This window comes from Motacilla alba, chromosome 2 (genome assembly GCF_015832195.1).
Source record: "Motacilla alba alba isolate MOTALB_02 chromosome 2, Motacilla_alba_V1.0_pri, whole genome shotgun sequence".
Lineage (NCBI taxonomy): Eukaryota > Metazoa > Chordata > Aves > Passeriformes > Motacillidae > Motacilla > Motacilla alba.
The window spans coordinates 108,604,144-108,718,609 of record NC_052017.1 but is presented as its reverse complement, the minus strand read 5'-3'; the positions used below and the strand labels follow the sequence as shown (position 1 = coordinate 108,718,609).

The following is a 114,466-nucleotide window of genomic DNA, read 5'->3' as shown; positions in this document are numbered from 1 at the left end:
TGATGTCTGAGAGAAAGGGATAAACCATATAAAGATTGGTGTCATAGAATGGTTTGGGTTGGAAGAGAGCTTGAAAATCATCTAGTTCCAACCTCCCTAAATTGGGCAGGGACACATTCCACTAGAGTATGTTGCTGGACCGTCCTAAGAATTCTGAAAACATGGAACAACAGAATACATCCAGTAATAATAATAATAATAATGTTTCTGTTATTTAAATTTCATAATTCCTTAAAATAATTTACGCAGGTGTTAGCAGCATATCTGCATTTTCAAATGTTCTTTTTGTCACAAATGGTCACAATAAAAGGCCTTCTTTGATATTGTGATATATTTATGTTGTTTTCTCAAAAGTGTAAATAGAGGAGGTATCTGATTCTGCTCATGTAGATTTGTTTTATACAGACTTGTAATATCTTTAAAGTCCGTGGAGAATATCTTATTTAATTTTAAACAAGGGCAGAATCAGGCTGCTGGTTACTTTTTCTTTAATCAAAAACAAAGCAAGCACAATTCAAACCTGCAAGATAAGCAAAAAGCAAACACAGGTTGAGAAATTTGAAGAATTGTGGCGACTATACTGTCTCCTTTTTTTTTTTTTTTTTCTGTCCTTGCATAGGAGATGTGGTTGTTTTATCACCACTTTTTATTTACTAATGCTGTTGTGTGGAATTGTGTTTTGATCCATCTCAGGACATCCAAAATAACTAGCCCCACTGGCTTACTGTTCTGAAATGCCACTAACCTTCTGAAATACGCTTGCTTCTTTTTTGAGGGCTCTTTGCAGATTGTCATAATATCAAAATATTACTAAATTTGGTATTGAGAAAGGGAGCTCAAATGGAGCACATGAGACCAAATGTGCCTGAGCATAGTGCCAGGTTTATATGCCCCATAGTGCCAGGTTTATATGCCCCTAGCCCAGTTAGTGTGCCTGCAGAAATGTTACAAAAGGATGGGCTGGGCTCTGTATTTACAGCTGCTCCTGAGTACTCATCAGTCACTGAAGCTAGTGCTGTTCACAAAATCTGAAAACAAGGAACAAAGGATAATCCCTGCCTTCATTAAAACCATAGCAGAGGAAGGAAATAGTGCTGGAAGGGATTTTGAGAGTCTGTCTGGGTTCTCATCGTATCTCAACCTCTGATCAGCTGCCCCTGATGAAATGCAAGAAGCTGGTCAGAGACCTGCAGTGGTAGAGATTTCAGAGTGTCTCTGAGTGGCAACAGTCCTTACTTAACTGGTCTGGTAAGCAGGAAATTTCCTAATACCTAACCTAACTGGTACACATGGAAAGTAGGTTCTCCATTTCCTCTTGATGCAGGCAAACACCTCTACCTGCTCCCTTCCCTTCCCTTCCCTTCCCTTCCCTTCCCTTCCCTTCCCTTCCCTTCCCTTCCCTTCCCTTCCCTTCCCTTCCCTTCCCTTCCCTTCCCTTCCCTTCCCTTCCCTTCCCTTCCCTTCCCTTCCCTTCCCTTCCCTTCCCTTCCCTTGTAGTTTGGATTTTCAGTGTCTCTTGCCCTTTTTGTCTCCTTCCTCTTAAGGTTCTTGAGTTGGTTCTCAACATTCCTGGACTGTAGACCTGAAAACTGAGCAGACTATTCCAGTTTAAATAAAAACAGCTGGATAGATTTAAATTATGTTTTCATGGTCTTACTTGTGATAGTCCTATTTATGCCTTCCAGCATCAGCATAATGCAAGGTAGCCTAGCACCACTTGTGATCCATAGAACTGCTTTTTTTATCCTGCTGCATACTTGTGCAGTTGATTTCTCCTTTGGATGTGTAAATCCTTCTGTTTCTTCTTGTTCAGTGGCATTTCAGTTGCTCCAGTCTGCCAAGATCCCTCTGAATTGTAATGTTGTGCTCCAACATAGTTGGAGCCTTCTCCTATAAATACTGTCTCCAAATATAAGTGCACTCTGTTCAGTCATCAATGGTGTTGATGAAGGTCCTGGATAGTTCTGGATCCAAGATGGATCTAAGTGAAATTCTGTTCAATGTAACCTTTCAGCTTTGGAGTACTAATTATTTCCAAATAATTTTTGTATTTATATTGCCTAGACTGTTCCTTTGGAGGTTTTTTTTTTTTTTTGTTAAGAGCACATTATAAGAAACTCTTACGATCCTCAGTCTTTCTCCCCCATTGACAGAGCCTGTTAAAACCTCTTTATTTAGTAGAAATTCACTTGATCAGTTTGTATATTATATCAGTTTGGTATTTCCTTCCCTCCTTGAGAGAGATGCAATCCCTTTTGTGTTTTCTGGAACCTTATTCTGCTGATTCCTGGAAATAATCAGTAGCAATTTTAACATAGTTTGAACCATAAGGGAGTTTCACCAGGTCCAGTCTGTCCAAAAATCTTTAACTTGTCTATGTATTTTCCAGTTTATTTGTTCCTTTTTCTAGCCTTAGACTTCTGTTGGTGGTGGTCGAGTGAAATAACATTTGCCCTCTAAAATTCAAGGCTGAAGTTGAAAGCACCAGCATCACCAGTGATGATTAAATTGAGTTTCCCCTCTGTGGAATAACAGACCATTTTTCCTTAGTATTCTTACTATGCATCTTATCAACAGGCTTGCTATCTTTAAAATCCAGTTTTCAACTTTCTGGGAGCTTATCTTTCAGGTTTTGTCCATACATAGTCTATATATTTATTAATAATTTAGTAATTTGACCTACTTTCTATTTTATTTCAGGTCATTGAAGATCTCATGATTCATCCAACTTAATCTTTATCTCACTTCCTTTCCCTCCTCTGTATAGATCAAATTCTGCAGTTTTGCCTTTCAACAGTAGTTCCATGATGAACTTTCAGCTGTCCTGAACTCACAGTTCATCTACTGGTTTTCTAGGTTTAAACATCCATGTAATTTTTCCTTCTTTTTCTAACAATGAAGATAGATTTTAAATGGGTCAGATTAATTTGTAATTTTGATTTCTTCTTTTTATAGCTAATGAGAATTTCAAGTAAGGAATTACTTCAGTGCATTTTTCCTTCATGCAGAGTTTCCTACTACTTGTGCTTAGGTATGATCCAGTCCCACCTGAGGGAGATGCAGATACTCGGGTTCCCACGGCAGTTTTTGTAGGATGTTGACTCCTGCTAGCTGATGCTTCACCTAACACTCCATGAGCACCATGAGTGCTCTCCTTTTCACATCTCCTAGAGCAAAACAACTGCCTTTTTCCAAAGGTACTCGTAGATTACAGGAATGTGCCAGTGGGGAATAAACACCACTCTCACTAAAAAGGGCCAACAAAGGTTCAGGTTGGACATCAGGAAAAATTTCTTCATTGAAAGGGTTGTTAAGCATTGGAACAGGCTGCCCAGGGAGGGGGTAGAGACACCATCCCTGGAAGTGTTCCAAGAAATAACTTGTGGTACTTAGTGCTGTGGTTTAGTTGACAAGGTGGTGCTTGGTCAAAGGTTGTGCTCAGTGATCTTGCTGGTCTGTTCCAACTGAAATAATTTAATAATTCTGAGATTCAGAGAAAGAAATTTAGGATCCCATTCTGAAATGATCACTGCATCTTCTGTTATATCCCACTGGATTTGTAAATACTAGGAAAATTTGGCCTTTGGTATAAAAATAATCATATAGGAACAAGGAATGCAAACTACTGGGGCTTTTTTTTAAAGAAATACCAAATATTATGGTTTCCCATGAAACTTATTGTATAAAGCTCAGCTTTATTTGATGTATGCACACAACACTGTAAAGCACGTTACCAGACTCCTACTGAAATGAATTTGTTATGAACGGTTCCTTTGCAGATGTTAACACATATATGAACTGAGGATGATCTGAAATGCTTTAAAAATAATGTTATTGGCAATGGAATACATACATACATACTACAGATTTTACAGACTTGCATAAATGTGTTGTGAAATCAATGTGCAAGTCAATTCAAAATGCATTGTAGTAATTTCAGGGATTATTCTGGGCCCTTTTGCCACTGCTTATGGTTTTATGGCAAGAATTTTGGGTTGATTCATAAAGACTGTCCCTGAACACCACCTGAAAGGCACATAGATAAAAACTAAGATGTTGTGAAACTGAGGCACTGGCCCTAGGGTAGATTTGCTCTTCAGGTCTGGTGGCTTCATTAGCATTTTACACCAGTGGGAGACTGCTAAGAGATCACACTAAGGCATTGCTAGACATCGGGAAAATTATCTCTAAAGTGTTAATTATACATAAGGCGCAGTTGGAACAAGAAATTTCTGTTATGTGCTGGTGATTTGAATGCCATTTATGTACTATTAGAATATATTCCAAGGAGGGGGAGCTGGAGTACGGTTAGGACACATAACAAAGTGTGTTTGCTCTCCAAGAGCAAGAGCAAGACATTTAAATACTAGTGAGCATTATGAACTCTCTGCCTGGAGACAACTGAATAAAATTTAGATAGTATCTAGAAGTTACATGTTTTTAAAATGCACATTGTTCCAGTAAAATGGTTAAGAGTGGGCTGGTTTTTCACTGGTTGGAGAGAACACCAACACAGTTATAGCAAGGCAGATTTAAAGGCCATAAGACATTTAGTAGGGAAGAATGAAAGAATGTTTCAAGGAAAATCAACAGTAAGTATTTCTGCTTCTGCGTGAAAGATGCTTTTCTTCCCAGACAGCAGAAGTGCATGGTGTCTGAGAGAGACACATGCTGTGAGATGGTATCTCTCCTGGAATTAATGGTACCCAAGATAGTGTTTAAGAACAATTCCTGACAGACTAGTGCTTCAAGTCCTGGTGAATCTCAGTCTGATCTGATCTGCTTCGTTTTACATACTGCACCTGGAGACCTCATCAAGCCTGAATGAGCTAAACCCATGTGTTCCATATTTCAGCAATAATGCTCTTAGCAACAGTGCTCAAGTTCAGTGATGACACAAAGCTGTGAGGAGTGGCTGATACCTGCTGGGAAGCAGCTCTGAGAAGGACCTGAGGGTCCTGGTGGACAACGAGCTGTCCATGAGGCAGCAGGGTGCCTTGATGGCCAGTGGTGTCCTGGGGTGCATTAGGAACAGATTGCCAGCTGATCCAAGGAGGTGATCTTGCCCCTCTACTCGGCCCTGGGTAAGGCCACATCTGGAGTGCCGTGTCCAGTTCTCAATACAAGAGAGCCATGGAGATCCTGCAGTAGGTCCAATGGAGGGCAACAAAGATGATTGAGGGGCTGGAGCATCTCTCTTATGAGGACAGGCTGAGGGAGCCAGGCCTGTTCTGCCTTGAGAAGAGAGAAAAGACAAGTGAGGGGACTTTAAAATGTTTATAAGTACCTGAAGAGAGGGTGTCAAGAGGATGGAGCCAGGCTCTTCTCAGTGATGCCAAACAATAGGACAAGACGCAACAGGCAGAAACTGAAGCGCAGGAAGTTCCCCCTTGTCACAAGTCCCAGCTAGATGGTGACGGGGGCACGACAGAGAATCCCAGCTACCAGTGGAGATTCAGCGCAGAAACAAAAGGGCAGCAGCACAGGTCCTGGGATGGAACTGGGGTAACTTTATTCAGTGGCAAAACTCCCCCTCCCCAGGATCTCGGACCCCGAACTGAGGGCAGACAATACTTTATAAACGGGGGGAGGTCTCAGGGGAGGATACAATCTTTAACTAATCAGGAGAACTGCGGGTGGAATACAAGGTGGGGAATACAATGTGTAAACCTAGGAAGAATTTTGAGGGAGGAGAACAGCTTCAGTGAACTAATGGGGTTTGGAAAAATACAAAACTGACAGTCAAGTTTCTGGGGGGAAGGCAGGTTCAGGGAGAGATTGACATTTAATGGAAGGAGGAGTAAAGAAAGTTCTGGAGAAAGGGTATGGACTGGAGGGGTTAACAACTAGAAAGGGGAGGGGGTTTAAAACTTGGCAGGGAGTAGCTAGGTAACAAACAGAAAAACCAACACTTAACTGAACTAAATAACAATGAGGGAGCAAGTCTAATTTTAGAAACATATGATACAAAATGGGAAACCTGTGCCACTCTAAAGACAGAGGAAAGACAGGGAATAAGGGAATTACAGAATTAAAAATCAAACAGTAAGCATACTAATAAAACTAAAGAAAACACACTGCAACACCCCCTGAATGTCAGGAAGACCTTCTTTACTGTGCAAGTGACCATGGACTGGAACAGATTTCCCAGAGGAGATGTGGAACCTCCCTCAATGGAGATATTCTGGAACTGTCGGGATGCAATCCTTGCCACGTTCTCTGGGATGACCCTGCTTGAGCACAGAGGTTGGGCCAGATGACCCAATGAGGTCCCTCTCAACCTGAGCCAGTCTGTGATACTACTTTGCACTTCAGCAGCTTAATTCACTGATGTTGTTGAAAAGCATTTGGTGAACTTGTTAAAAGAAAACTACTTTGAAAAGAAGTATCTTTTCAAGGTAAATTTTAAAAAAAAATTTAAAGCTAACTATTCGGGTAGGTAGGATCTAACAGCAGAAAAACCTTCTTCGTAAAGAACAAAGGTTTTTCACAGTGTTGGGAAAATCCAGGGCCACACTGTATGGCTGAACCATGGACCCACAGTAGGATGAGCTTCAAGCAAACCTTGATCCACATAAAGCATGATAACTTGGGTTTTCTATAATCTTCTATGTGGATTAGTTTCCACGGTCTTTGTTTCATCTTGGAGGCCATAGATAAAGTCCCAGTCTCTGTGACAGAGCAGAACAAGAGCACGTCTGTCTGAGCCCTCCAGGTGCTGGCAGTGCTGTGCCACCAGCAGTGACAAAGGCACGCAGCAGAGTCTGGCCCTTTACCCAGGCCATGAGAAAGGATGAGCAGCAGGAGGGCTTTTGGAACCACAGCTCTTCCCAGAGCTCTGCCATCCCTAGTAGTCTCAAGGATAGATAGAGGAGCTGGAGCCTGGAGAGAGATGTTGGCTGTGGATGTTGTCAGTCGTTTTGCTAATCACTGCAAGGCACTTTTATGTCTCTAGTCAACAGTAAAGGCTTAAACATAGCCAAGTTTGCTGCAATAAAATAAACAGTTTTGACACAGAAGGGAACAAAATAAACTTGAGCACAGTACAGTGCAACCACCCAGGAATTTTTCTGGTTTAATTTCCCAGAGTTTCTGCAGTCTGGCAGCCTGGAGATCAAAATGCGTAAAATAAAGGATAACATTAAATAAAATATCTTACGAAGATCATGTAAGATTTCATCACAGAAACCACTTTGATGAACGAATGTCTACAAACGTTCCCATGGTGTGAAGACCTTTGAATACGCAATATGTGTAATACCTGCGTGTGCAGTAACAGTGCACAGCTTGTATACATGAACTCACACGTATATACATGACTCACAGGTGAGTACTAAAATAAGAGATACATAGCCCAAGTGCGGGCTGCACGTCGGGCGAGCGGTCGGAGGGTGGAGTGAGAGGGACGGGCTGGGCGGCTCTGGCAAGCGCTGGCTCTGGCTCTCCGCGCCGGGCGGGCGGGCAGCCCGGCACTTTCCTTTTCGGCGCGGGGAGGAGCGGCAGCTGCGCAGGCGTTGCTCGCACCCTGTTGATTAGTCAGTGCTGGGATGGCGCTTCCTGGGCCAGGCGCGGCGGCGGCGGGCGGCCCCAGCCGGTCCCGGGGGGCGGCGGGAGCAGCAGCAGCCGCAGAGGCAGCAGCAGCCGCCGCAGCAGCAGCAGCGGGCGCCCGGCGGGCCTCCCTCTCTGCCTAGCCCCGCGCGTCCCGGGCGCTGGCGCGGAGCGAGCCGCGCTCCCTCTCTCGCTCCCTCTCTCCGTCCCGGCGCCCCCTCCGCCGCCCGCCCCGCTGGCAGCCGCCCCGCCGGGTGGGAGCACCCCGCCGGCGCTGCCTGTCTGGCTGCTCCCTCCCTTCCCGGGCCGGGAAGATGGACCCCGGCCCGCCTCTGGGCTGCAACCTCAAGGACGTGAAGTGGAGCGCGGTGGCCGTGCCCCTGGACCTGCTCGTCAGCACCTACCGGCTGCCCCAGATCGCCCGGCTGGACAGCGGTGCGTGGGGCGGGGAGCGGGGCCGGGCGGGCGCCGGGCTGCGGGCGGGCTGCCGGCCACGGTCCCGGGAGCGCCCCGTGCCTCCCGCGGCTCCCGGGAGCGCTCTCCCGGCGGTCCCCGAACTGGCGTCTGCCGCTGCCGCGGCTCGGTGCAAGGCTCCCGCTCGCCGCGGAGTCCGCGCGTTGCTTTGCACCAACATGTCTGGGTAATGTGCCCCCTCCGCGGGTGCGGGGGGCACCTCGGTGGAGCCTGTTTGCTGTCAGCAGCCTGCCCCGCTGAGGGAGGTCCTCGCCCTCCTAAAATAAGCGTGGAAGGGCACTTTCAGCACTGCAGACCCGGTGTTATGATGAAGTGATGCTACTACAAGGCCAAATAAGAAGGGATACAAAATAGTCCAGTGGGCTAAATCCCTTGTGTTACAATTCCCTAAGAAGGCCACGGACTTGTAAAAAAAAAAAAAAAAAAAAAAAAAAGCAGTAACATAAGAAGCCTTTGCAGTCTCCAGATAACTTTTTATTACAGTTCACTTGGGTGCTCACCTGCCGTTTCTAAGTGTGCAGCTTTTTGTTTACTCCAGGAAATACGAATCAGGTCTGACAGAACAGCTGTGACAGCCCCGTTTTACCGTTCCTAGATCCATGTCTTGAAAAGTAATGTGTCGGCACAGAGAACCAGAGAAATGTGGGATTTTTTTTATAAAGGCTCAGACAGATGCTTTGTAATAATGTATATGTGCATTGCATGGTAGCTCCATGAAAACTGTCCCAACTGTCTAAGGGAACGCAGAAGATAACTCACAAATTGGAAAAAAAATTCTAGGCTTTTAAATTCATTAGGTTATGATGTCACTGTGTACTTTTACAATATAATAGAACAGTTATTGATTTATCAAGTTTTGTATTGGTTTGAAAAGTTAAAAATGAGCACAGGTATCGTCCTCTGTTACTTCCCAGTGTACAGGTCAAGACCAAGACTGTTTTATTACTTAACTGCAATTTCCATACTGCAGTGATGATTTTTGACTTTGCCCCGGGATTATGCAGTATTTTTCCTTTCACTCATAGTACTTCCTCAGAGCTGGCACTCAGGAGCAGGTTAAAGAAAAGGGTTTTTTTTTTCCTTTTTAACTGTGTCTGCCTGTTCATCATACTGTCAAATGTATGTTGTCCTGTGAGAACGGCAAAGCTGGTACGTTAAGGAGTTCCTCGTGGTAATACCTTCTGTCACTAGGAACAGCTAAGATGGCCTCCAGTCACTGCACTTAAGGCTGTTAATTTACTTGAGGTTCCTGGCACTGATTCAGGCTGTAACAGGATGTATATATTGATGACTTATTAATTTCCCTCTCTGTGTGTTGCACCTCTAAATCTCCCCACTCTTCTTGTCTTTCTTCAGTGGAAGGTACCTGAAAAGCTTTGTGGGTAGAGGAACTTCATGGGTTTTGAAGCAAGCGGCTGTTGGGGTTTTTCTGGGTGGGGTCCTCGTGTTGGAGATGTTGATGGGAATATCCCGTAATTGTTGGGGAGACAAAAATATTGTGGCTTTTGTGCGAAGGCTTCTTTGTCCCATGTGCCACATTTAAGAGCATATGCACAGGCAAGTGGATGTAAACAGACCTGAGCTCTTCTGCCCATGCCCTGAGATGGCCAGACGGGAGGCAGCTGTTGGTGTAGGTGTCCTGCAGTATGGTTCAGCCCCGCACTAAGCCCTGCTAGGAGGCAGGCTCAGGTGGAGCTCTGTGTGAAGGGCTTTGGGTTGGAGCTGATTTAGGTCTGCCCAGTTCAACTCAAATGCGTGTACTTTTAACTTCAGGCACTACAGACAGCAGACAAATCAATATTTTATACAGAACACAGACGCCATGGTCTTGGGGAGAGGAAGAGAATGCTTTTCCTTTTTCCAGAGAAGCTTGTCTTGCAATAAGAGAAAGCAACCATGAATCAGTGCATAGACTTCTAAAGGAGGAAAGTTGAGAATGTGCAATGCTTGTGGAATTGACTGGAGCACGGGCTGTTGCGGGGTGGTTGCTCTTCATCCCAGTTCTTGTCTTGCAAGGTTAACAAGTGGAGCTCTGTTGGAAAATTTTTTGATGCAACGCTGAAGAAAATAAATGCAGAGTCAAATCCAAATGTGTGTCATCCAGTGCTTCAGAAGTTTAAGGCTACCTCTGTTAGCAAGGTAGTGTCTTGTGCCAGTTTTATTAGGGTGTGGCTCTTATCTTTGGGTCAGGATTTGTTTGCACGGAATTGCCCTCATGTCTTCTTCAGGTGCTGAATTCCTCTCCAGGTCAGTGGAAGCTGCATGTGTTTCATGCTGTTGGAAATCAAACCACCTGTAGATGTCTGTCTTCAGTCACCTTTTGATTCTGTGGTTGGCCTCTGTCTGTAGCAGCAAGTTGTTTCTTGGCTGTTGTTTCATTTTTCATGAGGTTTTGTGGAAGCCAGAATTTGCTTCTTCTGGCAAACCAGGATGTAGGAGAGGATTGTAAAGCTGAAGTTGTATTCTCTTCGGAAGATGTCAGTCTTGTCGTGCTGTTTCTGCATTTCTTGATGGAGTTTAGCACTTGGTGGATAATGTTCTTAGATGACACCCACACGGGATGTCCAGTTTTGCACTGTTGCTTCACCTCCTGGCCTTTCAGTATGAAGCAGAAGAATGGGTATGATCAGTTCAGTTTTATTCTTCGAGCTTGGATGTGCAGCTCCTGGAAAATTGCCCGAAGTAATTCAGTTTGATTTCTTGACAGGATGAAGTTATGAAATATTTATGTGCACTAAATTTGGTCCTCTGCTGAGAAGGGAGGGTTTTTCAGGATGGTATGGGAGGAAGTAGTCTTTTGTTACATCAAGATATATAGTTGGAAGTAGTTAGGCATTCATGCCTACCTTATCCATCTAGAAATTATAAATATGCCAACTTCTGGGGTTTTTTTTTTTCAGAGTTTGAAAACCTGAGAAACTTTTCAGTTTCTGTTTTTTTTTAATTTTAAGACTGGTTGTGTTTTGGGTTATACTTTTGGATGCTGTTAAGTCATAAATTTGTTTTGTTTCAATGTGTTCATGTGTTTTATTGTTTTCTTGGTGAACATTGTTATATTAATTGAACAAATAGACTGAAAGAAACCCAAACCTGTCACTCTTGAAGGGAGCAAATGGGTTTTGTATGGGTTTTTTTCTCCAACCTCCTTAACAAGTATTTCTAGATGATAACTCAAATACAAAACTGCTAAAAAGTACTGAACACCCTACCAGAGAAAATGCATGGACTTGCTCTCACGCTGTGGAATTCACTGAGTGGGCTCTTTCACATGAAAAGAAGCAATACTTGAAGAGCAAGAGAGGAGCGAGCTTTGTGCTGTGTTTTTCCTGTCCTCCCCCCTTTGTGCCCCCTAGTCCCGATTTGCATTGTCACAGCTGAATACCACCCCAGTGAGAGACTTGTGGGTGGGTGCAGTGGGGGAAAGATTTCGTTCTGGGAACCCGAAGCAGAAAGAGATCTTATCGCAGTGTGGTTTTTGCAACGGGGCAAAAGGTGAGCATGGCTGGCCTGTGAGAACCAGGGCTGCACGTGAGGCCGGGCTTGGCTCTCCTCAGACCATCAGGAGAAAAAGCTGATGGTGAAGCTGTGACCGTGTCTTGTTGCTAGTACAGAAACGATGTTGTGCATGGTGATCTCAGGGCTTTAGATTTCTGGTAGTTATTTTTCTAAGGATAATTTTGGAGGGTAAAAGAGAAATGCTATCAAGGTTAAGATCGAGAAAATATTGCTTTGCATAGAGTTGAGCTTTAGGCCAAGCTTTCTTTTTGTAAGCTTACTGCTCGCTTCAGACTCCTAAGAGCCTGTCATTCTTTTTCTTAGTGGAACTCCCTTTTTTCCAGACAGTCTTGATGTGTTTTCACAAGTAAAGATCAGCCTGTGCTTGTAGGTATTTTTTACCCATATATTGGATGTGAACTGGAAGAGTTCACAGGAATTCTCAGTTTGTGTACAAAGATTAAGGTTTATGGGTTTAAAAGGCCATGTGGTCCTGTGATTATTTTTATTTTTTTCCTAAGTGATATCTAGGAAAAAAAAAAAAAGTCGTGGTGCTGTTAGGATCAAATACAGTGGCACTTGACCTCAAGTGACAGAGAAGTGATTCCCTACTGTGCATGGCAGGGAAAACATGCTGAACTTTGCTGTGGAGAAGATGGATCTTAATGAGCCACCAAGGCAGTGAAGGAAATTCTTCCTTATGCATTGTAAAAGTGCTGTAAGATGAAATGGCAGAATTGGTGGCTATAAAGAAAGGAAAAATCTGTAAAATGGGTAACAGATTTAAAAGATGATTTTCTTCTTTCTTACCCTTAGGTGAACTCCTGTGCATATCAGTAGTGGGTGAATAGTGAGTTCGTACTGCTGTTGCTCCTGAGGACAAGGGGATTTTATTTAGTTTTATTTCAGGTTCTCTTTTTCTCTTCCACTTCAAAACTTTCTCGTGGTGACAACTGTCTGCCCCAGTCGTATTCAGGGGACTATTGTTCTGTTCAGCACATTACTGTAGAGCTGATTCCAGTTCCGGAAACTAAGCACCCTCACATCTTATCAAGGAAGATCATACTCAATAGAACAGCATGGCCATGTACATAATGAAAATTTTGCATTGCGTCACTCCACAAATGCGGGTTATCTGTGCAGCTGAACAATACTTTGAAACTACAAAGAAACTTATTCTTTAAAGGTCTGAATGCTGCTATCCGTGCTTTAATTGTCTTGAATGACCTCCTTCTTTAGAAAAGCTAGTGCAGCATGTCTCAGTAGTGTGCCATTGAATAAATCTTTAAAAGGTATCATGTGGGAGTAGAGCAAAGCTTTTGAACAGACCAAGAAAGAGCTTTCAGATATGCTCAGACCCTGGGTAGTGGCTATGATCTGATTGCCAACTGTAGGTCTGGCTGCCTTGTCCACTGAGGTGTGGCAGATGATAGTTCTTATGTGACAGACAAGTGAAGTGTTTGATTTGACAGCAAATATCCTCAAGATCCATTGTATCCACATAGCTTGATTTCTTCCTTAGGTGCTGAACAGCTTTGAAACTCTGACTGTTTTTTCTGTGTGTTCTGCCATTAAAGAATAATTCCAGTAGCATCTCTTGCTTGCTTTCTCTTCTTTCTACCTTCACGGTGCGGTCCGCTGTTTCCATCAAGACAACTGAATGAAAAAACCAATTGACAGGTTGCCACTAACCACTGCTCCTGGGTTTTTGTTTTGGTTGGATTGGTTTTTTTTCCTTTTCCCCTGCTGGCAGAGATGTGTTCCAGAAACGTTTTAGTGAAAAAGCTTTTAATTCATTTAAAACCTGCAGCTACCGAATGGTGTCTGTGAAGATTATCGTGCCTTTCTGGAGATGGAGGCCAGTAGCTTGGCAAAACCTGCTCCCAGGAGCACCCTGGACTTCCAGTGAGATAGGTAAAGAGTTCAGCATCCATACCCATTTTAGCAGTGTATATTGTGTGTTCTTAATCAGACATTTGAACCCTTGGTAATGTGTTAGGGCTGCTAGGATGAAAAATAGTTACAATGCTCTTACTTCTTGTGTGCTTAATAAATGTTCATATTCTCTGTTATTCAAGGCGTGAAACTACTAGCTCTTTGTTTCAGTTTCTAAAGTTTTGACTCTGTGAGGTGAAGCCTTCATATAAATAACTGGATAAACACTTCCTGGATAATTATGTAGTTCAGATATTGGAAGGTGAAATACCATTAGTCTTTTCTTAACTGGAATTCTTAACTGCTATAACTTTTACTCCTCCTGCCCCTCCCCCCCCCCCCATTAAAATTACATCTAGCTTTCAAATAAAGCATGAGGTACACATAAAAATGTAAGGTATTAAGGTGCCTCAAACAGTTAGTCAAACCCCTAAGCTTAAAACAAATGTTGTGTGATGAATCATATGCTCCTGTTGCAAGGAATGGTATAAGTCTAGCATAGGAAAGAAGGGCTTCGTTGTTTTCTGCTTTGTCTGTAAGTGCTGTTCTGGAACTAGGTGTTCCTGGCTTCGGTGATTACGTGAACTGGCACTCCCTGTAATGCCCCAGCAAAGGCAGCTATGCCAAGACGAAATGCTGGAGGATATTGGACAGCATGGTCTGGTGCAACAGGATTTGATGGAAGTTGTGGGAAGAGTTGCAGTGTGTTCCAGTCATTCCAGTGGTGGTTTGTCAGAAGCAAAGGGCATGGGTGTTGCTGTGTTTCCTTTTGGCATTAGGAGTAACAAGTTGGTTGGATTAGGGCAACTTAAGTCTCTCCCCTATAGGAAAATATTCATCATCTTAATGTGGATTGCATATGACTCAAAACCAACCTTCATAAAACTCAGCGAGCCAATATTTCAAGTCTGAAATTTTTTGCTTTTAATGGTGCTTCTCTTTGGAAAGAGTTTTACGTAGCATTTGTGGTCTGTGATTTTCATACCATTTGCAGTATGAAAAACTTGTGGAGCGAACTTCACTGTGCCTCCACCTGTAAGCCACGTCTGCTCATCTAAAGGGCTTAGCACAGAAATGTAAAATTGAGGTGTATAAGCAGATTGAAGAGTGTCTTTGCTAAGGATTAGAGCCACATCTGCACTGCAGTCTCTGAGGCGGTGTGCAAGTTGGCATAAAACTAATAAATCACAGCTTTGTCAGGGCACCTGCATGCTTGCTTGAGGCTTTGCACCAGCAAGAATAGCTGCTGTGTCTCAATATCTCCTGTACTGCTGCTGTGTGATGTATTGCCCTGCCAGGCTTGGTGCTGCATGCTGGTGGGGGGAGAAGGGTCTTCCTGGGGCTGGGGAGTCCAGCCTCCTCATCCTTCAGGCTGTCTGTTTTGTGGAGGGAGATGCTCCTGAGACTGCAAGTGCACACTGAGTGGATCAAGCCACTATGAAGATGTGAAATGCTGAGCAATAGCTGCCGGAGCTGTGTGTGGGGGGGTGTGGGGAGCCCTGTGCCAGGGATTGCAGCATCTACATACCCAGGCAAGAGCTGATGGGCTCTCAGCAGAGGAGTGGATGGTGATTTTCCTAGGAAAAGCAGCAAAACTTGTTGCTGTGGGGAAGGTCACTTGGAGCTTCCTGGAAGTGCAAACGTTCAAGAAATGCAAAATTACTTGAAAAGCGTTCTTTTTGGTTTTGGGGTTTTTCTTTCAGGATGTTATAATCTTGTAATCACGGAGAACTTGGATGTCTGTGGATTTCCTTGTTCTGTGAGAATGTCCCTGGGCTTCTAAGAGAACCAAGACTAAAGATTTAAACATGGTCTCAGAGGCTGGAAGATGCCCAAGAGCTCAACCTGATGAAGTTGATACTGGAGTTGCTTCATACCAGGGCTGAACCCTAGTGACTCAAATGTTACATTAAACACAACATGCTACAATTCTGTTTGTGAAATGAGCAGGGAAAACATTGTGGTGGCGGCAAGGAAGTAGGGGCATTTCTCCTTACAGTTAGAGCTGGGGAAGTGGGAAGAAAAGCTGAGTAAAGAAATAGAAGCCCCTTTTGATGGGTCATTTTGTGCCTTGTGCACTTCTTGTCTTGGTGCCCTCATGGCAAAACATCTATCTGACATGGGTAAGGATGTGGCTCCATGGGGGACTGCAGCCACTGTTTAGGGGAGCAGCAGCCGCTGGCTGGGATGCAGTGTGAGGGTGGGCACCCTCCAAAGGTGATGTGCCGGACGAGAGGCTGTGTGGGGACACTGTTCTGATGTGCAAAGAGGATGTGGGCTAGTTGCACAGAGTACAGAGATTAACCACCCTGAATAGAGTGCATAAGCCTTCACTCTGTCCTGAAGGGACAGGCTGTGTGCCCAAGGCTGACCCAAGGGCACAAGTGGAGGAAGGTCCCTGTGTGCAACATCAGCCATCATTTCAGAACTACCCCCAGCTCGGTGTTGCACTGCCAGGGCTGCTGCTCAGCACTGCCTGAGCTGGGCAGCCAGACTGAAACAGAGCATGTTTGCCTTGCAGCTGGGTTTGTAAAAGCTATGCAGTCTAAATGCTCAGGTTACTAACTTCCAGGAGCTATTTCCAAGTAGTCCACAAATGCTTAGATACCCCCTCTCCTGTGTTTGTTTTTCAGTTTGTAGCTTTTCTGTTGTTGTGGTTCCACCTGGCAGTTTTGCTTACTTGCCCCACTGAAAGCTATTCTTGTTGCTTTCTGGCACCTCACCATTTTGAAGATGAAGGAAGGAAGATTGGGGTGGGAAAATGAAGGAAACTTTTTCTTTAAGGAGGGGGAGGAAAACAGCATTTGTGCACAGATCTCTTCTTGTCCAGCTTTCCTATTGCATCTTTCTGTGTGTCCCTTTAGAGCATGCGGGGTTCAAGGAACCCTTGGCTCCAATCTGTGTCATTTGTTCCATGCCCTGTCTTGCGCTTTTGGGCTTCCAGGGGAGGTATTGCAAAGTTATCTGCAAGGTTGCTTGTCAGGTAAAACTCCCAGCAGTGGCAGAATGGAGCAGCAAAAGGAGCTGCTTCTCATATCCTTTCTTGTCTTCACATAGCATAGTCCTTCCTTTCACCCCTTCCATGTTGTGCTGTCTTCTTCCAGCACCTGTGCAAACTCTTCTTCTCCATCCCTCCATACCCTCATCTTTTTGCTGTGCCCTCTTCTTTTTCCCTCAGCGTGGAGGAAGTCAGGGGCCAACAAAGACCCTGACTTCCTCCACGCTGAGGGAAAAAGAAGTGTGGCCCTTTGTTGGCCCAGAGAGCAGTGTTTTGCTTTGTGTGCTCCAGGAGGGATAGCTACCCATATGTGCTACTAGACCTGGGAAAGCAAAAAGGCAGATTAATTTTAGGCATTTCTAGAGACGTCAGTGTTTCTGGTCACTGGGAGCAGAAGCTGGAATTGCAGCTTGTTGCTGTTAGAAGGAGCTGCAGTTCCTTCCCTGCTGTAGAGGGGTGGCTGCTGTCAGTGAAGAAAACCTGGCATCTCCCCCTGTGGAGTTGTGCACTGTGTCACTGACATGATGTTTTGTTTCACTTTGGTGAAGGCAGTTTTTGCTGGCAGGACTCAAATGTGAATTGATAGGCTTTGCATGTAATGCTTCCGTTTCTTAGCCCACACTGATTGCTGGCTTGACCTGGACAATGAGTGTGGGCATGCTGTGTATTTTTAAGAATAATAGTAATCCTTGTGAATTTGTGATATGATGTGATGAGCCAAAAGGAGAATCTTAGGTGTGTATCCTTGCTGAAAGACTGGCTTCCAAAACAATTATATTCCTGCTTCTTTCTTAACAGTTTTTGTTTAGGTTTCTATGTATTCAAAGGACAAACTGCCCTGTTTCCTCTTTGAAGGGGCCACAGGCACAAACATAGAGTTAAATCTGAGATCTTACCCAAGTTGCACTCACATCATTTCGTTATGGTCAGACATTTTTTCTTCCTGTCTTATTCTCTGAATGTAAAGCAGAAAACTTGTAGCAGGAAAATATAAAAAGCATCTGCACATGTGTGACTCAGAGAGGTGAGAGGGCTCAAAATACAAAATGTAGTAACACACATGTGTTGCTACTGCCCCTAGACCCAGGATGTGGCTGCAGACCAGCAGCAAAGCTGTGACAGCGCTGCAGCCAAATGTAGGACAGGCTGGAGGAGAAGTTTTCTGTTGCATGTCTTATGGGTTGCAATGTCAAATATCATTTGGATTCCTGTCAATGTATAACAAAATATCTTAAGACCAAATTGCCTGTGGGCAAAGATAAATGTGCCCTCAAGGGGAGAGTGAGGCATGATGGGCTTTTTTTATTCACTCTGTGTTCTGCATGCTGCTTACCAAAAGCCAGAGCTTTCCTTTCCACAGGAGGGTGGGTTGTTTTTTGGTTTTTTGGGTTTTTTTTTTTTGTGTGTGTGCCTTCTTAAGGTGATAGAAATATTATCAAAGACCTGTTAAGAGCTGTTATTCACTTGTCCCTTACGTTTTATTAAAAGCAAATCCATTCTTCTTATACTTTACAGCTGAAGTATAGATTTTTCTGAAACAATGGAAATAAACTGCATTCAGGATTAAGACTGTTCTTAATCAGAAAAGGTGTAGGCCTGCTTTAAGTATGTTCCTCCTGTTAGTATTCCTGTATTACTCAGATACAGTTCCAGGATGTCAGCAGACCAAAGAGGTGCCTAATTAGCATTGAACATCCATACTTCTGTCCCTGTATGCAGTCAGCCCATGTTTGAAGAGACATTACCTGCCTATTAGTGATACTTGAATTTTTCCAGGTTGAGCAGAAGGGGTGGGGTGGATGGAGCTAAAATGCAGAGACAATGGCAGCTCCAACAATCAGGTGCTGTGTGTGCACAAGCCATTAGTGCCTGCTGGGACTGTGAGGGCACAGGGAGGTGGGCCAGGCCACTGGGCAGGCAGCCAGGTGGCAACCCCACTTCAGAGCAGAGCTGAACTTTTGTTCACTTCCAGCTGTTTTTATTTCATCCTTAAACCCAGGCTGCAGGAAAGATGAGAGACAAATTAAATTGTAATGATGAGTTCTCTGAAAGCCAAAAAAACAACTATGCTTGAGCAGCTCCTGCACTTGGGGTACTTATTTTTAATTGGGAGCTTGTCCAAGATGCTCTAAGTTCAAGCAGGGATCACTGCTGTGCAACACAAAGTGCCATAGTGTCCCTTTAGGACTTGGGATGGATAATGAGAGGATAGAGCATGTTTACTTGGATGCTATTTTAAAATATCATCTAATTATAAATAACTGTCAATGAGAGCTCCCCAGCTCTCATGCTGTGCCCAGGAAAAGTCTGAATGAATAGACTGTTTCTCTGTCTGCCAGGATAATCTGGAATAAAATTCTAGCTCTTAAATCCATGAGGTTGGTAGGGTTAACATTTTCTTCATCGGCATCCCAACTCTGGGGACCTTTACCCAGCTTTCCCTGACCTCACTGCCCAAGACCTGTGCAGCAGCCAAAGGTGTGCAGCTGCCTCTGGCTTGATCAGCTGAAGCAACCACTCTGTATCTGTGCTTGGACATAAATAGGAAGTCAGTGACAGTGTGTTAAGTGCAATGCTAAATGCTGACCTCCCACCTCTTAAGTATTAAGCTTGTCCAGCTGGGCACCTGATGCTAAACAGGCACTTGGACCTGTGTCCTCTGGTGGACCTCCCAGTATTTATAGACATATCTGAGCAGGAGCTCTCTAGAATGAGGAATTCCTGCCTCTAGTGAAAGAGAACCTCAGTTCTCTGAATGAGGTATTTAAAGGAGCTTATTTGTATGACAGCAAACTGCTCAGAGGTCTCGTTACTGCTGTGTTTTTCCTTTGGTCAGGTAGTGCTGTTGTTCTCTTTACCTATCAGACTGCTTTTGAAAGCTACTCTTTGCATTCTTCATTTCCAGGCCTGGTGCCTTCATTGCAAAGGGCAGATAAATATTTTAACTATTTTACCTCTTCAACTTTGGCCATGAGAACTCAAAATGGAAAATTAACGACATATGGGATCAACACAATTCCTTTCACTCCCTATGGTAACAATAAGCTAGACTGGAACCTCTCTTGCCTGCAATGAATAGTTACTTAGCTTTCTCCTCAATATTTCTAACCTGTGACCATTTTAAATGCAGTTAAACTTATCATTCCTTGCTGTTTTTCTTAGCACTTCAGATTTGTGGTCTTAGGTGGCTTCAAAACCAGAGAGCTCTTTTCTGTAAGAATCTCATTTTTTTAAGGAATTGAGTAGTTGCATGATTTTTTTCCTTCCTTTTTTTTTTGCAATGACAAATAGTTGCCACTAATAGTTGGCAGATATTCAATATGTTGCAGGGTATCAGAATAGTTTAAAGAATTGCTGATATTTTCTAGGCTGTTGTTAGTAACCATGGTGCTTGACTGTTTTGTTTGATCAATCATAGAATTAAATCTGTCATGAGGATACAGCAAATCTGCAGTTACATCTGATGATGCTCAATATTAATAAGAAGAGTAATCATGGTAGCAATAGCAAGTTACTCTGTTTTGGAATGTGAATATTAAGATGTTGTTGTACTGAGTGGTTTTTTCCCCCTGTGTGGGAGTGAAGAGCAGTCTGTGTTGAAAGATGTGTTTTGGCTTGTTTGGCTTGAATTCATAAAAAGTAAGGTTTCTCATTCTGGGATGTTAGTTCTGAAGGCTTGAAATAAACATAAACAAAGCTCAATGAAATCTGTGTTGTTACTACTCTTTCTTTTTTTTTTTTTTTTTTCTCACTAGTTTTATTATGAACACAAAGAAAGCAAGATGCCAAGGTTCAAACTGTGAGATTGCTGAAGTCAGCAGAGAGTTTACCATCAGGGGCAGTGGCACCAAAATTCCAGTTACTGCTTATTTAAAATATTTGTCCTTCTCTTCCCTGCAGTAGGTCAAACAGGTTTTTTTGAAGACTCACTGAGATGCTGTCTCTGTATATTTGCAGCTAGGGAAAAGCTTGCCTTGGAACAAACTGGATTTTTCAGTGGATTAATCTGTCCCATAGCTTTGTAATGAGATTATGGTTTATGCTGATTTGTTGCAACAGCACTGGTATATCCAGTCATTCCAATAGCAAAATTCTAATCGTAGAGAAATAAATCTGTCTTCTTGCTGGCAGGCATAAAAAGAATAGGTGGTTGGGAGTCTCTGCTCTCTTGTTAGGTTTTAGTGGGTGATAGCTTAAGTTCAGCATCAGTTGGATTGAAGCAGTTTGATTTTATCAGGCTTTTGCAGAGGGATTGGAAATTGCAGAAATAAAGCCTTATCTCCTTTCTCTTGATTGTGAAATATTTAATGGTTGCCCAGAGCAAAGTCTGATCACAGTACTGTGAGGCTGAAGGATTACATCAATGCACAAAGTACCCCAGGTAGTAATACAAGGCACTCTGAGGGTGATGCTGTCCTTGCTCCTTCCTTGCTGAGCAGGTGGGGTCAGTGAAGCAAGCTGGATTCCCTGTTCAGACAACTGAAAATTGTTGCAGTGCAGCCAACAGCAGTTGTGTTTCAGCCAAGGTGTACAGTGGCAAGAGGCTTCATGTGGGACAAGTTATTTTTTGGGTAGATGCATCTTGCCCAGCTCTCCCTGAGGCTGCAGGAAGATTCAGTATCCCTCCCTCCACCATCCAAGATGGAGACAAGTCTAATTGCTGGTGGCAGACCTTGCTGCAGATGAGCAGCTTTTGGGCAGCACTGGATGAGGTTGGACAAGTCTCATGGACATTTCCTACATTGTCTCAGAAGTGAATTAATGAAAAGATGATGTGAAATTGTTGTTGAGTTTGTGAGGCACAACTTGAGCTGGCTTTGATGCCTAGCTCTCAAATAAAAATATTTTTAAAACTTCTTTTTTTTAAAAAATCTTTTATAATTAAAAAGCAACTCTGAACACTAGTAGGTTGAGTCTTAATCTGACAGCACAGAAGAATTTTGACTAATTTTGCCTGTACTTCCATGCTTACAACTTTTTCCCACTTCTTGTTTTTGGCAAAAGAAGGAAGAATATAAGTCATCTAAAAATCAAATTAAGTATGAATCCTTGTGCTGTCAAAGGAAACTTTTTACCCACTGGAAGACATGAAGTCTGTGCTGCTGACGGAAGGTCAAGTCAGTATTACTTGGGGTTTATGTTTTGTTTTTTTTTTTGGAGAGAGGATTGTTAAGTTGTAGTTTGAATCATGACAGAAATGCTTGTTTATCCAGATAATGGGAAGCAGCACAACTGAATGTGCTGCAGGAATGGAAGTGTTAAATGGAAGCACATATTGAAAACTACTTGGGAATTTGTTTGAGAAGGAAGAAGGGAAACTGAAAAATGAGGCTGATTATCAATAGCCCTAGATATAACTGGAATATTTTTCTAGATCTTTATGTTGAAAGTTTAAAAGATTGTGTAGCTGGGTACAGAGCCTTCTGTTTTCATCTTTTCCACTATGCTCAGACACAGAAAGTCAGTTGAGACCACTGCCAGGCTTGCCTAATGAATCTGCCCACTTTAAATTAAAAATTTAGTACACTACATTATATAGCCCTGAGATGTTTAAATTTTAATGTGGTTTGTTTTGGTTGGGTTGTTGTGTTTGTATTTTTTTTTTTTATCTCACTCCTAGAAACTACAATATTTGCTCCTAGAAATTATAATATTTACCCTTTTAACTTACTGGCAGTCTGTATTTAGACTTTGCATGATATACTCCCACGCAAGTTGCTGTGCTTTTTTTTAAACAAGGAAGTTTTTCTGATCAGCTTGATTTTAATTTTTTAATCAAACTTTTTTTGTGTCTGTATGAAATCAGAAAGTCAGACTGATAACATGAAGTGGCTTTCAGAGAAGGTTTTACTTCAGTAGTAGTAGTGTTTTCTCCAATTGCATGCTCTTTCTACTTCTCTGCCATTAGGCGTTTAATGCAAGAGTAACTCTTTTGAGCATCTGTTCAGTTACAGTGACATTAAAAAGTTCAATTTTTGTAAGTCTAATGTTGCTCCAAGTGGGCTTCATCATGTAACAAAATATTTCTGGGGTGTTCTTCCCCTTCCTTTAAGGAACATTACTATGATGTAAATTTTTTCCCTACAAATTTCCTTTGCTACTTCAGACTGAAAAATTCAGATGCTCTTCTCTACCTAATGAACTTTTTCTGCTGACCTACATCACAGACCAGTGCTTTTGCCGAAGAAATAGCACTGACAGGCTGAACAGCTCAATGGAGATTTGACTCAGTAACAGAGGACAGTGCCAAAGCTTAAGCAAGCACACCACCCTAATTTAATATTTATTAGTCATTGACATTCATTGAGGTGCGTCTCCATAGATAAAACACCCAGCAGATAGTCTGCAGTATGATGCAGTGTGCAGAAAACAAAAGGTTTGACTTTCTCCCTCCACCCTCCCTCAGAGTTCAGATGAAGTTCTCATAAGGAGAGGTGGCACAGCCTGCTAAATAATAATACGATAATTTGTCCTAATTTAAATATTCAGACTTAGCAAAAACTTTTTTGGTTTTTTTCACCCAAAACGTAAATCCCAAACTCATCATTATAAAAGAAGAAAGCTCTAAGTATCAATGAAATGATCTGTAGGAGAAGAGGCAGCTGTTGTGCCAGGGAAATGCTGTGGCAGTGATACAGCTGAGTGCTGGAGGTGCTGAAGGATCATGTGTTGACAGCTCTGTGCAAGTCGGATGGAAGCTGTCCCGAGCACTGTTGCAAGGAACTTGGAGTTCTCTTTCAATAGCTTGTTGCCCATGCTAACACTCTGAGGCTTTTTTTTGTGTATGTGTTTTCAGAGAACTTGTATTCTTAATACTATGAAAGCAACAAACTCAGTGCAGTGCTGCTTGAGTGCTCGTGGTGCTTCTGTGTGTCCCTGAATCAAATGAGTACAATTTCGAATCAACAATGAATGCTCTTTGTGATGCAGCCTGGTGTACATATTTTTGTTTTGGCTTACTTGGTTTGTGTGGGACAAGAAGTTGCCATCTGCTGTTTTTTTTGTGGATGTTATGCCTTGTTTTTTGTTGTGTTGTATTTTAAGAGATCAGAAGCACAAACAAACAACTGACTAAACAAGAACTAAAGTGCTGAGACCTCTTTGAAGATTATGTAAAGGATTAGCCCACCAGTAAGAAGAAACAAAGATTCAGATAAGAATGACTCTTCAGTTATGATTGATCTTTTCTTTCTTATTTTTTTTAAAGACAAAAGAATGCTGTGGTACCCAGCCTTGTTTCAACACCTGGTGGTACTGCAAAGTATGCCTTGGAAAGGCTTGCAGGTACCTGTGGTGCTCCCAGGTACCAAGGAGACTGAAGTGTGTGTGATGCCTGCAGTTCACAGCTGCTCACAGGTGCTGGGTGTTTCTGACCTGTGTGTGGTCTCTTCAGGTGTGCTGTCTCATCAGTGCTCAGCCCTGAGATTCTGGTTTTCAGATGGGGTCTTCCCCAAGCTTTTGTGCTGAGGGGAGGCCTTGGTTTCATCTTTTACCTTCTGTGGATCTCCCAATAAGATGAAAAGAAATTGAACTCATGTTAAGGTGTTACCTTGTGTAGGAGCTATGTGACTAGCTGTTTCTGTTGTAATACAAATTTGCCTTTCCAGAAATAAGACAGCTTTCATTGGTTTGCTAGCACCAGGTTTTATGGGTTCCTTCTTTTGACATGAAAAAGCAGCACTGGCATTTATATTTGTGCTAGCAGTGTGACCTCCCTCTGACCTAAAACATCTATTTGCACAGAGACATGCAAGTCTGTAATACTGTCTTCTTTTTTCTTTTCTTTTCTTTTTTTTTTTTTTTAACAAGAGATATAGATTATAACTTCATTTCATACTGTGTGGGGCTGTCCTTTTGTTTTCATGACGGGGTAGGGTAATGTTAAGGTTTATCTCAATGCATGGCTTGTTTGGTCCTCAGCTAGAGAAAGTCCAGGGAAGCTGCATGCCCAGTGAAGCAGATAGTGTGTGAGTAGGGCTCTTCAGTGCAATGGGAGCACGATGAATAAGAACCTCACTTCTTTCTTTTTTCTGGCTTCTGATAGTTTTGCTTTCTCTTAGTTTTCAGTTGTTGCCAGATAGACCTCCTTCCCTTGTAACACTAGCCACATACAGATAGTTCTGCCCAATTATTTCACAGCACAGGTGCTCACCTGACCAGCCAGCCACCTCTTTCTCCAATTGACACGCCATTCCTAGCAAATGTTAGTACAAACTCGAGGGGGAATAAGGTGGATGTTATTCTTTTGTGTCGTTTGGTAGGTACCTGGCTGAGCACCCAGTCATGATTTTTAATATTGCTGAGATTTTTCAATGTAATGATATGTAATGTGATTATGGAACATTAGATGGAATAATTAAACTCACCACCTACTTAACTGACCAAGACAGTCTGGGTGATGCACTTAATTGTACGGCATCTGTTACCTTGCATGCAGATGGTGTTCAGGCTTAATGAAAACACATGGCCCTAAGTCTTGCTGCGTTTTCCCTGGGGTTTTCCCAGGCATCTTTTTCATCAGTTATTTCACAAAAGCCATCTTCAGTTTCTTCTGAGCTCCTGGTTCTTTTCTGTAAGCCTTTTCATTCCAGAAAGAGCAAGTTCAGCGTGCTTGAGCTGATGTGCAAAGGGACAGCACCAAGCTCACTTTGCAGTCTTCTGTGATGAATGAGATGAATGGAATGTGTCCATAACCATCTTCCTGGCAGGAGGAAATGGTATCTAGCTCATCTGGTGTGTGTAAATGGAATCTCTTGTGTTTCTAGAACCTTGCATGTGACGACTTCTCTTTCTCTGAATTACCTTGTTACCTACTATTTTAACATCTCCAGACGCAAAGCTTGTGCTTTAAGGCAGTGATGCAAACTCTTAGCCACAATGACAAAGTATGTGGCATTATAAAGCATTTATATTCCTGTACATCACTGCCTATTTTTAGCTGTGTAGTTTCTGTGAGTGAGTGAGTCAGTCATATTGGCCTGAACATTTTGCAGTGACTTCAGTGTTAGTTTTTCCAATATTAGGAGGAGAACCTTAAAAGTTTTGTTGTTGGTTTGTTGGTTGGTTCTTTTCATTTGTTTATGAATTTTCTTTACTGGTTGGTGTTGAAAAGTCATTGTTGTCTTTGGCAAGCAGAGTACGTGGGACCTGTGAGTTTTCTGTTGCAGACTGTAATGGGACATTAGGAAGAGGCTCTTCTCTGAGAGGGTGGTCAGTCACTGCAATAGGCTTTCCGTGGAAGTGGTCAGGGCACCAAACCTGTCAGAGTTCAAGGAGCATCTTGATGATACTTACTCATATGGTTTAGTTTTAGGCAGTCCTATGAGAAATGAGCAGTTGGGCTTGATGATCCTTACAAGTCCCTTCCAACTTGAGATATTCTGTGACCCAGGAGGAAGCAAAGAAGAGACAAGAGTGCTCAGACCCTTCAAAACTGAAGTGGTCTTCAGTTCTTCTCCCGAGGCTTTGGGGAAATTCATAGACATTTTGGAATTGTGAGATGCTAAACTAAATAAAAACAAGTGTGTCTTTAGAAAGTAGGTAGTGGCAACAACTTGCCAAAACATCTCTTTTCAAAAGAAATTACTTTCTTTCTGTGCTGCAGCATAGACATATATAAACTCAGTCCCTGCATGTAATTGACTTCTGTTTTCTCACCTGGTTCTCAAAAAGTACAGGTGAAGACATAATCCCATCTCTGAATTTGTAGATGAAGGTATCCTGTTCCTCCTTCCTCAGTCTTGCTACAGTTGTTAGCTGTTAAATTGAAATTGGAATGTTTACAATGACAGAGTCAAGATCTGCCAAATATGGATGATCCAGTTTTGGAACTAGGAAGAATTATTAAAGTAATATTGGTATTTAATGTAGAGAGTATTTAATAAGCATGGGACTCTTGATTAAGCAATTACCTTTTTTTGTAATGATTGTATCAACATGTGAATGATTTTCCTTTCCTGATCGGTGTTTCCCCTGCAACTACCCTTCAACAAGCGTTGTGTTGGCAATATTAGAGGGTTTTAGGAATTGTACAGAAATGGGTCATGCAATTAAAAAATGATAGTGAATCTTATTTGCAGTGAACACCTGAAGACCTATTGCGGTGCTGCTTTGGTGCTGCTAAGTGAAGTATCTAAATACTGATTGTGGTCAGAGTGCTTGTGGGAGATCAGCTTGTGTAGGAACATACTGGCTAAGTTTTCATTTTAGAAGTGTGAGGCTTTTAATCTCAAGCAAGGATGAGTGTTGACACTTGATTTGGGGTTTAGGAGCTGCTAGTGAATAATGAGTCTCTTAGTCTCAGACATTATTATGAAAAAACTTGACTCATGTTTTGGAAGGAGGTAGGCAACTTGGGGAAAGGTGGGGAATTGCATGTGGTAGTTCATTGCTTCTCTTGATTTTTGTTTGGGGGAGTAAAAGACCAGCACAAGTATTTGCCTGTCGATTCTTTGTAGTGGTTTAATTATATTGCAGGCATGTGGGACAGAGAGGAGAGGGTGAAAAGATAGAGCAGCTAATCCACACTGGATCATAAGAGACAAAACTGTTACTAAAGATGAGTGGCCTGTGTTCTCTGTTTTCTCATGGTGTCTTATTTTTATGTAAGCAGCAGCCTAGGAGTGTGTTGAATAGGTGAGAACTGAGTTGCGTAGCTGGTGAATGTGAGGGCTGCCGAGTTCTCTCCCACACAGCCAAAATGTGATTAATGAAAGGCTTGCGTAACTTATGTCGCTGTGGCGGGGGGAAATCACATGGAGTGTGTGTGGCTGTTTGGCAAGGTATGGTTGGCTGAGAAAAGTGTAAAGGGATTACTGAGCCTGGGCCAGGTTGAGCTGCGACAGGAGTCTTGTAGCAAGGGTCAGAAGGGTCTCCAGCCTGGAAGGTCCTCCCTTCCAGGAAGAAAGCACTTTAAAATTAGTGAGCAAGAGACAGAGTAGAAGAAAAGGGAAGAAAGAAGTGAGTTGCTTTGTTGTCCTCAGTCACATTTTTCTTGCATACTTTGGAGACCATGATTAGCCAGGTGTTTTTGAGAGTCCTTTAATCCCTTGGTGGCAAGGAGCCTCTTCCTATAAAGCAAACCCCATGAATCTGTCTCACCTATGGTTAGGAAAGATCAGGGCTTGGTAAGGGCAGACCTGCCCTTTGTTAAGGAGCCAAGGGGAGTGTCAACTCCTTGTCACATCTGCTTCACCTTGTCTCCTCCAGTCTCCTGTGGCAAAGCATGAAATTCATTTCCGATGTAATCAGTTGCAGCAAATAATTGGTGTAATGAGAATTGTGGTTTCGAAGGTTCTGTTTAAAAAAAATACAACTACTTCCAGCTGCAGACTCAATGATGTAGTCACTCTTGGGCCTGCCTTACTAATCTCTTTTTACACTCACCTGTCCCACCCAGTTTTAGTGGAGCAACCACTTAAACAGATCGTAGCATGTGAGCCATGGCTGGAAGCACCTTTTCATAATGGGTGTCTTTATTTTCCTGAGAATATCTTTCTCAGATTCTTCGAGGGTGACCCATACAGTAATTATTTCCCTGCAATTCTAGATGTAGAGTCCAGCCTCCCTTTAGGTAATATTCTGAAATTATACCTACAGATTATAAGGCAGAGAAAATGTATACCAGAGATGCTTTGTGTTTCGTTCCAAATTTGTTCACCACTGTCAGTGAAGCTAGTAAAATGCTAGGTCTTCCCTTAAGTGTCATTGGTTGGATTTTATTGTGGGACAGAATAATTACTTGTTGCCACGGATTATAGGAAGCAGGAGTTGTCTTTCAAAACTGAAACATGAGTTTCAAATAACACCATTTATTATTATTATTACTGTTACTGTTGTTATGATTATTGTGCTTTCCCTCAAAATCATAAAACTTTGCAGCAAGCTGAAGGTAATTTTTATACATATTGGAGGTTGTCCTGTGAGCAGAAAACAGGAGATGCTCGAGGTCTGATAATTTGCTAAAACTTATCAGATGCATAATTCCTTCAGCAAATATATGTGAATTTCTTTCAAGATATGATTGGGAAAAGAGTTCCCAGGTGCTGCATAGTAATTTTGCCACTCTTCCCTGGGCTTTGCAAGATCCTTTATACCAGTGTGCTGTGGGTGGAGGGGTGGTGCTTCCCAGGGATCAGGAGCTGGTGTTAAGCAGCTTGCCTGTCTGGGCTGCCAAGGGATGTGGTCCAAGGAACACCTGGAAGCCAGTTCATGAAATGGCCTGTTTACCTGGAAGCTACTTTCTGTGCTGTGGAAAAGAAGGAAACCTAGAATGTGCTTTCATAGGAGCAAGAATAACTGGTACTAAGGAGCTTTGTATACCTTCTGACTTCTTAATTTTTTTTGTTTGTTTCTCCTCTACACCCCACAATAGCAGTTTACCCATGGTTTTAAATTAAAGACAGAAATGGTCAAAGCTGGAATGTTTTTAAGATTTAACAGGCCGTGGAACAGCAGACCCATGGACGTCCATCTATTGGACTGCAAGTTTGGCCATGTCTCTCCCTTGTTTAGCCAGATCTGAGTTTCTGGAGGAAACAAGCAGAATCCTGTGGCCAAAGGCTGTCAGAGCAGATGGCCGTAATGGTCTCTTCTGATTTAAAATCTTAACATTTCTCATACACACCAGTTGCTCTGTTTAAAATCGTGTAGGAGGGTGCTTTTTGATAGAATGGGAGCATGAAATCAGGCAGGAATGGGCTATGTAGAAGCTGTTGCCTACGGTGGAAGAGTGCCTGTTGCAGGCAGAAAAAAAGCTCAGCAGGAAGTATCTCTCCTCTGCAGAGATTGAACAGAGGAAATGTCTGCTGCCCCAGGCTGAGGAAATTCTCATTCTTCCACTGAATTTTAGGAATATCAGGACAATGTGGAGAAAGTTCAGTTTGTTGTAGTAACTGAAGGGCATGGGTTTTGTCCGAACTTGATTCCAGGGCTAAACTATTTGTGTTATTGTTGGCTGTAAGTGCAGAGAGCTAGTGGGAGAGAAAGAAAATGAACTTTAAAGTTTCATTATTCTTGGACCATGCTTAGTGTCTACTGAGTGTTCCTGAAAGTCCAAGTGACTGTTTCAAAGCCTCCTGGAGAAAGGCTGTTTTTTTGTGTGCTTAATGCAAAAGCGTACTGAGCAGGACTGCAGGTGTGTAAAGAGCAGTTCTGTGATGATACACAGAACAGTTTCCTGCTCTGTGAAATTTTGTTCACGTATCACAAATCATGAAATTTTGTTCGCATATCATATCTACCAGGTGTGTAGCTGGCACTTTAAGTGGTCTGAACCTAGCAAAGCACTCCAGACCTGATCATGCACTGCAAACTGTAGAACAGGGGAGATGCTCTGCAGAAATGCAAAGTTGTGAGGGCAAGGGAAGAAAGGAGAGTTGTATCCTTGACTTTGTTTGGGATGGGTTTGACAGACACCAGAGTACAAGAGTACAAGAGAGTGCCTTAGAAAGGTGAGCAACATGTTGTCTGGGTAGGCTTCTGGTTGAATTTCAGTCTGAGAGGGGACTTAGATGTTTGTGAAAATTTTTCTAATATTTATTTATTTATTAATTTCCTTAAGTGATAGGATTAAGTTTATAGACATCTGAATGGCTAATTAAGCACTGCCTTGCAAAGGGATAGAATGACAAAGATGAAATCTCTGTATCTGAAAGTGTGATATCCAGTTACTGTTGTATGGTAGTGTGATGCTTCTCTTTTAAAATGTGTAAATGTATTGGGGTTTTTTTTCCTTCATTTAAAAACTAAAGGACTTCTCAAGTATTTGTATCAAGTGAGATAGGCAGACCGAAATAGAAATATGAAAAGTGTATTTATGTAGAAAGTTGAAAAAGGAGCCCCAGAGCCACTACTTACTAATCTGGATTGCATCTCTGTGATATGGTATGCGTGCACTGAGGTATTTTGCTTCGTGTTTGTTTTCTGGAAGGTAAGGTGCTTAAGTTGCAAAAGTGAATACTGGATAAGGTTGAAATTTACTTAATTGCATTTTTAATTATCAGAAAGTCTGGAAAAAATAAACGCCAATAAGAATAAAATGCTTGTTGTGATGTTTTCCTAATTCATCATGCAGTAAGTGTGGTTTGTTTTACTTTTTAAAAAAAAACCTACATCTGTTTTACAGGAGAAGCTATAGAAGGTCTTCGGGAGAGCGATTATCTTCTGATTCATTCGTGTCGGCAGTGGACAACAATCACAGCTCACAGTCTGGAGGAGGGTCACTACGTCATAGGGCCAAAGATAGAAATCCCTGTACATTATGCAGGTAAAGCTAATGTTGACCTGAAATACAAATTCAAAAATAAGGAATTGCCTACCACTCATACTGATCATTATATTTGAGAGGATGAAGCTAAGCCTCTCATGCCATCATGTGTGAGTTAACTTTTTAGTAATGTTACAGGGCAAGAGATGCTTGCAGGGCTGCTAAATAGATGTATTTCATTGAGCAACACGTTGACAGAACACGTAGCTGTGTAGAGGAATTGATTTCAATTTGAGCATAATGAGTTGCCAGCACTTCTCATGTGTGAATGTGGAGACACAAGTGTGAAACTTTGAAATTGCCTTGAAGTGTTTGGTCAAAGATGGAATAGATTTTACATTCAAGCTGGGGGGGATTTTCTGATGTTTCCATGTTGAACACCAGGGGCTCTTCATAATAATATTGCAGTTTTAAACTAATGCTCCTCAGTAGTGCCTTGTCTTTGTCTGCCTTTTTGGGTGATAGAGTAATACTGTGCTATGTAAATAACAGAGTAATACTTTAGCTATGATCAATTAATCCATATTTATTTTATGATTCCAAATTATTTTTACTTTGCTAGGAAATTATTTTTCCTGCTGTTTAGTGTTCTTATTCACAAGCTGAACAGAACAATGCCATGAGAGTGGGAAGTGCTTATTTTACAGCAGTAGATGGAAAACACTTCAAAGCTAGAAAGTGTGAACTGAAAGAGCCATGGCTACAAAGTAGAGATATGGGCTTAGAGTTTTAATTAGTATTGTGTATGAACAGTTATCAGTTAAATAATGTGCTTGGCTTTTTTTTTTAAACACTGTGCACTGGGGGTGTGTTGAGTTGGACAAGACCTGGCTGAGTTGCTTTGTGTCAGTCACACCAGTGCTGCAGTGATGCACCCTATTCCAGTGATGAAAATTACACCACTTGCCTTCTTAGTTACTGTTTGTCCTTGGAATTCACTGCTGGAATGTTAATTTTTCTAAGATGTGTTTAAAAGCTTTGGTCTGATGACATAGTGTCATAATGTATGTGGCTTTAAAACTCTCTGAAGTTAACTTTCTTAGAATAAACATTTTCTAGTGCTTATGTTTAGTAATATTGATTTTTTTTTTTACACCTCTTGGCTGCATAAGCTCTAGTGGTGTGGACAGATAAACACTTCACTTCCTTTGAACAGAATGCCACGTTTTAAAATCCTTACACTGATTCCTGGAAGAAGGAGAACGGAAAATAAAATGGTTGTTGGCATGACAGATCTTAAGGGGTTTACTGAAGGCTTGGTTTGGTTCTTTATTTTTAAAGTTAAGAAAGATATGCTAAGCAGGGTTTCCTGACTCTTCATGTTCCCATTCATTCACATCTTAAATTTACACAGACACCAGCAAAATAAAAATCCATCCCCTGAGATACTGCAAAAGTGTCAATGTGCTTTTCTTCCTGGCTTGTATTAATGCAGGAAAATAGCGTGTTTAGTTAGCAAAATACATTTTGCTGTTTAAGACAGTTCCCTGCCACAAAACCCTCATTAATGACATGAAAATACCTGAAAGTTCAGAAGCTAACACCTAGTGAGGACACTTACTGAACACGAGATGAGCTCCAGTGTTGCCAAAGGAACTTCACAAAAATGGTCTGTGCTAACTTGCAGAACCAGAGCATGTCTGATGGGCTTGCCTCCATGAAAGGAGAGAGAAATCCACGCATGTGAAGGGTTAGTTAGCAAAGCACTGCAGTTTGGCACTTGGATGCTGACATCTAAATGCAATTAGAGGTGTCTTCCATACCCTAAAGATTAACTTGTGCAGCTGTGGAGTACCATGCAGAGGTCTGTGAGCTAGCAGTGAGTGTGCTGTCAGTGCTGCTGTGTGCAGTGCCTCATGTTCACTGCTCTTGGGATCCAGAGCTCCCCGCTAGAGAGGCCAGGTTCAGTGGAGCTGCCCAAGCCAGTTTGCTGGGCTGGGTGCTGACCTGGATTATGGGACTGATTTTTGCATGGTTAAACTTTAAACTTCTGTCAGCTAAAATGTACTACCTACCAGAATGACCCTTGGAGATGGAATATAAGAGTTCATTGAAATGACTTTCAAGGTTTGTTTTGGCTTTAATAGAGTACATTTTTTGTTCTTTAACCCTAGAAGATTTCAATGTCACAAATTGCAACATGATTTTCATTGTAACAGTTGAGCAGGAAGAGACCCTGAAACTGATTTTATTTTCATGAGATTACAGCTTAAGTACCACAAAGTCATCACTCACATAGATATATATATATATATATATATACATATATATATATATATGCATATATATATATGTATAAATAACTATGAGCATAAAGTAAATTTTGTTTTGCTACTTGCTAAATCAGGTTTTGATACACTTATTAAACAATGCAATAAAACAAATACAATAAAGCCTTACTAAAGAAGGGGAATGCTGTATTTTACATTTAAGTGAAATTTTATTACCAGCACTGAGTTGTGCAGTTTTGCTGGTGGTGCTTTCCCTACTATGAAAGTGCTACCCTGGTTGTTTCTTTTGGTGGTAGACACGGTTAACTTTTTGCTATTAAAGATCATATATGACAGCTGTTAGTGTAACCATTCTCTCTTGAATATTCTCTCCAGTCTGCCTCTCTTTAGATTAAAAATTAAAGTTAATGTTGCATCAAGTTAAATTTTTATGTAATTAAAACCAAATAACCAATGTGTTTCTGGCACTTAAAACAACAAAAGTCTTCACGTGCATATGGAATGGAGAGCATATTAAAATTAATGTCCTGATAGTGCCCCGTCTTGGCCTGAAAGAATGGGTTTCATAAGAATCCAAGGTAAACCATCACAGCAGATGGACATTCCTTTGGTGTTGTTTGCTTTCTTCGGGTACACAATTCACACTTGATACTTATAGGAAGGTCTTATCAGCTCTCTGTCTGAACTAGTTATGTTTTGTTCCTGGCACTCTGATATCCTTAATTTCTACTCTAAAAGCAAGTGTGTGTTACCAATACCCTCCAGCTGATGTTACATATTACTGTTAGGTTTTGCTTAGGCAGCACAGTAACCTTTACCTTGATAAATGTCTCTCCTGACCGCCACTGGAAAATACTGGTTTGTGATCTCAGTTTGGAAGATATGGGCATGTTGGTACCTTGCAGAATTACACTTTGCTGTGTTGCTGCTTGCCAAGAAGGGTTCTACATAGGAAGATGTGTCCCAGGACATGCTGGTGATCACATCTCAGACATATTCTGTGATAACTGAAAGGCATTGAAGACATTTTCTCGGGGTTTTAATACTGTGACCCTCGGGTGTTGTCTTATTCTTCTTGAATTAACCCCTAGAAGTCTACAGCTCAAAACTGTCTTTCTGAGGATTCTGAGGTTTGTGTGTTTGTGTTTCTGAGGATTCATCAGCTCAAGCCACAGAGGTGTTCTGCTCTGACTGTAAATGGATTGGGTTCAGTCTGTTGTAAATGCCTCTGCTGCGGGGCCGTAGTTGTTTATGTGTGCAGATTATTGATGTGAAAGTGGATGATCAAGTTGGATGTGGTTGCTGAAAACCTGCTGCACAGGAAAAGTGGCACAGAAGGCTGTGGAGTGTGTGCATACCCCCGCCTACACAGTGCAGTCTTTTCTTTCAAAGGCCATGCTAGTGTTGGTGAGTGCATGCAATGAAAGAAAGAAGTACTTTGGGATGAATTGGCAGCATCCAGGTCATTTTGCCCCAGATACTCACTTCCATGTTTAATCAAATCATAACAGGACTTTTAATGTTGGGGTTTTTCAGGGCCTTATCTCTCTTGTTGCAACTGATGGTTCATTTTCTCAACTGTTTGGTTTTTTCCATTCTGAGAGGAGAGCTGTTCCTTTGAGATGATGTTCTTAAAAAGAGACAGACACACAAATGTAAAAATCCTTTTCTTTTTCTGTAGTCTTCTACTCAGTTTTGCCCAGAGTTTGGAATGCCTCTTACGTCTCTGCTGCCATCTGTGTGCGCACAGGAGGCAACTAATAACAAAAATATTTCTATAAAGATATTAGAAAGTAACACCCTACTCCAGGGTGTGCCACACTGTAACACATCCGGGATGTTGAAAATTCTCCTGTGAACTCACACCTCCCTACCACAGACTGGAGGTGTGCATCTGCTAATACAGAGTAATCACTGGTGCCCTGCTCTAGTTGCTTACCTAAGTGTGCTGATAGCTTTCCTAATGTCTTTTAAATGAGCAAATATAAAACCTTGTCATGTGAACCTTCCGCAGGTGGGGTGTTGGATGGGAATGAGTCAGAAGGCCCTTCTCTGGTGTTGGAACTGGTGTACAACAAACACCCCACTGAAACCTGTTTCTACTGGTTTGATTTGTTAATCACGGAGCTGTGCCTGATGGGCCTGCTCCTCCCCGTGTCCTGCTAACATGGAGGAAGACGCTCTCTGCAGGTCTTCTCAGGAGTGAACGTGCCTTGGCAACAGGAGAGCAGGACAGCTCCCTGAGATTTGGCAACATGCAGCTGCAGAAATTCTCTCAGGTCCAAAGGCATGGCTGCCTCCAAGGCACAGTTTGGCCATTCTGTAGGCTTATTGCTATCCACCCTGGAAGAGCTGTCCCTTGGACACTGAGGGAGGAGAGCGTGGTGTGAGTTAGGTATCTCCCAGCTGTCTAGAGATGATGACAGTGACAGCAGCTGCTGTTCCTCATTAGCCACCCTGAACCTGCTGCATCGTGGTTTGGAAGGTCTGGAAGAGCTCAGATTTTTCCTTCAGTAATGCTGTGCACTTTGAGAAGTTTATAATATGTTGGGTCTTCTGTAGGTTTGCTGTAGAGCTCTCTGCCTGGCCCTGGGGAGAAGAGCGAACATTAGACTGGCACACATCCTTTGCTTGTTAGCATTATGGTATCTGCTGCCAGCTTGTGTTACTTTGGGGACAGAGCCTGCTTAAGTTCAGTTCAGACTCTCCACTCACTAAAATGCAATTTAATGCTGTCTGCTGCTCAAGGAAGGTGGTGCTGGACAAAGAGTGCTTTGTCTGGTGCTTTGCCTCCCTTGGAAGAGCGGGTGGTGCCAGGGAAAGCTATGCCTGTTCTCCTGAGTGAGTTGAGCAGCACAGCTCCAATGGGGTAATTTTAAGTTCAAAGAGGTGGGTGAGATCTAAGGCAGGGAGGGACACTGCCTTAGAGAGAGAACTGAGTAAAGAACTTAGGTGAGTCCTTTCCAGCCAACAGGCACACCACTCCCTGATACGAAATGTTTTGCACTTTAATTTGTGTTATGCTTTGAACTTGACCTGGCACTGAGCTATCACATAGTTCTCCTGAGGCTTTTGTGCTCTGCAGCTGAATATCACTTTCTAGAGAGCAGGGCCCAAATGCAGTGCTCCTGAGGGAGGCAGGCTGCCATGTGTATGTGGGCTGGTAAATGATTAATGAATGGATATCTTCTTCCTCAGAAGAAAACCGAGAAAACAACCTACCCACACATTTAATCCCCCCAGTACTCAAGTTTTGTTTAGTTTTTTCTTTTTTTTTCTGAAGAGTTGTGCATCTGCAAAGCAATCTGAGGTTTGAAAACTTTACACAAATATTTCTAATAAAAGAAAGCATTGCCACCAGCATATGGCCTTCATGCTTTTAAAAGAGAAATATGACTTCTGTAGTTCTGAATACTTGACTCTGTGAAGTTTCATGAGACCAGCAACTTTTCTCTCCCCATAAACATGTAGAAGAAAGTATTTTTGGTATTCATTTAAAAGTCTGATTGTTAAGTAGTGCCTGAATATTGCAGAGAGAGAGGGCATTCATTTTATTGAATAGTTTGTGCCTCCTCAACTCTGAAAACTCTGTAATGTCCATAACCCTTGTAATTGCCCATATAGCATCATTACATGCTTTTCTGGAAATGTTTATTCTTTAAATATATTTATTGACTTGGTTTTAGTTTGTTGCTACCCCATTTTCCCCACAAAGACTTTTTTTTTTTTTTTTTTTTTTTTTTTTTTTTTTTTTTTTTTTTTAATTCTAGGAAATCACAGCTTTGTAGTCTGGAAATTCTTCATATTCCTGATTTCTCAAACCTGTCACCTTGAAAAACTGGATGAACTCTTCTAATATACAAGCAAATATCCATATTTGTCTTCGGTTTTTTTTTCTCAGAGAGTTGCCTTCAAGTTGTCAGACTTTCCCATTTCCCCTTCTGTTATTTTACTTTCTTCGCCCATTTAAATTTTGGCAAACACTTCTCCATTGATCTACAGTGCAATATCAAATTGCAGAATCAAAATGCAGTCAATGAGATTGCTGGCAAAAATTGCTTATTTCTTTTGCATCTCTGGGTGCACTTGTTCTTCCTGTTCTTTCATCTTCCCCTATTAGCCAGTCTGGTGAAGCAGGAGCTTTTACCTAATTTTAATGAAATATTCCCCTTTTGTCAGGATCACCTGTGTTGGAGAATCTCGTCTACTTTGTGTTTTGTTTTATAGCTGCTATGGAAAGTATACATATGTCTTCTCTCTTTTTTTTTTCCTGTTTCTTGCTTTGTGTATATACAACCTTATGTCTATGAGAGATTCCTGTTATCCCCTACAGAACTTGTAGAATTTGCTTGATGTTCACTTTGGTGGGTGGATATATCAGAGTTTGTATCCAGCTTTTTAATGATACCACATTCAACATTTTTTTAGTTCCAATTTACCTTGCAGATATTTCAGATGGGCCAGACAGCAAAACTGGAACTGCTATAAGAGTCTGCAGCCCTCAAAGACTGTTGCTCTTTGATGTAATGAAAAAAAGTGGCATTACTTCACAGGATAGTAATATTCCAAGCAATGGAGGAAAATTCTGTGTCCCAGAAGTTCATGGAAAGAAAATACTTACATTTTCTCTCTTTCTTTCTAATCTGGAGTAAGAGTCTGTGTTTTGTAGGAACCAGTTCTACTCTAAAATATGCTTGGTTCCATGGGGTTTGCTTGGTGCATTAAAGGGACCAAAAGCTTGTGATGACAGGGATATATTTCAGTGAGGTACTAGGTGGGAAGAGGTGTATGCTTTTAGATACAGCTGTCTTGCCCTCTTGCTCTCCTCTGCCTTGACTTCAGCACAAGTATAATCTTATTCTTGTTTTAAAAAGAAAAACCCTAAGTTTTGCCTCAGCGTTGGACTGTGTTTTATTTGTGAGAAGGGAGGTAGGAAGAGGGAATACTTGCAGCTTTTACAACTGATGATTCCTAATATCACATGTTCTTCTCAGACTTCCACAGTTCTTGGCTCAAACCCAAAGTCTGCAAACTTGAAACTTGCTGAAATTCAGCTGTGACCTTACAAGCATTCACTGTAAGGTGGTTGGTGGGGTTTTTTGTTTCATTCTGTTTGCTTGTTTCAGCTCTCCATGAGCAGCAAAACAAGCCAATTGGAGTTGCATCAATTAGGAAGACGTTCTAGGGGCTCATACAAAAGAAATTAACTGGGGAGAGGATGACTTTTTGAAAGATTGCAGTTGAGGGAAGGGTAGAATGGCAGCCAGGAAACTGGTTCCCAGAAGACTGGGAGATGGCCTGAATCACACAGGATTTGCTTGGCATTGCTTGAATTACTTTGCTTGAGCTCTTGGCTGGTACTGTGGAGTGCTGGGCTCATTTGCATGATGCTGGAAAGACTTAAGTGCTTGGGAGAGGGTCTTAAAAGCTGCCTAACTTAACCACTGGGAAGCTGAGAGAAAAAGGCTGATTCCCCACTGGGAATCCGAGGTGTATTCAGTGCTGCACTCCAGGTTCTAGTCTGATCCCATATTTCTATCGATTTGAAGCTACCCTAAGCACTAGCTACAAGAAAATTGGAAATGTGGCTCCTGAGTTCCCAAGAGACAGCTGTTCTCCTCTTTCATGAGGTCTGACTTCAGAATTCAAAAGGGAGGAGTTGCATGAACACTACAGTCTACCTGGCTGGTGAGCTCCTGCCAGGAAGGTTGGGGCAGGGAAACAGTTCCTGTTTCTAGGCACTGAGCAAGGCATGAACAAAGTGAGAAGCTGCTTCACCCCTTGCCTACCTGACAGGCCTGTAGAAAACCATACAGTTAAAAGTCTTTAAGGATAGTTAAGGAGCTCAAAAAGAGGGTTTCTTAGTCTATACTCTCTAATTGAGATCTGGAACTTCACACCAGTTTTCCTAAAGTAGGAATTTTATAGTTTTAACACCACCCACTGGGCTTTGAAGTTATCCCTTAATGAGGTAAAGGGAGTTTTAAAGGCTGTTTAATCAGTTAAAAAGTATGCTTTCTCTTCTGTGCAAACTTGGGGGAAGAATTTTTATTAAATTCTGAGAAATGGGATATTTTGAGTTGATGGTTCATATGGGCAATGATGCCTTTTGTTAATCTCTTACATAACGCTGCATGAATTTTCATTTTTACAGAGTACCAGGTGCAGAAGAAAGCAAGCACATGCAGGAATGCTAGGAAGGAAGCAGTCACCAATGCAGCTATCCTATGACTCTCACCTGAATCACAGTTCATGCTAGTAGTGGATGAAGACTCTTGTAAAGAAGTAAAGCCCTTAATGATTGGGGAATTTTGTTATGGACTACTGCACATTTCATTTGGTTGATTTTTCTGCTTTTGGTTTCACTTTGTTTCAAGTTCATCCCCACTTTTTCCTTTACTGATGACTTGCTACATGGACTAAATCTGCATGGGAATTTGTGAGGGAAGAAATTGCCATGAGCTTTCTATAATTAGTCTATGAAATCTCTTTCAGACAGACTGTCCCTTTTCCTTCTGGGGGCCGGAGGGGGAACTGTTACAACTGAGCTGACATGGCAAACGAGCAAGGCAAAGATTATTGATGTATTTCCCTTCTGTAAATACAGAACCCAGCTGGCAGGAATGTAGAGCAGGAATTTTGATAGGTCATGTGTGTTTAGGGAGGGAGCTGTAGAGAAATCCTGTCTCACAGGGTGACGTCATCTTGTGAATTTTTGGATGCCCAAACAGATTTTTTTTTTTTTTTCCTACTGGAGCCAGTCTTTGCTGCTGAAAACAAGTGATAGGAAGTGTTGTAGGAATTCTTCAGTCAGCATCCTCCCTATGGAAACCAGCACACTTCACGTCTGGGAACGAGAGCTGGTCACGTCAGTGCTGCCAATTAAAGCAGCTGACATCATTGATGTCCTAAGCTTTGACTGAACTACTGTGCCAATAGGAAAATAAAACCATGCTATTTAAGTCATGTATAACTGTTTATATGGAGAATGTAATTTGTGTGATTAATTTAGCCTGTGATCCAAGGCAGTGATTCTGCTGTGTCAGGGAAAGGCACTTCTGTGAGCTTTGAAATTTAAAGAAGTGGAAAAACTGGCGTTTTCCTCTGTCGTGGGCTGTTGTGCAGAGATTTTTCTCTTCTCAGTTGGCAGAGGTGAACTTGTTTCAGTGGCAGGGAGGGGAGGGAAGCTATTAACACTAATAGCAAAGGTGACCATTATTACCTGCATAGGAGGAACATAGGTATTTAGCTTCTTGCTCTGAAGGACCTGTGCAACAGAGAGAAACTGAAAGCCTGTACTTACCTTCTTACAGCTTTATGTGCAGACATGAAGCTCTGTCCTCCATTCATCCCCTTTACTGCAGGTGAGCCTCAGCTCTTCTGTTGAGCCCAAGTGTGCAGTTTGGCTCCAGAGCTGGGTGGCGCAGAGGCACAGAAGGAAATCCATTGTATGCTGTAAGAGGGCTTTCATAAATGTCCTCAAACTAGGAACACCAGGCAGCTGAGCCACCTGTCACGAAATCTACGACACTGACAGATGCCTCTGTCATCTTGGATGTTTGATAGCCTATGTAGAGTTAAGAAAGACCTTTCAAATCAATGTGTTAAGGTTATGTTTTTCAGGGGAGGCACCTTGACATCACACTCTTGAAATATTTGTCACCAGTTCAACCTTTCCGGTTCATCTCACATGAATTTTACATTGCAGTGGACTGGGAATAGCCAGCCAAGGCTGGCTGGCTGCATTTGAGTGGCTGAAATAACTCAAACCAACTGCATCTGTTCCTTGTTGCCTTATTTCATGGCACTCACCTGATCCTTCTTTTGCTGTGTGGACCAGCTCATCATGTGAAAGGTCCCATTTTTGTTATGATGGCTGCACACGTGCTCCAAAAGGATGAGGGATGTGTGAGTAGGATGCAAGATCCCACCTGAGGGTCTTCATCAAAATGATGGGAAGTGCATTTGTTGTGTTCTGCCAGAATAATTGGTTTGTGTGTTTTATTTAGTTTTTTAAACAATTTATAACTTTTTGAGCATAGGCAAGTGTGAGGTGTGTGTCTGTGGAGGAGAAAGCATTCAGCAAAAAGTGCTGACTGGGAAAGCTTGTCTCAGATAAAGTGCTGCATGGGCATTTCCAGACTCAAGGAGTAAAGTCTGTGTAAGCCAAGTGGGATCACTGTGAAGCTTGATGGGAAAAGTGAAATGGGTGAGATGGATGGGCAGGGTGACTTGAATAATCCAGTTCTTTAGCTACTAGGTCTCTGCTGAATTAATTACATGGGCTCAAAGTATGTGGGAGAATTAAGACACTGGCTACACAAATGGCATTGCCAAAAATAGAAGAAAAACAAAGTAGTGCTGCATTAGATTCGTGGATCTGAGTTGAGAGATTCTTACAAATGTGGCTTAGAAACGCAGAACCAGCTTCTGGGAAGGAGGTGTCCCTCAGAGTCAGTGTAGGAGAAGAGCTAAAGCATGCCCTGGGGTGTGGGATGAGAAATACTCTGGGTAGGAATGAAGTTGCTGTATGATACTAAATCAGCCGTAGGCTTCACTAGACACTGTGGGACTTTGGATGGGGGAAATGGTCAGTACTTGTAACTGTTCATGCTGTCAGGTTTTTTCTATGCAGTGCTATTGAACCATCCAAGAGGAGAGTTGCTATGGAAACATAACACGTGAATTTAGACAAACTTTCTAAATAAAATCAACAGAAAACCTGAATTTGAGTTCAGACTAGTAGTGTCTTAAAACAGAATGTAAATAGGAGAGGGACATTTTATAATAAGATCTAGTATGCATATGCTCCTATCTGAAAACCAGCTTTATCTGAGTCTAAAAAAAAGGCTGAGACGGACTCAAAATCCTAAGGGTTGTGGTGGATTGCTTGTTCTCCTTTTGTTTTTCAATTTGATTGCTGCTGGCTGACCACTGTCCCACTTCAGGAAGTTTGTGGCTGGCTGTGGGTTACCTGTTTGTCTGCTGGTGTGTCAGTACACACACACTGTCAAAGACACACAAAGGTGTCACAGAATCTGATGGAGCTAGTGAATCCAAAGGTCTGCAAGAGGTGTTCTAGGCAGATGGCTCGGACCAGATGTGCTTGTGCTGACTTTTGTCACCCTGCTGGCTGTGAGAGTGTCAGGGCAATAGTAAGGAGGGAGAGGTGTGAGCAGGCGGTGCTGGTAGAGGGGGAAGTAGGGGATGGGAGCAGCAGCAGCGTGGGTGGTGGTGGATGGCAACAGGAGGAAGAGATGGAGGGACAAGGGCTCCCTGCTGGGAGGTCAGGAAACACCAGCCTTGCAAGGGTGAGGCGTTGTGCCAACCCTGCTTTGGGATCAGGGCTCCCCTGTCAAACTGGTAACTTGCTCTGAGCACCGAGTAGCTCTCAGTGCTCGGCTTAAGAAAATTTTTGGTGCCATTTTAGCAAAAAGTTGGTTTGCTAATCTGCATTTCTGGCTAAAATTTTAATAACTAGAATTAGTCTGTCTAGAAGAAGGAGACATATGGCAAGCAAATGGCCTTTTTTAATGAACCTCCCACTCAGCAGTTGGCTGCTCATCCAGTTTGTGTGTGGCACAGTCTTAGAGCAGCATCTTCTTGCCAGATTTAAAAAAAAAAATAAAAAAAAAAAGTTAAAATCCTGCAACTTTTTGGTGAGTCTCCTTTCAGGAAAGGGGTTAGGAAACATCATCATGTACATATTAGGGAAAGACTAAACTTCACTGTAGTTTCTGCAACAATTTGTTACCAAAGCTGTAAGAAAATATTCCAGAACCTGGTTTAGAAAACTGGAAAGCACAGAGTTCTTTATCTCTCAATGGTGGCTGAGTACCATATATACTTTTTTTGGGCATGTGAAATTTTCAATGATAAATAAAACAAAGTAACATGATGTCTGACTTCTGAAACTCACAGTAGTCTGAAAGGCTGCAGTAAATGATTGCAGCTGGTCTATAAAATCCTATTAAAATTAATTTCAGTAAATACTTGTCAGAAAATACTGTATTTGATAGCCAGTAGTGGGTCTGGAGGATTGATGGGACCATTGTTTCTAAACCGTGGGTACCACCAGTGTGGGAGCATAAAATTTATGATGATCAGTCTCTGCTGTTAGTAATGGCTGTGTGACTGATCCAAGAAAAATCCATTGCCAAGGTGTAGCTGTTTAAAGATTCATGCAAGTAAAAACTTACTTATTTATGCCCAACTTCCTCATTCAGCCTTAAGACTTCAGATGAACTTGTGGCAAGGTCAGGCTGTCCTTCAACACTTAACCTTGCCTGCTGAAGAATATTCTGTGCTGTGGGAATGACTTTTAATATTGTCTGGCGTTAGTGTTTGTTCTCATGTTCAAATTAGTTTGTGTGTAGCAAAGGGAGCTCGTGCTCCATCACCTTGCTGCTAACCCCTTCCGAAGTTCTGCTTCACCTCTTGTGCAGTAGTGCTGCTTTTCCTTCTTGCTGTGACTTCTAACACTTTTCCCAGCCACTTAGTGATTGCCTTGAAAGTGCAAAGTACTTTGCTACCCCCCATGTGCATTTGTGGCTACCCAGCCCTCAGCTGAAGAGTGAGGGCTGCTTATTGCAGTCCTTTATTTTGAGCACTGCTACTACATGGTGGGCTTGTTGGATCCTCTTTAGGAAAGAGGCTGGTTAAGTACTTCTACAAGGAAAAAAGAGAGATGTGTTTCAGACCCTGTTTCAGTAGGACTGTCTGAAAAAAGAATGGGACATACTGGAGTTCACTGGGGTGGTAGCAGCAGCAGTGTGCACCTAACCCTTCACCTGGTGCTATTAACTTTGTCTTTAGTTGCCATTACTAAAACCCTTGTGGCTCTTTCAGAAGAGAAAAGGAAGCTGTTAGCAGCAATGACCGTGTTCATCCGGCTCTTTTGATAACGTATGAACTCGTAATTGCAACTTAAAATAACTTCTCCCAGTCCATCCCTTGGCTGCACAGTTGTTATCTAAGCAGCCTGGAAGCAGAGCTGTGCTGCTGGCCTCAGGCACTGCCAGGTCTGGTGTCTGCAGACTGGTTTAAAATCTGGGGATGAGCTTTTCAGCTGGCTGACACAGTCTGGGCGTTGGAGGTCTTTTTGTAGACTGTTAATCTTCAGTCTTGCAGGCTTTCTTCCAACTGTGTGTGTCTAGCAGGGACTCTTGGGAGGCTCTCCCTCTCCAAGCTTTGCCTGGACACACACCAGCTGAGTGTGAACGTACAAACCTTTTCTATGTCACATTGCTGGTGACCAATTATAGCAGCACAATATGGAGGGGGGGAGAGTGGAGGCATTTCACCCTCTGTATTTGCCAAGTCATATTATCATAGCAAGGTGTGAGTAATAGCCCCTCTCTCTCTCTCTCTCTCTCTCTCTCTCTCTCTCTCTCTCTCTCTTTTTATAGATATAGATAGGTAGATATGCACACCATTATAGCAGATCTTACTTTGATTTGATTTCCAAACTATCTGCATACCTGAAGGCAGACGACTCCCAGATACTTCTTCTCTGTCTGTAAGCAGTAAAAATCATTCAGTGTGAGTCTGGCGTTAGTGTTTGGGGGGGGAAATGTAAATATATTTTAAGGAAGGTATGCTCTTATAGGCAAATAACTAAAAAAGCAATGTAGCAAAATTGCCTACCTAATTTTACCAATATGGCTAACCTAAACTGTGTTCTTTGCTGTTGGGATGCTCATGGGGGATTTCATTTTTTTATCTAGGTTTTCCATTGTAAAGGGTATGTACACTCCTATAGCATGGTGAATTAAACAGGATCAGTGAGGAGCTGGTAGGTCCTGCTGACTGTACAGTAAGTAGTTGACAGTTTCCTACCTGGGAGTAAGCTCATAAGGTATCTAGCTTATTTCCATTGTCTTAAATTCATCTGAAAAAGGGTAAAGAAAATTTAAGGCAAATCAAAATCAGGTTTTAGCACTTTGTCTCTGGTTCCCAAAAATAGCTAGAAGAATTCTTTCATGTGCAGTTTTCAACAATACTACAGTACTTTAATATATTTCAGTATTTCATTTAGTTTCAGGTGTCTAATGTCACAAATTTTAAGAGCACAGGATAGTGTTAACTGATGTGCTTGAGGGAGATGGTGAAAGAAGTATGTGGTGCTGTGAAATTCCTCTATGACATGTTGCCACAACTTGTATACATCTGAGTGGGTGTGCAAGGAAGCTGGTGTTTCCATTAGAAATTTTTCTGCAAAAGAAGTTTGAGGTCCACACTTTCCATTTTAGAAAAAGCTCTTAAAGGAGTGGGGAAGGAAGGTTAAGTCCTAGAATTAGAAACTTAGTAAGTGTTTAAGGGCTATGAAAAATAAATTTCTCTTCCCCAAGTTTTGAAAACAAAGATACTATATATGAATGCTTCTGAGGGGATTGCTCTGCCCAAATCACTAGCAGAATTATCTACTGCCTTGCTTAATAGATGTCTGCCTTTTCAGGGTAAGAACATTTTCAGCTTGAAATGCCTGTTGTGCTCATAAGCTGCTCTGATAAGTAGGAGCTGTACTGCATGTAAACAGAGACTCTCACTTTGAAGGGCCTTTGTCATAGGAGCCATATGTGTGATTTATGTGCATATTTCTAGTGTTTGCATTGTGTGTGGTGAGGATGGGTATTGATTGTTTTCCTTACTTGCTGGTCCAGTCACAGTGATGCTTAGATGCATTTATAAAATGAAGTGGAGGAGAAAATAAGCATTAGTGCCTGGGGCCTCCCCTTGAGCACCAGCAAGCCCTGCTCTTCCAAATCTGAATCAAAAGTTTCAGCTGTTGTGTTTTGAAAGGCAGCACTTGAGTAATACTTGATCTTGTTCATAATTTAGTTGGATCAGTTTAAAAAAATACTCTCTTTGTAAAGGCTTAGTTGTTTATAAAGCTCAAAACCTTGTTTGGATAGCTATTTGGAAAACTAAAATGGGGACCTGGTTGGTAAGCATTTGCCCAAGGCTTCAGTATCATTGACTTCAAAAGAAATCAACAATAGAAACAATTTGGGCTGGTTTTGGCAAATGGGGCTTTTTGTTTCTTGCTTTCCTCAGTTGGAGGGATGATCTTGGGAACAGAGACTGAATACTTTGACTAGCACTGTTATAAATATTAGTCTCCCTTGCAGGAATTCTCTGTACTAAACAAATAAACAAAACTGTTTTAAAAGTTTGTTCTTACATGTGAGGAACCATTAAAATGAATACAGACACCCTCTTACCTATGTCCTCAGAGAGTTTCTCTGAAACAGATTTAAAAATAACTTTCTATGATGTCTTTTTACATTTAGGGTCCATGTTGTTGCATGCTACAGCATGTCATATCATGGCTTCTTAGGCCAGATGAGTTTCACTAGTTAATTTTGCTTAAAATTAACAAATGCTATAACTCCAAAATTTATCTTGAGTGATTGGTTTTGTTGTTCTAGGGCTTAGTAACCCTTGCCAGGTAGTTCGTCAACAAGAATTGTCTTTATTTGAAATGCTCAGCAAGTTGTTTCCCTTGGTAATTCCTCACTGGAGGAAAAATTCTTCTTTCTCTGCCATAAGAAGGGAGGTGGCTATGTCACGTGGGTGATGTCAGAACTTTTGGGTAATGTTTGGAGTAAGTGAAAAAGCAAACAGCATCAGGGAAGGATTATATAAAACTCTTCACTGGCCTTTCAGGAAAACTTTTGTGGATGTATGTAACCTTTCCTTAGCTTGAGCCATTGATTTTTTTTTTTAATTTTTTTTTATCTTTCTCTTTTTTCAAGGCAGTGGTAAAAGTCCCAGTAATTTCAATGGGAGCAGAGCTGGATTACTAATAAGGGCTCATGAGAAGAGCCTATTTCTGAATATTTGGAAAGACTTGTATTCTGTCTCTAGTGTTCTGCTCATACTACTGTGGTTCAAAAAGTGAGAAATATAAGGGAAGCAATGTGGGAAGATTTTGGTTATATGAACACAGTGCCCTGGATCTATGGGCTCACCTCAGTGAGAGGAGGTGAACGCTACAGATGGCAAGGTTTCCAAATCTTATCCAGGGACAGCTAAGGTTCAAAAGCCTTTTGCCTTAAACATTGAAGCTTAATCCAGTGGCTATAAAAGAACATCCATCTATATACAGAAATAAATTATAGCAATATCAGTTTCATGCCCAGAGATGAATAGAGATAATGCGGATAGGAGGTGCATTTATTTGTTTAACTGATTTTATATGAAATGTAGTTCATATGTAATGGCAGCAACAAGAAAAATGTGATTCCACATTAAATTTAGTTTGGTTGTAATAGCAACAAAAAATGTGTCCTTACAAACTCAGAGCATGTAAGTACAATTACTAATTTTAAATGCAAAGAATTAGTCACTCCCAGCCACCCACAGCAATGAATTTATGTGTGTTGCATTTTGGGAGCACCCTTTAGGTTCCTTGCTCTTGGCTGCTGTATCTCAGAAACACTAAGGGGTGAACATTATAAATGTGGTTTCCACTGAAAAGAGCAGGTGCAAGATCATATACAAAGGATTTGTATTATTTAATGGGAGCACCTCTTGAAGAGTTGAACTGCAGACTCTTTGAACCATATCCAGTCGAACATTTGGAAACAGATGCCTTCAACTGTTGTTTCTTCTCTCTTTCCTTCCAGTGGATAAAATTGCAAACATTAAAACTAGCCGGTAGATGTTAATACTGTATGATCACTTTTTAGTTAGAAAAAGAACAAGAACAAAAAAAAAACCCTACACATCCAAACTGTCGTAGTCAAATCTCCTTGTTTTCATGTACATTTTCAGTGTAAGTGGAGTGTGTACTGTGCAGAAGTCAGTAACTTGGTAAACGTAAAACCCCACAGAACTGTTTCCATGGATGTCTTTCAGTCCAGTAATAGATGTTTTCTTTCTTCCTTTTCTGCATGGGAGTTATCACTCATGATTTGTGGAGACCTATTAACTTCCGTGTTTGACTATTCCAGAAGGTCTGACTAATAGAGATGACAAAATTTTGTCTGTGAACAGTTACAGAAGAAAGAATTCAGGCCAACGTGGAAATCAAACTTTGGGTGTTGACACCAGTATTCTTCTAAACAGTGTAAACAACCAGACAGATTATTCTTAGCAATGATTTACAAACCTACCAGAGATTTGATTGCATCCAGATTATAATGCAACATTTCCCTCTGAGCTGCACAGTCAGTTATTTTGTCAGTAGAGGCTGTTAGATTGCCACTATTTTATTTCTTTCCTGTTATTTTGTGCCTATGCGTGGTATCACCTCAGTGTTTTTGGCTGCTTAACAGTCTCACAGTAACTAATGCAAAATCAAAGTAACCGTGAGAATAATAGCTAAGAGATTGCTAAACTCATGTAAAGATTTGGTAAATTCCCCCACACAAAAGAAAGAAATTCCCCAAAACAAAAAAATGTCTTATGTGCCTGGCAAGTTCTTTTTTTTGGAATCTTTTCCCTTATGTTATCAGACTGATTTAACTGTTAATTTATTTAATTATTTACTTTTTTCTTTGTCTGCAAATGTACTGGCTCCAGGCATTGGCGACTAACCCAAGTTATATTTGTGGAGTTGATGTTTGTATTGTATTGATTGTGCTACTCCTAAATATAGCAAAGTCACTTTTAGACTGTTCTCTCCCTCTTGTTTTGCAGTCGTTCAGTGATACATGTTCATCTGTTAAGCACCACTGTCCTGCAAGTCCAATACCTTAGCATTTAAGTTTCGAGTAAAAGCTTTATGATCTTGAGATCTGTGAAAAGCAGTAGTGGAAAAAATACCTTTATTCTGTACTTGCCTATGAGAAATTTGTAATGATATTTTTGAATAGCTGTTAACTGTTGAGAGTAGATTTTGGGCCATTTAAAAAATCCCTAAACATTCCCCTATTTAATGGTGCAGTTAACAAGACCAACATATTGTTTGACAAAAGCCATTATTAATTTCCTAAAAGTTACTAGTATATTGTCTTAAAGGATGCTTTGTGTTAGAATAAATCCTTCTCAGGTCCAGAATGGTGGCAGTAGGTTTTCTGTGATTTTTAAGTTCTGTAAACTTTCCAGTAAGAGGCTACTTATTGTTGTAGTCTTGTAAGGACAAGGCAGTGGGGCTACTCCCGTGGTTCTTTGTCAGCTGAGCTGCATTCTTGGCTATGAATGTGCCGTGCAAAGTCTTGTTCTGGAGGCATCTCGACATTTAGGCCCAGCCAGGAGAAAAGGAGAACTTCCCAGGTGAAACAGGAAGGCAGATGGGGCTGAAGTTCCACAGGCTGGACACAGCAAGAAAGTGTCGTAACCCACGTCTAGATAAACTGCTCCTTTTAGATGAGAGACTCTGTATTTTTATTTACCAGATGCTACAGGCTGAGGTGATGGAAAATGAAGGGGAATTCCTGGCTCTGGGCTGAAGTATTTGTGTGGGCTTGTGTAATAGAGACCCAGAATTAAGAATAGTAACTGAACTAGCCTGATCCTGACCAGAGACCAGCTTTAAAAGTACTTGATCTCTGGATAGAAAGGAATATTTGTGAGAACAGTTGCAATTTGGCACTGAGTTGGAATGTATTTGTGAACACAGATGCAAAACTAGAAGAGCATCATGTAATTCCAGTGGAAAATGTCTGCCCAACCACTGACATCTCAGAAGCAGCAGCAGCAGCTTTTGGTTACCTAGCACTGGATTCTGCATCTGTTCACATGCCCCAGCTGTGCCTCATCCCTGCAGTTGTTCTCCATCGGCTCTGCAGAGGTGCCCCACTGCTGGTGTGTGGCCTGTGGTGGCCAAGTGGGACACTGCTGCAGCACAGCAAAGTGGAACACCTGCTATATGAGTTCCTTGCATGCTATTTCTGTTTGGTAAACAGAATGTAAAGCACTAGAGGAAGTAGTAAAGACAATAATTTATAATCTCTTAAATTCGTGACGTAATCAGGACTCTTGCAAGAACAGATTTTGTAACCATCTTTCCTGTTTTATTAGTATTATCTCGTGTTGCAAAACTCTTCCTATTATCAGATCAGTTTGTAGGTATGTTTATTCTTAGGGGCTGGGACTTCTCTTTCATCCACAAACTGAACTGTTAATGTCTGGTGTATTTACGTTACACCCATTTGCCATTTTTGAGTTCTTGAAAGATTGCAGTCTGCAGTTTAACATCCTTCACTGACCATGTACTATTAGAACTTTCTTGAGTCTGATTTATATGACCTTTCAAAGGACCAACCAGCCTAGTTCAGTTAGCTCATGATGTTAATAACACTAAAGTTATGGATTTTCCTATATGGGCTCTTCCCTTAAGAGTTGGCCTTGATGATCCTTGTGGGTCTCTTTCAACTCAGAATATCCTGTGATCTGTGAATCTGTACAGTGCATTTCCTCTGAAAATGCTTAATTCCATAGCCTTTTCTAGTCCTTCATCCTGCTGAAACTAACTGGTAAAAATCCCTTCATATGATCTGTATGTTGACTGCTTACACATAAATGCGGATTTAACAAAGCAGTTAGTTGTTAGCCTGCTGTATGTCTAATATACTGACAAAGGTTTTAAGCAGGACTGAAATCAAGCTGACAAGGGCTTAAATCATACAGCTAAAGGATATGAACGCAAATTTGCCAAGTGTTGTAGCCCTAATATCTAAATAGTCCTCTAAAAAACAATTGCTGCTTTGTTGCCAAGATTTTCTGGAGGAGGTTTTTTTTTGTTTATATTTCTTTAACAGAGGTGGAAAAGGTGCTTGGGCTGAATTTTTTTACCCTCTTGGAAGGTAATACATCCAGAAGTACAAATGTGTACTTCTAACAACTTGTTTTTAAAGATGTAGCATTAAAAAAAAAAAAAATCTTTGTGCTGCAGAACATTGTAGGCATCCAGAAAAAATGCTACTGTAACTTCAGGAACTTCTTACTTGAACTAAGCTGTGACTGGTCTTAAGCTGTATTTAGTGGATACTTCAAAATTAAGATAATACTTGCAGAAGCTGGTCAGAACATGGAGCCATGAAACCATTTTTTATTCCATGTCTTGTTCTTGCATGCTGACACATAGCAAGTGTTTCCAGGTGTTTGTATGAGAGGTGTTCCACGTGTGTGCACATACCTGTGTATGTGCACGCAGTAATACCCATGATCAATCACCAGACTACAGCTCATTTTCGTACACCTAATTCTTTTCTGAAGAAAAGTGAGTATCTGTAGGACATGTTCAACTTCAAACTTGGTTTTACCAGTTAAAGAGCTTGACACAGTCCTTTATTATTTCTCTCTGTAGAGCGGCCGTAAAACCTGCAGCACCATTCAGATACATAGGCAACTTGTGGTGGGAAACTTTCTTCCTGCTAAACGCAATTTAACAGGGGAGAGGCGAAGAGACGATGGAAACAGAGTATATATATTCAGGGTATATGCAGGCAACTCATTAGAGCTGCATGGATCTTCTGCAAATGGCTGTAGGACTTTTTTTTTGTGATTTTTTTTTTTTTTTTTTTTTTAATCTGGCAACCTCTTCCTCAACTGAATGATGCTTCCTGCCTCCCTTTCTTGGTAGGGAGCCTGCGTGTTCTGCCAGAAAGCAGCTGTCACTTGACACAATCTGTTCTGTGCTCCGGCGTAGGCTGGCTGCTCAAAGGGGAGCTCTGTTGATTCTTACACATTAGGAGATTAGAGAGTGACTTCAACCTCCCTTGGTTATTAGGGCTTAAAGACCAGCTGCAGAGTAAAATATTTGGAGCCTGTTTCACTAGGTTTCTGCAGTGAAGTGTGTCAGGGTTATGTGTTGAAGGGTGAGAGGGGTGTGCTATTCTGACATCTATTCCGACATCGACAGATGCTTGAAGTGTGTCGTGGTAGATGTGGGAAAGGGAAAGCAGGGGGAAGGAAGGTGCAAGATTGAGGGTTTATGAAGTGGGATTTTGGTTTTTGTTTTTTGCAGGGGTTTAATAGGGGTCCATGTTTTAAAATTTATATGTATATATCTGTTGTCTTCATATATGTACTCATATGCTCATACATATCCAAATATACACGCACCTGTCTGTCTATCTATTTGAAACTGTGATAACTAATTACTTCTGCCACCTTTTTTAGTGCCTGTTAGCAATTCAGAGTTGCATGATGTTCTTCCGAAGGCCAAGTTCTTGTTGCAAACAAAATAATGGGGTAGTAATACCAAGCTTCCATAACAGCAGTAAGTGAAAGAAAGAAAAAAATACTTCTGAAAAACAATTAATCCTGTTTAGAAGATAATGAGCTCCAGAATCATGTGCCAAGGCCTAGTTGCAAGGAGTTTCTGAGTTACAAGAGACACTTGTATATGAGCTTAATTCTCTAGAATAAGCTTTAATTAATAATTGGCAGTACAGGGAATTTTGCCATCTACTGAGTCATCTGAGAGTCCTGTCTAAAATGTCTCCTCAGGAAAACTTGGAAAGAGTCAGTAGTGCCCTACATAAATATCTTACTAATGCTCTCTTTCTGTGATTACTGTCCAGACAGTCTGATATGAAAGTAACACATTTTGGGGTATATTAATTACATTTAATTGAAAAGCAGTGTAGCTGAAGGATATAAGAAGAATTGATTATCCTTTGGCCTTTTTCATACTCCTATATCTGAATGAAAAAACATTATTTTTGTGTAATTCTAAGGCATCCTTACACTTGCAGTGTATGCGTTCTTAAATTTAGGAGAAGTTCTGCTACAAATATCTTTTTTTTATTCTTAAAATTTATGCTTCCATGCAAAAACAGCACAAATAAAGCCTATTAACTAAACTAAAGTGGTTTGAGAAGGTAATGTGACAAATCAGACTTCAGTGTATATTTAGAGTTCTCCACTGGTCTTATAGGAAAGCAGATTGTATACAATTTGACCCATTTATTTTACTAGAAAAGCAATTGTAGACAACATGGGAATGACTCCCATCTTGGAAAATTATAAAAAATATTTCAAGGAATGCAAATGGCTCAACAAGAAAAGTTGTCTGTTGAAATGCAACCTTGTATTTAAATGACAAACTGTGACATTTCTTGGTTTCTTAAAGAAGTGGTTATTTTCTCCTTCAGGTTGTGAAATTGAGATTTGTCACAATAATTCAGAAAATTCATGAGTTCCACAGACATTGTCCGTGACTGTTTCAGCTGTTCAGCATTGTTAGAGATCATGAGATTGAGGCTCCTTGCCACTTTCCCACCCCTTCCCTCTCTTCTCTCTGTAAAGACTGTTTTGTTTGTGTAGTTCCTTGGAACAAAATCCACTGACAGCACTCTGTGCAATAGATTTATTAAGCAAATACAGTAGCTCCTTCTGTAGCTTCCTTTCCTGTATCGTGCCTGTGACCCCTGGAGTTTTTCCAAGATAATGTCAGTCTTATGCTTCATAGTTGGATCCATTAATTATGCTTATGTGGAACTGAGCCTCTTAGAGTTCATTCATTCATTCATTGCTTCTCTTCAGAAATCTTGCCAAGTTAGCTGGTTCCTAGAGGTGTTTGGTTCCAGCAGAAGGCCTTTAGGTTATATGCTCTGTGGGACCACCTACTAACTGGTCATTGGTGACCTGGCAGAGTGATGGTGACACCATGCTTCTCCTTGCTTCCAGCTTTTACCTAACAGTTGAAAGTTAAAAACCAGGACTACCCTGGAAGCTGATTTAGTACAGCAAATTCATGTGGGCTTGTGTAGTTGGAGATAGTAATTGTAACCTCACTGAAGAGGTTGGACCACTTACCTGCTGTTGAAGTTGTTCAGGGCTTTTTTTTTATTATTGTTATGTCTTTGACCCATTTGAATTATTTTCTTTTTTCTGTAAAGATATTTCTGTGATATTTTTGATATTTCTATGACTGGTATGAGCTGAATAACAGCAACAACAGAAAACCTCCTTGCTTTTCACAATTGCATTGTGTAGTCAATAAAACATTAAAAGCCAGTACTGCAGGGGTAACAAACTTGGAAGTCTTCCTGTTTCCTCCAAAGTCTCTTGTGTATGAACTGTGTGTACTCTTAACATAACTTCTCTAAGCCTCTGCAGGAAAATATGAGGCAAGTGGTAGAAAATCAAATGCAAAGCAGAAATTAAAGGTCATGCCTCACTGATTAAACATACCTGAAAAAAAATACCTTGTCTTTTAAGTAATGTGATGATCATCGACTATTTGTCAAGCCAAGTAAAAGACAAATGTGTGGTGCTTCTTACCATGTTCTGCTTCTGTAGGTATTAGCTGCATGGTGCTGCACAGACCTGGAAATCCTCTGCAAAGGTGTCCACTGTGGGTTTATTTTTATTTGAGTGGTGTATCGAAGTAAAATTCCACCCTGAATGAAAACAGAGTGGAAACAGTGATGGAGCAAGCCTGGCAATACTGAATGATGATGTCCTTCATGTGATGGTAGGAACAGGAAGCGCAACAGAGTAGGAGGACAGAACCGAGAGAGCTTTGGTTACTAAACATGTTCATTGTTGTCAGTTCTCTGCTGGTCTAATTCTTCCCTAGTGGATGAGCAGGATGTGCAGGGCTTGCTGCTCTGGAGGTTATTTTATATATAAAAACTGTATTTCCTTTGCAGGCTGATATGTGCTTACATCAATCAAAGGACAAGCTGGTCTAACTTGGATGATGAAACTTCTGTTTATGAGGACTCTTGATTGCATATTGACTCAGTTATGCCTAGCTGATTGTGATGACACCGTACCTCATTAAATTGAATTAATTTGCATATTACCTCTGGAGTAATCAAGAATAACTATAGCTACCAAGTGCTTGATTTTGTTCACATCATTACTCTGAAGCATAAACTTTCAGTAGTGACAAGAATGGAGAAGAGTAGATTTCCTAGCACAGTTTTCCTGGAAACCTGAAGTTTTTGATTAAGATGGTATTTGGGGCCAATGGATTTGCCCCATTATTTTAAAAGTAGTAGATGACAAATCAGAGTCCGTAGTGGATGTTGATTGCTACCAGTAAAAGAATTATTGGGGACCTGCCAAAACATTGGGTTATCTGGCTTTTTCCAGGTGTGTTTTTGTTTGTGAACTCTCTTACTTTACTAAATGCTTCCTAAGGGCTTTCCTGGAGATTCAGATGTTGTCTGTAATCTTATAAGGCAGTTTGTAAACACATTTAATTAAAATCTATATAAGGACTTAAGGTTTATGGGTAATTATGGCTGTCCTGCAGCAAATGAAAAAACTGCCTGACAATTTTGCATGGGTGAATAAGTAGACTGATGAAAGCTTCCAATTCAAGCTTAAAGTCTCTGCTTGTCCTCTTATCTGAATTGAAACTAGAAACTCATGACTTCTATGTGTTGCATCAGTTCACATTCAGAGGCTGTAAATCCTTCACAGGTGAGCCAAAACAGGAATACTCCTCATAGTGTTTATTAACAGGAAAACTAGCTTTTGATGGGTGACCTTTTGTGATCAGAGCAGAAACTCAGCCCTAGGTATAGGTCTGAGACTTAAAAATGGTGACAGATTACTAGTACTTGGCCTAGTTGTAGATGGGGTGGGAATTCAGGATTAAAATCTTACTGGAGTGACTCTTGCGTGGTAGCAGTGGTAGAGACCCTACTTGGAGCTACAGCTGCCAACCACCTCTTCCAAAGGGCACTACAGGGGCTTGAGAAGCCAGCCTGGCTCCGCAGGGAGTGTGCTGTCTTCTCTGGGATGTGAATGGATTGCTTGGGAGAAGATGGAGGCCTACACTTTTATAATCTGGGTGCACAAACATGAGCCACTTTTTTGCTGAGACTGTTGGAGAGCTACATCATAGAATTCTGGAGGGGACATTGAAGATCCTCTAGTTTCAACCCTGCTGCCATGGGTGGGCAGGGACATTTTCCACTAGACCGGAGCCCCATCCAGCCTAGCCTTCCACACTTTCAGAGATTCTCTGGGTCATCTGTCCCAGCATCTCACCACCCTCACAGGAACGAATTTCTTCCTAAAATCTAATCTAAGCCTTCTCCCTTCTCTCTTTCACTTTAAAGCCATTCTCCCTTATCTGTCACCACGCATGCCCTGGTAAAAAATCCCTCTCCAGCTCTCTTGCAGACCCCCTTCAGGTAGTGGAAGGCTGCTCTAAGGTCTGCCCATAATCTTTTTTCTTCAGACTAAACTACCCCAACTCTCTGAGCCTGTGCTCCAGCCCTCTGATCACTTTTGTGGCCTCCTCTGAACTTGCTCCAGCATAGCCCTCCTTTGCTACTTGCAGCAAGGCCAGTGCAAAATCCCTGTGTGTCCATAATGAGACAATCAGTGGTAGCTGATTATACTGGCAATTTTGGTGAACTACAGAGCTATTACTGTGATGGTCTGTGATCGATCAGAAACCTGGACTTAATTGCCGTAGGGACTTTCCAGTCCCACATTTCTATGGATCCTACATCTTGCTAGTGCCAAAACGCCAGCTGATATTTGAGGTATCAGAGAGCTTTGGCAAGCAGTCTGACCAGTTTCTGGCTTTTCCTCGTAAATCAAATAACTGACAGCTTTTTGGGTAGCTGTCTAATCTCTGATTTTAAATCTTAGCTAAAGTTCTAAAACCTGGATACCCTGGAATGTCCTTTTTCTTTCTCTGGTAGAAGTGAGGAGGAAGGAAGGGAATATGCAGGCAGAGAGGGTCAGTAGCTGTAGTGTTTGTAGGTATGTTGTCTCTGTGACAACAAGTTATATAGAGAGGCATAATATTTTTGTTAGACCAGCTGGAATTTCACAAGATACATTTGGAAAAGGCAGGCAGACTTTTGGGCACATGGCTCTTAGGGAGGAACAGCTATTTTTGCACTGCATGGGAGGGATGAGACACATGGAGTCCTTGGAGGGAAGAATAAATGGAGGATTTGAGTACTGTAGTAGGAGGGCAAAACAGTTTGATGTAGACCAGAAAATGTTCTCAGCCTCTTATCTCTACAGGGTGAGATTTTAGACTTTCTCTTCTCTTCTCTTCTCATGACTAGGCATTGTTATTACTAGCAGTGTTGAAAGCACCCAGTCTAGTCCTCTGTGAGCACCACATTGTTTTTTATGCACAGAATAGTTTGGCTTGGAAGGGAGTTTAAAGTTCATCCAGTTCCAAGCCTCCTGGCATGGGCAGGGACACCTTCCACTAGACCAGGTTGCTCAAAGCCCATCCAGCCTGGATGGAAAAGTGGTGCCTTCAGCTAAGACTAGTTCGGATTCTTGGTTCTTCGGCATCTGAGAAGTTTGCATTCTATGGGAAGGTGCAAGTGAGAGGAGGAGGCTTTCTTGTTACACAGGGAGAAGAAAAGTAGCTGTTTTGGAGACCTTCTCACATGGAGACCTTCTCCAGCAGTGCTTACCTGAACATGAGTCATCTCCACTTCAATTCCTAGTCTAGCTGAGTGGAAAGACAGACTTGTGTTGCAGAGAAGCCTGATGACTGCCTGTTTTTTGAGGCATGAAAGAGAGATGCTGCCTGTACTCCCAAATCTAAAAAGTGAACCATGTAAAGGATGTTGTAGTAGGACAATCCAGTGAATATTTCTTAGAAATAGCCATTAGTTTTTGGTTTATACAGAAAAAATACATTTTTTTAAAATGAAGGTATTCTAATAATATTTTTAAAGCAAACAAAAAAGCCAAACAAACCCTGACTAATGGATCTCTGTGCTGTAATATGTCACTAACTGCGTGTGCCTTTCTACTCTCTAATCTCAACCAGTTCTTCAGAAGAGTGAAAATGGTTGCTTACTGTGTAGTTTTACACTTACTTGATTGAGAATGGATTGAAGGGGACTTCTGCAAGCCCTCTTCAAAAGCGTTCATTTACCAGCTATCAATCTAAGAAGGGTTCAGAGAGTGAGCTTGGGTGAGTGTTGTTTTATACTGCATGTGTTCACCATCTGTGATTAATCTGGATTAAAGATGTCACACATGCAAGATTTTAATCTAGGCACGTTAACCACGTGAAAAAACCCTACTGGTATTTTTAACAGGACAGAACTCAGAGTGATTTTAAGATAATTTTGATTCTCTAAATAACATCTTATCACCGTATTACTGCACACACTAAATAGTATAGTCACTGTGAGGATTGTATGGGAGGCATGTAACAGAAGATAAGTGTGTTAAGGTGTCTTACATGCATGTAGAGTTCTAGATTTGTTTTGTTAGTCTTTATTGGGAGTAGTAGGCTTAGTAGTTTTTGAGCAAACAGCATCCTTAAAAGGAGCTCTAAAAATTGCTTGTTGTTGATGGTTAGGGGCAGAGGGATCTACTCACTTGATTTAAAAGAATATCTGCTAGACATCTAGAAATATTTGTAGAACTCAGAACACTTTCCTATGATGCTTCCAGACAAGACTGTTGTGGAAATTTATATAGTGTTTATCTTGGTAAAAATAACACTGCTTTCATAAAAGACTTTGAAATGTTGCTGTGGTTAAGTCAGTTTCACCCTACAGCTGGAAATGGGTTCACATCAGGAAAACTGGAAAAGTTATGGTTTAATAAAAACCTGTTTAGTAAAATGTGAAAAATAAAATTGTAGAAAAGGCTGAACTGTGTTCCTTGACAGAAAGTGCAATTCATATCTATTGGTATCATATAAGTCAGTAGCATCTTTCATTATAAATGAGTGTGGTTTTAATAATATTTACTACAGTTTAAAAGCACTTCCCTTTCCTGTCAGGTTTGAGTGTTGCACAATGCTGTATTTGGACGTTTTCAATAAAATCTACCTTAAGTAGCAATTCAGAAATGAGCCAGGCAGAGCTGTTTCTTCAATGATGTTCTCTTTTAGGACCAGGAGGACTTGGACTGTGTAACTGCTAATGCTTGAAAGCAGCTTTGAAATTCAAGCTGGTTTAAGGGTGGCCTCGGCACTCCATGTACAAAGGAGAGGAGCTGGCTCACTTCAACTCCTTCATGCTACTCTGGTTTACAACAGTTGAAAGAAGAATCCAGGGATTTTTATTTCATTCTTGAAAGAAGGATATTGCTAAGCTTCTAGAACTTGTATGGGTATATGAGGCAAGGAAAATATTAATCATTACTTGGGAGGCACCATGGAGATGTCACATTTTGTAGCTCTTCATGTTATGGCTCATTTCTGCCTTTTATAGAATTACTTCAGTTGTTATTTCTGTAAATTCTTACGTATTCTTAATGCTTCTTGTGACTACTGCCCTTAGGAGGGAAAAAAATAGAGCATGTTTGCCTGACAAATTTCAGAAGGAGAAACTCATTTCAACAATAGCTTCTTTGGGGTTTTTTTTTTGTTTGTTTCTTGGAGTAATTGACTTTGAGGAATTCAAGCCCATGTCAGAACTTTAGGAAGATCTTAACAGCTCCTTACTAGGTGATGAACAAAGACATACATTCAATTGTTTCAAGCAACAGATTGTGTCTGTCATTATCTGTCTGTCCAACAGCATTTAGAAAAAAATAGGAATATTTTTTATCAAAATGAAGGCTTTTACAGTTCCTTTATAGTGTTTTGCATCTCTTTCATTAAGAACTATTGAGATTTAAGACACACTAATATATGCATGATATACCTCCTATCCCATGCTTCATGTATTGAAAATGCTTCTTTTGACTCTTCTTCAAGTCACTGGCCATTTCACTGCTCTTGCACACCAGCATCCCTTTTGGAAAACTGTTGTGATGTTTAATACAAACATCATACGTTCTGTGAAGTTATAATGCAGTACAGTTTGTAGTGCATGTTGTTTACACACATTTCTAAAACACAGGGAGTATATCTGAGATGACAGCGGTTGTTGTTATATGTAAGGGACACAGGCTCTCTCAACTCAGGAATGTTTTAGAGGGTTGTAGCCTGAGTGCTCCCTTGCTGGGTTTTTGTAGTCTAATTTGGTGTTACTACAAAGACAGAAATCCCTGTGTGGTACTGAACACTGCTTGTTTACCTCAGTGATCATTGCTGGGGTCACTTTTTTCTAGCTGTTGGTCAGTTCCCTGAGATGTTCTACCTCACTGAAGCTCTAAAGAAGAGGACAAATAAAGAACGTGTTTCTTTTGCTGTTCCATGTGACACTTGAGTTGGTTTTTTAAAAATACGGTGTTTGGCACCAGTAGCTCTTTTACCCTGTTCTTTCTTTGTTGTTTATTTTAATGATAAATTTTCTTTCTCCTGAAGAAATAGCAGATATTGTCCAGTGGACTTGGTATGTTGGAGGGTGGCTGGGGGCAAGCAAAATGAAATGCCCTTTCACCCATACAGACAACTGAGATTCAAGCAAGAAGTGTTTATGGTCTGCATCTATTGCTTTGCTCTGCTTTTTTTTCTTATTATTTATTAAGAAAGTGGTCTTTTGATATGTCTGAAAATCAACCATCCAAGCTCCTGATTGTTCCAGTTTTAGAATTCTTGACAGCTGAAATGGAATCCGCTTTAGAACAAGAGCATGAATAAAGGTTAAAGGCAGGAATCAAGCACATTGCTGGCAGCAGACATCAAAGATTTTATTTTCAGCTGGATATTTAGAGATGGAAAACAAATTTAGTAATAGTTTACTTCTGTTTATAAATCTGAACATGAGTCAACTGTGTCATGCTGTTGCCTCAAGGAGAGAGGAGGGGTGAAGCGTCTGAGATGGAAGTCAGTCTGCAGGATGATACGGTTCTGCTCTCTCAGCTCTTGGTAAGGCAGGAGCTGAGCAGCATGTTCACTTCTGACACCGAATATCAAGAAAAGTGCAGGCAACTGGAAATCCAGATGACAGCAGCAAGAATAACCAAGAGCTGGAAAACACAACCTCTGAAGGGAAGAGTCCTAGCAAGGGAGATTTAAATGAGTTATTCCAAGTAACCCAAAAAACTTTTCTGCATGTGAGGATGCTACACATTGGCTTAAAGTGCTTTGACAGTTTGAGACATCTCCTATGTTAGAAGCTTTAAAAACAGGTCAGATATTTGCCGGAGTTGATTTAGAGGTAACAAATCCTGCATTGGAAGCGAGAGAAGAGAGGGAAAAGAGAACCTTTGGACATCTGCTCTTGCTTCCTGTGATTCAAGAACTGAGCATTATAAAGTTCCATTCATACCTATTCTTTCTCAAATGTGTGTGTGTTTTTTAGCATTTTTATTAATTAATTGTCTGGCAAACAAAAGATCAGCAATGGGTAGAAAATTAATTTAGGTTAAATAGTATTCTTGATTAAAATAGCATTTATTTCATTATAGACAGATACAAAAATTGTATATGTAGGAACAAAGGCATGTAAGTTACCTTTACAGGATCAAAACCCACTATTTTAAGAAGCATCAATTCTGAAAAGGTCTTGATTATCCACTGTGAGATTTTTTAATCTAATTTCTGTGGTAAATGGGCCTCATAGTAACCAATGGGTTGAGAAAACAGGCATATACAGATCTCTCTTTGGGAATTATGTGATTGCAGCCAGAAAACAATTTATGTCTCATTTTCACAGTGGAGCAGATACTAGGGGAAAAGCAGGATTCCTAGAAGAGACATATTAACATGATGGGCTGGACAATAATATCACTTGTGAACTCTGGGGGCTTGGAAGGAAAGTTGGTTTTATTCAGCTGTAGTCTTGAAGAGATTTTCCTTATTGAAGCAGGTAAATTAAGCCATGTAATGTTAAAGCTAAAAGAGCCTGCCAGGCCAAGTCACATCAGAAGTGGAATTGAAAGTAAACAAAATGGTAGCAATCAGCACGAGGACAAAAACATTAATTTGAGGGTAAAACTTCCTTCCCTGGAAACATTTCAGTCAGGATTGATAGGGGATTTTTTTTTTTTTTTGTTCCCTTTTGGAATAAGCAAAAACCTATAAGCCTTAACTCAAAAGAAATAATTCATTGCAATTCTCTGGCTTGTTCTATCAAAGAGATGAAGACTTAGATGATTACATTGGCTCCTTCTGGCTTCATAATTTATTTTGCAAAATGAGGGAGAGGGGGAGGATTAAATGGGAGATTAGCAGCTCTGGTGGGAGTGAAAGGAGGGTTTTCCCATGACTGGCATTTTGTAATATCTCTCTGAAAGTGGTGGTTTCAGTCTTAGTGCTTGCTCTTTTAGGTCATTAGTATTTCTATGAATTTTCATATCAGAGAAGTATATTTTAGCTTTTATCTTTCTCCTAGCATGGAGGACATTTTTCATTTACCATCAAGGGAATTCCTCTCAATTCTTGATTTTTTTTTTAAGTAATTATTTCATTTGTTCTTTTGTTGAACACCATAGTTTCTGGAGTCACATAATTACAAGCAATCTTCTTTCATAGTAAAGAAACTGCAATACAAATATATACTGAAAACTGTAAAATCTGACCAAGGCAGAACCAAGTAGGTGATGGTGTGGGTATTGTACATGTTAAATATATAATGAATTTTTTTTGTGGGTGGAAGGGGAGGGTAGAAAAAGCTTGGTTTACATTTCTAGGATTTAACTATTTACAGATAAAACTATGAAACTATACGTCCTTCATGTTGAGGAAGTGTAGTAATTTACTGTATAAAGGGAATGTCAGAGAAGGAAGGTTGCTAACTTCAGAATGGTCTTACTGGCAAGCTGGGAAGCTGATTTAGCTGTGAAGAGCTCTCTGCTAATTTTGGTCTATCTGGAATTAGTGATGAGCAGTAAAAAGTCACTGGGATAGCTGAAGGCTGTAGCATGTGGTGTTGTGAGAAAAGCTGGAGGAAGTTAGGCTTGTTCAGCCTGGAGCAGAGAAGCACAGGGGGTGACAGTGTCCGCCAGCCACAGGGAGTTTGAGAGAAGGCAAGTGAAACACTTTGAAGTGCTCAGTGAAAGAGCAATGTATGCCATGTCCAACAGGGAAACTTAGACTTGAATGTAAGGAAAAGCTTTGTCACCATCATTGTGGTTAAAGCTGGAAGAGATCACTCAGAGATGCCATGAAGTGTCCATCCTTGGACACCTTCCAACCCTGATGGAACTGGATGCTGCAATCCACCTTTCAACTCAGTCTTGCTTTGAGACTCCAGAGGTCCCTGCCTGATTAAGGACATTACAGATTTGTCTTGTAAGGACAGACATCCCTTCCTGTAGCAGCCTGAATTGCTGCTAGTAAAGTCCAATGTAAAGAAGCAAAAAGGACCTTTGCATAATATTATTTCCTGCTTATTACTAAATGCTGAATCTGTAGCACTGAAACCTTACTTTGAAATGGACAATTTTATTCTGATGTTTGTCTTGTTTTATGAGATGCTCTCAAGAGTTGGACAGCAAGATGAGGAAATGAATGAACCTGTCTTTGTCACCTGAAGTACACTGGTGACGTTTCTTTCTGTGGGAAAGGAAGTTTGGTGGTGTACCACAAGGTGTAGTGGTAAGGGTTATAGCCATCTAGTTTCTCATGTTTCCCAGACTTCTGAACTACTGCCCAAAATGTGGAGCTGATGTTGAGACTCACTGTTTTCGTCCTTTCTGCTAGGAGCTAGGGATGTGTGTGGGAGGCTTTTTGTCCCACTCCCTTTTCTTCTTGTATCTCTCCAAAATACTTCTTCCTAAACTTTACAAATGCTGCCAGGAGAAATTTTGGCATGTGCATAGCATTAACTGTTCTCCTATTCCTAATTGATGAGAATACACCTTCAAAATTACTAAGAATTTTTTGCTTTGGAGTTGCTTGTAAGGTTTATTTTGCATCTAATTTGTGACTAAGTGGCTGTAGCATTTGTTTTAAAATAAGACACCTCTGTGTTTATTTATTTTTCAGTTTTGTTGATTTAAAGGAATTTTTATGTTTAGCTGTTGGTGTTTTCTGGACACTTCTATTAATGTTTGAGTGTAGTAAGGGCAGGTCTTGAGTTCATAGCTGAAGTTCACTTAACAGATGGCCTTCCTTGGCTAACTTGCTTGTTCTCCTCCCCCTCTCTTCCCTTCTCTAGAGAGAGAAGGTCTCTCTGCTGATGGCTGTGAACTTGTGAAAACTGGTTTCTACTGGTTTAAGCCCTTATGCATCCAAGCTGGGAATACTCATGTTCATCTGAGTAGTTGTGCTGGTGTACGCAATTTTCTTTCTTTTCCAACCTCTTTGTTTTCCTGTTTCCACAAAATCTTCCCCACTCTTCCAGGTTGCCTCTTTGGCTACTCAAACATCCACAGTTTTTCACAAAGCATCTAGGTGGTTTTCACAAAGCAGAAACTAAACTCTGTATTTTAGGATTTAGGGGTTTTTAAGAATAAACATCCTTTTGCCCGTTTTTCATATCACCTCCCATAAACTATCTGTACTCTCAAACTTTCCTGCCATCAGCTATAATGACCCCAATATCCTTGAGCCTCACTGTTTCCTATTTTATAAGTGTAGCTCCAGATTTCCCTCTTAACTGGGGCATAAGTTAGTTCCTTGGAAACTCTTCTTTGTGTTCTGATGGGCTGGGGCTTCAGGCAGGGATGGAAGGAGAGAGCTCAGCAGTTCTCTGGGAGGGATGCCAAATAGCTTCCTCTGAATCCTCACCTCAACTCTCTTCTCTCCTCATTTCTTGGAATAGAATAGATTAACTGTGCTAAATAGGGTAGAGTTTCCTTTTTGTAGCTGAAAGACCACAATTTCTAAGCTTCATAATTTAATAATTTTATGTGAATTTAGTTTCTTGGTAGATATGAGCATTAATATTACCGATCTTTGCTTTTCTTTTTCCTTTTCCTTCTTCCACAGTTTCTTTGTTGCAGTGCTGATAGAGACACTTGCCAAGAGTTGCTTATAAAAGACAAAATTAAATACCTCTCAGTGCAGAATTTTGTACAAGAGTGAATCCCATGTCTCACAGCTCAGCGTAGGTATCCTTAAAAGGTGGGTTAGTCATACATTCTCCTCAGGAGCAAGTGCATGAAGTGCCAGTACTGTGTTTGGGAGCATTTGGGTTCAGAGACCTGAAGCTGACAAGTATGACTTTAAGATAACAAATGAGTAAATGAAGCCTTAGTGTTCTGGAGGAGTTCACAGGACGTTCTTGCTTTAGCATGCTTGAACAACTCTGTGCTCTGTCACACCTGCTTCACACAGCAACTTCCAGCCTTGCACCAAATGGCAACAATTTGACATCCTGAACTTCCTTACTGAGCAATAAATTCCATCCTGTTTACTGAGGTACGAACAGAGGTCTCCTGCTGATCATGTTTGGTTGGGTTTTTTCTTGAAATTAAGGATGTCTTTTTGTTTATTTTACAATACTTGAGAGCAATATTGTTTTAGGGAGCCAAGTACTTTATCCTGTACCAGCCTTAAGTGCTCTGAAGCATTTAATAGTAACCAAACCATTTTACAAAAAGTGCTCTCAAAACAGATTCAAGTGCAGCTTTACCTAGGAAAGCCATGGAAACACATTTATTTTTTGTTTTTCATATGGAAACAAATGTTCTGTTCTTGTACCATGTGAAACTGGAATAGATTCAGGTCAGGCAATGCATATTCATTCCTTGAGACTCCTTGACAGTTTTAACTACAGTAATTTCCCTCTCCAGCCCACTCCTTTCACTTTTAACTATGAGAATGGGAATTCCTTCATCTTTTGGGAATTGTGCTTGCATGTCTCAATGCTTTTCTGGATAAAAATCTGTTACAATTTATCTACATGGAACAGATTTAGCGTGTGAATTGTGTTCTTGGGTTTTGTGATACAAATATACCAACATTCACCAAAAATGGCTTTCAGTGGTAGGCTTTTTTCCTAGATTATTGTGGGCACTTTTTATACTTCTTTCAGTATTACGAAATTTTTTATGGGAAGTATTAATCTGGGTGAGTCATGGTAGATCAGCAAAGGTTCCTTGGCTGTGATCTAAAATGTCACTGATAAAGACTAAAACCTTCTCCTTACATAAATTAATGTATCCACTAGTCTGCAGTGATGCCAATTAATCATGTGCAAGCAGACATGATTTGCCTGTCCTCTCTGATCTTCACCAAACATCTGATTGTAAATATGTTCAGGACAATAGCACCTGTCTCTTTTCTTTGGAAAGTAGAAAAATACCCATAGGGATGGACTACCAGGTGTGAAAAATATTCCATAAAAGTTTTTACTAGCCCTTAAGCTGGGATGCGACATTACACCCAAAGGAGACTCAAATCAGTTATTTGCTTTATTCTTTTCAAAATTGTTCTTCTCTCGCCTGTTGTGAGGGTTTGAGGGTTCAAGTGGCAGCATTAGGAGTTGAGAAGGCTGTATTGTACTGAACAAAATGAGGGCTGTTCTCCAAAACTCTGTCCCCTGTTACACAGGGTCCATCTATACTGCAGGAGAAAAGAATAAGTAACAACAGATTAGTTGTGCAGGGAGCCACACAAAACACATTGCCTGTGTGGAAGATTCAGGCCTCTTCTGAACACTGAATTCATGTGCTGCTGAAAAGGTCTCCCCTCCCCCCAGCTTCTGTGAACCAACACCTTTTCTCTTCCTTTCTCTTATTTTCTCTTCTCTTCTCTTCTCTGTTGCAGAACCTTAATGTGCTGGAGGCGGTTGGACATTTTTCTCATTAAAATTTATGTTTTGAATAGTTACCAGGTCACCCGACTGGCTAAATACAAAGAAGGAGGATTTAGCTGAGTCTGAGCCAACCATTTACAAATAAATCTCTAGGGGTCTCTAAACACTGGTGAATCTCAACATCACTTTGATTTGAAGGCAGATTAAGGATTACAAATACTTTATAAATCTATTTTTAGCTTTGCTGCCATTACATGAAGGTGAAGGATTCAGTGCTACTTTTTCACCCTTTCTTACTTCTAGCAGCAGACTGGAATGATTTGTTTTGATAGGCTGAAAAATGTTAAGTGTTTATACTCTGTCTGTACCCAGTGCATGGAACAGTGGTCAGTGGTGTGGCCAGAATGCATTGGTATAGAACTCAGGGAATTTTGGTGTCACAAAATGGGGGAGCCGTGGAAGAAAAGGGGTTGTCTGGTAAACTTCTCTTTCACACAAACTGGATGTGGATGAATATTTCAACTTTCATGGCTCTTTGTCCTAAGTCTGGATACTTGTGCCTGATTCCCACTGAGGAGCGTGGTCTCTGTGGGATACTGCAACTCTTTGACACATGACTCCTGACTTGCTCTTGTGTCTGGTAGGGAAACCTCCTTAGCTGGACTTCGCCATCATCCTCTTAGATACAGGGATTTCAAATAACAACAGAAATAACGAGGTGAGTTTCTGTAGAAATAACTAGACGTTTGGATACAAGGTGATGGACATGCCTTCTCCTATCGTATATGTGATTTGCCTTTTCCAGACTTCCAGGAGCCTGTTCTGGCAGTGTGAAACTGCAGTTGTTCTGTGAAATTCTGTCACAGAAAATCCCTGTCCACAAAGCTGCACAGTCAGCATCCTTTAGTTCCCCAGTGCATTACACCTTGTCCCCCATTCCCCTCTTTGTCATCTGCACCAGTCATTGGAATAATTTTGTTCTGCCATGTAAATTCAATTTAATCCCAAAGCAGAGTCAGGAGGGGGTGGGAGAAGGCATGATGGCTCCCATTTCTCTGAAACCTTCTTAATTTGGTGCTTTATAAATTTTAGAAATAAAATCCTGAGATAATATGTAAATGTTAATGAGCCTTAGCTGGGCTAAAGGCATTGAGATTTGCCTGCAAAAGCCATCTGGTTATCTGTCAGCACAGTGTTTGTTCTTTGTATTATTCTTTCAACCTGCTGTAAACAATTTCAATGGCTTCTGGATTTCCCCTTGATATACAAATGAATCTTCAGTGCTGATCCTCCCTTTGACTCTCTGTATCAGTTCTGATGCCAAGTGGAAACAAAACTCCCTTCTGTGTAATCCTGAACTGTGTACTCCTGTGGGACTAGTCCTGACAGGGAAGGAAAGGCAGCCCCAGCCCTTTCTCTGCCACCAGCCTTCAGGAGAGTCAAGCCAGAAGAGTGCAGAAAGTCAAGGTGGAAACCTGTCTCTAAGGCATCAACTCTGGCACCCCAGGCAAGGAGAAGAAACAGGGCAGAGGGTGAATTGCAGCTTGCCCCTTCCACGGCTTTGTATAATGCCTTTGAACCCTTGCCCTAAGGGGAGCCAGGGTGCCCCTGCAAGGCAGGGGGCTCCTAACAATGTGCCCCTTGTGCTGGCTGGCTTTCCAAGTGCTGCAGCATCTTGGATTATCTTGTTAATTGCTTCATCAGAAGGAACTCCCTTCTGATGTAAGAGCGATTTCTTACTCCTGTTGCTGGATGGAAGCTGAAATAAAGCAGTTTCATCTTTAGAAAATTTATCAAGCCTGAAAGAGTTGGGCTATTATTGTAAGTAATATAATGAGCAAACGCTGCTTGGAAATCATTAAAAGAGCATATTCACAGCTCCAGACCCTGCTGTCCAATGTGTATTGATGAAGCTTTTCCTGAACCAGGAGGGTGCAGGTTAATTTCTCCTGCTAAATTTACAGTGGCAGGGGCAAGATATTTTGCTGCTGCTGTGTATTGCATTTCCATCACAGGAAATTTGCAGTCAAATACAGGCCATTAGTGTAAGTGAATGGTGCAAGGGAACATTCATGATTTATTTGTAGAGATTTGAAATTAGAGTTGGCAGAATTAATTTTTAGCTATACCATTTTTTTTCCCGGGAATGCTGAACTGTTTACACTTTTGTAGCATGCTGAGTTCAGTCTGAAGGTAGGCTTGTGTTTTGGTTTTGGGGGTTTTCTTCGTAATTGAAAAGCTTCTCAGATCTGCAATGGAAATAGAAAATCGTACCCTACAATAACTAGCAATTTAAAACTTCTGCGAATAACATATAAGATGTGTATACTCATGCATTTCTGTCCTGCTGGATGTGGAGCAATGACTTGAAATTTGATTTCCATGTTCACAGTTCCTTGACCATAAAGATGTATAATCAGCTACCCTGCCCCAAGGATTGTATTTGGAGCAGGTTTTTTTTGTTTGGTTTTTTGTTTGTTTGTTTTTGTTTGTTTGTTTGTTTGTTTATTCTTAGATATATACAGTTCTGGCTATGGCAAAAGGATTGAACTTGTACCAGGGATGTAATAAATTCAGGTTGATAGCTCAATTGAAACAGAAGAGGGGTAGATTGAACTCCAGCTGCCCACCAAGATGTAGGCTTTTCGAAGCCTAGTTGGTGGCACTGAGTGCGTGCAGGCATCCCATGCAGGCTTCAAAGCACTGGGAAAGTATCTCAGAATAATTCTGTTGCAGAAAAAAAAGAACCAACTCTAGAACTTCAGTATGAGGGACAGAAAGGTTTCACCAAATTTCTGAATGCAGAAGTCATCTGTACACTCAGTGAAATAAAGTTTTCAGAGGAGCTTCAAGATCCTTTGGAAAGAGACTGCTGAAAAGCATGGCAAGCAAATTGCTAGCATAAGGTAAAATACAGACGGAATATGCAGGCTTGTGTTCTTCCTTCAGAAAAGCTCTCTTTTTTTTTTTTCTGGTGTTACAGCTTTGTAAAATAACACCTACAGCAACTGTTTTTTGGAGTTACATCACCACCTCCATGGTTCTCCTTTGTATAGATGTTGTTCAGCTGACAGGAGCTGGAGCATTGAATATTTCTGGATCCTCACAATGGGCAGGTTTCTAAAGCTCACCGTGCTTTGTGTTGCTCAGTAACAGCAGGGGACTGGTGATGAAGGTGACAGATGAGCTGATCCAGCAGAAGCACTGTCTTTTCTTTGTCTGTACCTCACACATGTGCAGTCTTTCTGCAAGGTTTTCTCAAGGAGACAGCCAAAACTAGTGAGAGAGCACTACAGTGTGGGAGAAATTGTTTATTAATGGCTAAGACCCTAATTAGCTGGAGTCTTAAAGAGAGAAAATGAAGACAATTTAGAGTATATTTTTTGAAAGGGAAAAATACCTGATTATTCTTGCATTTCCTTATTGCCTTCACCTGTGAAGAAAGAATTATTGTATTCTTAGATTTTAGTGATCAATTTAGTGATTGAACTCTTAGCTATAAGGCTAAATCAGATGACCCAACACTTGTTCTCTTTCACTCACTTCTTTCCATCAGAGATGAGCTGAGTTTGCTCCTTGAGTTTGACCATGGAGGTGGAATCAGATTTCATAAGGGAAATGAAAATCTCATTTTCAGACAGATGTTGGATATTAAAACCAGACACATGTTAGGAAGCTTGATCTGGAGAGCTATGCATATGGTTTAATTTTTTCAGTAGGAAATGTAATTAAATTGTCTGGTGTTCCTGGATTAGCCCATAGTGCTTCACACTGGAATCTTGCATGAAGATCTAAAGTATGTAGTTTTGATATTTCTGGTATATGTAAGGTTTTTTTATTGTGAAGGATTGGTATCTGGCTCAATTTATTTACTAATTAACCTTCCTTTTTTCACTGATTGTCAGAGTTAGTGTGCTGTGTGGTCATAGATAAACTTATCTTCTGTTGTTACTCTGGGAAGAATGTGTTTAAACTTTGATTTCTCTAAATATTAATACTAGCTGTGAAGCTTTTTCTAATGGTAGAAGAAAATAATATTTTTGTGAAGCATAGATTTCTTTACTCTATGTTTTCATGACTTTACTATGAAATTTGGGTCATACTGATTCCTGGGTATGCCACTTCCTAGAGGAGAATCGCCAAAGATAATTTCAAGCAGACTCTTTTGCTTGTTTTTCCTTTTCTTCAAAGGGAAATAATTGTAGATGAGGGAGAAGGGTAGCAGAGAGGCATTGGTGCACATGATTTTTGTCAGGGAAAAAGTGAGTAAATAAAATAAAGGGCCGTGCCTTCAGCATGCATGAACATGTGTGCAGGCTTTGCAGATCAGCTGTCTGCAAGGGCAAAGACTTCCTCTAGAAACCCTGGAAGTGAAGCATGTAGGGTCTGCCCACATACCCCATGGATGTGTAAGAACATCTCCTTGCCTGTTTAACAGCAGCAGGGACAGAGCAGCAGCCTGACACGTGATGGCAACCAGGGTCCGTGTGCTGGGTGTCCCTGGAAGCGAGGCATCCAGTGCTGCTGGGAGTGGAATGTGCTGCTGCCATGTCTGCCTCACTGCTGTCAGACGTGCTGGCTCAGGGGAGCAGGAGTGTGTGATGTGACACTTGCGTTTGGATGTACCGCTCGTCTTCTCCACTGTGGAAAATGAAAATAGGCACCTTTTTCCCGTAGTGCAGATGTTTGTCACTTTGTGGTGTTTGGCTACTGTAAGGCTCATTTAATGTGGATCAGATGGAAAGTGTGCAGAGTGGTTTTCTGTCTCCTGTCCAAGGAAAACCTTGGGTCAGCTGGCATACAGCGTTCTGAGGGCTGGCTCAGCTGCATCTTCCTGGAGCTGGTAAATGAGCTGCCTGTTCAGCCACGAGGAGCCTGCAGCAGGCAGGAGTGCATCACTGGGGCATGGCATGGTGCAGGCTAATGCAGGGTAGGACATCAAGCAACTGCTGCAGGTATGTAGACTCCCAGCCACTTGGGCAATTCCAACTTGAAGAGTGGCTGGGGAGGCCAAAATAATCCGTGCTCAAAGGATGGAGAGTGACTACAAGGAGCAAAAGTGAATTGCCCACTTTGATATCACTCAATCCCTCAAGAGAGCCCCCAGCAGACAAAAAGACAAAGATTGTAAACCAGGTTATATCTGGCTTTGCTTAGGTGGTCACAGTCTTTCTCATCATTTAACTAGATGTGTTTTGTAGTGATTTATGTAGGCAGGCACTGAAGCTTCTTTCTGTGAGCCCTGCACTTACCACTGGCCAAGCTGAGACCCTCACTTTTAGTGGCAGGGTTTTGGTGGCATGGACACGGTCCCCTCAAGGCAGCTTGGTGTGGGAGGAGGAGGTGGCAGAATGAAGGAGTAAAAGAAGTGTTGGTGTGCTTCCTTGGGGGCAGGTGACCCTTCTCCAAGTGACGTTCTGCAGCACAGTGATGACTGTGCCACTGTGTGTCTGGCAAGGCCTTGTGTGCTGTTGGGTTTTGCTTTGCTGGGTATGCAGGAGTGCAGTTGGAAAAAGGAAGGACTGGACTTTTTTGAGGAAAAATGTGCTTTGAAAGAGCATAGTTTATGTCATTTCAAAGGCAGGAGTTTTTAAGCATCTTTGCCTCTCTGTTTCTCATGTTCAGAAATCTCAGATGAAATTGTCATTTTCCTGAAAGGAATATTAAGCTGTCGGGAAAACTTTGTAACAGCTCTAGCAGACTGATCTTATGATGGGTTTTAGTTTTGAGTTACTTTTAGCTTGTGATGTCCCAGTTTTTCTGGTCTCTAAGCACCATCTGCCTCCCTTTCTAAATACCTACAGTAACCAATTCTAATTGTCTGGAACCCTAATATCCTTTTTTCCCAGCCATGGCATCTTTACAGCTTTAAATCTATGTGCTAAGGCAAACTGTCCAGTGTTGATTTAGCTTCATTATTTAAGGAATAACTTTTTCTTTAAATTAAAATTTTGATGTTTTTCCTAATCTTGGAGGCAGATTCAAGATCACCTTGTTTTACAACCAAAGTTCTTTTGCAGAAATTTAAAGCACAGAATTTCTCTGGAACACTTGCAGCTGCTAATGTTAGAATTTATACTTAGAAATCAGTATGTAATAATATATCTCATGATAATCTAGCAGCTGGGGAAGTCCATGAGCACTCAAAGACAAACAGGAGGCCAGCTACTCTGCTAATTACCACTTCACAGCTCTTTCAGTGAAAGGTTACAAAGTGAGATTGGTGCAAAAATGCCTTTCCACGGGAGATGCTCAGTATTAGTGAGAAGTTTTCACTAGAAACACACAGAGGGAAAATATTCACTAGTACAACTCTAACTCGTGAATTATCATTTAGATGGAGAAAACAAAATCCCATAAGTGATGGTCTGAAAACATTTTTGGAATTAAACCACCCCATGTGTAGTCTGTAGCATTTTTTTTCTGTCAAGCTGTTTTAGGCTAGGCTGGCAGCCTCTAGTAACAGGATTCATTTGGCTCTCAGCAAGCTGGCAGGCATCTCACAAGAGGGAAAATTTGGCTGGGCATTCTGTTTCTTTATACCTTTTGGATTCAGCTATGGCAAGTTGAACTGCCAGAGAGAGAGGTTTAGATGGTGCCCTCCTTATTTAAGGTGTGTGACGGAATGCATTCAAGAGAACTGAGGCAGATGCATATCTTGCTTAGATCTGCATTTTAGATTTATCATCTTTGTTGCCTTCTTGAGTAGCAGTGAAAATTAAATGAGGTGGCAGTGCTGAAGCAATGTGCTCTTCTTACTCATCATCTCTATTCACCCACCTTTTCAGCTCATCTCTCTCTTTCCCTTTTTTCCCGTTTTTTTTTTTTTCCTGGTGACACTTCAACACATGCTGTGAACATATGCCAAAAAGCTCATTCTTAAAAGCTGCCTTCATTCATCTTGAGCTGTTATCAAGAGCTTTGTCTGCTTCGTGGGTAAATTGCACAGCGCTGAATCAATGTCCTCTTGTACTGGAAACCAGACAATTCTGACAAACTCTGTTGCATTCATAGGGAGTGAGTGAAGAGATGGCTTAGCTCATGCAGAATGCAGGGATCCAAACACCTTCTGCCTCTCAGCTGAGGCGGTGACACAAACATGACTGCTGATCCTAAACCAAAAAAAATTAGAAATGTTTGCTTGCTACAAGTTACTTTGTATGCTTGATAGATATTCCAGCATTACAGATGACAGTTTTTGGAGCATAAGCTCCTATGTGTACTTCATCAAGGTGATTTTCAGATCATGTATTATTTTGGCTCTGCACTTGTTTCAAATTCTCCTTAATGTAATTTTAGCTGTAGCATGAATGTACTTAAAGCTGAATACTCTCCTTGACAGGAAACCTCAGATGAATAAACTAGACCTATTGTGTAATTAAAGAGTTTCTTTGGAAATTGGCTTCATTTCAGTTTTTAAAATGTTGTTTAGTTTGTTCCAGAAGTAAAGTGAACTTGTTTTTTCACAACTTGGTGATGATTGCTGGTGGTCGGAGCTATAATAAATTGAATTCCTTCCTAATAAATTGAATTCCTTCCTAATTTAAACATACTATAAATATGTAAACTAAGCTATAGTCTTCATTGACAGGCATTGGCAATACAAAGTATTGCCAATTGATTGTACCAATAGGCAATACAAAGTATTGCCAATTGATAGTACCTTCCCAAAGGAAATTGTCTTTTTAATTACACAGAATAACAGAAACTGCTTCTTCCTGTTGTAGATACACAAATGTTGGGAACTTTTTTGAGTGACAGGTTCTGCAGTAATTTGAGTACAATAATTTAGTAGATTTATGTTGAGGGAGAGGGGAGAAGGGGAAAAACTACAGGCTCTGCTAGAAACTACATATATATTCAGCAAGCAAATGAGATACAAGCTTTGAAACAATAAGCTGCTCTATAATGCACAGACAGTCTTTCAGGATACCAAGCCTCAGCTCTGAAATCTCTCTACACATTGATAAAAATGCCTAACTGAATGAAATAAGTTTATTCTGTCTCATGTTAAAGCCCTGTTAAGCTGCTGAGAACTGACTGAGCTTCTGACTCAGTCATTGTTCCTGTTTTTTTACAACTCCTCCCATTCAGTTAATTAAAAAACCTGTTCCTGAGCAGGAAACAAAAGCACTTTTTATACAGAATTGGTCTATGTGCATTTTAAAGATCTCTGCTCCGTGAATGCAGTGTTTCTTTAGCTTTGTTTGCTGCAGCACAAGTGGCTGCCAGGAGCAGTGCTGTGGATGTGACTGCTGTCCTTGGGTGGAGGACACACCGTCCTACACTTGGGCCAGGATGTATTGCCCACAGGATGGGGTCAGAACCTGAAAGGCACAAAAGACTCTCAGTGAGCAGGAAGGCAATGAATGGTGCTCAGGTCAGGCCACAGAAATGGGGATACTCATGTGGGAGTAGCAGGAGGGAAAAGATCTGTCAGCAAAAGAGCAGAAAGCATAAAGGATGGTTGGTTTGCAATTGAAGAAAGTGTCTTTGCACTGTGGCAGAACCATTAAAAGCTTGAGTTTTGGTGAGTGCTGGCTTTGAAGCTTTTGCCAAATCAATAAATAAAAGCTGTTACTCAGTAAGTCAACGTTAATGATTAAGCTCAGAGGTTGCTACTGTTATTTTAGTGAAAGTTTTGACTTACCAAGAAATAGAAGAATGTGTATGAACTTGTTCAGGAGAGCTGCTTTCACTTTGCAAATTTATTTTTTTAAGAGATGGATACCAAGTCCAAAAAGTTGTCTGGTGTAAATCCACAACTTGCTTGTGATTAGGATCCCTGGAATCCATATTGTGGTAAAAATGCACTTCTGCACATCTTAAATCTATCCCTATAATTGCACTCTCTCAGTTTTTTAAATCAAAGTGAAATTCTAGGATTCAGAGCAGGCCTGACACAGAGACTGGAACCTGCTTTTTTTTTAATTTGCAGAGGTTGGCTCTCTTCAATGCAATCAAATTTTGGTCCCCTAAAATTATTAGCCCTGTTTTCAAACTCATCATTTTCTCTAAGAATGAGGTCTCTTTCATCTGTCACTATAATATTTTTCTGTTGCCAAAGGTGAACACAGTTTCTCTTCTGAATGCTGTCTGGTTTTTATCTTTCTGTTAGTGCAAAAAATTATTTTCATCTTTTTGAAAAAATTTAGGCGCTGGAATTAAAAGAAACTGTTCCACTAGAACTGCACTGAACTCAGGTCCTGAAATATTGCTGCCTTCAGAAAATACTCCAGTTTGTTTCATTGATACTTCATTTGCACAAGGAACTGAAGTTCACTGTTTAGCAACCAAAATGGCAAGTGTGAAAGGTGGATTTGCAGTGAGGAGATATGTGCTGAGGAAAGGGAAGGATGTCATTGGATTTCTGTACTGATTAGGTACTTGTAGTGCATAATCCCCATGCAGATTATGGACTACAACTGCACTGTTGCTGGTGTGGGCATCAGCCCACAGGAACAGATTGTGTTACTGTGTTTTCTCCAAATTATTAATTACAAATTTGTTCTGAAATGAAAGGAAAAGGGATTGTCTCTGCCAACGTTGAGGAGGAAAAGTTACACATTCATAATTTCTTCTGAAATCAGTTTCAATGAGGTGAGTTATCTGTGGTATAAAGGCAGAATATTTGGATGCAGCTGTGATAGAGAATCCCAGCATGCTTAGCTAACTTTTAACAGGTATTCTAACATTCTAGTCTGTTTGAGCCTGCTTGAAACTAGTAATATTAATTTCAAATGTTAATCAGGAGTTTGTTCTGTAACTCTCATCTCAACTTTCTTCTGTGCTTTAATTAAATGTTAATCTGTTGTAGACAACCCTGTTTGTTTACTGTATGTATGTCTTGGGATGGATGTACACTGATGATTTGGGAGGAGATCACCTAGCTAGGACTAGATCCAAAGTCAGATTAGGTCTTTTAAAGGTGATGTCTTTCACTCAAATAGAAAAATCTGTGGGTGCAGCATTGTAAGGTTCTGTTAAGGGTCTTATCTGCCACCTAGTGCAAGGTTTGATGTTCAGTTTGCATTGACATATCTAAGCTCAGTCTCTGCTCTTTAGGATTGATTTTTAGCCCCAAATCAGTGTTAATGTATAAGTGAAAGCAATGCATTTACTCAGTAAGGCAAATGTTTCAAAGTATAGTAAGGACTGTAACCAAATATGTTCTCACCTTTGATTCTGCCTCAATTTCTTTTCTGGTAGTTTTTGCTAAAGGCTTCTAAATGAGGAACTAAGTTGTCTTTGTCTTCTTATCAAGTCTTCCTCTCTGGTGGCAGGCAGTTCCATTGGATGTTCCCATAAGGATCCTGGATGCTGCTGCAGTAGGTTAGAGCCATAAGCTTTCAGTGACCATTAAACACTGCCATAACTGAGATCTGTATGGATATTATCCACTCCAGTACCAAGGGGATGATGCTCATACAAGGAAAGATTTTGCCATTGGGCAGCTGCTGTAAAGTGTAGTCACCTCAATACTGTGTCATGCAAGTTCTGGGTTGGTTTAGCTGGGCTTTCTGTAACTCTTTCTCTTAATCCCTTTTTGAGCTGTGATCAAGGTAAGTGCTGATACTCACCAGGAGAGCACCCCATCTTTGTGTGTATGTCTTTATATTCTTACTCTTCAACAGGAAACTTACCACAGCTTTTGTTAACAGTAATTAGGAAAGTCAGACAGTGTGGCACACACCAGAGTCCTCTGCACGGTCAACTGAGTGTGTGAACTAACACACTGCTTATGGAACATACTCTTCATGTCTGCTGGAAGCACATGGGAAAGGAAGAAAATGATGCTAATTACAGGTTAGATCGATGATAACCCAGTAAGTTAAATCTAGTTAACTTGCAGTCCAGACACTCAAAACATGTGACCCTGTAAAATGGAACATTTCATTGTGGTAATCTTGTATTTGTGATGGTAATAACTTATGAAACAAAGGTTGGAGGTTAGGCTTGTTTTCCCTGTCTGTCTTTTTACATGATCTGCAACCTAAAATTCCCTCTCTTGCAATATCTGTGAGTTAAATCTGCTTTAAGCTATCATCAGTCACCATTTGAACTGATTTTTCTTTGTTTTGCTGCCAACAGAATCTTACTCTTTTTTTTTGTTATGCTACTTACAAATCATAAAAGTAAGATAAGACAAAAGAGAATGCTAGGCTGTACCATCCCCTTTGCTTTGCCAGCACAGGATTAGAGGGTTTGATTAGCTAGCATTGCGTTGCTGTGTGGGAAACTTGGTTGGATTCCCTTCCTTGATCTCTCAGATGGTGTCTGTGCGTATGCACAGGTGATGTGTCAGTGGGCCGATGCTCTGCTTCGACATGTCTCACCAGGTTGTGGTGCCTGACTCATTCTCTCTTGGTTAATGGGGTATTTGTGCCACAGACATGACACAGTGAGGAATAAAGGCGTTTAAGCCTTCAAAATCTTCATAATACTTCCAGGAAGTAAAACTATTCATTCTGAAGGGCTCCTTCGCCATGAAATGTTACACAATATCTGCTGACTGAATGTGCCTTTGTGCCTTGCCCTCTGCTTTTCAATGCCATAAGTTTAGCTCCAGTACACTTGATGAATTCTACTGGTGTCATGTTTACTTAGATCTGTCTCTAGTTCACGTTCTGTGTATTTTTTTAATACATTCCCAAAATTTCTGGAAGATTGGGTATAGATTGGGACACAGGAGGTCCTCTTCTTCACCTGTCTCCTCAAGAAAAAGTATTGACAGGCAGTTCTTAAAAAAACGGGGAATATTTCTGTTTCTTACAACTGTTTCAAGGTGATTGCACCTTAAGAATCAATCGTACCATTTCTAGTTTGTATCCCCGTTGTCATCCTTTGGAAGCTGTGCACCAAAGATATACTTGCGTATTTCCTGTTGTATTCTCCACCCTTTTATAGTTTCCTGTATGCCTTCAGCAGGCTACAATATGAAAATAAACAAAGAAGTTCTCATTAATAACTCCAAAAAATACCTTGTCTGCCCCCAAGCCATTTTTTCCGTAGCTCTCAGAAGCTATTGGTGTGGCAGACAAGGATGAACCTGTGCCGCTGGGTTATCTTGCTCTTTCTTTGGCTGAGGGGTTGAACTTACCATGGCACTGCATCCATGTTAGTTTGCTGCCGCATCCCAGCCTGAGATGGAATCAGCAGCTCCTTCAGTGGAGAGTTCAGAGATAACAGAGCAGGTGATTCACTTTCCTGTCTTCTCTGTGAGCAGCGAGCCTGCCTGCACTAGTCCATTTGTGGACTACTGGCTGTTCCTGCTGTTGAAAACAGCATTCTGTAATTCCATTTACACTTGCAATTTCTCTCTTTGCAGAGGGGCTCTGCTGCTGAGTGTGCCTGCACTCTTCTCTCCTCTGGAGAGCCGGGAACAAATGCTCACTGTTGACAAGCTGGAAGATGACAAAAGTGAAGCAAGGCATTTATTTCCCACTCATCATGACTTCTGCATGTCTGCCAAACCCTTTCATGTTGGCTTAGTGATATGTCCCTGTTAATTTTACACTGTGGTCCCAGTTAGCCACATGATAGCTCTGTCAAAGATTGTGGTGGGCTTTTCTTTCTTTTCTCAGGTCTAGACAGCTACAGCCGCTGCTAGGACAACACTTCTTGCAACAATAAAATAACACATTTAGGTTCTATGCAAAGACATATTGGCAAATGTCAATTTAGATTAAAAGTTGACTATTTTTTTTAATTGCATGCAGGCTGAAGTGTTATGGTTATAGCTTAATCTGTTATTTTACAGTCTTTATTTTGCTGTGCTCTCTATTGACTGGCTGCCTTATCTAAAGATTAGTTAGGGATTAAATAGCTCTACTGTATGATCTAGTTGATGGGCTGACAGGGTAGGCCACAAACTGAGATTTCCTTCCTTCGTCCCCCACTAAAATGAATTTATAACTTTATCAGACATTGAGGAGAGTTGTATACACAATCAGATAAAGATTGTACAGGTGCATCTAAGAACCAGATCTGCTGAAGTGTACTTTTGGCTTATGCTGTTCAACTCTGCCCAGTTATATCAAAGATCATCATTTTGTGAAGAAAAACAAAGAAATTTGCTACCAGTGTTATGCACAGGAATGCTGAAAAATATAGGCAAGAGCTTCTTTTTCCAAAATGATGTTATTCTGGCAAGTAGAACCATTCCTTTTTGAGTAGCTCTGCAGTTCTTTGAAATACTAAAATGCAGTCAGCAGTCAACAAATAATATGAAACATAAACCTCTGCAGTACTTTTGCTACCCTGCTGTGCTGTCTGCGCATTGTAGAGAAGCGCTGGGCCTTGCACACAGTCTCATAGAGGGCTGTGAGACTTACTAAATAATCAAAGAAAGACAATACAGTTCCTGCCTCCTTGGAGAAACATTTAGCAGCTAACGCAGCTGAGCAGATGTTTCAGTGACCTTCCATGTTTCCTATTGAAGACATGCTTTTTTTTTTTTTTAAACAGAGTTTCTTTTTCCAGCTTTTCTCTTTGGTGTATGAGCATAAGCATGTTCTCATGCTTTTATATCAGTGAAAACTTGACAGTTTGTCCAGCCAGAGAATGCCTGCCATAGATAAAGACTGCCTGGGTCTAGGTACAGTGCAGTCACTGTACAGAAGGTTTCTGTTTCGGGAACATTCTGGACTGTTGGAAATTGCTGGACTAATTGCTGGAGGGTAAGGGGTAAGTCTCTGCAAAAACCAGGGGATCTTATATCACAGAAATAACCTGGGTTAGAGTTAGGAACGTGTGTAAGCCTGCAGGAACCTAAGCATTGGAAGCAGCAGAAGCTGGGACAGAAAGGGCTGATTAATTGCCCTGCTCACAGCCATTCCAGGGCCAAGCTGCCAAGAAGGAAAATGGACTGGTCTTCCAGCTCCTAATGGGTTTTTATAAATGCCTTCATAAACTGGAGAATAAGCACTGGTTTAGCTCCTTCCTTGCCTTTTTAGTTTTCCAGACTCATTTCCACCAGTAGTAGATTTACTGTCTTTGCCGTAAGTACCTTCACAGACAAATAAGAATTCATAATCTACAGAGATAATATATACTAGGATGAAACTGTTCCAATACTGTGCCTGCCAGAAGCCAGAGAGAAAGATAAAGAGATATAAAGGTTGCAGGAGTTGTTCATTTCTCTGTAGCGTTTGGCTGCAGAGGAATAGCCATACCTGCTCAGTGGACCATGCAGGTGTTACGAATCCTTGATCTTTCTGAGCCTTCACTGATTTACTACAGAAACATTTCATTATTCTTTTTGTGCTAGTGAGAGAGAGGGGTGAGCTTCTATAAAAGTATAGGTTTAGCTTTATATTTTCTTCTTTTTTTTTGTTAAATTGCTAATTAACACAAAGTGAAATTGCCCTGTGGTTTGTTCAAGCTTGCTGTCAGTTTTGTCAAGTGTTCCAAGGAAATTGTGCCTCTTGCAAAGTAGAATAAATTTCCGCTTTAACATGCAGTCAAGCCATACTTATGTCCATTAAACTTGTGTTTCAGCCATGCTGTCTTTGTTTTTTTCATGGAGGCTTGAATAGAGACCGGGCAGAACAGAAACATAGTAAGAAATTGTCTGCTTCCTCCCCGTTAGTTAGTTACTGATATCTGGTTCAAATTTGTATTGTACACTCTTCAGCCCTTCCTTCTCTCCTTCCAATAAAAAAGTCTGCTTTTTTCAATGAGGAAATAAATTTTTTAAAACTGTCTATAGAAAATCTCAAATTATAAACCCATCTTTTTTCAAGGAAGAGGCATTTTAATGTCTAGCCCTGACAGCTCCCATGCACAACATACTTCTTGATTTCATAACAGGCAGAGATTAATGCTGCCCTTCTCTTCTGTGCTTTGGGATCTGTGTGTACTCCTCTGTCGTCAACCTCCTCATGAACTGCTGCTTATTAGCAGTGAGGGCACAGACGGCTTTGTGTTTGTGAGGCTCAGCTGAAGGACGGGGAGGATGGCACAGATAGCGACACAGACAGCTCTGAGCGTCACTTTGTACCGAACCAAAGATCCCAATGATGATTTTCTTTTTTTCTTTTTTCCTTTTTTTTTTTTTATTTTATTTTTGCAGGAATGTATGATTCTGCAGTAAAGAGCAGACTCTGCTCCCAGTTGCACACAGCCTAAAGCGTTTGTTCTGTGTGGAGGAATTTGGGACTTTTTTTGTAGAACTTTGAGTTGCGGGGAGTAACTGGCCTTGTCTTGCCACCAGATTCACTGTTGTTAAATATATAACAGTCATAGAAAAATAGTATTATTATGCTTCCAAACAGAGTAACTAGAGAACCTAGAATTAAAGGCCACTATCTCATTCAAAGGCCTGGATGAGTATTGTTCATATCACATATTACTATTCAGTATTTTGTTTTCCTTCCTTGTTCATGTGAATTCATGCTTTGTTACTGTGGCCAACTCAGTTCCCACTCTGAAGTGAGAATTCTAAATTTCTTTCTGAACTAGTAAAATTTTATTACTGCAGTATACCGCAGTTTCAAAAAACTATGTAGCTTCCATGAAATATCATATTCACCTAGGTTCTGGGCCTAAGCATGGAGTATCAAATCATAAGTAACTCCACTGAGTTTAGATCTGTCTGAGATGACCTAAACTTGCTGTAGTTTGAGTTTGGGGGTTTTTTTGTCATTAAAAACTCTAATCACAGCTTGCCTCAAATGGTGAGCCAGGAGTCCTGCAAATCAGACCCCTGGATCCCAAACTGGGCAATCAGTTAGGGCTGCATCCCAATGGCTGTGTCAGTGGTCAAAGAGGATAACAATCGAAAATAAACACAGCCTCAGGTCAGCCCATGGTGAAGGAACACTGTGTGACATCTGTTAAATTTAAGATCATTCTGCTCTTAGTGACTATCTGAAGAACATATACTGGCTCTGTGCTTTAGAGTAGTGGTTTTTCTGTGCTGTCAGATGCTCCCTGGTGCAGCTCATAATCTCTGCTGCTGCACGATGTCCTGGCACGTCCTGACTCTGTGCATAAGGGCATCTGACTTCACTCAGCTTCCCCACTCCTCAGTTTCTTTTACAGGAAAGTGGGGTGCCTGTGAGGGAAAGGACCAGTTCAGCCAGGGAATGCATCTTCCTCTTGGTTAGGCTGTGGCTAACAGGGAATTCCTGAAGACAGGATTTTCATGGTCTGCGGCAGACTGGGGATTAAAAAGCACAGCTCTCTCTTCATCTCTCCATGTGCGTGCTTTGGCATCAGTCATAACGCACTTCCCAGCATCAGTTAACTGAGCAGCTTCCTGCTAAGTTTTCAGATTCCCTTAGCCCAAAGGTGTTGGCTGCCTGGCCCCTCTATTGCTTTGCACCCAAAAGGGCTCAAAGCAAACAGGCTGAGGAATTCAGCTTTAGTAGCTGGCATGTTTCTAGTGAGTATGTGAAGCATTTTTCCAAATGCTTGTCTGCTGTCAGGTTTCCTGTGGCTACCCATACTGTCTGCCAGGTATAGCTTTATCACTCCTCCATTTTGTAGTCTTAATCACAGAGATACTTTAAAGTTTGTGGAAAAAGAATTTGCCAGAATTTTTCAAGATAAGAGGGTATGTCTACAATGAAAGTTTTCAATACCGTCAGTAAGCAATTAAACAAATTTACAGGGAAGAAAACCTCTAGGGCTGCTAAGCCCAAAACCTCTTCCCTGCACTGGGCATGAGTTCCTTCAGCCATGAGTTCCTCTGAGAGCTGGAAAGGAGATTCTGGGTAGTATTGCTAACTGTGCATTAAGTCCAACCTCCTTACACTGCTGTTGCTTACTCCAGTCTAAGGTGGAATGCTGCATGAGGCATCCCTGTGGTCTGACCCAGAGAAGCCATTCCTGCTGTGGTACACTATAGGAAGGGCTTCCTCAGGTCAGACCAAAAGTCCTGTGGCTTCTACCCCAGTGCTGGTCTCCAAAGTACATGAATTGCCTTGGTTGAATGTCACATCATAGCATGTTCTGAAGCAGACGCAAGGTTGGGAAAAGTCAACTGATTTTGGGAAGCATGATGAAGGTAATTAAAACGCTGGAAAAATAATCCTGCAGTGAGAAATACCAGCATTTGTAGTTACCCTGCTGATCATACTCAAAGTTACCATGATCTCTTTAGAAAGACAAAACATATGGAAGAGTATAAAAGGAAGTCCTCTGCCTTGCAAGTTGATTTTCAGGGTTACAACCACAGAGCTCTTAACATACTGATTAAAAGGGTGTGCCCCTGGCAGCAGGTGCTGGGGATGGGCAGCAGCACTGAGCCTCTTGCTCTGGCGCCTCTCCTGAGGGCTGGCTGGGTGGGTACACGTGTGTGCACACACCTGGCAGGGGCAGCACAGCTCTCTCTCATGGCCATCGGGGCTCGCTGAGTTTGCTTTGTCTTCTGCTGCTGTATGGCCTGAAATAGTTCAGTGTGGGTGAGTTCTCCCAATGTGTCACAGAAGTCTCAAGCCTGATGGGGTGTAAAGGGGCAGCAGGGTGCTGAGCACAAGAATGCTGAAGGAGTGAGAAAATATTTCTGTAGGTGGCTGACATCCTCATGTACTGGATGTATTTTAATGAAGTTCAGTGCTGTTTGGGAACAATAATCCAGTGCATGCATTGCAAATTTTAAAAAGTGATTTACAGGAGCTGCACCAACCACAGATTTTATTCACCCTTTTTCTCATTTTCTAAAACTGGTTTTTACATCAAGTTTTGCTGAGACCAGCCTTTAACTTAGTAGCAGTTACCATTTCTAAATTTGGAAAGATCACTCCACTGATTTTAAGCTTAAGTCATGCAAACAGTAAACTGTCTAAGCTTTTCTTATCTCTGTATTTATAAAATAAACTTTTAAAACTTTGTGTTCATAGTGCACACAGGTGATTGATGTGCCTGGCTGTCCCTGGCAGGTCTGCCTGGGGTGGCTCCCTCCGTGTTAGTTCTTGCCTTTTACAAGAGATAGAAAATAGCCAAAATTTTCATGCTGGGGGGAGGTAAAGTTAGCAAGAAAAATTCTTGCTCATGCTCTTCTGAAGGCAGACACCTTCAAAAGAGTTTTAAATGTGTGTGGTTTAATATCTTATGCTAGCTAAAGTTCTCAAAGGGTTTCATTTATCATTAAGGAAAGTTAGGTGCTGTTCCATTCTTAGGGAAGCCCAGGGCTAAAAGGGCTTAGGTTTAGCCTGCTGTTTGATGATGCTAAAAACAAAACCAAACTCCGTATGTTTTTTGTTTTGGGGTTTTGTAGGTGTGGTTTCTTTCTGTAAAACTTCTAATATTAAAAGGCCCAAATGTGCTATCTGTACAGATACTATGACACTGAATTAAGTACACAAATGCAAATGCCTCCATAATTATTTACTATTTCTAGAGAGCATATGATAAACCAATCTTTTTTAATTTCACTTTGGCTGCCACATGTTCTTTGCATTCCAAGCCAGTGAAAGTGGGTGTCTTTCATGGCAGGTTCAGGAGACTCTACAATCTTTTCGTCTTCTTGTTTGGTTGCTAATAACTGGAAAAATTGACCGAGCAAAATGGTGAAGAAGTTGAGCCAGCAGTTGCCACAGTGACAGTTGTCCAGTATAAATATCTTACAATTCTTCTGTTTATCATCTGTTTTCAGGGCAGTTTAAGCTGCTGGAACAAGACCGAGATATTAAGGAGCCAGTGCAGTATTTTAACAGTGTGGAGGAGGTGGCTAAAGCATTTCCTGAACGAGTTTACGTCATGGAGGAAATAACATTCAACGTTAAGGTAGTCCCTGAATAAATATTTGTCCCTGTCTAAATGATTAACTGTTGCAACCTTTATATACATGGCAAGTGAGCAGCGGTGCTGAGTGGGAAGTGTGATTTTTGAGACAAACGAGCCTTTAGTGTTCCACATTTGGTGATGGTGCTCTTTGGGATCATTTTTGCAGTCTTAAATCAACATGTCCTCCAAGGGCTCTCTTGCCCTATGGCACTTTGGGGAGCAATCCTGATGATCCATTCAATAATTCATCTAATTAGGATGCTCCTGCCAGATTTTAAACAAATGTTGTTTGTTGCCCCCTTTCTCCTCCCCCTCCAGCAGTCTGAATTTCATTCTCTGCTAAGCAGCAGCTGCTCAAATCCCTCTCCAGAAAGCCTCTTTCTCAGAGAGCATGCGGGGTGAAATGATGGGGTTGCTTGTCTCAAAATTACTGCAGCTAAATACCATTGTGAATAAAATAACAAAAAAACAAAAAAAAACCAAACAAACAACAAAAAAAAAAACCCAAACCAAAAAACCACCAAAATAAAAAGACACAGTTGTTCTCTGTGTGCATGTGTGTGTGTGTTTGCTTGTGCACAGCTCTTGGGCTCATGAAAGGGTCACTGATCCCACGAGAGGGTTTGCTATCACCAAACACACTGCAGTGCAGTGGCATGAAACAATGAAGACACAACTTGTTCTTCTTTGTCCTGCCTACTTGTGTGACACTGCACAAGGTAGTTCAGCTCTGCCGTGAGAGCAGAGTGGTCTCCAGGCTTATCTGGTTGATTTGAGCAGCAGCACCATCTCAGACTGGTAGAAGAGCATCCTAGAGCTAGTGTGCAATGGTGGAGGTCCACATCGTGTACCCTGCAGGGGAAACTGGCTAATACTGGTGGTGCAAAACCAACCTGGAATTCCCTGGTCCTAAGTGTATCGGGTTGGGCTTTGTATAACAACCTTTTAATGGCTTTTTCCTGTTTCTTGGACTGCTACAGCTGGGAGACACCAGCTAGTTCACAATTTTTAGAGGTGTAAGTGGGAGAGCTCATCAGTTAATTTACTCAGTGACTAAGACTCACACCTTGCAAGACAGTTACCGTTTGTGCTCTGCATTAACCTGAGCAGGTAAAACAAAGGCTTTCATGAATGAAGGCTACGTGAGAAAGTTGGAACACTTCTGTATCTTTAGGCAAGGGAACAAGAAATTCTTATCTCTGCTCAGAAAAAATCCTTGTGACTGCTAGCCTTACCCAGAGCTGTGCTATTATTTCTCTTCTGATCAATGACCAAACCGAGAGAATGGCACAGCAGAATGTGCAGCTTTGATTTTCTAGTGCAAAAAAGTATTTGTCTACAGGGTTGTTTAAATGTAAAATGCCATATCTTGAGTTTACCATGAGTGGTTTTAAAACTCCTTTTCATATATGGCAAACTGAGAAATAAGCATAGCTTTCTGTTAGATATCAAATCCATTTTTAAAGGTTTTATAGTGATACTCCTTAATGTAAATAACAGTAGTAATAATCCAGGTTTAACCTAGTTACACAGTTATCTTGGCAGTATTCCTCTTGGCAGTTTTTCCAGTTTCATGGAAGTCTCTTCCAAGGTTATCATCTTCCAAAAAATAAATGAACTTAGCAGGATTTATTAAAGTGTTTAATAACCCTTTACATGCAAGAGAATTATGTACGCTAAAATTTTAATATAGGAGAGATTTTGTCAAGCTGATTAGAGCAAAGGGAGGAATACTAAGTACAGTTGATTCCTGTCCAATGTAGCATGCCTGTTTAAATTCAGAAGAGAGTATCAGAAGGCAGCTAATCCGATATAAAAAGAAAAAAAAGTGCCCAAAATATCTGATGAAGCACTTAGGATGAGAAGGAGCTCTGAAGTCTGGGAATTCTTTCTTGTTCCAAACACTCAACTCTTCAGTGGATAATTTTTGAAGAAGGAGCCTGTAGAGTTCCAAGGTGACCAGACAGTCCCTGTGTTCTTTTGTCTGTGCTTGTTAAGGTGTGCCTGCATGTGCCAGTGCACCATGGTTATAATTCCACTTGGTGTGAACGTTGCTCCTGAGTGTAAATCCTTGGCAGCTCCAGCAGGATTTCACAGCTACTGCTGCCATTCTCCAAACTGCCTTCTCGCTGCAATGGGCTGCGAGATCGTTTCCAAGGGGCTTACTTTATTTTTGCTTCTTGTAATAGTTGTTAAAGGGAGAACTCAGCCACCTGACCCTGGTGAGGCAGGGGAGATGGTTCTCCCTTCCTTCCCTGTGGTTTTGCAGCTGGACAGGCTTTCTGGGCAGTGTCCTGAGGCAAGGGGTTGAGGACCTGATGGGTGTTTGAAGAGCAGCTGTAACACATGCCAGCAAGTGCCACTAGGAGGGAAAGGTAGTATCTTTTCAGAGACTAGCAAGCAAATATTTTAGGTTAAATAAAACTTTTGTAATGGCTAAAAGTACTTAGTAACTTTCTTGTCCGTATGTATACTGCACTGGATACCCACTTGGTTTTCTCAAGTGGTGGCCAGCAGCATCTACAGGCACAGTAATTTAGAGTGTTCTGGGGATTAAGTGAATTGCACTCAGTCAATAGTTTAATCTCTTCCTGATGAAACAATAGAGGCATTCTGTCCTTTCTTCTCTGACCAGATAGGTGAGAACCTTTTTTTGTATTAATATTCAGTGCATAATTTAAGAAGATTTTGTTTATGTTACAGCATTATGCTACAAATACGAGAAAATTTTTATTTTCTATTGCTAGGAGCAAACTGCTAAGAATGTTGAGGTACCCCAGGACCTTATACTTTGCTGAAGCAACAGTAGTAGATTTCTGCTTTCAGCTGCTCTGGTCTCATACATCTGGCAGTGTGTACAAACACCCAGGAAGCTATCTGCACCAGGTCTTAAAACCAAAACAAGGAACAAACACACCCCCACCCTCCCATCCCACCCCCACCCAAAGAATACTGAAAGAATTCACAAAAAGTTCCCTTTAAAAAGCAGCAGTATTGTCTGATAGATTGAACATTGGACAAACTAGGAGATCCTTCACTCTAAAAACCAGCTCACTTAGTGTTGCAGGACCCCTCAGATCTTCCAGAATAACATTTTTGTTCTGAAGACATCATTTAGTCTCCCTGGAGAGTCTGTGAAGCTGTTTGCAGACACTTTCTAGAATAGAGAAATGGGTTAGTGAATTAGCCTTACAATGATTCTTTTCTTACCTATCAAAGATATTGTATGATTGGTGTGAACTTTTGATACCCGATTTGTTCATCTTTTTTGATGTAATCCTCTTTTCACAGTGATTTAACCCTGTTGGCCCATACAATGTGCATTTTGGCAGAAAGAAATCTGTAGTGAAAACTTCACGCTTTTTTTTTGGTGTTGGTTTTTTTTTTTGGCAGATGGTAATGCAGTACAGTGGAGCAAAATTGATTTCCTGATTGTAGTTCTAGTGTCTCTGATAAACTCACCCTGAGTTGCCATAAAGCACATGTATAGTAGGTTGTAACTTACAGTGACATTCTTAAGTGCTGCAGTAGTGACTTTCTTGAAATGAGGTGGTGTGTAGATTTTGGCTCCAGACTTTCAGGCAATTCATAATACTTCACCTCAAGAATTAGTGCTTTAGTGGCCTTGTGGCTTGAGGCCAGCCTTACAAAGCAGCAAGAGTCAGCTCCAAGCAGTTTGGATTTTTTTTTTTCTCTTTCCCCTTTGTTTGCCCCCGGTAGACACAGGCTCGACACCTCGGTGTCTTGCATTGGCATTGCAGTCCTGTGGCTGCCTCTTTTCCTCCTGGAAAAAGGTGGGTGGCTTGAGTAAGAGAAGACCTGGAAGCAGAGCTGCTGCTGCTGCTGCGTGCCTGCATTGAGGTACCTGGGGGGAGTCCTTCTCCAAAAGAAGCCTGGATGGCCAGTGCCACTGCCTCGGTGGCTCCTGACGTTCCACATAAAGAGACACTCCTTGTTACAGCTCTGCAGTGTTACCTGCCACATTTTGGGTCAGTTTTAGAACACTGATTTATTTGAGACATTCCTTAAAGAGCACTGAAGCCAACTGTTAATGCAGCAATTAGGCAAAGTCCCTCTTATCCCAGAGGGAAATGCATCTATGCTAGTATGAAGACTTTTACTTGCTGATCCTGTCTTGGGAAACAGACATTTATAAAAAAAAAATGGGATACCCTCTCACTGAATCTAGCCAACTTCCTTGAAAATGTTTGCTTTTTTTTTCTGCTATCTCTTTTGAAGATACTGTTTTACATTTTAAAAATCTTTTCCCACTTTTTTGACCTGTAAAAATATATATATCTAATATATATGATCTACTAAATATATCTGTAGTGCTACAATTGGTCCCTTGGCTCTAGCAGTAAAAACCATATGCTGTAGCTATGAATCAAAGACTTCACAGCTACCAAGAGCTTTAACAATTAAAAAAAAAAATCCTAATTGTATTTTAAAGTGAATGCAATGCTTGCATTAATCTAATAAAATCTAGCAGCTATACCTACCTATATAAAGCCACAAATCATTTTTATAAAAGTGTTCTTATGTGTCCAATTAAAGACTTCTGCTTGGAGCTATAACAAATTAGAGCAGTCGGAGTCCAAGACAGCATATTGACTCAGGTGGTACCAATATCTATTATTGCTAGTTAGCCTTTCCTTAAGCAAAAGGAAGATTATACCTGAGCTTTTCCAAAAAACAGTTTCCTAAATAATCATTCATTGCTTTTCTGATGCCTGTCTTCTGCAGGACTTTTCAATGACTTTTCAATGTTACTGAAATTGGATGAGTCTTAAAATATAAAATATTATAGTGAATTAGATCGCTGCAGTTTTGCAGTGTTTTTGGCAGGTGTCTGTATACCTGTAAACTTCCTGGTCGGCATCCTGGCATCAACAGTGAACAGATAGTATGGATTAATAAGCGGGCAGGAAAGGAGCTTGCCTCCTCAGAAAGGAGCAGGCAAGTACAACAGGGAGGAAGTTCTGGATCTGTGGGTCTTCTGCATTCACTGTTCAGCTTGAATATCTACTCCTGATTCCTAGATGGCATTGGGAGTGTAGTGTTGCAAGCACTGCCTCTTTCACAAAGCCGGGATAACTGGTTATTCTCACCTGTTACCTATGAAAACTGGATAAGAAGAGCAGAAGAGGAGCGAGTGCAAAGTAAAACTGCAGGAGTTGTTACAGTGAAGGAAACATTATTGTTAAAATGTATAAAGCCCTCCTTGGATATGTGATTCAGCTGAGTGAAAGCCTCTTGAGTGTTTTCTGCCTTCTGTAGAGTTACCTCTTTTCCAGAATTATTATGAGACTTTAAGAGTTTACCATAAAAATGTATGATTACTTTTGCACTACTCTGTGATCTGGACCACTTTAACTCTGACACTGTGCACTGCTGTCTTGTGTCCATCATATACCGGGGGTGTGCTGTGTCATGTTCACCAGCTGGGACCTGCCACTAGCAGGTCCAAGTGTCTGAAACAGTGTAGGGCTCTGCTACACCCCACCAGCAGCTGCATAGCAGGAAGCAGAAGGTGCCCAGAGAATGGTCTCAGCAGGGTTGTGAAGATGCAAATCCTGCTGGGTCGGTGCTGAAAGCTTAGAGGGTAGAGGGAGATAAGGCTGGTGTGGGACTACCCCTTCTGCCTTCTAGGAATAATTTATGATATGCACTTCCATGTTGTCTATAAGTGTACTATTTGGCATAGAACCATAGAATCATTTCAGTCAGAAAAGACCTTTGAGATCGTCAAGTCCATCCATTAGCCCAGCAGTGCCAAGTCCACCAGTAAACTATGTCCCCAAGTGCCACGTCTTCTCATCTTATAAATGCTTCCAGGAATGGTGACACAACCACTTTCCTGGGAAGCCTGTTCCAGTGAATGACAACCCTTTTGGTAAAAAAAAAAATTCCGGATATCCAATCTAAAACCCCCCGGTGCAACTAGAGGCCTTTTCCTCCTGTCCCATCTGTTCTTAGGAAGTGCTCTGCATGACTAATTCCTGGGCTTCTGGAGGCCCTGTGAAGCTCACCAAAGGCAGTGTAAAACCAAGCTAAAGTCCATCGCTTTTTTTGATTTGTCTGTAAGTTTTGTGGCTGTTGATAAAGTGAAATGTTTGAACAAGACAGAGCAAGTCTGATTTTCATATGTCATTGCTACAAGGACAAAGTAAGGATCATTTAGCCTAATGATCCTTAGCCTTTGTAATCTTCAGAACAAAAGCTGAGCAGTATCTGTGCACTTTTATGTTTTTTGAGAGAGATATATATGATATGTATAGTATGTCTTTGTTGCCAGTATGCTGGAACACATATTAACCCACCACTTACCTACCAATTTTTAAATATAAGCAGCCCAGTGGGATGTATCAGCAATCTTAACATCACCATAAGTGGAATTTAGTAGATCAATTTCTGAGGTCTTAGACTTTTAATTTCATCTTTTCAGTTTTTATTATAATTTTGAGCAGCAACTGATACCTTATATTTTTGTTTAGAAGAAAAAATGCAGAACAGTATTTTTCTCAGAGTGCTAAACTAGAGCTATGGCATCATCTTTCTTTTCATAGAATATACTGAGTTGGAAGGGGCCCATGAGGAAAATAAAGTCCAACTCCTTGCCTTGCACAGGACACCCCAAGAATTGCACCATGTGCCTGAGAGCACTGTCCAGATGCTTCTTGAACTTTTGTCAGGCTAGCTGCTGTGACCACTTCCCTGGGGAGTCTGTTCCAGTGCCCAGACACCCTCTGGGTGAAAAACCTTTTCCTGATATCTGACCCAAACCTCCCCTGACACAACTTCAGGCCTTGACTCCTGTCACTGGTCACACAGTGAAGAAATCAGTGTCTGCCCCTGCTCTTCCCCTCGTGAGGAAGTTGTAACTGCAGTGAGATCTCCACTGTCTCCCCTCAGTCTCCTCCAGGCTGAACAGACCAGCTGTTCCTCATATGGCTTCTCCTCAAAGGCCTTCACCATCCTCACAGCCCTCCTTTGGAGGACCAAAGCTCTCTAGCAGCTTAATGTCGTTTTTATATTGTGGCACCCAAAACTGCCCCCAGCACTCAAGGTGAGGCTGCCCCAGTGCGGAGCAGAGCAGGACAATCCCCTCTCTTGCCTGATGCTGGCAGTGCTGTGCCTGCTGCCCCCCAGAACACAGTTGTCTCTCCTTGCTGCCAGAGCACTGCTGACTCATGTTCAACTTGCCATCACCCCAGGTCCCTTTCTACTGTGCTGCTCTCCAGTATCTTGTTCCCCCATCTGTACACAGATTGAGGGTTAAATTCAGCCTTTTTTCACCTGCAATGATCCTGTGACTATATTTTTTTAACAATGAAGAAAATGTTTTCCAATGTTTTTAATTGAAAATAATTTTGTCTTTAAACATGTCAGTTGACTCTAAAAGCCCATTTGCTATTTGGCTGGTTGAAGTGGATGACATCAATAAGTAGCTGGTCCACAAGACCTTCATTGTAAAGCTCAGCCGTTTAGTTACCTCTGTGGTTTCACATCTGACCCACCGTTTCCTCCTGCAGTGGCTTGTTTGTTTGTGAATCACCAGGGAACTGTAAGTTGGCCGAAGAGGAGCTCCCACAGCTGCAGGTTGTGACACCCCCCTGCTCCAGACAGTGTCCCACAAGCAGTGAAGAAAAGCTGTGATCATGCAGCAGCGAGTAAGAAGTCCAGCAGTGTAGCTGACATTGTCAAAGCAGCCATTTGCGGGGACTTGTTGATTCTAGAAACCAATATTCTTAGAGAAAACACCCTCTCAGAAAGAGAAGGGGGAGATTGCATGGTATAGGCACAGAGCCCTGCGTGTCCTCAGCCCTTATCAGCCCCTCGAAGGCAGGGTTATGTGGCTGCAGCTCCAGTGCAGTGCTCTGTGACAGTTTGAGGAGAAACCGGCAATGAACGTCACATGGGCCTTATCAGCAAAAGAACCTCCAGTGCTTTCATTTCGTGTCATGGTGTTTCAAATGCTGCCAGGCCAGTGGTGCACACTGTGAATGAGTATTACATATCATAAACCCTGGTAGTTTCCTGGATTAGACCAATTAGTGTTTGTTTAGATAATTCAGGGTTTGAATGACTTCCTCTCCGGAAGCCCCGAGCCTGAAGTGCTAAGGCGGCGCACCTCGCCTGAGCTGCCTGTGCAACTGCAATTCTGGCTTGCAGAAGATAATCACAGTTCTGCAAATACGGAGGGATTGCAGGTCATGCCTTACAAGAGGAAGCATTATTCACTGTGCTTGGCAGTTATTGACTTACTGGAATTACAGTTTTGATTTCATGCAGTTGTGTGATGATACCAGGGTTTGAAGCCTGGAGTTTGAACTTCACGCAAGTCCATGAATTCTTTAGGAGTTTTGGAGATCAGGAAGGGATATACAATTTTAGCATATGTTTTCATTGGCAATTCCTTTAGTATGTTCAATTTCTCAAATAAAATGGTCTGTAACAGACCAGTAGTGTTTATCTGGTGCACTTTCATTTATGAGTAGGAATCTGCTGCTACCAAAGAATTGGGTGGGTTCTATTAGGTCCCTGAAAAGAGCTTTTCACGTTAAGCCACTCAAACATGAGGAAGGGCAATCTTGTCTGTAAAGAGTTATTTCAGTCGTAAGGAAATAACTTTGGAAGCAAATGAGCCTTGGACATCTGTTTTGTTGGGGGTTTTTTCCTGGTGCAATTTCCATACTAGAAACGCTCACACATGGCTGTGCATATGTTGTTTAATCTCTTAAATTGCAATTATGATCAAAAAATGAGGAAGGAAGTCTATGACTAGGAGAGCGAAGCAGGAGGGGAGTTAGGCATATGGGATAGACTGATATTCTTGATTTCTCCTTCACGGAATAGATGTCATCTGTCATTCCCCCTAGCCTGGAAAAAATTATGTCAAAGGGATATGCTTCATCTGTAATGATGAGATCACCTTTTCTGCTCCTCAGGGAGCTGAAGATGGTAAAAGACATTTCTTTCCCTCAAGAGCCTGGCAAATAAGTTCTAACAAACAGGAAAAACAAAGGTGGGAAAAAGTACCCAAGCGAATACGGACATGGTCTGTCACAGCTGTATGACACAAGTGGGTATTTGAACTGCTGGGATATGTGGATTTGCCCTTTCTTTAAAAAATTATTATGTTTGTTTTCATGCCTTCTTTGGCAGTTTCAAGTGGCTCTTTCCTCTCAAGTAAGATGCAAGAATGAGCTGAACAATTTAAAAACGTTACTTCAGCTTAAACACCTTGATCTTGACCGGTCAACTGTTCAAATAAAGCTACTTTCATTTTTTCCAATACATGGTCTTGTAAGTTCAGTCTCAAGAGATTTGATGTGATTTGAAGTATGGTCTTCATTGGGGGAAAATAAAATTTTTTTATTATTATTTTGCAGGTAGCTTCAGGTGAATGCAATGAAGACACTGAAGTTTACAACATTACCCTCAGTACTGGGGATGAGCTCACTTTAATGGGGCAAGCAGAAATCCTTTATGCAAAATCTTCTAAGGAGAAGTCACGGCTCAACACCATCTTCAAAAAAATTGGGAAGCTTAATTCAATTAGTAAGCTAGGCAGAGGCAAAATGCCCTGCCTCATCTGCATGAACCACAGGACCAACGAGAGCATCAGTCTCCCTTTCCAGTGTAAGGGCAAGTTCAGCACCCGCAGCCCACTGGAGGTGCAGATGCAAGAAGGTGAGCACACGATTCGCAATATAGTAGAAAAAACCAGGCTGCCTGTTAATGTTACTGTGCCAAGTCCTACACCAAGAAACCCTTACGACCTGCATTTTATCCGTGAGGGGCACAGGTACAAGTTTGTCAACATTCAGACCAAGACTGTGGTAGTTTGTTGCGTGCTTCGTGGAAACAAAATCATTCCCATGCATTTTCCCTTGCACTTGACACTTCCGAAATTTATTCTACCTGATAGCGTGGTGAAAGGGGAGCTGTGGCACGAACCCCTCATCCAGCACTGGTTTAATATATGCCAGGAGCAGTTTGACATAGACGAGTATTCCCGTGCCGTGCGAGATGTAAAGACTGACTGGAACGACGACTGCAAGAGCCCGAAGAAGAGCCGGTGCGCAGGGCACAGCCACGTGCCAAACTCCCTCAGCTACGCGCGGGACGAGCTCACGCAGTCCTTCCACCGGCTCTCCGTGTGCGTCTATGGGAACAACCTGCATGGGAACAGCGAGGTGAACCTCCATGGCTGCAGGGACTTGTGTAACGAGTGGGCCCTGTTCTCTCATGATGCTCTTCAGTACCAGGAGTCCGGGGACAGTAGCAGTGATTACCTTTTCCCTGAAGTTAGCGAAGAATCGATGTTTCTGCCTACGAAACCGGAACTTCCTTACGAAGAGCTCTGGTTGGACCAAGGGTCTGGAAAGGGTGGTGACCAGCCTCTCTCGTGCTCGCTAAGTGAGAAGAGCAAGTGTGACAACTTCAGAGGATCTTTCCGATCAAAGTGTGGTACCGCGTCTCTTCCTGTGCCTGCAACTATCGGAACAACCACAAAGTCTTCAGATGTTTCCCTACCTCCACCTCCAGTGCCTCCCAAATCAGAAGCAGTAAGTCAGGGTTATTTGTGTTTGTTTGTTTCTTTTTTTAGTTGGTGAAGAGTTTGCATGCAGATCTTTTTCGGGAATACTTGGGGGAAGGGGGAAGGGCACATACAGGGCAAGGGAACAGTCAAACTTTGCAAGATGTGCCACTTCAGCTAGTTTCCTGCAGTGTGTAAGACATGTCTTAAAAATCACAGGAGTGTATTTAATATTACTGATCTAATAGCTTAATCCTGATACTTTCTGGTGATATTTATTTTGGGTTTCTTGCTCACACAAACAAGGTCTAAGAATTGCTAAGTCACTTCATTCTCTTGCTTTCCACATCATCTCTCCATGTCACCTCCATGTTTTCTCATATCTTCTGTGGCCAGAGTATATGGGGCATGACACACTTGGAAATGCCTCAGATTGCCTTAGTGTGTCTTCAATTAACAGGCTCTGATAACGAGAACAGCTAGAATTTTTACAGATTTGAAGTGTTTGTTAATGAGAAATTCTCTTTTATATTATTATTATATAGCAGATTTTGAAGAATACTGTGTCATTGTCCTCAAGGAAACTTTTATCAAACTAGACCTGAACTAATCACTCTGTACTGCTTATTGAAAGAAAATATGTTTAAATAGGAGCTCTGCAGAATTGATAAATGAGCCTTCTTGAGGACTCAGTTGTAAACAGAGCATGTTTTTTTAATGAAAACTCGTGGGAGAAATCACTTTTCCAAACCTGAAATGTCATGGAGACTGAGGAGGGGAAAATGCAAATGGATTTTATCAATAGGAGCTTATGTAGACTGGCTGGAGAATCCACCCATTATGTGGGCTCTTGACATAGTCCTAAGCATTTAAAAAAAAAAACAAAAACAAAAAAGAAGAAAAGAAAGGAGGGAAAAAGGTTCCTGCAGAAGAGAGTGTCTAGGAGTCTTTAGCAAAATATCGATGATATATGTATCACTTGAATCTTGGTGTAATTATTTACAAATTTGTTTTGCAAGGGTTTTCCTGGAATTAAAATATACCATTCCACTTGCAAGTTCTATGGTGATTTCAAGAGCATGGCTGTACAATATATTAAGACTAATTTGAGGCGAAACTGTGGCAAAACATGATGATGCCATACCTTTCCTACTGCCGTCTAACAGTCCAGTAGTGTTGACTGTAGCCTTGCCCTCATGAGTCAGGTCACACCCTGGTTGAAAGGTAAGATGTGTTCATTCATGCTGGGTCAGCCTGCAGTGGATTTCTGTGGGGATGCCCCTGGCCAGGCTCTGCGGTGCCTGGGGAGGTGCAGCGAGGAGAGGGGAGGAGGACACCAGGCAGGCACAAAATCCCCAACTACAGCCCTTGGTCTGTGCCACCAAAACTTCCCTGAAAAGCAAATGCAGCAGCTGGAGCGGCCAGGAGAGGCAAGACATCATGTCTTCTTAGCAAAGTGTTTACGTGCAGTGTTAAGTGCAGGAACCCAAGAGCACTTCCTTGCCTCTGAGGTCAGGTATGCACCGACATTTGTCCAGACTCTTGGACAAGTGCCCAGCAGCACCATATGGAGATGAGGCTCCCTGGCAGCCTACACTGGCGTTAACTGGAGTGGGGCTGGTCCCACCCTCCTCCACCTCCTCCTCCTCCTTTCCCAGACACATCGTCCTGGCTTCCCTTTTGTGCTGGCTCTGGCACTCCTGTGCCTGGGCAGGCAGCCAGGTCTGGATCTGGAAAATGATTCGTTTCCTGCTGATTTGTGTGAGCTGAACTGCTTCTGCACAGGGTCAGAGGAGTGCTGCAATGTTGGGGGGTGGGTGGTGGGGGTGGAAGGCTGCCCCCACAGCCCTTGTGGCATGGAGGTGCCGACCGCCTGGGTCATGCCTGTGACATGAGGGTCTTACCCCTGAGGTGTGGGCACTGGGCTGCTGGGAGAGCTGTGGAGCACCTGCACAGCATCAGTGTGGACCCTCATACCTGGGGAATCCCCATGAGTCCCTTTTGGGGTGACACTTGGGGATTCATGGGAATCCCCATGAGCAGGGTTACACTTGGGGTAGATGTGTATGTTGCCCTTCAGAGTTATTTTGGAAAGTGTGCAATTTTGTCATGTGTGTCTTAGGTTACTGAGGTAATGTGTGACTGCTGTCAGCAATTTGAGTGTAGCTTTCTAGCCATTTTGGAGAAGTAACTTCTGCTAAGGATATTAGCTGGAATTTAGAGGTGGGCAGGGGGTGTAACCCCATTAAAAATAAAACAAAAGTAAAAACCTACATTTCCATCGATTATAATAATTTAGACTTGCCTTTATGGCTTCCTGGAACAGCTTTGGAGTGAGTATCAGTGACCTACAGAATTCGTCTGTGGGCTGGGGCCGAAGAGACGTTTGCATGGTTTCCATGTAGGTATTTATAGAGCAAGTAAATCTCAGGAGCTGCTGGTGAACATGCGGTTTAGTCATCACTCCCTCTAGAACGATATTCCATAGCATTTCTGTGTGAAGGTTGGCTGGCAATTGTATTTTTGCACTAAATTTAAAATGTGTGTCCAGGAGCTGTTTGCAGGGCGGGAAAGGACATCTGGGTATTTCAGAAGCTGTTCTGGTTTTCTTCTCTCCAGCAGGATGAAGCATTGTTATACATTATGTGTATTTTCTAAATACCTTTCAGAAAATCAAAGTAGTGTGAAGGCAGAAGGCAGAGGAGGGGGGAATAACCTCTGAATGAAGGCCTGTAAATTAGTAATTTTTTAATTCCCCAAACACTCATTTGCGTAACATCAGAAGCTGTTTTCCTGATTGATACAAAGCACGTCCCTAATGGAGTGCACCGGAAATTCAGGCTCCTGTGGGCAAGGAGTGTGGAACTGCTCTGTGTTACACTCACAGTCAAGCTGGTGACAGGGCATGTTTTATCTAGGCAGCCTCAGAGCCGGTCACTGCAGTGAGCACCTGTGATGCCCAGATTCAGCAGTGGCACCCCAGGGCCCAGGTGCTGCTGGCAGGGCTCGGGCTGGCAGCAGGGAAAAGGAGCAGAGGTCTTCAAATCAACGTAGCACCTCATGCCATTGGAAACAGGTCACCATTCCTAGGTCACAGGAAGGAGGGTTGGAGCATGAGAGAGCTCAATGTCAAATAGAAGTTTCAGGTTGTGCAGTGTAAGTGTTTTATCTGTATCTGACAGCCACGTGACATCTAGTGCTTCCAGGGCAAAGAGTATTTCCAGCTAAGAGCAGCAGCCTTCGAGGTTACTGTCCTGTCCCACCGTGACTGTTCCACTCATCTCCTGCATTTATTTCATTGCCATTCTCTTGGACCTATTGAGTGCTTCCCCTTGCTCTTCTCAGTTTAATCTGCAAAATCTCTCCTTTTTATTCCTCTGCTGGGTTTCCTGGGGGCTGTGTGTGGCAGCTGTAATTGTGGTTTTGTGACAGGGACCAATTGGGACTGCAAACAGGTATTCTTTATGGCTTCATTCTGATCTGCAGTCTGGGTCAACCAAGGCAGTTTGGCATAGTTTGTTATGCCAAACATAACAAAATGAATTCCTCAGTCTTCCTAGGAAAGAAAAGCTTTAAGCCTTTGACCATCTGCTGTGCTCCAAGAGCTCCCCTGAATGGTCTCTCTAACCCCATGGATATATATTCAATAGCATTCACTATTAACTTTGCCTATTCTGACTTGGGGGGAGAAAAAGTCTTTAGGCATCCTTGGGGCACAGTACTAAAATGGTTGAAGAATTTTTTGCCTGAATTCAATAACAAACATGAATAAAATTGATTCATTTTTTCCCCTTTCCTTGAAAGAGCAAATAAGATCCCTTAGAACAAGATTTATTTCAGTGTTTTATGCTGACGGGCATTTCCTGTAATTTGGACTTGTTTTAAATTAGGGAAAAAATGTACTACAATGTCCTAGTCCCCAGTTTTCCATTTCACTAAAATACTAAATATGTTGTTGCATTTTGAAAGCACTGAAGTGGATTGCAAAAGGTTCCACATTTATTTTGTTTTTAAATAAATTAAATCACTTTAATTGCTAATTATGTCTTGCAGAACTGCTAAGATAACTTTTAGTTCTGCATTGTTGTAAAATTTAAAAATAAACTTCAGCTTTCAAACACAAAAATAATTTCCTTTTTCTGATGCATCTAAGACTGTTTCAGACAAGGAGAACATAGAGGTCTCCTCCTGCCCAGGGGCTGGTGGTGAATCGTTAAAAATCCTGCCTGGCAGCCGAATTCGCAGCAGTCTTCTCACCTCTGGCCCTACTAAATAAAGTTGCTCTCCCAAATATGTCCTGATGAGATTAAAGTCCTTAATTCCATCATATTTTTTATGGGGATGGATCCTGACATTTTGCTCCTACACAGGCACACCACAGTAAATTTCAGGTGATCAGTGCTACAGCTGTGTGTTTGAAGCTGTGAGGTTGTCTGGCTGCACAGAGCAGACCTCTCGGCTGGGTGTACACCTTTCCACTTGTACATTTTGGACAGCCTTGTCCTGCACTGCTTTGGCAGCTACAGAAGGGCTGAAGCTCCTAGTTTGAATCCAGAAGCTGGTAAATACAAGATAAATGTACTATTCCTGGTGGAGGGAGGCTGGGAATCACCTTAAGAGTCGGATAACTGACTACCACTGGTGAAGTAAGACAGGAAACATCGAAGCGTATTGAGATCTTTTCATTACATAAGCTTGGTTTATTACATCTAAGTGAACAACACTAATGAACTTTGGGTGTAATGAATTGCTCCTTACAGAATGTATAATATCAGGAACAGTCTGTCTGATTTTCTGTGTTACTGGAAGGTTCTTTTACATGGTTTCGTTGCTGCTACTTTTTAAATGAGTGTCTATCAAATTGCTGAAATGTACCCTAAAAAAGATTGCTGGTTGTTCTACCAGTGGCAAAGCGTTCTTTTGGACTTCCTTGACAGCTACATACTGTTGCAAATGCGTATACTTTTTAATTTCTCCCTTCTCCTCCCTTTTTAATTATTTCCTTTCAAAAAATAAGGCAGAACCAGATGTGCTTCATCTGGTTGAGGCTGCTGTTGCCCAGATTTTCTTGCTGCTTGCTTACATGTTTCTCTTTTGTGCAGGTAAAAGAGGAATGCAGGCTCCTCAATGCTCCCCCAGTCCCACCACGGAGTTCAAAGCCGTCCTCCACCAGTCCTTCCATCCCTCCTCGCACAGTGAAGCCTACTCGACAGCAGACCCGCTCTCCCAGCCCCACTCTGTCCTACTACTCTTCAGGACTGCACAACATGTATGTGTGAGCTGTGGGAGCACCGTGCTAGCACTTTCTGAGAAAGTTAAATTTAGCCCTGTTCTTTTTGAAGGCACTTGTTTCTAAGGCACAGTGTGGTGTCAGACTTGCAGTAAAACGGGCTAACCTGCCAAGTTGTTTTTAAAGATTCAAAAGGAAGGAAAGCTCCAGCAGAAACTATATTTTACTAGATAGGACATAGCAGCTTATATAAAACACCTGCATGCATTGGTAGAGGCAATATCATTCTTAGGTGACTTTAGGCTGTGTAGTTAAGAGATAATGTATAGTTCTCCATGTTTCTTGAAAGGCTTGAATCTTCAAACCAGACCACCTCAAAGCTAGTTTTTGGGTGGGACTTCAGTGCTGCATGCAGTGCAGCCAGCTCTGATCATCGGGGACACAAAAAGAGTGCGGTAATCCAGAAATGTGTTGTGCTAACTATATGGACACCTACGGGGTGGGTATGATGGAGGACAGAAAGACCAACAGACACCACTGAGTGCTAAGTGAGGTGTAGCAGAAGGAGGCCAGACAGCTTCCACATCAAACACACTTCAGCACAAACCCAACCCACAATCCGGAAAAGCCACCCAGGCTAGCTGAAAGTTGACAGTAAATTCTGAATTATGTGTCTGCATAGCTTTTCTTAGTGGTAAAGTGTCCTTCCTTCAGCTTCAGAAAGTATATGCACCTTCTGAAGCCTCACCTCCTTTTTGCCTTGGACGTCTTCTTGCCATTATTTTTGGTACCCTTTCAATGACACAGTGCTACCTGTGTGGATATTATAAATTCATCCAAAACACCACTGAATTAATTTTAGCCTGGATGCAGTTGGTATAATAACTTATGCTGAAATTGCCTTGCTAAGTCATACTGAACATTTGCAGCTTAGTGTGGTGGATCTGGCAATGATCACTCTAGATCAAGGCTGCTTGCTTATTTTATGGAAGTCTGTTGGGTAGTTCTGTCAAGGTCTACTCCACAGGAGGCTGAGCACAAGACCTCCCAGCTTTAGGGGCCCACCAAATGCTGCTTTCTCTCTTTGTAGCTAAGAATACATCTGCCCTCCAAAAACTAGGGAACAAACTAGGAAAACAGAAGTGAAGTTTCTCAGGAATGCAAAAAGTGACAGTGAGATGGGGGTCAGTCTTTTCTCTCAACTAACAAGCGATAGAATGAGAAGAAAAGGCCTCAAGTTGCACCAGGGGAGGTTTAGATTGGATGTTAGGAAAAATTTCTTCATGGAAAGGGCTCTCAAGCATTAGAAAAGGCTGCTCAGGGAAGTGTTGGAGTCACTATGCCTGGAAGTGTTCAAAAAAAGTGTAGATGTGTCACTTGGGGACATGGTTTAGTGTGGATTTGGCAGTGCTGGATTAATGGTTGGACTGATGATCTTGGAGGTCTTTTCCAACCTAAATAATTCTGTGATTCTATGATTTGCCTTGACTTTCACAGTATTTGCATGAAATTCATCTCCAGCTGGGTCCAGATCAGACATCTCCATTTTGGTAGAGCTGACCTGGTGTTGCAGAGGAAGCTACTAGAAAATTGCCATTTTGCAGTGTAACCAGATTGCTTTGCCATTTATATCAATTAGCTTGTTTTCTGGATCATGAAGGGTTGCAGGACAATATTTTAAACAGAAAGTCAGTATGATTTGTCCTTATCTGCCTCTAAAAATGCCTGATACCTGACTTCAGCTGTATTTCAGGCTTGTCTTGCGTCCTTTCGCACTGAGTCTCGGGCAGTTCATTTTAGTGGAGGCCAAATAAGGAAGCACTTTGAAAATGTTAAAATGTTTTCAGAAATTCCATTAATCTTTGAACTCAATAAATGTTCCAGTTCTAGTATGGAATTAGAGAACAGAAATGGGATCAATCAATTTAATTGCTCTGCATTGTTGGTTGTTTACAACACCTCACTGACTAATGTCTCAGCTTGATGGCTTGGTTTGTGAAAAATGATTTGCACTGTGTGTAATACACTAGTTGGCCTTTAAGCAGCCAGAAATAACTAGTTGATGGTGTATCCCTGTTGAGGGGGCAAAACTCCATGTCTCATATTGAAAACATCCAGCTGCTTTACCTGTCAGACTTGTATTAGTGATATAAACAGAAGAAAAGTTTGGAAGGCACAGAATGGAGACTAAGAGAAAGTTAGAAAGAGGGAAACTGCATTTGTTGGGACAGATATTTTCCAGTGATGTAAATTAGGGCTGTTTTTACACATCTGCACTTTTTATTTGATCTGGGCAAGTCCAGATTGGCCTCTCTGATCCACTGTAAGCACATGAGGAAGTAATTTTGTGTCAGTCCATTAAAAACTGTGCTGGTTTTTTGATAGCTCTATTGATCCATTTTGATAGCTTGATCCATTCTCAAGAAGTGTTCACTGAGCTGTCACGGAGTGACTACTGAGTTTTTACTTGAGTAGTTAGTTTTCAGGAGAGAAAGGCAAGTCATTAAAACAATTTTTTCAGCTGTTGGTTTCTGTCTGTTGTGTTGAGTAAGGATTTTATAAGTCTGCTAATTGTTTTTCCAGTGTTCTGGTTTAGTTGGCCAAAATTCCAAAGATCAGCACAATCTTTCAGATTTTCTTTTAGAAGGTGGCATAAAATCAGCAAACATTTGCTTTTGATAACAGGTTGTGTGCTTTTGTTGTCATCTCCATCTCTTGGGAACACCTGGATATAAACCATCAGTTCCCTTGGACAGGCTGAACTTAGTTCACCACCTGAAAGTGGATCCAGGGTAACTTTTTTTAGATGCCTTTGAAAAGCAAGTGTTTAACATCAAAGCTCTTTAAAGATCCAGACACACCAACAAGTTACTCTGGGTAAGCTTAAAGCCTGGTACTTCAGCACATCCAGCCAGGTCTGCTTACCCTTCCAGCTAAAACTCTTCCTTCGGCAGTGAGCATTGACTCACTCTGTGTCTCTGTACTCTGCACTGGTTCACATGACCCAGGGCAGTGGTGACCTGCCCTCATATGAGCTTCTGCATACCATGACACATCTGTGGTATATATATAGAAAAGTGCTGGATTAGTACATCTTTCTAGTGTGTGTGAGACTGTTTCTTATCCGTGGTAGTATCCCTCAGGAATTCAACAGTGAAAAACTGAGTATTTGTGAGATGACACAGAACTGAATTGAGGCATCAACTTTTTTATGAGCTTGAAAAAACAAGACATGGGGTTTTTGGGTATATCAGCATCTTGTCAGGCTTGTAGAAGGGGTAAAGGATCTGTCAATACATTAATTCAAATATGTCAATTCAAATGTGAAAAGTTCTGCTGGAGGAAAGAAGATTCTCTCCTTATGATGGTCACCTTCTATCAGATGATTTATGAGTTTATTGAAATGCCAATTTTTTTCTTACTAACAACATCCTTTCTGCTTTGTTCCTTAAGCAATGTCACAGAGAGCGACAACACCAACCCGACTGAGAGCACACCTGTTTCCTGCTATCCATGTAACATGATGAAAACTGAATCCAAAGAGCCTGAGAGCACAATGCCTTTGGGAAGCCCCTCAGCTGAAGCTTTGCCTTCGAGGTTATCTTGGCCAAACCATTTTTCAGGAACTGCTGAAGGCCTGAATAGGAGTGATTTCCTGCTTGATCCAAGCAGGAGCTACAGTTACCCCAGACAGAAGACTCCAGGTACGCCAAAGAGAAACTGTCCAGCACCTTTGACTTTTGACTTCGATGGATGTGAGCTCCCAACAGGGTACTCCCCACTGACTCCAACAGAGTTCACAAACACCATCTCCAGCTGTCCAAAGTCAGCAAGTTACTCTCTAGACTGCACTGATGAGAAAACTCTGGGAGTCAGCAACACAAAGCAGAGCCATTCGTGCCCTGCCTTACCTCCTCGGGCACCGAAGTCAAGCGAAGATAAGACAGTTACAGACACGTGTCCCTTGCCACTGAAAATAGATGGTGCCGAGGAGGAATCAAAAGCTGGCTCTCCAGTTGTCTTGGAAGATCAGTATCTGGCTAAAAAGGGCATGCAGGATACATTCTCTGTGTCTTACCCCTTCTCATCTCCCCTCCACCTTCAGTTAGCCCCAAGGTCTTGTGGGGATGGCTCTCCCTGGCAGCCACCCACCGACCTTTCTGGACTCTCGATAGAGGAAGTGTCTAAATCGTTGAGGTTTATCGGTCTGTCAGAAGATGTCATATCATTTTTTGTCACAGAGAAGATTGATGGCAATTTACTGGTTCAGCTTACAGAAGAAATCCTATCAGAAGACTTCAAGCTAAGCAAATTGCAGGTTAAGAAAATATTACAGTTCATTAATGGCTGGCGGCCCAAGATGTGATGCTGGCTAGTTTTCAGTGAAAGTGTACTCGATACATTTGAGCTAATACGTCACTTCCTGTTTTTTTGCACTAAAAATCCTTCTTGTAAATAGTAGTAGAAAAATTCTTACTATGCAGATAAACATTTTTCAGTGGTGAATGGACTTTTTTTTTATGTCAATAATAAAGGTAGAGAATCTGCAGAGGTGTGCCTTTGTGCATCCCTGAACATTCAACAGCTGCTAAAAACAGGACACTAAGGGAACTTTGACTCCACGGTCTGTTAAGACTTAGTCGTATTTATTACTGAACAATTTGATGCTGAAAGACACACACCAATCCAGTTTACAATTTTGTGTTAACTGCAAAAAAGAGATATTTCTTACGGGATTATTTCTGTTCACATAATATTTGGCAACATGCTGTGACTTGCAGATATACAAAAGCATTGGTTTTGACACTACATCTGAAAATGTTAAGAATTGCTGTGAAGTGCCACTAATACACTATTCTTGCAGCATTATTTTTATTAACAGTATCTTCCTGACTATCTGTAACGTGGATGCATTTTCCATGTTACTTTGAGCAAAAAGAGTTAAATGTTTTTAAACCAAGAGTCAAGCTTAGCTCGTTGCCCAGAGGGAGGGAGAAGGGGGATTTTCTACTGAGCCACTCTGCCCTGGCCAATTAAAAGTTTATGACCTGTAGATTTCAAAAGTTGCTTTTGTAGTCGGATGACTGGAGTAAATAGCATGACTTCTGGTCGTGCAGCTTTCTCATGGGAAAAGCAATTCAGTGCACAGGCTCTTTTCTCAGCTGATCCTGCCTGCTGCAGCAGCCTGCTAGCACAGCCCTTGCAGGAGCCGTGCTGTGGTGAAAGGTAACAACTTCTTGTGTTTCTTGTGCTGCTGCTCTGATTGTCTCAAAATGCACTTGGTCTGCTTTCCTCTTCCTGCGGTCAGACCTGTGTGGGAAGGTGATAGTGCTCCTGTGTCATGCCTTTGAAATAAAGTGCTGGCAAGGTGGGAGGGATCGGAAACAGAGCATGGCATGCTGCTGAGAATGGGCTGAGGGAGGTTTTGGGCCATGCCACAGGAAATGCTTGTGATCTTTTCAGTTCACCTGTCTTGTTTGCAGTGGGCTAGGAGGATGTGGGTGTCAAAGTGGGAGGGGCTGTAGCATCAAAGGATGTGCTAATTCAGTTGCCCAGCTGCAAAAACTCACTGCAGTAGATGTCACATGGAAGTGGCAGTTAAAAGGGAGCACAGAGATGGCAAGTGGGCATTAGTCTGCCCCTGGAGACCTCTCAAATTTAACTGCTCAAAAGGCTATGAGTGGGATTAACTTTTGATCGTCCTTTGTGGATTTCTTGTAGTTGACAGAGCTCTCTGAAATGTGTCTAAATAACCCCAGGATCTTCCTGCCTTTATATACTGGTTTTGAGGATTTGTGGAGGTCCTCAGGAAACAGTCTGTGTTGTCCCTTCCTCCTCAGTGCACATGCCCAGGATCCTCAGGTGCTCAGAGCTAGGAATGCTAGAGCAGCTTTGGCTTCACTTACTGCTGAGCAGAGCCCTGGCCCAGAGAACACCATCACCTGCCTTGCTTACCTTTTTGATGTATTAAAAAATATCTCCATTGTAGGTCATGTAGTTGGTAGCATCAAGAGAAAATACAGAGCAGAGACAAAAATGCTAGAGTTGCTTGTTTTCTCAACCATATTGACTCATTAAAAAGAATTTATTAGCAAATAGAGCTTTCTGTTGTTGGGGCACATTTCATGTCATGTCACTATGCCAAAGCCAAGATGCATTATTTGTCTTCCAGTAATGCAAACCACCAGTTCCCAACAAGAAAGCAAAGCCCAGTTGTTGTGGGTACTATAGAGCCAACAAATATCCCAATAGAAAAAAAACCCCAAGAGTTTATAATCCTTTTTTTTTTGTAATGTATTTACTTTAAGCCACAGATCAATAGCTTTCTCCAAATGCTTTTTAATTAGCATTCTAAAATATTTTAGCTTCAAATAAGACTAGAGCAAATTCAGATAGTGTTCAGATGTGTATGCTTGTTGGTAGGCCACATGCAAGTCGAAACCAACTGCCTTTTAAACCCCACTGTGTCAAATGAGTGTTCAAATATGAAAGGGCCAAATCTTTAATGTCAGGTACTTGCCATTGTTTTTCTCAGCTTGTTAATTCTAGGTAAAAAACCCCAAAAGATATCAAAATTAAAAAAAAGAAAATACCACAGTCTTGGTAATATTAAATATTACTAACACCCCCCAGAATATTAACATCCCTGAGGAAGTAGTTTTCTTTGACTGTGGATTCATGCCCCTTCTATTATCTCTGCTTACCTGCTTGAAGTGCTTATTCTTGCAGAGACTGGTGGAATTTGCATTCATGACCGTGCTGCATTAACATCCCATGTGCATAAACCAAAATAGAACTGGCTCACAGAAAGGCCTAGAAATGTGCATTGATTGCAGAAGCTGACCCTGTGTGCCAAAATACAGCTAAAACCACTAACTGCAGACTTGCTATTGATGGCCTTCCGGTTGTCTCGTTCTGCTTGGCACTGCTTACTTACTTTTATGCATAATGTATTGGCATATAACATTTTCTTTTGCCCTTGGCCACTCATCGCCTTCACTTTCCAAGCCATTTTTGGGGATTTAGGTGTTCCTAACATTTGTGATCTGTGAATTATACGGCTCCGGTGTCGATCTGCTGTGATACACAAGCTAGACTGAAGTGTCTGCTCTGGTGAAATCAGCAGAGTGATGAGCAACCTGAGTTTGTGGAGTGTTGTGGCTCAGCCTTTGGATCCTTGGTTATGGAAAGGACCTTTCCGTAGGTAGCCAGGCTATGGCAACTCCCAAACCCAGCACGGAGGTCAGTAGTGGGGAAAACCAATCTGGTTTTGGACAGTAGTGGTGTCCAGCCATGTTGATGGGAGTTGTGTTGATTGTCTTTGGGGCCTGAGAGCTGTAACCACTGAGCATTGTGCCAGAGTGGGCCTCAAATCACTTACATTTTTGAGGCAGTGCACTAAAATAGGCCTGTCCTAACCTTGGACTTCTTTCCTCAGATTAGATTAATGTAAGGCCTCTGGTGCTTACTTGGTTATTGTTGTCTGAGCTGTGTGTTATCCTTGGGGTTTTTGTTTGTCTGGGGGTTTTGGTAGCAAAAAATACGTCATGTCATTCTGTATGGAGCTGTCTCTCTGTCCTGCACCAGGAAACACATCCTTTCTATGCAACTGTCATGTGTTGGCACAAGGACTGATGCTGCCTTCAGCAGTGAAAGCTGGATTCTGGCATGGAGGCTTTCCTGGAGGTGGACACCGAATTGGGCAGAGAAGGGATGGAGAGGAAACCTGAGGGGAAATGCAAGTGCTCATTGTGCCTAGGATAATGATTCTTTGTCTTGCTGCCTTCCTGGCTAACCAAAGCTGTGTTGACAGCAACTCAAAGTGCATATTTGCATTCTTTTCTTACCATATTGTAAAAGTTGCCTATGGCTAGAAGTTTAGACAAAAAATATTTGGTCCATCCAAAATTAGAAGGGAAATACATTTTGAAGTGTTCTTTTCAGCTAGAAGAAAGGGTTAGAATTTGCTGTGTATTACTGTGTATTTTCTAATATAACAGGTTTACTTGCCACTTAAAAGAACTTTGTTCCACAACAACAGCTTCAAGAGAAACAGTGTAAACAGCAAAGCTGCCTGAAAACGCGCCGTGTTTCGAACCTGTCTATAAATAATTGTTTTCTCTTATGTTTTCATCTTGAATCAACTTCTTGGTTGTCCCCCCACAAAACAAATTGTGCTGGCACCAGCTTCTTGAGTGCTTCCCAGTGGGTTGCCTGCCTGTAACACAGGCCAGCCAAGTCCTGCCTGCAGGCCAGGCAGGGGGTCACGCCATGGCACTTAACAGCCTAACAGCAGCCCTGTGAGAGGACTACGGCTTAGCCCAGCTCTCCTGGCTCCTCTTTCTGATGCTCTGAAGTTGCAGCCTTCCTGTATGCAAACCAGAAGGTACAAATGAATTCCTAATAAGCAAGAGGGATTGTCCTTTTTATTTATAGGGATGGCAGGGCAGTGGGGAAGTGCAGGCCCCTTGTTGAGACCTAGCAATAAATGACTCTCCATTTTGTTATGTCTTAAACTCCTGGTAGTCCAGGAGTTGTTCAGACTTCACAATTTTTGTATGTAATAACCAAATTTTCAGTGTGAAAATCTGCAGAGTGATTCTCTTGGACAATCTTCTGAATTGTATTAAAACTATGTTTGTTCTTAGCTCTTTAGATTCACTTCGGGTATGTCAAAAAAGTAATACTTGGGGGGGAAAAAAATAAAAAAGCCCAAAAACTTTGGCTTAGTACATTTCCGTTATAGAACGAAGCATGGGTTTTGTGGAATTCTGTGCTGTTTTGGGCTTTTGTGTAAAAGACTGGAGGCAGATTGTTATTTAAACCAGGTGCAAATAAATATCCCTGTAATGTATATGAACAAATTTAAACTGCGTATTGTAAGTATATAAACTGTATATTAAAGACACTATTTTCATGATACTTCAAATGCATACAGATTTTGTTGTACTAAATTGGTCGGGTGGCATGTATTATATAAAAGGGTTGGTTTTCATTCGGTAATGTCACTGATTTATCCTCTTGCTCATCTCAGTATAATTTGGAAATAAGCACTTCTCAAATAGTGAATTTCGCAAAGTAAGATTGGGATAATTGAGAGGAGTAATCAGGCTTTTGCATTTAACCTCTCAAGACGTTCCTTTTCCCTGTCTTGTAATTTCACTTGTTCCCCTTCAGCAAGAGTATTGAGCTATGTTTCCCCAAAGAATTTGTTGCCAGACAGCTTGCCAGTCTCTAGCAGACGTTCACCTAAAACATTATTTTCCCAAGCCCTGTTATCTTTGTTTTGGAGGAAAGCATTCCATTATAACTTGGATATGCTTTTAAGTGCAAGACCATGCGCAAATATTCCTGCTTTGCAGAAAGTTTCTGAGGCATTTTTTGGCTGGGGAGGAAACCAGAGACAAAACAATGTTGTGCTGTGAGGTTGCACGTTGCCTGTTCTCACTTCCTTCATTATTGGCAATGTAGAGAAATGTCAACTCTACGACCACCGTGTTATGCAGCTAAGTTGCTACTGTGCCATATTCCTTTGGGCTGAAGCTTCATTCGCCAATACCAGGCCAAGAGGAAGTTTACTACAGCCCAGCAGTAGTTGTGGAAGGGTTTATGGAAGGAATCATTAATATATGTTTATGAGATATAAAGCAGGGCAGAATCTGACACAGTACGTTGAATTTGAGACAGATGGGGTTTACTTGCCTCCCACCCTGACACATGGGAGAGGGATGAAATGTGTCTGGGGGAAGGATGTGCATCACAGACGGGTGTGGGGAGGGACAGAGAGAAGCAGAATTGCTTTCAAAAGATAAAAAATATCTCATTCACCTTGAGCAGGTCTGTCTAGGGCAGATCTCTGGTCCCCTCTCCTAAGAAGGGAAAGAAAAATATTTAATTTTTTGAATGCTCCAGTCAGTTGGGTCCAGCCTGAGCAAAAAGATCTACAGGATAGCATTCACTGCATTTAGGGGGAGTGAAGGACTGTATCCAAATCAAAATATGTCCATCTCCCTATAAGGAAAGTGCTGTTCTAAACCAGGCAGGTATATTATTTTTATGTATATATTATGCATAGCAGTCACCAAGCTTGACACAAATCTCCTGGCTAGTCACCATGGCTACCTATAAACATGAATAAAGAATAGAGGCAGTGTTGGCACCTGAAACCACAGCTCTCTTCTCTTTGGAAAGTGGAAACTTAATGCTCTTGGACATGCTCTTCCTCTTGGTGTGATACAATCAACTAGAGCTCTCCTGGGTCTGTTAGGTGTGTATATCCCCTATTCTCCCTCTTGCTGGGGCTCTGTCCTTGAGCTGCTGTGGGACCTGGGGTGCTGACAGAGTCTGACATCCTGTCTCGTGTCACCGCTGATTAATCCCTGAAGTCCTTGGTTGCCGAGGACTGCGCTAGCTCAGGTCATCACTAGCTTGGGGCACTCTACACCACGCTCTGCTGCCCAGGTATAAACACATTTTATGTCACCAGATGCACACGTCACATGTAACCACTTTCTCCTGTGCCCTGAGTGACTCAAAGCTGCAAACCTGGGCGATGTCTCCCCTTTTTCTGTGCCGTGAGCGCATGATGGGATTTGCCATTGCAGAATGAACATAAAATCAGTCCTGCTTGGGCAGTTTGCCCTTGGAGATTTTGCTTAGGTCCTCAGTGCTGCTGGACCATTTCCCTAGCAGCCTCACTTCTATGGCAGCATTATTTTTAGAGATTCCCTTGGCAGCCCTCACTGGCCACTACCCCTGCCTATATGGGCAACTATTGAAACTGCAGCTCTGGTAGTTCCATAAAAACTCACTATTAATTGTACTCTGCATATAGAATTCTTTTCTCTTTCCTGTGGTTGTCTCACTCAATGAAGATCATTTTTTGTTGAAAGCTGGCAGGATTTATATTTTTATTCAGTTGCCTGGATCCAGCATTTCTCCCCCAGGATAAATCATTTTATATTCATTCTTACTTGGCGTAATGAAGAGCTGACATGAACAGTGGCTTTGAGAAGTAGGTGTCTTCTCACCATTCTCTCCATCAGATTCCAAAGGTGGAAAGCTCAAGATGGATAACCAGGCCACCACAATGGGACAACAGAAATACAACTCGAATATTTATTTATTGCTCAACAAGACCTTAAAATGCCCTTGACTCCTGGGTGGGACAAAAGGAATCTCTTGCCAAACATGCTTGGAATAAATGAAAACCACTCCTCACAGGGAGTCTGGGGTAGGAGGACATAGAATAAAAGGGAAAAAAAAAACAGAGACATTTTTTTAGGACAAGGAGAAAACATTTCTAAGGTGCCAAGCCTAAGGAGCTGGCAGTGAAGTGGAGGGACGTGTCCCCTGGCTGCGTGTGACACTTGTACGTGCCACACTGTGTCAGACTGGCACACAGCCACTGAGAATGGAACCTGCTGGAGGGGCTGCAGTGGGTGATGGATGGGTTCAGGGACCTCATTAGGACTCTCTGCCAACCCCACAAGAGCTTTGTCATGAGAAAGAACTGTTTTAATTGTGCTGGTGCTGTTCCATTGTACAGAATCAACAATTATTGTTAATGAACATAGGGGTCAGCAAGGCAGGTCTCCAGGGCTGGGTTTCCAGTGGATTAGTGCGAGCAGAAAGCAGGAGGAAACTCTAGTAGGTCAGCACTGTAAGACCTGGCAGAATGTCTGGCAGAGCCCTGAAGAACTGCATATATCTTGGCTAATCTTATTTAACTGCAGCTCTGCAAGTGGGAGAAACAAATGACAGCTAGAAACTATCCTAAATGCTAGTCCTAGATAGCAGCCTCTGCTCCTGATGAATGAAGCCTTGGCCATCCTGGTAACTGGCCCTCCTGTTTCCTCCTGAAAAACATTGGTGTTTTTATCCTTCAAAAAAGACTGAAAAATTGCACTGGATTAGTATTTCATTGAATGATGGAATCATTTGGTTGGAAGGGACCTTTAAAGATCATCTCATCCAACCTCTTGCCTTCCACTAGATGAAGATGCTCCAAGCCCTATCCAACCTAGGCTTGCCTACTTATGTGGATCCACAACTTATCTGGGCAACTTGTTCCAATGTACAATCATAAGAAATTTCTTCCTTCTGTCCAAACTTAATCTATCCTCTTTCACTTTAAAACCACTGCCTTTTGTCCTCTTGCTACAGACCCTGATAAAAAGCTTCTCTCCATCTTTCCTGTGAGCCACCTTTATGTGTTAAAAGGCAGCACTAAGGTTACCCTGGAGCCTTCTCCAGGCTAAGCAATCAAAACTCCTAGCCTGTCTTAATAGGAGAGGTGTTTGATTTTCATGGCTCTGAAATTTCTCCTTTCATAACAAATCAGTGAAACTGCAGTAGAGATGGGCACAGTGCTCCCTCTGCATCTTTGTAGGTCTGCAGTTAGTCTTGCCTTATTGTTGATTGCTGAAACATATTTCTCTTCTGATTCCTTTAATAAAAGGCAATGATATTTAAAATTTTTTATCTTACCTGTTGAGTAAGGCTTCCAATAACTCTTCTTTCCTGATTAAAAAGAAAAATAAATCAAATATTGTTTCTTCCGATTCTTCTCTGCTACAGTTGGTTTATTGAAAAATGAAGTGTTATTTCACAGATTCCACAATGTTAATTTTTATTTTATACAATTCAATCGGAGCTCCTTGTACAATGCTAAAAACTAGGACTTGGAAACTGAGCCTCCAGAAGGAATTTGGCAGGCCAAGGATAAAAAGCATACAAATTTAAAAAGCAATAAACAGTACAAATCCAGGTTTCCCAATTTCACCTACAAACCCAACCCAACATATCCTTTCGTTTTGTCATCCTCCTTTGCTACCTTTTGGTTTTCAGAGCCTGACTGGGTGCCTCTTGCCATGGGCGATGGTATGGCTGCAGGGGTGGGTGGCTGCCCAAATCTGTTCCCATGTGGACCCCTACTGACATGTCCAGGCAAACTTCATCCTCTTCCTGATCTGCTGCTGCTGTCTGCACTCCTCCTCCTCCTCCTCTGAGATCTTTAACCCCTGAGCTTCCACTGCAGTGAGTTTGGCTTCCACCATGCCTGCAAATCCTGAATGAATCAAGTACAGTGATACCCACATATAAAAGCAGGTAAGTAATGCTTTAAAAATACCCCACTGCTGTTTAAAAAAAACAGAGAAAGGCAAAGCACAAGAAAAATGAATTACATTTAGGCAGCAGGTTCTTAAGCTTGAAATTTTAGGCCTGATCATGAACCTACCCAAAGCCATGAATTTCCATATCCAAGATGCAGCTTTGAAATCTTTTTCAAAGCCTTACGTTTGAACTGTGGAAAACCAGAGACGAGGAGCTCTTTCTAAAGGAGGAAGGAGAGGCCTCTCTGTCACACTGCACCTTTCATCTCCAAGCACAAAGGACTGGCATATGGGAAAAGAACAAATGTAACCCAGCCACAGCACCTCAGCCTGAGGTTGCAGCCTGGCATCACCTCCCTTGCAGCAGCCCCAAGCAAAGGCCATGGCAAAGGAATGGAAACAGGAAACACCAGAATGCTTTTTGTGACTGCTTTCCCCACCTCAAATGATTTACATCTCAGGGGCTTTCAGAGACAGTAGTGGTATTTTGTGTTTAAAAGT

General features: G+C 41.6%; 1 protein-coding gene across 2 annotated transcripts; it reads left to right on the top strand.

Annotated features, from left to right (window-relative positions):
* Positions 1-7,468: 7,468 nt before the first annotated feature.
* GAREM1 (GRB2 associated regulator of MAPK1 subtype 1) lies at positions 7,469-109,779 on the top strand. Of its 2 annotated transcripts, XM_038122667.1 has the most exons (6): positions 7,469-7,983; positions 30,576-30,716; positions 84,944-85,074; positions 94,470-95,648; positions 100,723-100,889; positions 104,304-109,779. In XM_038122667.1, the coding sequence occupies exons 1-6, from the start codon at positions 7,863-7,865 to the stop codon at positions 105,214-105,216; spliced, it is 2,652 nt and encodes an 883-aa protein (XP_037978595.1). In that variant the 5' UTR covers positions 7,469-7,862; the 3' UTR covers positions 105,217-109,779. The 2 variants fall into 2 exon arrangements, with proteins under 2 accessions (XP_037978595.1, XP_037978603.1); XM_038122675.1 differs by lacking the exons at positions 7,469-7,983; positions 84,944-85,074 and having other exon boundaries at positions 30,584-30,716.
* Positions 109,780-114,466: the final 4,687 nt, after the last annotated feature.

Coding starts and splice junctions, on each gene's coding strand:
- GAREM1 (XM_038122667.1), top strand. CDS start 7,863: ATGGACCCCGGCCCGCCTCTGGGCTGCAACCTCAAGGACGTGAAGTGG. Junction 30,717..84,943: donor AATCCCTGTACATTATGCAG/GTAAAGCTAATG, acceptor ATCTGTTTTCAG/GGCAGTTTAAGCTGCTGGAA. Junction 85,075..94,469: donor AAATAACATTCAACGTTAAG/GTAGTCCCTGAA, acceptor ATTATTTTGCAG/GTAGCTTCAGGTGAATGCAA.